The sequence below is a fragment of the Phaseolus vulgaris genome, chromosome 4 (assembly GCF_000499845.2).
Source record: "Phaseolus vulgaris cultivar G19833 chromosome 4, P. vulgaris v2.0, whole genome shotgun sequence".
Taxonomy (NCBI): Eukaryota; Viridiplantae; Streptophyta; class Magnoliopsida; order Fabales; family Fabaceae; genus Phaseolus; species Phaseolus vulgaris.
Window position 1 is genome coordinate 39697213 of NC_023756.2, and position 138304 is coordinate 39835516.

Genomic DNA, 138304 nt, shown 5'->3' on the forward strand with positions numbered 1-138304 from the left:
TGTTACATAAAGTGAACAAACTATTTATTGCATTCAAAGACTGGTTAAAGCATTTAAAATTGGAGCGTAATCAATTATAAAATCATTTAATGCTAATGCTCAGTCAAAGCACAAAACAGTTTTCTGTTATGGTCCCAAAACAAACAATCGGTTGAATGCTCGAATCAATCGGTTGTTTTGGTTTGACAGCAAGTCAACCATCAAAAACAGTTTTCAACATTTCTAAAAACAACTAAGTATAAAACAATCAGTTGTTTCGACAAAACAACAGGTTGTTTTTCACTTAGTTTGAAAAACAATTTTCAATTAAAAGGTTTGAGAATGCTTAAGCTTTGGATTCAATCAAGAGTGGATTTACACAAATAATCTACCCCAGATCCTATCTAAAGACAGCTCAGCAACAACAAGCATATCTTGCCTTCCATCAACCTTCAAAGGGTTTGGATTCTTCAAAGCTTGAACACACTTGATTCAACAATTTGATCTCAAGATATTACAATTTCACTTCAAAAAAATAGAAACACAACATTTCCAAGAGAGAGAGATGCATATTATAATTTGTGGGAGCAATAATTTCTCCAAAAAGATTTTTTACTACAATTGAGGTAAAAACTTAAACATAATATGATATTCAAACTATATTATTTTATGCTTTTCATAAAATATATACTTCGAAACTTCTAATGATTTATTTTTATAGAATATTATAAATTATTGTTTCTTTCACTGAATTTTTTTCCTGAATTTGTCATTAATAATCAACCAATAGTCACCAACAAGATTGTAGCTTGTACCACATATCATCAAGGAAACAAAAATATGCATATCTCCATGATCTATAAATGAACAAAGGAGCAACAATTACCCAAAATCCCACAACAAATCCAAGTGTCATGCTAACAAAGAACCAATTCACTCCATGCTCACCATTCTCTATTCTAGAATGGTCAATATATGAACTTTGTTGGTTCGAACTGCAATTGATAAGTAGAGGTGAACCACACAAATTATTTCCAACAAAGTTAGATGCGTCAAAGCTTTGAATTTGAATGCCTGTTGGAATCTTTCCCTTTAAATGGTTATAAGACAAGTCTAGGTGGTTGAGAAAGCTCAACTTTGATATGGTTAGAGGGATTTCTCCTGAAAGTTGATTATTTGAGATATCAATGGATTCTAACAATCTCATATTGGCAACACTTGGTGGAATTTGACCAGATAATTGATTCTTGGATAAATTCAAATATATCAAACCATCTAGATCTGTGATTTCTCTAGGTATTTCTCTTGATAATTTGTTCCTTGATAGATCAATGCTTGTTACCAGACCCAAGATGTCTCTATACTCAATTCCTACTCCTTTTAGCCAAAGTAGCACACTAACCATATGTTCGGAAGTGTAATATGAAGTATAAGATTCAAAATAGATACCATTATGTCTACTTTTATTCCTAAGTCTCATGGCAATCAATTTATTGAAACAAGTAGGTATATTTCCAGACAAATGGTTTTCTGCAAGATCTACAACCTGAAGGAAACTCATATCACATATTTCATTTGGAATGTGACCAGAAAAGTTGTTTGATCGAAGACAAAGGATTTTCATATTTAATAACTTTTCTCCAACCCATAGAGGAATAGTCCCTGAAAGATTATTTTCCCTTAGGTCCAATATTATTAATTGGTTGTTCTTCTTCAAACTGGTAGGAAATACTCCTGAGAGAAAATTCTTACGAATTTGAAAAGATTGCAACCTTGCCAAGGAACCCATGGATGAGGGTAAGCTCCCAAAAAAATGATTATTTTGTAAACTCACATCCACTAGAAATGGCCAAATGTTCCAACAATTTGGTAAATCTCCTAACAAATTATTTGATGCCAGATTGAGAAATCCCAATGCCATCGACTTGTCTAGATTTCTGCATAAAAAATCATCCATGGATCCAGAAAGTGAATTGCTTGAAAGATCTAAGTTGACCACATCATTTGAAGATAAAGCAATTTTCCATGAAAATGATTTTTGCTTAGATCAACATTGTAGACAGATATTGGATTCTTTAATGTAGCCCCCAGCTCACCATGGATTTGATTATGAGAGAGGTCCAAATAAGAAGCTTGAGAAAATTGTTCCCAAAACCAAGTGGGAATAGTATCTAATATCCCAATGTTTGACATCATTAGATCTTGTAGTATATTTTGTGATTGAATCCATGATGGAAAGTTGGGACCCAATTTCCACGAGTTTAAATACAAGCTGGTAAGCTAAAAAGTAGGAAACCAATCGAAACCCACTTTTAAAGTCAAATTGTTTCTTGAGGCAGAAATTTGTTGCAACATCGTAAGATTTGCAAGATTATCCTCTGTGACAACTCCTTTAAAATAATTATCTTCAATTTGAATATATACTAATTTAGAGAATGACCCAATACTTTCAAAAGGATTTCCATTGAATTGATTGTTGGTTATATCAAGATACATTGACGATGAAAGTTTTCCAAATGATCTAGGCAGGGTACCACTAATTGAGTTGCCTCCAAGATCAAGTATGACTAGAGAAGTCGAATTTCCCACAGCATTAGAAATAGTCCCATGCAAGTTGTTGCTTTCTAGGTTCAAGATCTTGAGATGATGAAGTCTATATAACCCATTAGGAATTGAAGACGAGAATGAATTGAAAGCCAAGTCAAGATTTTCAAGAAGTGTGAGGTTTCCAATGCTATCAGGAACTGGACCTCCAAAATTGTTAAATCTTAAATTAAGAGAAACAAGTGTTTCAGTCCAAAAACCCACTCTGGAACAAAAGAAATTGTAAAAGCAGAAATATCAAGATTGAGAAGAGATGAAAAGTTAAATAAGGATGGTGGATTATTGTGAGGGAATGCACATGTTGACAAACGTAAGTGCATTAAAGAAGGAAGATCTTGAATAGTGTGAAGCCAATTAAATGATTGGGATAGATTTATTTATTAAAGGATACGGATACCAGAGTTATAAAAGGATACTAATATTAATTGGGTGTCTTTTCTAATTATCAGTTGTTTCTCTTTATAGAGGAGAATAATTTGGTGTCTTTTCTAATTATCAGTTGTTTCTCTTTATAGAGGTGAATAACCTTTCTTTTGTCTTGTGTGTTATGATTCTAGTATTTAATTATTGATTCTTTTCCTTTTTAGTTAAACCTAGAATGAGTGTACTACTTGTATATATTCAGACCATTTGTTTTGATTTGAATAACAAGAAAGAAGAGATATTCATTCTCATATCCTTTGTCTTTAGTTTACTCTTTTGTTTATCTCTGTTCTCTTTTGTTCATCTTTGTTCTATTTTGTAATATGGTATCAGAGCCATTTTCGAGCCTATCCTAGCGAGTGTTTGTGTTGGACCTATCGTGCCACCCACTATCGGGCCGCTATCGGACCACCCATAATATATAGTCCCACGCACAAGTTGGTAGTCTCGGCGTGAGGGGAGTGTGTTGGAGATCCCACATCGCTTAGAGATTAGAGCCTTTCATTGTATATAAGTGGGTGCAAACCTCAACCTCATGAGCCGGTTTTATGGGGTTGAGTTAGGCTTAAAGTCCACTTCGTAACTAGAGCTCTAGTTGCTACATTTATCTATGGGTGAAGTTGTTGATCCCTTACAAGATCTTTGTTCACCTTACCATGTTAGTTTATCAGATAATTCATCCTTGAATAGAGTTTACTCTCTCATTACACAACAAGAGAGGCAAGTTTTTGGTGATCAATCCAAGGCAATGATTGCTACTAGCAAAGGAGGTTATAATAACAATGCTACGATTTATGGCATGGGTGGTGGATATGGAAGAAGAAGCTATGGAAGAGGATATACTTCCAAAATTTGCAGTTATTGTGGAAAGACAGGGCATATTAAACCCTTTGGATCTACACACATCATCAATACTGTTAATGTCAGTGCTAGTGATCTAGAAACCCTTTGGCATTTTCGATTAGGCCATATTTCAAATAAATGTATTGATGTTATCAAGAATAAATTTCCTTTTGTTAAATATAACAAATCTTTTGTTTGTGATGTTTGTCATTTTACAAAGCAAAAAAGACTTTCTTTTCCTATTAGTACATCTAAATCGGAAAAATGTTTTGATTTGATTCATGTAGATATTTGGGGACCATACTTGATGTGAATGTAACTACAAGAATACATGATTCTTTGACATTCTTAGGAGCAACTTGAGCTGGTCATAAATGGCACCTTACTTTAGAATTGGATCAATGTTCTAATTCAAGAACTCACCAAGACTTAGCACCAACCAAGACTCATATGGAAGTCCATATATTGTCAAATGGAATCATAACACAAGAAATAAAGAACAAGAATTGCAAGCTGGACAGAATTGAAATAATAAACTACTGCACCGAACAGAAACTAGAAACAAAGCTGGAAAACAAAAAATTAAACGGTAGAAATGAAAAGAAACAACAAACAAAGCTAATCTACCGAATGGAATTGAAAGAACATGAAGGAAGAACACTTATAGAAGGAGTTTGCTAGATTTTGAGAATTGGAAGAACACTTCACGCTACTTGGTTCCTTGATCCAAGATAAGTGATGGAGTGCCGCCACTTGAAGCTCACCATAGCTCACAAGATAAGGTAAAGGAAGAAGAAGACTCAAGACTCACAATTTCTCTCCAATTTTGAGTATAGTCTCTCTACTATAAAATTCCAATCTGAAAAATACAAAGAGAAGCTCCTTATTTATAGCCTATGAGGTGCTGAAAATGCAAGCTAAATGACACACAAATGCAATGAAATTCGGCGCCAATCTAGACAATGAAGGAAGTGTGACTTTCCTTCCTAGTTTGGCACCTCCTAACCTCCTATCTACACTCCCCCCTATACTCCCTTACTACTTACACCTTTTTATTACATCCACGCCCCTATTCTACAAAAGAAATAAGAAGAGCCATCTTATTATACTCTTGTCCCAAAGCTCTTGCCATGCTCCTAGTAATTCGTTGGGCTTGGACCCCTTGATGAGCTTGGGCCCCTTGTTGGGCTTGGGCTTCATGGGCTTGAGCATCCTCTACTTGGTTTCCATCAATACTCAATACCATCAATTCATGGCCATAAATATTTCTTGACCATAGTTGATGACTATTCGAGGTACACATGGATTTTTCTTTTGAACAAAAATATGAAGTTGTTAAGGTTTTAGAACATTTTGTTATTTTTGTTCAAACACAGTTTGAGACAACAATAAAAATAATAAGAAGTGATAATGGAACTGAGTTTGTCATGACTAATTTTTTTGTCAGTAAAGGAATAATACATCAAACATCATGTGTCAATACTCCACAACAAAATAGTATAGTTGAAAGGAAACATGGTCATTTATTAGATGTAGCAAGAGCTCTTATGATACAATCTCATTTACCCAAAATTTATTGGTCATATTCTGTGATACATGTTGCGCATATTATAAACATGCTTCCCACACCTGTTTTAAACTATTCTTCCCCTCATGAAATGCTTTTCAAAACTGATGCAGATTTTAATGGATTAAAGGTGTTTGGTTCTTTATGTTATGCTAGCACTTTGTCAACAAATAGAAGAAAATTTGATCCAAGAGCATCAAAATGTGTTTTTATTGGTTGTCCAAGGTGGACAAAAGGATATATTTTGTTGAATATTCAATCAAGAGAAATTTTTGTGTCTAGGGATGTTGTCTTTTATGAACATGTTTTTCCGTATCAAAGGGTTCAAGATACTAGTAATGAAACTAACAGTCCTGATATTGATGATCAAATTTTGTTTGCTGAAGATGAATCTGTCTTAAGTCAGCCATCACAAGTCATTCTTGCACCTTGTGATAATACACCTTGTGATAATGTTGAAAATAGCAGTGATAATAATTGTGAGTCACAAATTGAGGTTTTAGACGTAGATTGTTCCCATATAGACCAAAACCTCAATGAAAATCATGATATAGAACAAAGTTCTAAATCAGATCCATCTGTCCGAATGAGCACAAGAATAAAAAGATCACCTGAGTATTTAAAGGATTATCATTGTAATCTTAACGTTTCCAGTACATCTTCAAGAGTTAAATATCCTTTGAATTCTGTTTCGTCTTATAGCAATTTATCACCTTCTTACAAATCTTTTGTTATGTCTATTTCTTCACATGTTGAGCCAAACACTTATTCTGAAGCTGTGAAACATGACTGTTGGAGAAAAGCTATACAATGTGAGATATCTGCTTTAGAGTCAAATCAAACTTGGGAGACTGCTCTTCTGCCTCAGAACAAAGCTGCCATAGGTTGCAAATGGATATTCAAAATAAAATATAAGGCTGATGGGACAATTGAAAGGTATAAAGCAAGGTTAGTGACAAAGGGATATACACAAACAGAAGGCATTGACTACCTTGATACTTTCTCTCCAGTAGCAAAGATGACCATCATAAGGTTGCTTCTTTCTTTAGCTTCTATTTATAATTGGGAATTGAAACAATTAGACATAAACAATGCCTTTTTACTTGGAGATTTGAAAGAAGATGTATACATGGTTGCTCCTCCTGGATTGACTTCTATTCCACCAGGAAAAGTTTGTAAACTAAAAAAGGCTTTATATGGTCTTAAGCAAGCTAGCAGAGAATGGTTTGCCAAACTGTCATCATTTTTGCTTTCTATGGGATATACTCAATCTATGAATGATCATTCTTTGTTCATTAATTCTTCTGAAGGATCTTTTACAACACTATTGGTATATGTGGATGATATAATATTGACAGGAAATAATAAAGAAGAGATTGCTTGAATCAAACAAGCCTTGAATCTGACATTCAAGATTAAAGATCTTGGGAATTTAAGATATTTTCTTGGTCTAGAAGTAGCAAGAAGTAAACAGGAATAATGGTAAATCAAAGGAAATATGCATTGGAATTATTAACAGATGCAGGTCTTTTAGCCTGCAAACCTGCACCCACTCCTATTGATAATCATGAGAAATTCTCTTCTACTGGAAGTGTTCCTTTCACAGATATTCAAGACTACAGAAGATTGATTGGAAGACTTATGTATCTCACTAATACCCGACCTGACATAACATTTTCTGTGCAACAACTTTCTCAATTTCTTGCTAAGCCTACAATTGCTCACTATAATGCAGCGATTAGAATTCTCAGATATATCAAAGGGGCTCCAAGTCTTGGTCTATTTTTCTCTTCCACTACCTCTGTTCATCTGAAAGCCTTTTGTGATAGTGATTGGGGCACCTGTAGTGATTCAAGACAATCACTAACTGGTTTTAGTGTGTATCTTGGGAATTCTCTCATATCTTGGAAATCAAAGAAGCAAGGAACAATATCAAAGAGTTCTTGTGAAGCTGAATATAGGGCAATGGCCACTGTTACATGTGAAATTCAATGGCTAACTTATCTTCTTCAAGATTTCAAAGTTCCTTTTGAGCAACCATCTCTTTTATACTGTGACAATGACTCAGCAAGATACATTGCAACAAATCCAGTGTTTCACGAGCGTACAAAACATATAGAAATAGATTGTCACGTGGTCCGGGAAAAATTAAAGAAGGGTCTCATCCATTTGCTTCCCATTTCCACCACAGAGCAACTGGCTAATATTTATACCAAAGCTTTAAGTCCTCAATATTTTAATAATATTTGTTCCAAGCTGGGTCTCATCAATATTTGCTCCCCAGCTTGTGGCGGGGTATTAAAGGATACAGATACCAGAGTTATAGAAGGATCCTAATATTAATTGGGTGTCTTTTCTAATTATCAGTTGTTTCTCTTTATAGAGGAGGATAATTTGGTGTCTTTTCTAATTATCAGTTGTTTCTCTTTATAGAGGTGAATAACCTTTATTTTGTCTTGTGTGTTATAATTCTAGTATTTAATTATTGATTCTTTTCCTCTTTAGTTAAACCTAGAATGAGTGTACTACTTGTATATATTCAGACCATTTGTTTTGATTTGAATAACAAGAAAGAAGAGATATTCATTCTCATATCCTTTGTCTTCAGTTTACTCTTTTGTTCATCTCTGTTCTATTTTGTAATATTATTCCTCCCAAACCAAGATGTTCAAGCTTGGAAAGACTTGACAAGCAATGAAGGTTTTGAGGGAACATAGAATAACTTTGCAAGTGAAGGTAGACCAAATTGGATAGATTCCCAATATGAGAGGGAATATTTCCACTGAATGCAGCGTTAGAGAGATCAAGGTGAGTTAGGGAAGTCATTTTCCCAAGGTGAGTAGGAAGTGACATACCTGGTGTCCGTAAGAACATGCCACTCAAGTCAAGATATCGTAGTTTGGAAAGACTTGATACCCAATCAATATTTTCTGCAAACAGATAATTACTTCCAAGGTCAAGATAGAACAAATTGGAGAGATTTCCAATCTGAGGAGGAATGTTCCCGTCGAATCCAGCGTATGAAAGATTGAGGTGAGTTAAGGAAGTCATTGTTGCGATGAAAGAAGGAATTGGCATATTACCAAAATGATTGCCGCTGAAATCCAAGTAATTCAAATACTTCAAGTCAACCAAACAAGGATTAATCTCTCTAGAAAATACCGATCTAGAATAATCTTCGTATGTTTGTTGATTGAATACATCTTCATGAAAGAAACTAGGTTCTGTGTTGAGGTGAAGCTCTGCAACGTGTGTTGGAGATCCCACATCGACTAGAGATTAGAGCCTTTCATTGTATATAAGTGGGTGCAAACCTTAACCTCATTGAGCCGGTTTTATGGGGTTGAGTTAGGCTTAAAGTCCACTCCGTAATATGGTATCATAGCTATTTCGAGCCTATCCTAGCGATTGATTGTGTTGGGCCTATCGTTCCACCCGCTATCGGGCCGCTATCGGACCACCCATAATATATAGTCCCACACACGAGTTGGTAGTCTCGGCGTGAGGGGGGTGTGTTGGAGATCCCACATCGACTAGAGATTAGAACCTTTCATTGTATATAAGTCCACTTCTTAACAACGTGAACTGTGATGTTGTTGCATAGAACTCCAACCCAGTGGCAACAATTAGAATCCACAGTTGCATTCCAAGATGAAAGCCTATTTGAAGTATCTTTGAGATGATGCTTCAGCTTCAAGAGTGTCTCTCTCTCATTTGGGATGCACACTATCTCTCTCCACACACCAAAACTTGACATAAAAAGTGAAAGCCAACAAAGGTGAACGAGAATTAAAATAGAACACTGCTTCATCACACAAGCTCTGTATAACAAACTAAATGTTTATTGTATCAGAAATCTTGGTTCTGCATATTAAACTCTTTCTGTTATATATATACTCGTTGGGCAAAGCCCTTTTTTCTTCATTTTAAACATTTTTTACTCTTTCAATCAGTTATTCACTTTAAAATTCTAATATCACTTGGATTCGTAGACTGCGAAGAGTCTACATTGTTTTTTTGTTTACTTGAAAAGTCTTCGTTCAAAGTCTTTGGGTAGGTTGTTATGTTGTCTCTTTCCAATTGAATTTGTAGTTGAACATTACAGCTTTGCCACATGAAAATTATCATAAGCATTGCGGAAAACATTTTATTCCTTTATTTTAAACGTTCTTTTAGTCAGGATTACTTATATAATACATGTTTAAACTTTTGTCCTGTATAATTTTATTTTATTATTTTATCAAGCCTATTACCCAATTTTTATTATTTTATGTTTTTTAGTGTTTTTTATATATATGCATAGGCCTTTTTCTGATGAGATTAGGTTATAATTATAATTAATAAAGTTAAAATTTACCCACTTGAGCATGTGATATGCAAGTCCATGCAACTTTTCCATTAATATTGTATATTTTTTGTTTTTTTGATTTTATTACACCGTATATGGACTTCATGTTCTTGGATTTACTGTAACTGTTTAGATTAAAGAGTTGTTAATTGATTATATATTGTACCTTAATCGATTATATATTGACTCATAATTGAGTCAGATCTAAAAAACCCCTTATTCTCTTGTATTTTTCGTTCACATTCTCTGCCAGGTAAAACCCAACACAATGATATTAGACTCACTCTCACCTTTTCAAATTGACACGTAAAATAAGTAATTACTTTTCGCATTTCTTATATATTCCATCTTATTTTTTAATTGTAAATCTTCTGTTCAAAATTTTGTTTCTATTTAATTATATGCCCTCTCAAAATTAAAACTACATTCATTGTGGTTTTACTAAATATACCCTTATTATTGAGAAAAGAAAAAAAATATTTTAGATACTTTATCATTATTAAAATGAAATATTTATTCTACTGAAAAAGAAATAAGTGATATAAATGATTTTATATATAAGAAGATTAAAATGATAAAAATATTATTAACCAAATTTAAAAATTTATGAAAATTAATATTTGTATTGATGTATATAATCAAACCTTAAACTTAATTATATATATATATATATATATATATATATATAAAGTGATAAAGGCACTGCAAGAAGAAAGGATTTTAACGGAAGTTATTTAGCATAAATTTATATAATTTCAGGAATTGATTTAATTAACATAGGTTTTTTTAACCTTCCTTAAGTTCCAAAAGTTATTCAAAAACCTCAGCAAAATAACATAGATCTTTTTAACCTTCGTTAAATTTTAAAGGTTTATTTTAAAATCTCAGCAAAATAACAGAGGTTTTTTCAACCTTCGTTAAATTCAAAAGGTTTATTCTAAAATCTCAGCAAAATAATGAAGGTTTTTTTAACCTTCGTTAAATTACAAAGGTTTATTCTAAAACCTCAGCAAAATGATGGAGATTTTTTTAACCTTCGTTAAATTCCAAAGATTTATTGTAGAACCTCAATAACTCCAAATTTTCAAACTTTAATAAATAAATAATTAAAAATAAATAGTTTTAATATATTTTATAACTAAATTTTCTAAAATTTTGAAAGTGTAACTTTACATTACAAATAAGTTTTCTAAAGTTTCACAAATTTATTTTAAAAACTCAGCAAAATAACCTTGGATACTAAGTATATCAAGAACTAATCTTGGATAATATAGTTTCTAGTTTTTTTTCTTATGATTGATGGTAGTTAGTTTATATAATTTCTAGTTTTTTTGTTACGAGTTCATACTTCAAAAAACTTGACTTATTTTGTTTTAGTTTTTGATGTTTTATGTGCAGTTTTAGTTATAATTGTTACTATTTAATTCTCATAATTTTGAAATATTTTAAATTAAGACCTTTATTTTAAAATACATCTAATAATTAATTCACTGTGAAAAGTGATAAAGTTAGTTTCTCATCACAATATGTTCTTACAATCTTTAGCCAAGAACACACATGACTTTTAAGCCCACATCTGATAGACAATGCAATTATTTAGGATATATAAAGTAGTGAAAAACACTAGTTGCTGTTGAGTTAGGTAACAATGGTTTGTGACCCAAGTTGGGGCAGTAAGGTGATAAAAGAAACAATATTGGAGTAAGAAGAAGATAGTGCCTTATTTAGTGTTTCTTCTCCTTAATTAGATATAATAGACATAAGTGTGACGGATTGTTATTCCTTGTTAGGACTACCGTTGGCGACCATTGAACTTGTGCCGGAGAGAAGTGTGTCTACGGTGGAAGAGAGAAGTCAAGAGAATCGGTAGAGATGGTGGAAAATGGGGTTGAAGGTTATTTCAAAAGACAAGTCATTTTACGCATGATTCAAGAGAGAGGAGATAAGCATTCTCATGGAATATACACATGGAGAAAAGTGGGTATTGATTAAACTAGTAGACGTATGTTTTACTGGTGAGTTTCAGTTGAATAGGATTGACGCATGTTCAATCTTATTTAGCTCGGTTGGAGGATTGAGAAATGATTAATCTTTAGAAAACTTGTGAAGAATTCAATGGTGGAAGAACTAGGGGATCGACCGCTTTTTATTGCAAATAAATTTTGAATTTTGTTCACTGGAATCACTATTGGATTCGTTGGGAGACGACTTAGGTTCATCTGACCACATCTATACTATCATCTCTCTAGCGTTAGACAGGTCTACACTGGAATCCTCTTAATTTGACAACGCAAAATGACAACTATCAAATTTGGCGCCGTTGTCTAGGAATCCAATTTGATTTTGGTTTTCAAGTTTTTCTTTTTATCTGTATAATTTCTTTTTCCTAATTTTATTTTCTGCATATTTAACTTGTCTTTTCTTCTTATTAGTTTTTATTTATTTATTATAGTATAAAATACGAAAAATTAAAATAAATAATATAAATAATATAATATTCAAGATATTATTTTATGATATTTGATTTTATTTCTTTATATTATCGTTATCTTATTTTGATTTTCTTTTATTCTATTTCCTTATATTTTTTATTTGAATCTTATTTTCATTTGCATTTATTTTATTTATTTTATATCTTTTATTTCAATCTTATTTTGATTTGCTTTGATTTTATTTCCTTATATCTTTTATTTTAATCTTATTTTCATTTTATTTCCTTATATTTGCTATATTTATCTTATTTTGATTTGTCTTTATTTTATTTCCTTATATATTTTATTTTAATCTTATTTTGATTTCTTTTTATTTTATTTCCTTATATATGTTATCGTTATTTTGTTTTTATTTTAGTTTTTATATCTTTTATTTTGATTTGCATTTATTTTTTTATTTTTTTAAACTCATTTTTTTTCTGCCATTTTTTTATTTTTTTATGTTTTTGGTTTATTTTTTGTTGTTACTATTCTTATTTTCTATATTTCTCTAACTATTTTTTTAGCATCAAGCGTAGCATTTGCATTAGTGTTTTATATATAGTATAAGATTTTGCATTTAGGAAAGACAGTTTAGCTGTTACTCTTTGATTTTTTTAATTGAAAGTAATTCAAGGAAGACTCTGGCTAGGAAAGACTTGGTTTTTAAGTTTGTTCATCTCTGACTCACCTCTCTTTTCTAGGAGTTGACTTGGGTTGTTTCTTTAAAAAAAAAAAAAAAGATTTTGTTCTGAGGGGTCTAATAGGTATTAATGTCCATTCATATTAGTGTCCATTCACACTCTGGTGCAACAACCATCATCTTGGGCAGACCTTTCCTGAAGACAACCCGCACCAAGATTGATGGTCATGCAAGCACACTAACTATGGAGTTTGGAGATAGTCTAGTCCAGTTCAATATCCTAGATGATATGAAACACTCGGTTGAAGATCACTTTGTGTATCTGTTCTGGCCGGTTGACTTGCTCGCCTGTTGACTTTGATGACAAGTTCTAGCTCCGTCTGTCTCTTCAAGAATCTATTCTATCTATTGCTGTTATGGAACATAGCTCCGTTGAAATAGAGGGGGCCCTGCCTGTTGATTGCACTCCGACGATCAAGTCAGTAAAGGGCTTGCTAAAAATCAAGAAGTATTCAGTTTTAGTCTTAGAAACAACGTGCCTTAACCTGGGGTCTCGAGTCCCCTTTTATAACTTACCTCTTGTAACAAATTTCTCTCACGAGAATCTAATCTCAACTAAAAGCATACTGAACAGGAGAAACACATTGTTCAGGGGCGCCTCCTCTCAAGGTGCCATAACAGAACGAATATTGTCTTCTAGGAGTGCATAGAATAATAATAGAGTAACCATAAGGGCATCAACTCATGTGCCAACATCAGGGGAACATTTTGCTTGCATGGGCACCCTACTCATGATGCAACGTTATCTTTCATTTTACATGCAACCTAGCCACTACGTGCCCTATAACACATGGGCATAGGTTTAAAATAAAACATTTACTTGACCTAGACCCCACACGCACTAAGCGTACCCTTAGGTCCGTAAACACCCTTTATTAACAGCCTTATATTTATGTGTAAAAGATTACTTCAATCATACCAAAATGGGTTTACTGACCAAACTGGGCCCAATCACATGGATTGAGAATGCCCCAACAATTGGGTATTTCTCCAAACAAATTATTTGGCAAGATTGAGAATTCTATTATTGCATTTGGTTGTCTTGATTTTTGCATAAAAAATCACCCATGGATTTTGATATGCATTTTTTCTTGAGTGTTAGATGGAAGTGATGGAAGGCAGCAAAAGACTTGTAGATTTATGGAGGAAGCATGAAATGGCTATGAAGGTTTAAGGGTTTGGACTTGAGTTTACAAGGTTCAAGGCCTATGAAAGAGGTTAGGCCAACTTCCTTGAGTTTCTAAGAATGCAAGAAGCATCATAGAGAGAGACTTGGATAGAATGTGCTTAGAATTTCATAAACACAATTTCATATAGCAATCAACTCTAATTTTACAAGAGAGAAGTCTCTTATTTATTGCATAAGAAGACTCCTAAAATGACTATTAGAGTTATAAATACTCTCCATTCATACCATGTCATGTGACAATCCTATGTATAAGAAACTTTCCATTCACAAGTTGCTATGTGTCATTGAATGATTGGAGATTTATGGTAGAAGGCGCCCCAAGATGTCAAGTTTTAGAGAAAAAATATATTCTTATTCTAAAGTTGGCTCAGAAATACAAAGTCTCAAAATACTATTCTACGTTTTACAATTTTATACAAGAGTAAGGCATATATTATCTTTTGTGTTCTTTCAAGTTGATTCTATATATTATCTTTTGTGTTCTTTCAAGTTGATTCTAATCTATAACCAAAATAGATTATAAATGAAGCTATGTATAAGATTATAAGTAATATATTCGCTTAAAATCCACTCAAAATCATCATATGTATACGCACATGATGCTTTAACACGATTCTGCATTCATTTATTATGTTAGGAAGGTGGTTGATAGGGCTGAATTGCACTTTTAATGTTCTAATTTCTATAGCTTGATTTCTTCTGAAAGCCAAGAATTAGTTTTTTAAATTAATTTTGAAATCATTATAAAAACTCTATTCATAAATAGTCAAGTTTTCACTAAATATCTACCTATATTTCTAAATGTCTCTATTTTTGGGCTCCACTTTCTTTTTCTCTTTGATTTCGTTTTTTGTGTTAAATTATCAAGTTGAGGTGTATAATAACTAAACTTTTGTTGTTTGACAGAGTCTTAGCCCTTCACTCTCATACTCATTATTCATAAATTAATTATAGTTACACCAAGCCATCACATTTAATGTTTTTTTTTTCCAAATTGTATACAAGTCATAAAAATATCTAACTTATAAAGATATTTTTCTCTTTATACAATTTTTGGTTCTCATATATTTCTAAAAAAAGTTGGGGTTTGTGTATTTTAAGTGGAAATTACAGTTTTTTTTACCTAAAATTAATTATCAGGGAGACCTAAAAAAGAGTGTAAAATTGTAATGTAAATTTTACATTTATGGTTACTATGATTTTTCTTTTTTAAAAGTTTGGATCTGTTTTTTTTTGCATATGGAACATTTCACAGAAAAAATAAAATAGAACGATCGAATAAGTGTTGAATTTTTCAAAAATAATATTATCCGTCCTTTTTAAACTCCAGTTTATTCAAACTTTTTTTTGGTAGAATATTTCATACAATTTTCTATACGAAAGGAGAATATCTCTCCATTTTTGTTTTAGTTGGGTAGAAAAAGAATTCAATTGTTAGGATACATATTTTAAATTGTTAGTCATTATTGTTCTGTCCTCTCTATGGATTAGAAAATTGGGTCAAGAAAAGGTAAAAGAATTAAATTTGATACAAAGATTTCCATTGTCTAGTGGTGTATATTTTATGGGTTATAAAAGTGATTCACCCATGACAAGAAACTGAAGAAAATGAAAACATTATAGGTTGTGAATTTCTGTGAACATGGTATAGGTTAAAATATTAGCTCACCAATGATAAGATGGAAGAAATATAACAAACCTTTAAATTTTTTATTTTTTAGAGTGGCAATTTGAGTTGAACCATTTTGTTTCACTAGTCCTGCATTTGATTGATTTGCATAAAAATTATGGATCAATAGGTCCGATTTGTTCTGCACAACAATGGATTCATGGGCTGACTTGTATGAATTAAAAAAAAAGGATGGAAACTGTGTAACAAAGATTAGAATACTAAGATTTTCTTCATTCTTTCTAGTCTTTTAGATAAATGTGTAGGTGTATTTTTTAGTTGTATTTTGTGCAGAGGCACATATAGGTCCTAATTGGGAGTCTCAATTGGGCATTGTTAGACGGTCAAACCTTTAGAAACCCTAATCAACATTCACCAATGAACATAGGGTTAAGTTAGAAGTCCTACACTTAAATAAGTATAAAATAGGCAAAAGCTAGGTTAGATGTTGTGATGAGTGTAAGGGCAAGAGAAAACATAGAAACAGAGAGAGGGAAAATATAAACGTATTGTATTATTGAAAGAGAGAATATATAGAGTATATATAACGTAAAACATAGGGCATGTGAGTGTAAGATACAAAACTATATACATTTGGAAAACAGTTATCCAATATGGTTAATATCCCCTCGTAAATTTAGGTTTAGATTATCCAAAACCGTAAGTTTATTTTGGGTAGAGCTAAAATGTGAACAAGAAATGAATTTATTTAGGATATCAACATGGAATCGTGCTGGAATATGAGTGAGGCATGCACATTGGTTTTGAATGTGGTCGGTCACGTAGGAAATTAAGGTCCAACTCAAAGTGTTTGGTTTTTTAAGTACAAAATAGGATTTGCAGAGAGTAAGACAACTCCAAGAATATCAAAGAAAACTTTTGGAATAGTAGTGGAGATATGAAGTTTTGAAGATAAGGGTTGAAGCCATATTATATCAGTAAGAACTCCATGATACTCAGCTTTCGTGCTACTCCGAGAAACTTCCTTTTGTTTATGGGATGATCATGAGATGATGTTGGAACAAAAATAGACACAGTAACCAGTAATATATTTTCTATCGTCAATAGAAGCGAAGTGTAACATTTTACTGTTATTATTACATTCTATAGGGGTATTTATAAGTTCTTACCTGTTCTGTAGAGTGAAGTGTGTACTATGTGTCCTCAGTTTTCATGCAACAGATTACATAGTTGCATATCTGCATAAGAACCTATATATTCCAGGTCTCCTAAGTTTCTTCAGTCACAAATGAGTCATAACAACTTTTCAAAGAGAAGTCAACCAACACTCAACCAACAATTAAGTTGAACAACAGATAAAAAGACAAGATCAAGACAAAACAACAGATAAGTGTAAAAAGACAAGACAAAACAATTTAATCAATACAAATGGAGCATACAAATCAAGATTAGAAACCATAGCCTTATTCAAACACTTGGAAAAGATTCAAAGTTCATTAGATTCCTAGAGATTGTAAATGAACTTAATCTAGGGTTTTAAGATGGGAAAGACACACGATGAGTTGTGCGGAATTTCGATGAGCAAGCACAAAAATAAAGGCAAAGACGAGAATAGAGTACGAATTGAAACTTATGATGATAAGCTTGAAGAGGTCAGCCTCCTTCGGAGCAAAGAAGTGCCATTGGCCGTTGCAAAGTGCGTTGTCGTCGCGGAGTGTGTTGCCGTCAAGAAGTGCATTGCCCGCGGAGTGTGTTGTCGTTGCGGAATGTGTTCCCGTTGCAGTGGTTGTCATTGTTAGTGAGAGTGAAAGATGAGTAGAAAAGGTTAAAGAATGATAAACATAGAAATCCAATATTGCATACTATTTGCTCAGATTTAAAAAAAAATTAAATAAGTTTTTAAAAAGAATGCATATTTATTTAAACCAATTCATAAATTTTTTAATTTAAATAAAATTTTAAATTTATTATTAATTTAATTTTATGTTTAAATAAAATTAAAAAATTTAAATTACTATTTTAAATGTAATTTTTTAATTTGATATTAATTATTTTAATATTTTAATAAAATTAATAAATTAGTAAATTTATTCATATTAATTTAAATTATTTTATAAATTAATAACTAATAATTAATTTTATAAAATTTAATTATTCTAAAATTAGTATCTAAATTTAAATAAAAGCGACTAAAAATTTAAATATCTAATTATAGGATGATTAGAAACTAAAAAAATTAGTTTTTAATTTTATTATTTTTAGAGACCCAAAATTAATTTCTAAAATATATTAAGAGTGACTAAATAAAAAAAATGTTTCCAATTACATCTTAACAATAAAAAAAAATGTCTCTAAAAACAAATTTATTTTTATTTTTATTATTAGCTACAAAAAAATAGTATCTAATTATATTATATCTTTTACTAATAATAGAAACTTTTTAGTAACCAATAATTTTTAATTTATAAAATAGTATCTAAATTAATTATTATATAAATTATTATTATTATTTTTTTAAATTAGTTATTAAATATATTTTTTTTCTTGTAGTGTCTACTGTCTTAACATATTCAGTAAACTGAACCAAACGTAAGATAAAAAACAAAAGCCAGCATAAGTAAACAACCATTAAAATGGAGGAATTCATCTTCACACAAATGCATAGAAAGCAAATTTCTTTTATTTATTAGAAAGAAGTGCTTCTTGGTTATGCATATAAAACTTCTAATATTTATGATGCTGCAGAACCATTTTTTCTCTGTTTTCATTAACCTTACCTTTTTTTTTTCTCAGTTATTTACTTTAGAATCCAATTTCCCAAAATTCTTAGATAAGAGAGAATTTTATATTTGTGCTATCTATCTAACAATTTAATTTTTCTATACTAAATTTGTAAAATCAAATTCACATGTCAAAATCAGTATTTTTTATCTTCATTTTAAATTTGTCAATTTAATTGACCCAACGTGATTTTAGGTGCAAAAAATTAATTAGAGGGACATAAACAAGTGTGAAAGGCTTCTTCAAATTCAACGTCCACACAAAATGTTCACATTAAAAAGTCTTTGTCTTTTTGTCTGCATTTGGTTTACTTATGGTTGAATATTAGAAGAATAGTTACAGGACACAAATAACAACTTATTTTGGTTTTCACTATTTTCATTAGGGTAGGTATTATATGCTGCTTATTTCAATTTTTTATTCATTAAATTTGAACATCAATATTAAAAAATTGACAACAACTTTCAAATAAGTTCCAATTAACCGAGATAAATTTTTTATTGTCTACATTAATTTATAAGTTTAAAGTTAAATTTTACAATTTTTCACGTAAAAATTAATAGAGACAACAAAGAAGTGTAAAATATTTTAGACGTTGTAAAAGATTCTAGTAAAAAATGTGTCAATCACGACATTAATTTTACATTGAATTTCCCGAAAATTGATTTAAAAAAAGAGTAGTGGTATTTTTTTAAAAAAAATTATTCAAACGTTTTTAGCTTAAACCTAAAACTTCATATTTATGTCAATGTTCACGTCATCCATGTAAATATAAAGTTTTATGTTGGACGAATGATATTTGATCTAAAATTTAATTTCAATGTTAAATAGTTCTTTTCTCCATTGTAGTTGCAGATAATAACAATTTCTTCCTCTTCATCGATGATAGTAATTTAGTGGTTCTTAACCTTTAGTGTGCTATGCTTACATTTTGTTGTTCCATTTGTATTTGTTGAGGTTGAGGTTTTTCTTCAATTATATTGGAGCATCATTTTAAGAACAAACATTATATTACTCCTTTATATCTTCATTTTATTATTAAAATTGAAGTTGTGGTTGTTTTTGAACATTTCAATCATGATAATGTATGGATATCTCTCTATTGAATTGTTGTTGATAAAACTGTTGGTTGATATTGAAATTTAATTTTTAAATTTAATGTGTTATTTAGTTTTGTAAGTTTATAATTATACAATTGAAATTAGTTTTTTTTCTATATATAGGAGTAAATTTATAAGTTTTTAAAATTGTAATTTGTACTTTATGAAAAGTATAAAGAATACAAGGACTAATTAATTATTAGTCCTAGGAGTGATTAAACTATTTAGTCATTAAATTGTTTAAAATTTTAGGGATTAAATTATATAGAAATTTATAAAATATATTGTATGAAATTACAGGAAAACAATTAGTTTAGATGTAAAAAAAATTGTATTGTATGTTTGCTTGATGTACTAATTTAATTAAATTTTAGTTTTTGTTTGAGATTTAGTAAATGGTTAAACATTAATTATGTGTTTTAAATTTTGAATTGTTCGATTGGACAATTTGAAATTTTCATAGTTTGTTAATACATACTTATTAAGTGTAAGCTTAAATTTGATGTAATTTCAGTTCAAACAATTTAGTGTTGTCCTCCGAGTACATACTTGATTGTGATATGTTATCTGTGACCACTTTCATTTCAAGTAATTTGGAGACCAATGCATCATACTACACTTTTTTTTTATCAAATTTATGATATATATCAGACTTAGTTTGTATATGTTAAAGAATTATGAAAAGTAGGTAGGGTCTTACATTGAATTACAAAAGTGAGAATCAAAATGAATGATTGATGACAATGAAGTTTCTATCTTACGTAGTTATGAACTGAAGTTAAATGAATACATGTCATGTTAGTGAAGAGTGTGAAAAGGAAATTGATGAGTTCTTGCACTTTACTTGTTGATGAGTGTCATATTTCAGTAATATTTTATATTAAAATAAGACACTTATGAATATTAATTGATAAAATAACTATAATATAACCCTTAATTTATGAATTAAAACATTTTTACGTATTTTGTGATTATAATTTGAATAAGAACGATTTATTCTCAAATTTGTGTTAATTTCAGGATTCTAGGGAAGAATAAAGATGAAAGGGCAAAAGGAGAATAAACAAAGATAAAAAGGGAAAACTGGGATGCTCAAACACTCGTCCAAGCTCGCCAAGCCAGAAGCTCCTAGAGGATCTCCTCCATGCGAGATCAATCTAGAGACGTTGGACTTGTTTTCATCCAACTCGCCCAGACGAGCAAATCACGCCCAAGCGAGAATTCACTTAGTCCAAGCCCAACTAGGTTAAATATAAGGCGAGAGACACAATCTTAGACATCAATTGGGAGAATATAAGGTGTTAGAAAACCCTAGAGAATGTAACCGTCAAGGAGAAATATCCTGGATCTTCTTTTCTTGCTTTCCATACTTGTAATGGCCAACTCGAATGAATAATTCTACCATTTGGGATTGAGAGTAGTCTCTTCAAACTCTTATGTATTGAGGTGATATTGAAATATAATATTTTGTTTTTGATTGATGATTGGTATTGTCATTTTATCTGCAATGCTTGTTTACCATGATCAAGATCCTTAGATTTGACTGAAATGTATCTCTAAGTTTTTGACCCAAATGACAATGCTTAACATATTTGAATGCTGGGAATAAATTTGAAATGTTAATTGCTATAAACATCTAACCGTGATGATAAAGATTTTTTTAATAAATATGCGATGAATCGATATGAATGACTTTTATATGGGCATCAACATCAATTAAAGGATATAACGTTACTATGATTTTCAAAATACAAAAGAGTAGAAGGATGAACCCCAATCCCAATTTTTCCAATTGAACCAACAAACTCTAACTTACTTTCTTTACAATTCTTCCAATCATAACAAACTCTCAACAAACTTTATTATTTTGTTTTCTATTTAGTGAATCTTACACTTGATAATTCAACTTTTTCTTGTGCGTTCGATATCCGTCCCTAAGGACAAATAATTACTTGACGCGGTACAATTGTCGTAAAACAGTCATCACTCGTCAAAATGGAAAACCTATTAAGGAAACATATTAATGTCCATGTGTTCATTTTCTAATCCAAATGTGTCAGGAACTACATTGAGAACAAAGAAAATTGCGACAAATATAAACCAATAATAGGTACAAAAATTAGCAATAAAAGAACACATAGAAGCTATGTTTCCCATAGTCCTAATAACATGTATGTCGTTGACTTCGTTGTCCATATGGACTATGAGTGTTTTTTATGAGAAAGATGATGTCTCATGCATATTTAGAGAGTCATCACATCACTGTCACATCAAATTTAGAAAAATAACTGAAATGATGTTATTGAGAAAAGTGACGTTGAAGTGCTAGATCAATTTTGAGTAGTTCTTGTAAACAGTTGAAGACTACTTCTATAAAAATTCACATTACGCTTTTCATAGTTCTAATGTCCAAGTTGAAAATCTATAAAAATTCATATTACGCTTTTCATAGTTCTAATGTCCAAGTTGAAAACCCAATTGACAATTTTAGAGTTTAGGGTTTAGATTAGATGAATAAGGGACATGGAATAAGATAGCGATTAAGTTTTATGAACTAAAGTAATGCTTTTATGGGTACTTTCATAATAGCTCTTCGGAACTCTAGTTTAGGAGTTAATATAAGAGTTGATTACTGCAGTAAATTATTTTGCTGATTGAATGTGTACTATCATGGCCTTAGTCTTATATAACTTAATAATTTCTCATAGTCCACCTTCTTATCTTACATGTATGATTTTATCCTCAACATCCTACCATGGGAAGATACTTTTATCTCGTACTCTTCTAACTGTCATCTAATGTAAATATATGCTTGGATCTTACTTTTTTGCATAAATTTTAGCATGAAAAAGTCAACGAACACTACCTCTAATGATAGAAACTGATACGCTCTTTCAACTAGTTTTTTTATCAGTAATAAAAGAATTAAATAAAAAGAAATATTTATGGAGTCCTCCAACCCTTATATAAAAGAAGTACAAACCTATCCAAATGACTCCAAAAAGGATAAACTCATTTGGAAATAGGTACTGATCGTCCAGCCTAACAGTGTGCCTCTAACCAACACTTATATTTCAACACCATAAATGAACCCATGTCATAATCTGAGATTAAGAAAACAAAGAAGAAAGCTCTTGTGATAACTCTGACATTCTAAAATAATCTCTGCCATATTCCAATTTCAATATTGATAGCGTTTGTTGCCCTTTGTAATAAACTCTACCTCAAAATTCACTACCATACTATATTTGTTAACCTGATACCTCAATAGCAACCCACTTTGATCCATCCTTCACTCATCTGCCTCTTTATCCTTCTCCTTGGCCACAAAACTTATTTCATATATTGCAATCTACATCATTAACTAATAATCTCTCTTGGCAACATCCACTAATTAAATGATTTTCTCCCTTTGCCAAGCCCACTCCACCTTTGTTGTCTTCTCTATCTTTACTTCACTAGTGCAAAAAGGTACATTAACGACAGTTAAAAATGACATATAAAGACGGTTTCTAAATCGTCGTTATTGCAGGTGTCATTATAAGTAATCATTTTTAACGATGATTGCTAAACCGTTGTTATAAACAAGAGTATAGCGACGGTTCATCTAACCGGCTTTATAAGTGGATGCTGAATAGGAATAAAAAAAATTTAAACAACTACTTTTAAAGACGGTTCCACGTGGAATCGTTGTTGTATGTGGGTTTTGAAAGACGGTTCCACGTGGAACCGTCGTTATATGTGGGTTTTAAAAAAAATTAATTTGTTTTTTAAAAAACTTCAAACCTGCATAAAATATCCAATTCCAGAAAATCAAAACATTTAAAATCATAGTTTAAGTATAAAAAAATACATACAAAAAATTATAACATTCTACAAAGAGTTTTTCTAATATATAAAAGAGTATGTCATTCTAATGATTTATCTATCCTAAGGTGCTATACATAGTTACAAAATACTTTGACCATGTTGTTCTCACATACTCCAATGTTTTCGAATCTAGCGGGTGTTGGTCGTTTAAAAACTGTACATTTTGAATTTTTTTGAATTTGTACATGAATAATAAACCCCAAATTTTAAAGTGTTTAATGTTTTGAGGTATTACCTGATCCCAATCTTTATTAATTGCAACTTGCACAATAGTCAACATCCATTGCATAACATAATAGTCACACTCATAACTTCTGGATTGCTTGTTGGATTGCATGTGGAAATTAATGTATTAAATGAATGAGTGAGACACATAAAATTGAGTGAACAAATATACTTTAAATACCTTAAGGTACATCCAAGTGAGTCTTTGTGCGTTTGCACTTCTCCTCCCACACAACATGTTATGTCCAGAGTAAACACTAAAATAATAAAATTTCATGTTATAATACATAATATTGTATAATGTATAAGTAATAATAAATGTTAAATGAAACTGTCGTACCTATCTATAATGTTTTTAAAATAGGTAGGGGTTTTCTTTATGCAAAAAGCAAAACTATGTAGCGGTATGATCTTGAACAAATATGATCAATAGTTGCCAATGACACCTATATATCAAATCAGTTAGTTTCTCTTATATCAATAATTTAGTATAACTTATTTAATAAATAAGAACTTACACATGGATGTACGGAGCAAAATAAATTTGTTTTCCTCCATTCTTTAAGACAGTGGTGATGTATGTTTGTGTTTCTGACTTCTTGTTTTCAATTAATTGAATGAGTTTAGGGTCTAAAAACCCATATATATTGTGTTTCCCCTCATTGAAGCATAATCCACAAAGATACCTAAATTTCAATAAGTTAGTACTAATATATTTAAAAAATGCAAAAAAAATTATGAAACTGCCACCGCCTTGCTTACTACGATGGTTGTTTCCAAACTGTCTTTAAATGGTGTCCTTAATGAAGTATTTTGTACTAGTGCTTCAACAATGTAAGTGATAAATATATTTTCTTATAATTTTTAATATTTGTATAACATTTAATTTTATTCATGTCACCATGAGATTTGTAAGAGAAAAAATCATAAGAAGATGGTGGAGATGTGAGATTGTACCTTCCCCAAAAAGATTTTGTATAGTTCAAAATTCGAGCCTGACACAATAGTGAGATAGTGCCTACCCCAGTTTCTTTCTCTGTAATGTAAGAACTTCATTCATGCATGTAACTGCATAACAGCCATGTGTAAGCTATAGCAGTATAAACCAACCCTTACCCTTTAACACTACCAAATGAGTGTGCCCAGCTCAATAATGTTGTAAGAACCAAAATTCCATTTTAACTTTTAAGTGTGAGCCATGATCAACCACTCACTCACTATTTTTCCATATAATATACTCAATCTTTTTTAAACTTTACTTTTGAAAATTGTTTATTCATTTAGATTTGATTATTTGAGTAAATATTGAGATGTCAATTGATATGTTATTTGTTCTAAGACGTACTCGTGAAGATTACGATAAAGTTTCATAGAACAACCACAAATAATCTTTAAATTTGATTTTCTTTTACTTTTACTTTTAGTGATGTAGTTTTTATTAACGATTTAGGTCTGAAAAATTTATGTAATAGTAAAAATAAATTTGCTATATTTTAGAGATTAGTTGTGGGTTTTCGTTAAAATATTGGTATTAAAGAATTGTTATTTTACGAATATAGTCGTTGAGATTTTAGGATAATTGTCGTTGAGATTTTAGGATAGTTGTTTCATCGTCATTAGAATAACAAGTTTTTTTTGTCCTGATCATGTGATGTTATTCCTTTGTCTCGGTCTTTATTTGATGACGTGAAAACTCCAATGTGAAAATCCCTACTACTTTCGAAAGCCAAGGTGTAATTGATGTAGTAATGTTGCTAGTTAAATCAAATTCCATCAAATCTAGAAAAATATTTGAAATGATGTTATTGAGAAGAGTGACAGTGGAGTGCTTGATCAATTTTGATTAGTTCTTGTGCACAATTGAAGACTATCCTGTATGAAAATTCATACTTTTCATAAGAAATATGTATTATTAACACCCTCTGCTACTAACACAGACTTGACATCGCTTGTGTGGCATTAATTGACACTGCAAACGTGACATTTGGTGAGGATGTGACACTGGCTCTATATTATAATATATGACAAGTAGCACACGCAAAACTGGTTATCCGTGTCTCTATAAGTGGTTACTTATGTGACGCATGCAAAACTGGTTACCCATGTGTGCATAAGTGGTTACTTATGTGACGTTTATGGTCACCCACTCTTCATGAAAAAAAAATCATTTTTTTAATAAGAATCATATATTACATCGGTTAGATGACTTAACCGATGTAATAACCCTACCAGAACTGGTTACCAGCCACAGGTTCCTCCACATATACTGGCACATGCAAAACTGGTTACCCGTGTGTCTGTAAGTGATTACCTATGTGACGTTTATGACCCACCCACTCTTTATGAAAAAAAAATTCATTTTTTTTAATATGGGCCATATATTACATCGGTTAAATGGCTTAACCGATGTAAAAAGCATATATTACATCGGTTAACCGATGTAATAACCCTACTAGAACTGGTTACCAGCCACAAGTTCCTCCACATATACTAGCACACGCAAAACTGGTTACTTGTGTGTCTGTAAGTGGTTACCTATGTGACGTTTACGACCCACCCACTCTTTATGAAAAAAAAATCAATTTTTTTTTAATATGGGTCATATATTACATCGATTAGATGGCTTAACCGGTGTAATATGGGTCATTCTAAGTAAAAAAAAATATTACACCGGTTGTTACTAAGAACCAATGTAATATATTCTTTTTTTACCCTATTTTGAAGCTCGCGCTGCTCATTCGCGCACAATCTCAATATGTCACGTCATTGCCACGTCTACAACGTCAAATGTGTGTTACTGTCAGAGGGTGTCAATATATCAACACTCTTTTCATAATTCTAATGTCGAAGTTGAAACACAATTGACATTTTTCTCAAAAGTAAACAAGGACATTAAAGAAAATAGAGATTAAAGTTATATAAAAGCTCAAAAGAAATAAGAAGACATTGTCTATTGTGTTTTCATTTTTTCTATTTTACCTAGTAATATTTGTTTGTCCCATATGCTCTTCTATTTTTTCCCTTTTCTTTCTAACTTCTTTTGCTCTTTATACCAGAGTCTCATTTTGTCCTTTTTATATATGAAATGTTAAATTAAATTGAATTAAATTTAAAAAATAGAGACATAAAGTTAAAAATGCTGCATCCAAAACTAAATGTTCACAAAGTGATCGCCACAGAGAAAGAGTTCTATGTAGATCAAATTAAATTTATACTTATTAAAAAATAGATTACAATTTCTTAATCTTACTTCAGTGACAAAGTTATCTAGAATTTATCTATAATAAGTTCAACATGCACATTCTTTAGCTTTAACACCCACTAACAATTTAAATAAGGCTCTCATATTTAAAAATAAATCAAAACATTCTACTAGAAAATCATTAAATAGGAACAATTTTAGATACAAAACATAATTAGTTGCCTAGTTGATCATTAAATAAAAACCAATTTTAGAGACAAAAAATAATTAGTTGTTATCTTGACAAAATTAGATACTATTTTACAGAATAAAAAAATTATTGATATCTTAATTAATTTCTATTATTGATAAATAGTTTCTAAATTGATATCTAATTAGTTATCAAAGTTTTAACTACCAATTATTTATATTCTAAAGTTGGTAGCTAAAAGCTTGGTAGCTAATTAAATATCAATTTAGAAACTATTTATCAATAATAAAAACTAATTTAGATACCAATAATTTTTTAGTCTCTAAAATAGTATCTAATTTAGTCAATATAACAACTAATTATTTTTTGTCTCTAAAATTGGTTTTTATTTGATGATCAACTAGGCAATTAAGAGTATTTCAAATTAACTTTCATGTTATATGATAATTTTATTTTTCATCACAATAGTTATTAGCATTAGGGAAAATATTGAAGTTCAAACCACACACGATCAAGGAAATGAAAATAGGCATAACACTATGATCTACAAATGAACAAAGGACTGACTACGGTCTAAAATTCCACAACAAATTGATAAGTGTCATATTTCAGTAATGTTTCATATTAAAATACAGACACTTATGGATATTAATTGATAAAATAAATATAACCCCTAATTTATGAATTCAAACATTTTTACATAATTTGTGATTATAATATGAATGGAGATAAAACCATGGAGATAAAAGGGTAAGAGGAGAATATACAAGATAAAAAGGGAAAGCTGGAATGCTCCAAACACTCGCCCAAACTCGCCTAAGCTAGAAGCTCCTAGAGGATCTCGCCCAAGCGAGCTCATTCACGTCCAGCGAGATAATTCCAGAGACATTGGGTCTGTTTTCGTCCAACTCGCCCAGGCCAGGCCAATCACGCCCAGGCGAGAAGTCACTTAGCCCAAGCCCAACTAGGTTAAATATGAGGCGTGAAGCATAACCCTAGATATCATTGGGAGAATAGAGAGAGATAGAAAACCCTAGAGTAGGCCGCCGTCCAAGAGAAACATCATGGATCTTCTTTTCTTGCTTTTCATGCTTGTAATGACCAACATGAGTGTCAAATTATTCCCTTTGGGATTGTGAGTAATTTGTTCAAACACTTATGTATTGAGGTGACATTTATCTATAATATTCAATTCTTAATTGATGATTGATATTATCACTTTATTCTCAAAGCTTGAATTATTCATGATTTTCATCCTTAGATTTGATTGGAAAGCACTTCTAAGCATACCTAAATGATAATGATTAACATATTTGAATGCTATAAATAGATTTCAAATGTTAATTGCTTTATAACATTTGTTCATAATGATAAACAGTTTTTATAAATGTGAGAGGAATTGATATTTATGAGACTCTTTTAATAATTTTGTTTGCGAGGAATCAATATGAATGATTTTTATATGTGCATCAATATCAATCAAGATTGAATATTATATTCTTATGAAAAATATAGACGAGTGAGACGGATGAACCCCAATCCCAATTTTCCCAATTGACTTATACAAATATTTTACTTTGCTTTATTTAATTTCTTGCAAATTTACCATACAAACAACCTTTCCAACAAACTTTTACAAATTCTCTTATATTTAGTTAAGATTATACTAGAGAGTTTAACTATTCCTTGTGTGTTCGATATCCATACTTAGGAAAAATTTGTTACTTCTGACACGGTACACTTGCCGTAAAATAGTCATCCTCAGCATATTTATCATGGTCATGTTTTTCTATTTTGCATTACCATTATGTTGTGGTGTATAAGGAGGTTAATGGATACCTTATCTTTCATAGTAGCTATTGAATTCATCATACACATATTCATCACTATCATCACTATTTATAATTTTCAATAAATTGTCACTTTGTCTCTTAGTTTAACACTTGAACTTCACATATCACATACATCACTTTCCTTCAAAGGTATTGGGTATGATTTTTTGTTTGATCAAATCATCATAAGCTATGTTTGTCTCATCATTGGATTTTCCTTTTCCTTCTTTTCAACTTTAGCATTCATGCAAAATGTCTCACCTTATTTCAATTATAACATTGGATCTTCTTGTAGTTAAACTTCTTTCTATTTTGATTGACCCCAACTTTTATTGTTGGTCAGGTTATTCAGATCTTAAGTAGTTCAATCTTTGTTTTTGGTTGATTCATTCAATCTTCTCCCTTTCTATTTTTATTTTCTTTTCTTATTGCCTTTATTCTTGAAATTTCTTTGGACTTGTAATGCTCACTTTTTTGCCTTTTCAAAATTCCTTCTCTCATTGATTCTTTGTTCATGGGCTTCAAGTAAATTATGTAATTCTTCAATACTTATTGAACTAAGGTTCTTCAATTATTCAATTCACAGAACAAATATAAGCAAAATGTGAAGTTAATGTTATACCGATCATATCAACATGTTTATCTGATATCCTTTTTGAAACACTTATTCCATACACCAAAATCTGAATTTCGTTGAAATATAATTTGCAACATATACTCTTGATCATTCACTGAGAGCAACTCATATTACCTTCTTAAAGTTTGTAATTTGACTTTCTTTGTCCATTCAAGACCACCATAGGTCTTAACTAAAATATCTCACACTTGACTTGTTGTAATGGTAATGTATATTTTCCCAAAAGTAGTAGCATCAACACATTGATGAATGAAGAATTCTGTCTTATTATAAAGTTTTCTGAATTTTGGATTACAAAACTCAATAAAAAAAAAGTTAATTTTTCATATGCCAACCGGTGCTTATGTCTGAAATCTTTCCTATCATGTACATAAAAATAACACACGTATATGTAGTGATAGTGCAATTTTAAGCCTAAAATTTGATAATTATAAGGTAATGCAAGTCTTCAAGCCCAATTAATTCTACGGGAGCATTAATAAAATGAAAAAGAGTGTGTAATCATGAATTACGAACCTATTTTACCTGCAGGAATATCTAACACCAAAGGTAGAGTACCATTATTTTTCTTGCCTGGTTACTGTCAATGTGCAGGAAAAGAAGTTTGGTATGCTAACTTGGATTTTCTATGCAATCTTCCATCAACAAATATTTGCATCTATTTTCTAATTTTTTTTTTAGATTTCTTTGGAGACAACTTGGGAATTATGTAGTCCACAAAAACTATATTTTATGTTGGGACTCCTTTTTGTTTTATTGCAAATTATCTCTTGAAATTCTATTGGTGATAGGTTGGGAATGTTTTGTTATGATTTTTTTGATAAGATCACAATACACTACAAGAAAAAGTGTTTTTAGAAACTAAATTTTTGGTTTCTAAAATGATAAAATTAGTCACTAACTTAATTAGAAACTAATTTAGAAACTAATAGTCTTAAGTGACTAAAATCATTGTCGTTAATTTTAGATACCAATTTAGATTCTAATTTAGAAACCAATTTAGTCACCATTAAATAAAAATCAATTTAGTGACCAAATATATAGAAACTAATTTAGTGACCAATTATATAGAAACCAAATTAACAACCAATTTCATTGAAACTAATTTAGTGACCAAAATATATAGAAACTCATTTAGTAACCAAATATATAAATACCAAAAAAATGGTCACTATATTGGTCTCTAAATAATTTAATTTATTATAAAATATTATTTTATTTACCTACTTACTCTTTAATATTTTATATTTATTTATATATTTAAATTCATTAATTTTAAAATAATTTTATAAAGTTCATCAACTTAAATTTTTTATATTTTATAGTTATTTATAGCCTTATGCTTAGTGTCACCAACTATTACTTAAGCTTATTAGAAATAGAAAAATATAACAATAAGTGAGTTATTGAAAAAATTTAATATTCTTCAATTAATAGACCATTTTCTCTATACATGACTTATGCATTCTTTCTATGACTATTCCCGTTTAAATGGAAATCAAAATAGCTTAGATGTGTCACGAGATATCATGAACAAAAGAATATCACGAATTACTATCAGGTGGAGAAAAAAGATATAAACAACAATAGAAAAACTTTATACTTTTCTTCTTTTATATAATTTTAGAAAAGACAATAAGTAAAAGAAAACAACAACTATTGGTCTATCAAACCCTACAAAGTCAACAATTAAGTAAAAAGCTTTATCTATCATTTTTTTTAACTTTATTCCAAGAAGTGCCACTCCTGGGAGCTTTTGATGCTACCTATAACAATAACCATCTACCTGTCAAAAAATATAAAATAAAATTTATTACCAAGATTGAAATTTTAAAGATTGTTCATATAAAAAGTAGCCCACATAATAGTGCTAAAGAGTATACTTGAGAATAAAACTAAAAATAAGGATCTTCAACACACTCCAATACACAATAGCATTAAATCATTAGTGTTAACATTTCAAAACCAAATCAAGTGGAAGACAAACTAAAAATTAAAATTTAATACTCACTTACCAGAAGCCTAAAAGCAATACTAGAGTTGAATTGAAGATAATAAAGTATCTCCCATTTCCAGATAATATTATTTCTACGTGAAAGGTTAGCAACACATTTTCTAAAACAATTCTTTGAACACATTTTTCGTTTCTGGTAGAAAAATGTTGTAAATCACAAAATTTTGAGTCACACATCTTGTTTAATGGTATTCATTCATGATTTCAAACTTTTTAAGAAATTTTAACTGTAAGTAGTACATTCAAGGAATAAAAAAGATTAAAAACAAAGAAAGAGGCTACACTTTATTCTTTTTATTTGTTTATTCCATTCTATAAACATCAGGTAATGGGACAAGACCAAAAAAATAATTTAGTTAGTTAATTATAAACATAGACTGGATTGCACTGTAAACGCTCCTAACTTAGAAAAAAAAATTAGTTAGTTAATTATAAACATAGATTGGATTGCACTGTAAACATTCCTAACTTAGAGCCATGTAGCCTTATCATTATTCTTTTATTCACTTCTTCTGATTTGACATTTTTCTATTTACTTCTTCAATTCTTCTATTCCTATTATTTTTTTCTGTACATCTCTCTCATGATTTTGCTTTTATGTACTTTATCAATATTATTATTATATTATGTTAGTAATATTATAAGGACAGAAAGTTATTGTAAAACTATATTGTTATTTCTTTTTCTTGAGAAATGTTAGTACTTTCTTACAACATTAAAGTTTGAACTATGAGGAAGCAACATTGTAACCTTCTTATTCCTAGCCACAGAGCAAAGAAACGAATGACAATGAATGATATAGATAATGATTTACTTACCCTCTCATTAAATTCAAAGATTCCAAAATGGTATGGCGACTGTAAAACGGAAAACACAGATTTTCAATGTTAATCTTTTTAATTTTAAAAGGAATTTTTTCTTTTGGCAAACAATCAAAGCATTTTTATAACTAATACCTCAAAAATGATGTTTTCAGCTGCATTTTTAGTTAGGGGTGAAGTCATCTGGTAAGCAATGGGGCTAAGTAAGGAAGTTGATCTCAATATGTTAAATAATTGGTCTTGGGAAAAAGCAGCCAATGCAATCAAAGTTCCCTACAAAGGAATTCAGCACTCTGCAGTGAGCATCACATTGAAGAAGTCAAAAACAATAATGGGAAGCGTAGAATGTAAAATTCACTTGTTCGTGACCAACATAGTATAGTTTTTGTCCAGTTAGATCATGCACATACTTGAATGTGACTGGAAGATCATATGCAACTAGTTCATCCCATGACCAGTTCCAATCAATAATCTTAAAGAATAAATATGATATAATCAATAGAACCAAACAAAATTGTTGACCATAGAAATGCATTAACATTTTAGTAGGCAAAACTAACCGAGCTATTAGGTGGTAAAGTTGTATGTTGTCTGCTATATTTGGTTCCACGTGTGTTAACAACCCAAACATCAAACCCATTATCCGCCAAAAGAAACGCAAGAGACTGCTTTGCAGGTAGTAATAACCATGTTATGCTATCCTGCAACCACAACATCACATTAATTGCCAACATCAACAACAAAATCGATGACATATAGTTGTTTATGAAACTTTTAGTAACCATGTAAAGCCCAAACTGTAGAAGAGCAGGTGGCCCCCTTAATTCTCCCACTCTAATTCTTGGCAAGTTAAGAATATAATCATCTTGTGTGGTCACCTAAAACATTACATAATAAGCAAGTTAGTAGCTACTAGCGGCTCTAAATTTTGTTGAATTTTGACCAGAAACAGAAACAAATGTAAACACAGTAGATACCAAGTGTTCTTCACAAGTATAGCCTTGTGTCGTCACCATAAACTTCACTTCACAATGTGGATCCTCCCTGTCACCTTATTCTAAGAAGAGACCTTCGATTCTATGTAATTATAATTATAATATACTAACAAATGGAATCAATTCTAAAAACAGTAAACAACTTACTTTAAAATGCATGTCACTTGTAGTAATATATCCAAAACTCTGCATCACAGGAAAGGTCAAATTATGAAAAGCTAAAATAGTAAATTTGTAAAACTTAAATTTCATATGCTATGATATCTTACCATAATCTTCTCAGCAACCTCATAGATCTTATCGACCTTTGACTCCAGTCAAGTTCTACGAAAATATAAAAATTATCTTTACAATATAATTATAATATTCGAATCACCAAATAAACATATAATTAAACAGAGAAAAGAAGGTGAAACATTTGGATTATAACCTACAACCTTGAGTACAAGTGCCACCGAGAATCATGATAGTTCTTGTAGTAGTGCCGGTCTCACCGCCGGACTAGCACTCGTCCAATTTAGGGCATCGAGCTTCCTCACAAACAGTGTGCAACTTCAATTTGCGGAGCTTCTTCTTGATCTGCACATACTTCTCACTGCCGGGAACGACCTCCTTCATCCATTTTGAAGATGAACAAGAAAATAGGTCTAATAAAAAAGTTGATAATGTAATAATACTATAATTTACCTACTTTGATTTTAATTTTTTTTTTCTTGTGCCTCCGAGATAGGAAATACTGGGATATTTGAGTGATTAATTACTTATAGTATTATTAAAAAAATTATGTTTATACAATTTTATATATTGAACTATAATCACCTTATAAAATAAATATATTAATAATAGTTTAATATGTTGTTGACATCTATCTAATGAGACAATTTTAAAGTTATGAACATATACACTTGTGTGCATAAATTTTCCCATTATATAGGACTCATTCCTAAATATTGAAACATAATATTAAGCTAAGTAACTAACTAAATATGCAACTTCAAATGAGAAACTTTAAATCAAAAGTATAAAGTATTTCAATTTTAATTCGTGTAATCTAAGATTTTTCAAAATAGTATTACAACTTACTGAGTTTACATCTTTATAACAAAACAAAGAAGAAAGAAATGGTCTAAAAACTTATCAACCTAAAGCAATACAATGTTAATCAAATCAAATTTGATTTTAAGTTATGCTAACCATTACCACCACATATATAATATTAACCTAAACCTTTGACTAAATATATAGCTTCAAGTCTTTTCAACAAGAGTTCTATGTAGCGAAAATTAAATTCACATTGTCCAATTTTTGTAATAGACGTTTACAATTTGTTGATCTTACTTTTGTGACAAAATTAACAAGATTTTATCTATAATAAGTTCAACATTTGATTCTATAGCATCGACATCGATTAACAAAATTTACATAACGCTCTCAAATTTGAAAAAAAAAATACATAAATGACTTTAAAATATGATCAACCAACAAATCCATTGTAAAATAAATTAACTTTCATGTCGCATGACAATTTTATTTTACAACAAGATTGCACAATGATATTACATTAGAGAATAGATTGAAGTTTGAACCACAAATGATCAAGGAAACGAAAATATGCATAACGCCATGATCTACAAATGAACAAAGGACCGACTACTATCCAAAATCCCATGATAAATCCAAATGTCATACTCACAAAAAACCAATTCACTCCATGTTTATTACTCTCTTTGTCATTGAGATCAAAATTAGTAATTTTCTCATTGGAGCTACAACTAATGGGTAGTGGTGGTCCGCAAAGATTATTGCCGATAAAGTTTGAGGTATCAAAGGTTTGCAATTGATTTCCTATCGGTATTTTTCCCTTCAAATGGTTATAAGACAGATCTAGCATACTCAAAAAGCTCAAAATTGAAATGGTTGAAGGGATTTTACCAGAAAGTTGATTCCTTGAGAAATCGATGGACAATAATGATCCCATATTACCAATGCTTCTTGGAATATGACCACTTAGTTGGTTGTGGGACAAGTTCAAAAATCTCAATTCATTTAAATTTGTTATTTCCCTTGGTATTTCTCCTGTTAGATTGTTATTGGACAAATCAATGCTTGTTACTAATCCGAGAAAGTTTTTGTACTCGTCTCCTCTTCCTTTCAGCCAAAGAAGAACGCCGACTATACTATAATCCATATATAGATTGTAAAGTTTATGGAAGAACAAATGATAAAAGAAGCCATGTATTTGTTCATCTCTGTCATGGCCTTCAAGTTATTAAAGCAAGTAGGTATGTTTCCAGTCAAATTATTTTGTGCAAGGTCTAACACTTGAAGAAGACTCATATCACATATTTTATCAGGAATATGACCAAAAAATCTATTTGATCGAAGGATAAGAACCAAAAAAAGACTTTGTCCAACCCAGGCTGGAATTGTTCCTGAAAATTTATTTTCGCCAAGATCCAACAAAATCAATTTATTGGTCTTCTTCAAAATTGTAGGAAATGTCCCTGAGAGCAAGTTGTTACGGATGCGTAAAGACTTTAGCTCTATCAAGGAACCCATGGATTGGGGAAAGTTTCCAATAAAATTGTTGCTTTATAAATTTACATCCACTAAATATGGCCAAATGGCCCAACAGTCGGGTATTACTTGATGCAAGATTGAGAAATTCTAATTCCATTTGCTTGTCTTGATTTTTGCATAGGAAATCATCCATGGATTTGGAGAATGAGTTGCTTGAAAAATCTAAAGAAACCACATTGCTTAAAAGAGAAGGCAATTTTCCACATAAGTTATTTGCACTTAGATCAACAATATTGATAGATATTGGATTTGAGTAATTCCATGTTCCTACTAAAACGCGTTTTCCTTTTCTCTCTTTTCAATATAAAGTTAAATATAAAGTTAAAGATGAGTTATTGGATCACAACATTCACGTTTGAGAGCACTTTTCACGTACAGTATTTGTTTAGTCCAATTTGATTTATTTATGACAAGAGAAAAAAAGCTCAGTTCCATTTTCTTTACTTTTCAATTGATTTATAGCATGAATATTACCGTTTAAGAAATTCAACATTTCAGTAAAGGAAATAATAGTTTCGGTACGAGACATATAATTATTTATTTTTAGCTATCTTATCAATATTTTTTATTTTATTTTATTATATTAAACCATTGTTTTTCCATAACTGTTTCAATAATAATCTTAACACACTAAATGAGACTTTCACTATGATTAAAAATTTCCTTTAACAGTGATTTTTAAATCATCGTTAATTGAGTCATCAATAAAACTTGTGATTTTCAATCACTTCAACTAAGAAGGTGAATTCTATATTAAAAAAAAAATTAACAACTAAAAAGTTTAAAAACTAATCTAATATGTCAATTATTTTAATATGTTGTAAAATTAATAAAATATATTGTTCATGTTGATATGATGGAGTCAAATGATTGTATATCCATGAAATACTACAAGATATAATGAATTAAAATTAGTCAATGAACTATAAAAAGTTAATTTACTAATGAAATAGTGAAACGTTATTATCTAGTTATAAACCTCTTTCAATTTAGGTTCATACAATGGTCATCACTTATTGTATTACAACATCTTTTGCGATCTTGTATTTGGACTATCATTTAAAATTTTGTTGAATTAAATGTTTGTCACTAGACTAAAAATTAAAGTTGATAGTTAAGACATAGCTCTTTCTATTTAAGAACGTAGTAGCTCAAACATCATGATCCGGTTATAAGTTGGTCCATCTAACCTACGCCATAGAATAATTGATGTCACTTGCAAAAATCTTTCCTTAACAATTGTTCTACTAGGAACAATTGATGCCATTTGCAACAATATCCTCCTCAGCAATTATCCTGCAAGATTATGATTGAAGTTATGTATAAGTAATAAGTAAGTATGATAACTAATGTATTTTCTTAAAATCCACTCAAAGACTTAACTGAGTCATCAAAAGTATATGTATCTTTAACATGATTCTACTTTCATTTGTTATGGTAGGAAGGCAGTGATAGAGTTCGAATTTCACTTTTTCCATCCAAGCAGTATGTGAAGGTCATGTGTTTCTTATACTCTTTTATCATGATTCGTAAATTTCTTTACGTCAGTACTTGAGAGGTAATAAGGCAATTTTTGTAGACATGATGGGTAGCGAGTAAGTACTACTCATGCCTACCATGACATGTTTTCATTGCTAACACTCCAATACAATTGCTAAAAGATTCAATATTTGGCCCAATGATCACTCTAGTGTTGTTGTCAATCGTTAGTAGTGTCCTTTCACCTCTTAGCATCTAAGTGAGAAGGACCTTGATCTAGTAAATCCTCTAGCAAATTTTGTCGAGGTCACATATAAAGTAGTTGCAATCTTTGTCTATGAATAAATTAAAGTAAAAAAATGTTAATAACATTAAAAATAAAGTAATACAAGAAAAGATTATCAATATTAACAAAGAAAATATATTCATACATATAAAATGTGCAAAGGTTATATGTATATTCTTTGTCATGGTGTTTTCGAGTTACATGTATATCGTTGACGACATCATTGTTATCTTTATTAGTCATTGTTGATGTCTCAGTTTTTCATTATTTATCTAAACTAATTGCATTTCCTTAAGGTTTTTTTCTTTATTATTTTCTATTTTTAGATTAATTTTTTTTTCCAAAAATATAGAGTTTCTAAAAAAATGTCATAAAAATTTCATTTTTCAGCTTTTATTTTGCCTAAACCAACTAATGTAATAGTTTGACCTTTCGAAGAGTTGATTTGAAGCCATAATTGACCTAAGAATATGGAAGAAGTTCTTGAAGAAGGGAGGAGACTTGAAAATTAGGAGTTTAACAAATGATATGATACAAGACTTCTAGAAGAAAACTAATATTATTTTTGTCTTTTCTAATTCTTAGTTATTTCTCTTTGTACATATGTCTAGCCTTTATTGACTCTTTATTTTACATTTTGTCTCTTTAACTAGATCTAAAATCAGTGTACTACTAGTATATATTTAAACTCTCTCTATTTTTATTTTAAAAAAAAATAGAAGAAATATTCCTTCTCGATAAAAATAATACTTCTCGATCTTGTTTAGTGTTTCTAAACTTTGCTTAATACTTTCCAACAACATTGATACTTTTTGATCTTTCAGAGTACTTCTCTACAAGACTAATATTTCTCAATAAAAGTGTTAATTCTTGATCTTACCAAGTACTTGTCGAATCTTGCAAGACTAAAAATTCTTGGCAAGACTTAAAAAGACAAGGAATTAATTATATCAAAATATAAACTATATATATATTATATTCATAATATTATTCATATTAAGCTTAAAAGAATATGATGGGATATGGATTGATGGTCATATGGATGCTTTGTTTCTCACAGCTTTTTAACTTGCAAGGGAGAATGACGCGGCTGATGATTCTCAACAGAATGAAATAAACAAATAAAAACAAAAGTAGTGCAAAGACTTGATTAAAGTTGGTATTTCGTAGTAACCCACGGGTTAGAAAATTAATAACACTAATTAATAGCGTAAATACAAAAAAAAATAGTTTAAAACATATTATGTTAATTTATTAATAATAACATCCAAAAATTTAATATAATTATATCTTTAACTGAACGATAATAATATATAAATCTACATAAGAACAATTTAATAGGAGGGAGACTTGCTTCAACTCATTATAATATATAAATTCATAATTACTTTTTGTCATAAATAAACTAACTAAATAATTTACAAATATTTGATTAAAAATAACTTAATTTTAATTATCTATGATTTCACCTGATACATCTTCTAGATAATATTTTTTGTAAAATTTCCTTATAACAATTTATTGCTTATAAATCCAAAAAGTATTTATCAAATAAATATTGTTCCTCCCATATTTTTTTTTATTAAGCAATTATGTTATAAGTTATTAACATATCAAAACCTATTTCTAGTATCTAAACATATTCAGTAAAGTGAACCAAACGTAAGATAAATAACAAAAGGCAACATAGGTAAACAACCATTAAAATGGAGGAATTCATCTTCACACAAATGCATAGAAAGCAAGTTTTTTTTTTTTTTTATTATTATTAGAAAGAAGTGCTTCTTGGTTATGCATATAAAACTTCTTATATTTATGATGCTGGAGAGCCATTTTTTCTCCAATTTTAACTTTACCTTTTTTTTCTCAGTTATTTACTTTAGAATCAAATTTCCCAAAATTCTTAGATAAGAGGAAATTTTATATTTGCGCTATCTATCTAACAATTTAATTTTTCTATACTAAATATTTAAAATCAAATTCACATGTCAAAATCAGTATTTTGTATCTTCATTTTAAATTTGTCAATTTAATTGAGCAGGAGCAACGTGATTTTAGGTGCGAAAATTAATTAGAGGGACATAAAAAAGTGTGAAAGGTTTGTTCAAAATGTTCACATTTAAAAGTCTTTGTCTTTTTGTCTGCGTTTGGTTTACTTATAGTGGAATATTAGAAGAATAGTTAGAGGACACAAATAACAACTTATTTTGGTTTTCACTATTTTCATTAGGGTAGGTATTATATGCTGCTTATTTCAACTTTTTATTCATAAAATTTGAACACCAATATTAAAAAATTGACAATAACTTTCAAATAGTTTCTGTAACTACGTAAAAGATAAAGAAGCAGAGCCACGATCCCACATTGCCTCTCATTTTTTTTTTCTCTCTCCATATTCTCTTCTCTCCCTTCTCTCTTAATTTTCTCTCCTAATTTTTATTTATTTTAGAATTTGATCGGATCACGTTGTAGTTGGCGAGTTAAGGAACATTTCTACCCGATCAGATTTTTAAACAGAGTAAGTTCATTTTTACTCTAAATATCCTTTGTTCTCAATTTTTCCTTAGGATTTAGTCATCAATCTTGGTGGGGTCAGTTGAGAAGTTTAATCCTCTCAACTTATTCTACTATATACTGAATTTTTGTTTTGTTTGGATAACTTGCTTTAGGCCCGTAAATCTTGAAGCTTATCCAGACTGTGGGAAATAAAATTCTAGAAGTTGTTTGGAAAGCAAGCAATTGAGGTAAGGGAAGCTAAATTTAATTTTTAATAGCACCCTAGGATAGAAGATCTGAATGTGAATGGGACATGGTCCCAATATTCAATTTCTCTTGCAGGGATGTTGTGTGTTTATATATTGTGTTGTTTGTTTATATATTATTTAAACTAGTAAAAATATTAGATTTTGATGGTTTAATATTTAAGAGTTGTTTTTTTTCTGTTAAATAAGATTTTGAATATTGTGGATTGCGTTTTGAATGATATTGTATGAAATTGATGTCATACATTTGGGATAATGTATGAGTTGTTATTTGATGGTACATTAAGTATGAAAAGCCTATGTTTAACAGAGATCCTCTGGCTTCACTGATTATCTAAGTCATGTAGACTAAGATATCAGGTGGTGAGAAGCCGAGAGGGAGTTCATACACACCGGGTCCCACTGTAGGCACTCGGTATTGGATGTTTGAACTTACCCTGATCCTTTCTATTGGATTCGCTGGTAATATTTGGGTCAGGTGTTAGTCTCTGGTAGGGGCATACTTAATGAGTCTTCCAGAAGATGAAGTGGGATTGAAATGAAATCCAATGATTGTGATTGAAAATAGATCCATGTGTGGTCTATATGAATGATGAAATTATTGATATTGAAATTTTATATGACAACATTTAAATCCTAATCATGTATTAGGAATGTTTTGAAAAACTCCAAGTTTGTATAGAAACTGGTAGAACTATTATTGTAATAGTTATGTGTAAATTATGGGGTGTTACATTTAATGGTATCAGAGCGGTTCATCCTTAGGATAACCTGAGGGTAGTGGGTTTATTATGTTTCTCCTGCGTGTAGATTTTTGTTTAAGTCTAGCCTCAAGACTTAGTTAAAAGTTTCTAATAAGATGTTTGACAAAGTTGTTTTCTTGAAATCTTGTTTGTGTTCAAGTCAAATTAATAGTTATGAATAAAGATGAAAGTATTAAGAATAAAAAGAATCTTGATAGAGTGGTGAGGGTGCACACTCATGACTGGATCGAGATTATTTTCTATCTTAATTCTAAATAGCTAAAGTACATTTCAAAGATAAGTTTTGATTGGTTTTTACTTGTTTCGTATGATTATTTCTTTGAAGTTAATTTGTCTTAAAGATTGTTGGAAATTTTTAGTAATTTCTAATCCAATTCTTTATCTGCTTAGTAGATGGCACGTAGACCACCTACTCCTCCTCCACCAGTAGATATGCCCAACTTAGCCCGGGCAATAGAGATGATGGCAACAGCCTTGCAACAACAAAGTGCTACTATGGCACAACAACATTAGGACACCCTTCATCAATTAGAAACAACTAGATTAGCAGCAGAAGCATCTCAGCTTCATCAACAACCCCATACCTTTAGTGTGGAGGATTTTCTGAGACACAATCCACCCAAGTTTAATGGGAAGGTAAATCCAAATGAAGCAGACCAGTGGGTGAGAGACATAGAAAGAATCTTTGAAGCTACTCAATGCCCTGAAGAGAGAAAGTTATCCTATGCCATTTATGTACTAACTGAAGAAGCTGAATTCTGGTGGATAGGCATGAAGCAAATGATGGAAGAAAGAGGAGAAGATGCCACTTGGGAGAACTTCAAAGTAAGATTCCTAGAGGAGTATTTTCCTGATAGTGTCAGATATGCAAAATAAATTGAATTCATGCAGCTGGAACAATGAAATCTTTCAGTCATTGAATATGCTACTAGGTTCAAACACCTAGCTAAATTCTACACCCAGACCATGACTAAGGCTTGGAGATGTAGAAAATTTGAGTTTGGGTTGAAGCAAAAGCTTAAAGAAGTGGTGATTCCTATGTCTATTAGAGATTTCCCTGCTCTAGTGGAGAAAGCAAAATTAGTGGAGAGTTTGAAAAGTAGTAGGAGACTTGCTAAGCCTCAAGTGAGAGGACCTTCTAGAAGCACACCCAAATATGAAGATAAAAAGAAGCCTTATTCCAAACCTCAATCCTTCAGGAGTGGAGGGCCTACTTCTCAGTTGCTATCAAATGTCAAATTTTTTAGATGTGGTGGGGAACACATAGTTAAATTTTGTCCTCATCCAGTGACAAACATTACATGTGATAGATGCCATAGATATGGTCATGCTACGAAGGATTGTCGTGCCAGACTTCTAGTCCCAAATATTATGGGAGTGTAGCAGAATAATAATCATAAACCCAGAGCTATTGGTAGAGTTTTTGCCATTAGTGGAGCTAAAGCTTCGCAGTCCGATAGCCTTGTTAGAGGTATTTGTTCTATCCTTGGAACACAATTATCTGTATTGTTTGATTCTGGGGCAACCCATTCTTTTATATCTTTTGATTGTGCTAAGAAACTTAAGTTGTCAGTCCAAGAGTTAGAAATTGAGTTGGTGGTATCTACACCAACAGAATGTATTATAGTAACTTCTTCCATATGTGCTGAGTGTCCAGTAATTATAGATGGGCAGAGATACAAAATCAACATGATTTGTATACCTCTAAAAGATTTGAAGGTTATATTGGGAATGGATTGGTTGTCTGCTTTTTTTTTATCAGCAATAAATAAATAAAATTACGAGGGATACTTAAGGGGTATCCCAACCCATATACAACAGCCACATAGTTACTCCTCCGAACGGGAAGGATAACCAAGGTGTGACATATCCTGCAAAAGCTATATCCCTAGCCATTTCACAAATTTGTACCAACATGACAGTAAACTACAGAAAAAACCAGCAGAAAAACCAGCAGCTTCCCAGCCCCAACACCGTTTCAAAGGATATAGCAGAGCATCTCCTAGGACTCCCCCTGCACCCTGCAATCCAGCCCTCTATATCAGAGAAGATTTCCGTTCTTCCGTCTACCAACCCCGCTCCAACAGTCTCTACTTCCTACTTTCCTTTTAATACCAACACACCACTAGAACTGTGCATCCAAGCTCGCTCTTTGCTTGCTTAACAACTATAGTGGCTTTAGAATAAGTGAAAAGCACAAGCACATCAGCCTTTTTCCTTCACCCACCATCTCCTTCACCTATGTATTGACCAGCCAGCAACCTCCCAAACCTGCCAGCCGCTACAAATCAGCCACGAATTTACAAGACACCATGTTACCACCTTACTTTCTCTGCATAGTAACATCACGCCCCTATTCCAGACTGAGTCAGACCCCCTGAATAGCGTGCCTCAATTCCATCCTCAGAGAATCGGCTGCACCCATGGCATCACTTCAAACAGCCACCCCTCCTTTGGTACTGGTGCGTCACACCCATACCAGCGTGCTCAATCTGCTTCCGGTTCCTGCAAATGACATTAACAAGAAGCAGCAACCCAATTCCCTGCCTGGAGAAACCATCTAATCATAAGGAACCCAAACCAAACTATAACAGATTCCTACCTACCAGAGACTTCACATGAGTCTAATCCAGAATTAACAACCATCTTCTTCATAACCATCTCAGACGCATGTGAGCCAGAAAATTTAGCAGCTTCTAATGCATATATTTGGGTTAAGAACCCAATCTACAAAGGAATAAGAAAACGAACGAGCTTTATGCTTCATCCACAACCAAGACTTCAGTTGAGCCCTCTGGAAAACCTCCTCAGCATCTACTACCCCTTGCTGGAATGCAATCAAGTTCCTCTGATCCCATAAACTTCTAATGACATTTGCCCATACCCCTTTCCAGATCCTATTCTGCTTATTACTAACTTGAAACAGGTGAAAACTTTGGAAATGCAGCTTCAGATCCTGTTGCTGTACGAATGCAATATCTACCCACTGAAAGCATAGAGACCAAACCTTCTGGGCATATTTACACTCCATGAAAAGGTGATGACAGGTCTCCTCCTGTAGCTGGCACAAGGGACACATCATTGAGTTCACCACTACCCCTCTCCGGCTCAGACTCACTCTTGTAGGAAGCCTTCCCATCAGTACCCTCCAGGCTGTCACTATCACATTTGGAAAAGCCTTCACCCTCCACAAGAGTTTATACTCTTCTCCCTGGTTCCCTCTACCATGCTTAGCTAGACAGTCATAGGCAGAGCTCACCGAAAACAACCCCGGTACCTCCTTCCCCCATACCTGGGTGTCCTGGACATTTTCTCTCAAACTGGCCCCTGATAGAAGCATATTAAGGTCCCTCTCCAGAGAAGATTCCCATTCAAATCTTCCTCTCCTCCACCTCAAGTCCCACCTCCACTCCGTGCCATTCCATTCTCCCATCTCACCCACTGTTTTACCTTGGTTTAAAGATAAAGAATATAGACGTGGGAACAAAGATTTGAGATCCACACTTCCAATCCATACATCCTCCCAGAACTTTGCTTTGTCACCACAACCTATTTCCCAGCCCAACTCTTCCTGAAACCACCCTTTACCTCCTCCCTCCTTACATCTTAGAGAGGTCTCTCCACCACCAAGATTGATATTTGACAGGTGTAAGACTGCTTTCTACTCCCAAACTGTATTTGGAGTCCAACAACTTCTTCCATCTTCCATTCTCTTCCGAAAGACACCGCCATCTCCATTTCGCTAAAAGAGCTTTATTAAACAAATTTATATCCCTACACCCCAGCCCTCCCTCCTCGTTTGGTTTGCATACATCTTTCCAGCTAATCCAAGCAATTGGCTTAGTTAGTTTCCCCCAACCCCACAAGAATCTTGTTTGAATACTGATAATCCTTTTACACACCGAGGTCGGTACTCTAAACAGGGAGATATAATACAAGGGAATAGCAGTTAGAATAGAATTGATTAAGCAGATCCTCCCTGCCATAGATAGAAACCTCCCCTTCCAAACACTGAGCTTTGCTTTCAGTTTGGTTATAACTGGATCCCAAAATTGTTTCTTTCTTGGATTCCCTCCCACTTCCAGTCCTAGATACTTGAAAGGCACCTCCATCTGGATACAGTTCAACGTCTTGGTGAAACACCCTATAGTACTGCTTTGTACATTGATGCCTGCTAACCTTGATTTATGGAAGTTGATCTTCAATCCTGAGGCTAACTCAAAGCCCCTCAGGATGGCCTTCAGGGTTAACACATTCCCAAAGGTATCCTCATAGAGAAAAAGAGTATCGTCCGCAAACTGTAGAATACACATCTCCACCTCATGCCTTCCTATCTTAAGGCCCGTCAGCATATTAACCTTCAAAGCTTGTCTTACTAGCCCAGCAAGTCCTTCAGCAACCACAATGAACAAAAAAGGTGCTAGGGGGTCGCCCTGCCGCAACCCTCTAGAAGGCTTAAACTCCTCCGTAGGACTCCCATTAACTAAAACTGACACAGTAGCTGATTCCAAGCAACCTTTGATCCACAAGATCCATACAGAGTGGAAACCCAGTTTGTGTAACATATCATACAGGAAATCCCATCGAACCGAGTCGTAAGCCTTCTCAAAGTCCACTTTTAGGCAGATACCACTTCTCCCCTTTTTCCTGAGATCCTCCACCACTTCATTTGCCATAAGGACGCTATCCAAGATTCCTCTACCCTTTAGGAAAGCTGATTGGCTTTCATCTATGATTGCAGGCAGGACCTTCTTCAATCTCCTAACCAACACCTTAGTAATGATTTTATAAATGACACCAACCAAGGAAATGGGTCTATACTGCTCCAGCTTGGTGGGGTCCCTCACCTTCGGGATAAGCGCAATAAATGAAGCATTACAACCCTTCGGGATGTCTCCAGTCGCATGAAACAAAGCCATTGCTTCCATTAAATCTGCTTTAACAAAGTCCCAGCTTTTCCGGATAAAATTGAAGTTGAACCCATTTGGACCAGGGCTCTTAGACCCTTCACATTGCCACACTGCATCTTTAACCTCTTTTTCTGTGAAACCAGCTACAAGCCCCTCATTTTCTCTCAAAGTTAGAGTCTTAAACTCCACCTCATCCAACCTCACCCCTAGATCTTTCGTTGCATTGAACCTAGCTTCAAACAGCTTTTTCGCCTCCAACCGGACAGTACCTGGTTCCTTACACCATCTGTCCCCGACCTGAACACCCTTCACTTCATTCCTGAGTCTTCTCCACCTCAGAGATGAGTGAAAGAACCTAGTACAGGAATCACCACTCTTGAACCAACTTACTCTAGCCTTTTGGCACATGAGGGATTCGAGTTTTTTGTCATTTTCTACCAATCGACTTGTCAACGCCATTCTGTTAAGCCTTTCACTTTCCTCCAGACCCCCGATACAATCTCTGTTGTCTAGCTCCTCCAGCTCCTGTAGAATCCTCCTCTTCGCAGAATGGAGGTTACCAAACACCTCTTTGTTCCACACTTTCAGCTCTGACTTAAGGAGTTTCAATTTCTCCTTAAAATTGACTATTTCGTTCCCTTGGACTGGGAAGGATTTCCATTTATCCTTGACCATGATGTTAAACCCCCTCTCCATAAACCAAGCGTCAATCGATCTAAAGGGTTTAGGACCCCAATCCTTCTCCACAGATTTTATCACCAAAGCACAATGATCAGATACTTCCCTTCGAAGGACATACTGTTTGCACATGAGCCACTTCAATAGCCATTCTTCCGTGACTAACCCTCTATCAATTCTACTTTTAGCTGTTCCATCCGGTCTAAACCACGTATAATTCTTGCCAACCAATGGTAAGTCTAACAAGGACATGTGATCAATGAAGCTGTTAAAACCAGATATCTCTCTTACCTTATCATTCCTACCCCTGACTCCTTTCCTCTCAGATCTGCTTCTCACAGCATTGAAGTCACCACAACAACACCAGATTGATTCCTGTGACGCCGTTTTAACATTAGAGAGCTCCTCCCATAGAGTCTTCTTTGCATTCAATGCACAAGGAGAGTAAACGTTGGCCACAACACACCTAACAGACGATTTTACATGTTGACCAACAACCACAATAAAACCTTTCCCCATCAAGTGGTATTCATAACTAAAACCTTCTTTGTGCCACATGGACAAAAGGCTTCCACTCCCCTCCTCCCCTTTATTGTGTACCCAGCCGACATTATTATCACCCCACAAAGCAAAGCACCTAGCATCCGAGATGTCCTTAGCCTTTGTTTCTTGTATACAAACAAAGTCCGCCTCCTCCCTTCCTATTAAATGCCTCATGTACCTTGACTCGGTACCACCCCCAGACCTCTTATATTTAAGCTGACAATAATCATAAAAGACCTCCCTTCTTCCCTTCCTCTACACAACTCATGGTCTTCAAATCCCTTTCCTCCAGACTCGAGAACTCCTGGATAACCTCCTGTTCGTCCTTACGACACCTTATTCCAACTTTCCTACTAATGTCCCACAGCTTAATCGGTTCCTCTGGTGAAACAGGCTCACGCAGCCTTAGGTTGCAGTTATCAATATCTCCATCAGAAAGAGAGACTGTGGGCATACCTTGTCTAGAAAGAAAGGATAGAGCATTCTGCGGGCATTTGTTTCTGATTCTAACAGATCGCCTTGGGTGTGACTTGGTGCCTTCCAGATCAACAAGGCCTTTGATTTTCCGCCGACGCTGTGTGGTTGTGACTCCCCTTTCCTCAAGCCCACCACCTTCTCCACCCCCCGACAGCAACCCTCCTCTTCTGCGGTGAGTTCCGATCCCAAGAACATCGTCCTGGGTTTCGCAAGAGACGTTGCCAGCTTGTGCCCCTTCGTGCTCCATCGGTTTCTTCTTCTGCGCACTCTCCAACTCCAAATATATGTTACTGCTACCTTCCTTCACAACGTTCTTATTGTTCCACTGTTCTTGCGAAGCATTCGTTTCCTCTCCTCATGCTCCCCCCTGTCTTCCTCCAATTCGACATCTCGTCTCCAACTCGGATCCATGGTCCGACAGAGAATTACCAGGCCTTGACCCGGGATAGCCCACTCCCATACCCGTCTGCAATACTTCTTCTTGGGCTTCCTTTCTACCCTGGCCCAAACCTAGCACGTACATGTGTTGGTTATACATACTTTCAACATCCACCACTAATCTGGCCAACTCAGCATGCACAGAAAAGCTACAAAGAGAACGCTTGCAGGCCTGGACAGCAGCGTTGCCAAAGTCAGGTTCCTCAAATAACTTTTGCCTTTGACTTTCCTCGTCAGTGAAAGGATTGCCACCTTTTTCCTGACACGAACAGAACCCTGCAGAGAGCTCCCCTAAACGGACATTCAATCGTTGCGCCTGACCTTCGTCCTCTTCTCCACCTCTGACCACCTTCCCCTTCGTCTGACTCCGTACTATAGTCCTTCCGACTCCCCTTCCTCGTTGCTTTTCACCGAGAAAGCCGATTCCTCCACGTAGGTTTCGGTTGAGGTGATACTGTCTGAAGAATCATAATTACGATGTGAGTCTTTGCACTGGCCTTCTAACACCACTGGGTGTTCCTCCTCAATAAAAACACTTATATTTTGATCATTGATCCTATACTTCCTTGCCACCCTTATGAACCGATTATTCTCAATTCTCACTTTCAGACGTGCGAACTCTAGATTTTCCCACATCAACGTGGCATCATCAATATCAATCATCGTAGCTAAGTCTCCAACCACTCTAGCGAAGCACTCTCTGTTCCATAAGGTTATTAGCAGACCAAGACACCTTACCCAAACCACTCTATGACTCACTGTGAACGATGCTGACCACGACTGCATGTTGATAAAAACACTATCAAACCATTCTCTGTTTAAGTTTATAATCTCCTCCATCTTTTCCCCACCTCTTGATGTTAAAAGAGCAAGGTTATCCCCCATCGCTCTTACTCTGACCATGCTCATACCTCCTCTAACGAATTCTTCTCCTAACTGTTCAAAATCCATGTCAGCATTGAAGCGCCCTACCACACTTCCCTCCATCCACGGCAATGACTGTTGCTTTACGGTAATGACTGGTCCCTTCCATGCCCACCTTTCCTGTCCTCTAACTGCATCAGCAAAAGATTTGTTCTCCCCCTTCTCCACCCAGGCCTCCTTCCCTTTGTATGACTTATTTACCTCAATCATATCCTTATAGATTATGTTCAAAAGAAGTTAATTTTCCCTGGATTAGAAGGAATGCAGGTTATCTTAGCTCATTAGTTTGAGAGATACAAGAAGGTGCAAAATGTTTTATGCTCTTGGCATGTTCTATAGTTACTGATAAAGTAAAAAAAGATATGTTTGTAGTTCAGGAGTTTATGGATGTATTTCCTGATGAGATTCCTGGACTTCCACCTAAAAGAGAGATAGAGTGTGCAATAGACTTGATTCCTGGAGCAGGCCCTGTGTCAATTTCTCCATACCGAATGGCACCAGTAGAGTTAGCGAATTGAAGAAACAACTAGAAGACTTATTGGAGAAGCAATTCATTCAACCTAGTGTTTCTCCATGGGGAGCTCCAGTGCTATTAGTGAAGAAGAAGGATGGTTCGTCACGTCTATGCATAGATTATAGACAATTAAACAAGTTAACAAGAATAAATATCCTCTTCCTAGAATTGATGACCTGATGGATCAGTTGCATGGGGAAGTTGTCTTTTCTAAGATAGATCTGCGCTTAGGTTATCACCAAATTTTAGTGAAAGCGGAAGATGTTCAGAAGATTGCTTTTAGATCAAGGTATGGTCACTATGAATTTCTGGTTATGCCATTTGGTGTGACTAATGCTCCAGCTATTTTCATGGATTATATGAATCGGATATTCAGACCTTTTCTTGATAAGTTTTTGGTAGTGTTCATAGATGATATCTTGACCTATTCTCGTACAAGGGAAGAACATGCAGAACATCTTAGAACCGTCCTGAACATTTTGAGAGAAAAACAGTTATATGCTAAACTTTCAAAATGTGACTTCTGGATGTCAGAAATACAATTTTTAGGACATGTCATCTCTGCACAAAGAATATCAGTAGATTATTCTAAAGTGGAGGTTGTACTTCAGTGGAAGCGTCCTAAAACTGTTACAAACATTAGAAGCTTTGTGGGGTTAGCATGATATTATAGGAGATTTATAGAAGGCTTTTATAAAATAGTGGCTCCTTTAACCCAATTGACCAGAAAGGATCATCCTTTTGCATGGACTGAACAATGTGAGAGAAGCTTTGAAGAGTTGAAAAGAAGGTTGACTAATGCTCCTGTATTAACAATCCCTGATACCAATCAGTCTTTTGAAGTTTTTTGTGATGCTTCCTATCAAGGATTGGGTTGTGTTCTGATGCAGAATAAGAAAGTTGTTGCCTACGCTTCGCGTCAGTTAAAGGTGCATGAAAGAAACTATCCAACTCATGATCTAGAATTGGAAGTAATTGTCTTTGCTTTAAAAATATGGAGACATTTTCTTTATGGAGTTAGTTTTGATGTGTTTAGTGATCATAAAAGCTTGAGGTATTTGTTTGATCAGAAGGAGCTTAATATGAGGCAGAGGAGGTGGATCGAATTTTTAAAGGACTATGATTTCCAGCTAATATACCATCCTGGGAAGGCAAATGTTGTTGCAAATGCGTTGAGTCGTAAAAAGATACAAATGTCGTCGCTTATGATTAGAGAGTTAACATTGATTAAAGATTTCAGGAGTATGAATTTGGAGGTCTCCATGTCTTCAAATTGCATTAGTTGTAATACACTTGTTATAACTAATGAATTTCTGGAGAAGGTGAAGGAGAAGCAGTTGGAAGATTCAAAATTAAAGAACTTCATGGGCTTATTAAATACTGACAAAGCTAAAGACTTATCTTTAAGAATGGATGGTATTTTGAGATTCAAAAATAGAATATGCATACCAGAGGACAATGAACTAAAGCAAACAGTGTTATCTGAAGGTCATAAAAGCAAACTCAGTTTATATCCAGGAATGACCAAGATGTATCAAGATTTCAAGAAGTATTATTGGTGGCATGGCATGAAGAATGATGTAGCTAACTTTGTAGCTGCTTGCTTGACTTTTCAGAAATCAAAGATTGAGCATCAATGACCTGGAGGCATGTTAACTTAGTTAGACATTCCATTGTGGAAGTGGGATAGTATCTCAATGGATTTTGTTACCCACTTACCACGTACTTTGAGGAAGCATGACTCTGTTTGAGTCATAGTGGACAAGTTGACAAAGACGACACACTTCCTACCTATAGATTTGAGAATCTGTATGCGAAAGTTCGCCCATATTTACATAGATGAAATAGTCAGATTGCATGGTGTACCCTCCAGCATAATTTCTGATAGAGATCCTAGATTCACCTCCAGATTCTGGAAAACACTTCAAGAAGCCTTGGGCACTAAACTCAGACTTAGTTCAGCATATCATCCTCAGACTGATGGACAATCAGAGAGAACTATCTAGTTCTTAGAGGATTTGCTTAGGACTTGTGTGTTAGATCATTTGGGCAGTTGGGATGAAATTCTACCTTTGGTTGAGTTCACTTACAATAACAGTTACCAAGCTAGCATAGGAATGGCTCCTTTCGAGGCATTGTATAGAAGAAAGTGTAGGACACCTCTGTGTTGGTTTCAGGATGGTGAGAGTGTGTTAATTGGACCAGAATTAATACAATAAACCAATGAGAAAGTCAAACTGATTCAAGAAAGATTGAAAACATCTCTCAACAGGCAAAAGTCGTATGCAGATCAAAGAAGAAGACCTTTAGAATTCTCTGCGGGTGAGCATGTCTTTTTGAGAGTTACACCGTTCACTGGTGTAGGAAGAGCACTCAAATCCAAGAAATTGACACCTAAGTTCATAGGACCTTACCAAATTCTCCGAAGAATAGGCCACGTGGCTTATGAAATTGCTTTGCCTCTTCCTTTAGCTAACATTCACAATATTTTCATGTATCTCAGCTAAGAAAGTACGTACCTGATCCCAGTCACATTCTAGAGTCTGATTCAATCCAGGTGAAAGAAAATATGTCATTTGAAGTGAAGCCAATCAAAATTTTAGATTCACAAGTGAAACAACTTCGTGGAAGAAGTATTCCCACGGTGAAAGTTTTGTGGAATCTCATATCTGGAGACTCCACTTGGGAAATTGAAGAGAAGATACAAGCATCATACCCTAATCTCTTTCTTGGTAAGTTCATTTTCGAGGACAAAATTTTTTGTAGTTGGAGATAATGTAACTACGTAAAATGATAAACAAGCAGAGCCACGACCCCCCGCCACAATGCCTTTCATTTTTCTTTTTCTTTTATCTCTCTCTCATATTCTCTTCTCTCCCTTCTCTCTTAATTTTCTCTCCTAATCTTCATCTATTTTAGAATTTGATCGGACCACATTGTAGCTGGCGAGTTAAGGAACATTTCTACCCGATCAGATTTTTAAACAGAGTAAGTTCATTTTTACTCTAAATATCCTTTGTTCTCAATTTTTCCTTAGGATTTAGTCATCAATCTTGGTGGGGTCAGTTGAGAAGTTTAATCCTCTCAACTTATTCTACTATATACTGAATTTTTGTTTTGTTTGGATAACTTGCTTTAGGCCCGTAAATCTTGAAGCTTATCCAGACTGTGGGAAATAAAATTCTAGAAGTTGTTTGGAAAGCAAGCAATTGAGGTAAGGGAAGCTAAATTTAATTTTTAATAGCACCCTAGGATAGAAGATCTGAATGTGAATGGGACATGGTCCCAATATTCAATTTCTCTTGCAGGGATGTTGTGTGTTTATATATTGTGTTGTTTGTTTATATATTATTTAAACTAGTAAAAATATTAGATTTTGATGGTTTAATATTTAAGAGTTGTTTTTTTCTGTTAAATAAGATTTTGAATATTGTGGATTGCGTTTTGAATGATATTGTATGAAATTGATGTCATACATTTGGGATAATGTATGAGTTGTTATTTGATGGTACATTAAGTATGAAAAGCCTATGTTTAACAGAGATCCTCTGGCTTCACTGATTATCTAAGTCATGTAGACTAAGATATCAGGTGGTGAGAAGCCGAGAGGGAGTTCATACACACCGGGTCCCACTGTAGGCACTCGGTATTGGATGTTTGAACTTACCCTGATCCTTTCTATTGGATTCGTTGGTAATATTTGGGTCAGGTGTTAGTCTCTGGTAGGGGCATACTTAATGAGTCTTCCAGAAGATGAAGTGGGATTGAAATGAAATCCAATGATTGTGATTGAAAATAGATCCATGTGTGGTCTATATGAATGATGAAATTGATAATGAAATTTTATATGACAACAGTTAAAGAAATATTTATAAATGATTTGTTTGATTGGTTCCTTTTGCAAAAATTAGATAAGATATGAAATTTCTTTTTATTAGCTTACCCTTGCTTTTCTTGCTGTGTTTGAATTGCGATGACTGTACTATGTACACGAGCAGATGACCATACAGGTGCAGGAGAGCCTTAGAGGTTTCAAAGTTTTATTTTGAGCTATGAATATTTAAATATTTTTATTTCTATAAATTCTAATCATGTATTAGGAATGTTTTGAAAAACTCCAAGTTTGTATAGAAACTAATAGAACTTTTATTGTAATAGTTATATGTAAATTATAGGGTGTTACAGATTCCAAATAACCGAGATAAATTTTTTATTGTCTACTTTAATTTATAAGTTTAAAGTTAAATTTTACAATTTTTTACATAAAAAATAATAGAGACCAACAAAAAAGTGTAAAATATTTTAGACGTTGCGGTGTAAATTTAAAAGTTTTACGTGGGACCAATGATATTTGATTTAAAATTTAATTTAAATGTTAAATAGTGCTTCTTCTCCATAGAAGTTGCGGTGTGCAAATGAGATAACAATTTCTTCCTCTTCAACAACTTCTTAACCTTTATTGTGGTATCCTTGCATTTTGTTGATCCATATTCAGTTATATTGGAGCATCATTTTATGAACAAACATTATGTTAGTGCGTTATATCTTCATTTTATTATTAAAATTCAAACTGTGCTTGTTTTTTACAGATTTCAATCATGATAATGCACAAATATCTTTTCACTAGATTGTTGTTGATAATCAATGGTTGATATTGAAATTTAATTTTTAAATAATGCGCTATTTAGTTTTGTAAGCTTATAATTATACCATTGAAATTAATATTTTCTATATATAGGAGTAAATTTATGAGTGTTTAAAATTGTAATTTGTACTTTTATGAAAAGTATAAAAAATACAAGGACTAATTAATTATTAGTCTTAGGAGTGATAAACTATTTAGTCATTACACTACAAGAAAAATCATGAAATAGAAACCAATTTGGAGAAACCAAAATAATTAGTTGCAATAGTAACTAAATTAGAGACTATTTTAGAAACTAAAAAGAAATTTATTTTCTAAATTTGTTTTTATTATTTTCTATTATTGTTAAATAGTTTCTAAATTGGTATCTAATTAGCAACCAAGGTTTTTGCTACCAAATTTAGAAACTAAATAATTGGTAGTTAAAACCTTAGTTACTAATTAGATACCAATTTAGAAACTATTTAACAATAATAGAAAATAATATAAACTAATTTAGAAACCAATTTTTTTCTTAGTTTCTAAAATGGTTTCTATTTTAGTTCCTATTGTAACTAATTATTTTGGTATCTAAAAATTGGTTTCTATTTCATGATTGTCTTGTAGTGTTAAATTGTTTAAAATTTTAGGAATTAAATTGTAAGAAATTTATAAAATATATTGTATGAAAGTTACAGGAAAACAACTGGTCTAGATAAAAGAAAATTGTATTGTATGTTTGTTTGATGTATTAATTAAATTTAATTCTCATGATCACTATGAGCAAGTTTTAGTACAGATTTACAAATCAATCATGAAATTAGGATGGCATGCCTAGGCTCTCTAACAAACTATACTCAATATCTCCTGTTTTGACTATATTCACTAAGTGTAAAGGTACATTTTCTTGGCACCCTAGAAAAATTACTTGATCAGCTGATATTTGCTTATAAAAAAAACAAGGAACTGAATGAAGCTGTCCGAATAAAATTCAACTGATAAAAATTGAATTCTTTTAATTCATAAATCAATTGACAGAAAAGTATGTGTTTTTAACTAGTGTGAAACCGAGCATACAAAAATTGGTTAATCTAGTTCATATTTAATTTGATAAAGATAAGAGAATATTTTTCACCTTTTTCTTACCTTCAAATGGTTCACATGTGTTAAAAGCTTATCAAAGCAGTTTCCACTTTCTTTAAAATGCACATCAGTTGTCTTGTGGAAGGCAAACTTTGACAATTCCTTTCTTCTTGTATTTTTCCACTCTCACCTACAGCATGTGCTTATTGAAGTAGCTTGGGAAACCCATTTACTAAATCAAATTCCTTTCTTGAAACCAAATTGCTTGAATAGTTTGGGATCATGTTGAAATAGGACTCGTTGCACCATTCCACTTAGTCTTTTTTTATGCAAAACGTTCACATGAAACTCTGAAAACTCAAACTAGCAGTACATGTGAAACAATTATGCCTGTTTAATGAGTGACTCTAAAGAACATATCCTTGATCCGAGCAACACTGAAACAAGCGGTTAAAACTACAATAACAATAAGGAGGGAAAATAGTCAAATTATAACAATTTGGAATGTATTCAATACGTTCTAGACACTGATTCCGAAAATGGCCAATTTAAGAAAAAAATATTACAAAAACAAGGAGAGGTGAACTTAAAAAGTTGCAGACACGCAGAAAATCTCCAATGTGAAAACCCCTACTACTTTCGAAAGTCAATGTGTAACTGATGTAGTAATGTTGTTGGTTGAATCGAGTTGTATAAAATCTAGAAAAACATTTGAAATGATGTTATTAAGAGTGATATTGGAATGCTTGAATTCTTGTGAAAAATTGAAGACTACCCTGCATGAAAATTCATACTTTTCATAATTCTAATGTCCAAGTTGAAACACAATTGACATTTTTCTCAAAAGTGAACAAATTAAATAAAATAGAGATTAAAGTTTTATAAAAACTCAAAAGAAATCAGAAGACACTTGTCTATTGTGTTTTCGTTTTTTCTATTTTACCTAGTAATATTTGTTTGTCCCTTGTGCTCTTCTATTTTTTCCTCTTCTTTCTAACCTGTTCTTTTGCTCTTTATACCAGAGTCTCATTTTGTCTTGTTTATATGTAAAAAATGTTAAAATAAATTGAATTAAATTTAAGAAACGGAGACATAAAGTTAAAAATGCTGCATCCAAAACTAAATGTTCACAAGTGATCGCCACAGAGAAAGAAAGTAGTATTCTGTACCATTTATAAATTTGAATATGAATGCCTCTCTGTATCTAAAAGCCAAGCAACTAACTAAATATCTGACTTCAAGTCCTTTCAACAAGAGTTCTATGTGGTTCAAATTAAATTAATACCCAATAGTTTTTCTAACAATAGATTATAATTTCTTAATCTTACTTCAGTGACAAAGTTATCTAGAATTGATCTATAATAAGTTCAACATGTAGGAACTAATGGAAGGAAATAAGAGAAGGCAAAAGGTTGTAGCAACTGATTGAACGTAACTGCACAAAATTGCAAAACTTATCTTATTCATTTTGATTTACTCAATCATATATATAATAAAATTACAATTACTGGAAGCTATAAAATAAGAATACTAACAGGCCTGTAAACTAACTATTAATGCAATATAACGGTAAAATAGTTTAAGGGTAATAAAATCAGAATTAATAATAATAAAATCTGAATAACCAACATCCTCCCTTAATTCTGATTTGGAACAACATTTCCAAATTGAGTTATGATATTGTTTTTTTCAATCGCCATCAATTCTTCATTTATATCCTTTTGCCATTTGGGGTGTTGAATGGCATCAGCAAGTCTCACAGGTTTTGATTCTGCAAGAAAAGCAAAGTGAACCAAATCTCCATTGTCATCAACTTCATAATCAAGATTTACTTCACAATCTTGAAGATGTACAGGTTGTCGCTGCTGCCTTCTTGGTCGCTCCATCATAGTTGCAATTGGAGTTGCAACTTCAGGTTGAATTACAACTTCAGGTTGAACTGCATCTTCAGGTTGAACTGCAGGTGCTTCAAGAGTGACTCCATCTTCCATATCATCGTTCAAAACATAAATATATCATTTTTTCGAATCTATTTCAGCTGCTGCATTCCATTGCCATTCCTCATCTTCGGCAAATGTAACATCACGACTAATAATCACCTTCTTTGTCATTGGATTATACAGTTTGTATCCTCCATTTTTATAACCAATGAAAATGGTTTTCACTGCCTTATCATCAAACTTTGATCTTGTTGTCTTAGGGACATGGGCATAAGTAATGGACCCAAATACTTTCAAGTGTTGCACATTGGGTTTGATTCCGCTCCATACCTCAATCGGAGTTGTGTTAGGAACACTCCGAGTGGGTGATCTGTTTATCAAATATACCGCACATGTTACGGCCTCAGCCCAAAAATAATTTGGCATACCTTTCGCTTTAAGCATGCTCCTCGCCATGTCCATGATTGTTCTATTCTTTCTCTCAGCAACTCTGTTGTGTTGAGGTGTGTAGGGGAAAGTAATGTCATGTTGCAACCCAAGTTCTTCACAGTGCCTCTTGAATTCATTAGACTTGTACTCACCTCCTCCATCACTACGCACCATCTTAATTTGTCTGCCACTCTCTCTTTCAACAAATGCTTTAAATATTTTAAAGCAGTGGAATACCTCATCCTTGCTCTTCAATACATAAATCCAGGTTTTCCTTGAAAAATCATCAATAAAGGTTAAAAAATACTTATTACCTCCAACTGATGATATGTTCATCGGGCCACAAACATCTGTATGAACAAGCTCCAAAGAAAATTTTGCACGCCAAGACTCCTTAACAAATGGTATCCTGTGATTCTTTCCAAAAATGCAAGCCTCACACAATTGATCAGGGTGATGAATATGGGGGTAAACCATTCACTAAATTTCTTTTGGAAAGATTTTCCAAACTCTGGAAATTTAATTTCCCAAAGCGTAAATGCCATAACCACGATTCATTATTCACTATTATATTCAAGCACTTGAAATCACCCATATGAATATCTACTGGAAATATGCGATTTTTTGATAAAAAGGATTTAAGAATCAAACTACCTTTTTTTTTTATCAAAAATTGATAATTTATTTTCAACTATGTGCATCACATAACCCTTCTCGGCTAGCTGCCCCATACTCAACAAATTACTTTTCATATCAGGTACATAGAAAACATCATAGATGTACCTGTGATCACCATTCTTCAATGTGATAAGAATTCGCCCTTTTCCAGTCACCGGAACGAACCTGCCATCACCGAATTTCACTTTTGTGCGAAATGAGTCATCCAAATCTGCAAACAACTCCTTCTTACCACACATGTGATTTGTACAACCTGTATCCAAATACCAAGTCTGATTGTTTGGAGTTTCATTTGATGTGGCTGCCATTAGTACTGCATGATCCTCTTCATCTTGTTCGTGATTACTTTCTTCTTGAGCACAATTGACAGCATGATTATCACTTTTTGATCTGCACTCATTTGCATAATGGCCACGTTTATGACAATTATAACACTCAACATTTGATTTATTATAAATGCCTCCTCGTCCTCCGCGACCATGTTCCCCGCGCCAAGCGCCTCCATGATTTTGGCCACCACGACCTTTGCTGAAATAGCTACCATGTTCACGATAGGAGCTACCAATTGAGACTTGTGCTTGTAAAGCCTGATCAATTGGTTTTTCAATCTTATTGTCATTCATCCGCTGCTCATGCGCTCGTAGAGAACCAGACAATAATCTTATTGTCATTTTTGAAATGTCATTGGCCTCTTCAATTGTGGCAACAACATGTTCAAATCTGGGAGTTAAAGATTTCAAAATCTTCTCCACCTTTGCCTTCTCCGAATGTGTTTCACCATTGGTCTTCATCTGATTTGTCAAGACAATAACTTTATTTATATAGACATCAATAGTCTCTGTGGTTTCCATCTACAGCAATTCATATTGGCGTCTTAGGGTTTGAAGACGCACCCTCTTGATTTTGTCATCACCTTTATAATTGGTTGACAAAATGATCCAAGCCTCACTAGCAGTTGTTGCTCCTTCTATCTGCTCAAACGTCTTGTCATTCATCCCTTGATGAATGAGATACAAAGCCTTATTGTCCTTCTTCTTCTGATCACGATGCGCTACTCGTTGCGCCTCAATTGCATTATCACCTAATGCAGACACTCCACTCTCAACGACATCCCATAACTCATGATAATCAAACAAAACTCTCATTTGCACACACCACCGATTGTAATTTTTTCCATTAAGGATAGAGACTGATAATTGGGTAGAGTTCATGATAACAAACTAACTCTTGATACCAATTGTAGGAACTAATGGAAGGAAATAAGAGAAGGCAAAAGGTTGTAGCAACTGATTGAACGTAACTGCACAAAATTGCAAAACTTATCTTATTCATTTTGATTTACTCAATCATATATATAATAAAATTACAATTACTGGAAACTATAAAATAAGAATACTAACAGGTCTGTAAACTAACTATTAATGCAATATAACGGTAAAATAGTTTAAGGGTAATAAAATCAGAATTAATAATAATAAAATCTGAATAACCAACACAACATGCACATTCTTTAGCTTAACATCCACTAACAATTTAAATAACGCTCTTATATTTGAAAATAAATCAAACACTAAAAAAATCATTCAATAAAAATCAATTTTAGATATAAAAATAATTAGTTACTATATTGACTAAATTAGATACTATTTTAGACACTAAAATAATTATTGGTATCTAAATTAATTTTTATTATTAATAAATAATTTCTAAATTGGTATCTAATTAGCTATCAAGGTTTTAACTATTAATTATTTAGATTCTAAAGTTGGTAGGTAAAACTTTGGTAACTAATTAGAAATCAATTTAGAAACTATTTATCAATAATAAAATTTAATTTAAATACCAATAATTCTTTTAGTTTGTAAAACAGTATATAATTTACTTAATAATAACTAATTATTTTTTGTCTCTAAAATTGATTTCTATTTGATAGTGACAATTAAAAAATATTTGAAAATTTGATCAACTAGGCAATTGACTTTCATGTTATATGATAATTTTATTTTTCATCATTGTAGATATTATACTAGCATAAAAAAATATTGAAGTTCGAACCACACACGATCAAGGAAATGAAAATAGGCATAATGTGATGATCTACAAACAAAGGATCGATTAAAGTCTAAAATTCAGCAACAAAATCACATGTCATACTCATAGAAACCACTTCAGTCTGTGCTTATCACTATCTTTTTCATTGTGTCCAAAATTAGCAACTTTTGCATTGGTGTTGCAATTGATGGGTGGTAGTGGATCGCATAGATTATTGCCAATAAAGTTGGAGGCATTAAAGGTTTGCAATTGAGTTCCTCATGGAATTTTTCCCTTCATATGATTATGAGACAAGTCTAGCATATTAAGAAAGCTCAAATTTAAAATAGTTGGAGGGATTTCACATAAAGTTAATTCCTTAAGAAATCAGTGGACAACAATGATTCCATATTTCTTTGCTTTCTAATTCTTTTATACATTGTTAGACACCATGTTAGAAAACTTCTCATACTTAACTTGTTCTCATCTTATAAGATTTTTTTAATGAGTTAATTTTAATTTGATATAGTCAATATTTTTTGTTGGACCATGCTAGACTCATTATGTTGCTGAGGACAAACTGGTTTATGAGAAATTGGAAGATGGCCTATATATCTCAATGATAGAGATGGTAATCATAAAGCTGATACGAATGTTATGCTTGAACTAAAAAAACAAAGCCATAAGACTGCAACAAACAATTATCATTTGTTGGACTTATTTAATTTTTGATGTTGAAAATTAGTCCCAACTACCCTTTAATTACTTCAACTAATGCTACAAGGTATGTTAGTACTTTTGTTCAACAAGAGAAAACAACTCGCTGAGATGGTTTTCTATAAATAGAGATATCAGTGAGTTCAAGTCCATTAGGCAAATTAATACAACATAATTTTTTAAAACTGATCAAATATATTTGTCAAATGAACTTGTTAAATAATATTACATAAACAATGCATCAATACTCCTTGGTAAATAGGAGTTGGAATGTGTTAGGACAACGGACGCTAGAAAGATGTGGGAAGTTTAGAAACTCCATAATTCAATGCAAGCTCCAACACTTATTAAATTCATTCAAACAAATTTTATTTTCATGTCGTGAATATTCCTATATGCTATTATCAAGTGTGTTATAACTATCATTGTCATTTAGGTCAGGTGGAGGTTGTCTTTATGGATCTTTTTATATTTGTTGGAGCACTTATGTTAATTTTAGAGGCAACTAGATTGGTAGATTCAAAGATCATTTTGGCTAAGTTATTGCCAACCTGTTATTTCTCAATCTAAGTCTTTTGTTTCATCAATCACCCCATCACTATTTATTGTCACTTGTTTGTTCCTGCTAGAATTTGAAATTTTTCTTATGATGGATTAACTTTTTTTTTATCATTTATTATTTTTTAAATTAAAATAAATAGTTTCTCAAAACATATGAGAAGATGAATATTTTACCTATGGAGTAAATGTGAACTTGTTGTAGATATACAAAAGTAACTTTTTGAGTTATTTTGTATTAAGTGAGTTTGTTGTGATTATGAAATATTCTTTTTCTATAATATACAATATCTCCTTATTCCATTTTATTCTTATCAATAGCCTAAACATTGTTTGAGGGATTGTGACCAAAACCAAAGAGAGAAGCCAAAAAATTAGAGAGAAAAACCACACACAAATCCTCCAAAACAAAAAATGACCTCCATTTCATCTTTGGGTTGCAAAGATGAAGACTTATCTGAGAGCATGAAGATTTTCGGATATAAAGGAAGATGGTAGTATTCAAAATCCATTACTTCAATAACCCAACAATAGAAAAATTCAAAAGTCACACTGAAGAAATAAAAAGGAAAGGAAAACTACTTGCTATCATAGAAACAACCTTACATGATGGTACTCCGAAAACTGCCAAGATAGTTTGGTATCTGATTGCATCCTCCTATAGGATGATAACCAATAAGTATCATTAACTCTCCTATATTGTCAAGTTTCCTTTTAAACTGATATAGCACACACTTAAAATAAATTGATTCAAATTTTTTTTAGATGACCAACACCAAGCTTGCACCTTGTCCAAGATCTTCCTTTCTACTTTCTTAGTGGGTGATCTATTTAGAACATGTGCATCCATAAAAATTCCATTCCCCATAGATAACTTGGTAAACCTTTGCTCCTCTACATTTGATAAGTGACAGTAATATTTCATATTAAAAGACAAACACTTATGAATGTTTGTTGATAAAATAACTATAATTCAACCCCTAATTTATCAATTTAAACCTTTTTACATATTTTGTGATTATAATATGAATAAGAATGATGTATTCCCAAATTTGTGTTAATTTCATGATTCTAGGGGAAAATGGAGATAAAAGAGCTAAAGGAGAATATACAAGATGAAAAGGGAAAGTTGGAACATTGGAAACTTGCTCAAAACTTACCCAAGCAAGATCACTCTAAAGGAACTCGCCCAGGCAAGTTCACTCCAGAGAAGCTAGACTTTTTCTCATCAAACTCGCCCAAGCAAGTAATAACTCGCCTAGATGAGAAGTCACTTAGCCCAAACCCAATTAGGTTAAATATGAGGCGTGAGGCATAACCCTGGATATCATTGGGAGAATAGAGATAGGTAGAAAACCCTAGAGTAGGCAACATCAAGGAGAAACATCTTGGATCTTCTTTTCTTGCTTTTCATGCTTGTAATGGCCAACCAGAGTGGCTAATTGCTCTGGGATTGGGAGTAATTTGTTCAAACTCTTATGTATTGAGGTGATATTTATCTATAATATTCAGTTCTTGATTGATGATTGATATTATCATTTTATTCCCAAAGCTTAAATTATTCATGATTTTGATCCTTAGATTTGACTAGAAAGTACTTCTAAGCATCTTATCTAAATGCTAATGCTTAACATATTTGAATGTCAAAAATAAATTTGAAATGTTAATTGCTTTATAACATTTGTTTGTAATGATAAGGAATTTTTATAAATGTGAGAGGAATTGATATTTATGAGACTATCTTAATAATTTTGTATGCGAGGAATCAATATGAATGATTTTTATATATGCTCCAAGATCAATCAAGATTGAATATTATATTCTTTTGGAAAATACAGATGAGTGAGAAGGATGAACCCCAATACCAATTTTCCCAATTGACTTATAGAAATATATCCCAATTTTTCTTGCGAATTCACCATACAAACAACCTTTCCAACAAACTTTTACAAATTGTCTTATATTTAGTGAATATTATACTAGAGGGTTTAACTATTTGTTATGGGTTCGAAATCCATCCTTAGGGAAAAATTGTTACTTTTGACACAGTACACTTGTCGTAAAATAGTCATCCTCACCATATGCATCATGGTCTTGTTTTTCTTTTTTGCGTTACCATTATGTTGTGGTGTATGAGGAGGTTAATGGATATTGTCCCGACCAGTCCTCCGTCATCGATTCCAAAGACTGACCTCAGACATCGCACACCGGTGCCTGATAATGGAAGTGGGCCACGTAAGGGGGGCCCAGACGCACCTATCAGGGGATTGGTCAGTCTTCGGACATCGGTACAATAGACATCGACGTTAGAAGGAGAGATCACACCTCGACAACAAAGGGAGATATCGGACCTCGATAATAGAGGGAGAGATCGGACGTCGGCTGTCTGAACGTGATAGCGGACCACGTAAGTTGGACCCTAGACTTATACTAAGTTATCAGTTAAAACATCAGATATAAGGGAAGTCTAAGTCACGAGGGATCCATGCACGTGGTGTGTATAACGCATACAAGCCCGACACGAAAAAGTAATCCTTGGAGGCGCTAAGGCCCATTAGGGTTAGGGTTTCCAAGAGAAGTTGCATGCATGGCACGTGAATACTTAGGGCACCCGCGGAAACAGATGGCGCCAGAGATTAGGTGCACAAGTTGGTACCCAGGCGGCCACTCTGTTAGTCGTTGCACTCCAAGGGAAGTTCTATGTGCCAGATACGCTAAGATTATGTAAATAGCGGCGCAAGGACGTTCCCCAAGGAACCCTAGACAAGGGTAACAACACAAAGGTAAACCCTAGTTTGAACCTATATAAAGGGTGCTAAGAACCCTAGCAAGGTACACAGTTTCTAAGACAGAAACTACTTTATACACTTGGTGTTTCTTTGCCCTTATACTGACTTGAGCGTCGGAGTGCAAACGACCATCAAGGCGCCCCTTTGTCTTTGCAGGTGAGATATCCTTTGATCAAGGAAGTACGATTCTCAAGCAGATATAGAAGGGCCAAAGGCTGCCGTTCAAGTCAACCGACAGGAACAAATACCTTATCTTTCATAGTAGTTATTGAATTCATCATAAACATATTCATCCCTATCATCACGAATTATAAATAAATTATCACTTTGTATCTTAGTTGAGCACTTGAACTTCACATATCACATACATCACTTTCCTTTAATTGTATTGGGTTTGATTCTTAGTCTGATCAATAACCATAAGCTATGTTTGTCTCATCATTGGATTTTCTTTTTCCTTTTTTTCAACTTTAGCATTCATGCAAAATGTCTCGACTTATTTTAGTTATAACATTGGATCTTCTTCTAGTTAAACTTCTTTTTGTTTTGGTTGACCCCAATTTTTATTGTTGGTCAAGTTACTTATGTTAGAATTAGAGGCCTTAAACAAGAGGGTGGTGAATTGTTTTTGAAATATTTTTGCAAGTATTTAAGGTTGAGTGAAAAGCTACGAAGAATTAATCCAGAGAAACTGCTGAAGACTAGCCACATTAGGAAGATTCAGTACCCTGAATTACTGGTCAATGTGTAACTGGCGAAGAAGGCCAACGGAAAGTGGAGGATGTGCATTGACTTCACAGACCTCAATAAGGCCTGTCCGAAGGATTCCTACCCGCTGCCCAGTATTGACGCTTTGGTGGACAGTGCGTCTGGATGCAGATTACTCAGCTTCCTGATGCCTTTTCTGGTTAGAATCAGATCATGATGCACCCCAGGGACGAGTGCAAGACAGCGTTCATGACAGAGTTGTCTTGTTATTGTTATAAGGTGACGCCCTTTGCGCTGAAGAACACAAGTGCCACCTACCAGAGGCCAATGGACAGAGTTTTAGCGCCCATGTTAGGGCGGAATGCCCAAGCGTATGTAGATGACATGGTGGTCACCTCTCAGCAGAGGGAGCAACACGTAGCATACCTGGAATAACTATTCACCTCGATAGCGAAATACAGGCTGAAGCTGAACCCGGAGAAGTGTGTGTTCGGGGTAGAGGCAAGCAAGTTCTTGGGGTTCCTACTCACTAACCGTGGGATAGAGGCGAATTCTGAGAAGTACGCTGCGGTAATAGCAATGACAGGGCGCATGGCCGCTCTGTCCAGATTTTTATCGGTAGGAGGAGATAAGGGGCATCCTTATTTCCAGTGCCTGAAGAGAAACAGTAGGTTCGTATGGACCAGAGAGTGCGAAGAGGCGTTCATGAAGCTGAAGGAGTACTTGGCCAGTCCACCAGTGTTGTGCAAGCCATAACTAAGTACTCCACTCCACCTATACTTCGTAGTTATAGAGAAGGCGATCAGTTCGGTTATGCTGCAAGAGCAGAACCAGGTGCAGAAGCCGATCTACTTTGTTAACAAAGTGTTGCATGGGCCAGAGGTGAGATACCAGGCCTTAGAGAAAGTGGCTCTGGCAGTAGTGTTCTCAGCGCGAAAACTTCGCCACTACTTCCAGAGCTTCACCGTAATAGTGATGACAAACATTCCAATTCGCAAGGTCTTACAGAAGTCAGATGTGGCAGGAAGAATGGTGTGATGGGCGGTGAAGCTATCAGAGTTCGATGTGCAGTATGAGCCTAGACGCCCCATTAAAGGCCAGGTTTACGCTGACTTCGTAGTAGAGCTCTCCTCGGCAGCCACGCATCAAGAAGGAGCAGGTTTCAGATGGATACTCTCTATAGATGGTTCCTCCAACCAACAAGGTAGTGGGGTTGGTGTCATCTTGGAAGGACCAGATGGGTTGCTAATTGAGCAGGCCCTACGTTTCGCTTTCAAGGCCAGTAACAACCAGGCAGAGTGTGAGGCCCTGATTGCTGGAATGCTGCTGGCCAAGGAGATGGGAGCAAATGGTTTACTGGCGAAGAGTGACTCCTTGTTAGTCATAGGACAGGTCACGGGGGAGTACCAAGCTAAAGACCCTCATATGGCCGCATACCTAGAGTACGTCTAGGTTCTGAAGGAGATGTTTGAGGTGTTCGAGTTAGTCCATGTGCCCAAAGAAACACCTTTTAGCATGGTGCACGATTCAGACGCAATGATTCTAGTAAAAATTCAGGAGAACTTGACATGTTTCCAGAACTTCGTGGTCGAAGAGTCCAATGAAGAGAGAAAGGTGAACCTGGACCTACTGGACGAAGTAAGGGAGGAAGCAAGAATTAAGGCTAAAGCCCTGAAGAGGAGGGTGGAGTACAAGTACAACTCCAAGTTCAAACCTCGGCAGTTCCAGGTCTTTGACTTGGTGATGCGAAAGGCTCACCCGTACCAGCTAGAGAACAAGTTGTCCCCCAAGTGGACTGGTCCTTTCAAAGTTCCACAAGGAACCTTAGAAGAGGGTAACAACACAAAGGTAAACCCTAGTTTTAAGCTATATAAAGGTGCTAAGAACCCTAGCAAGGTACACAGTTTCTAAGACAGAAACTACTTTATACACTTCGTGTTTCTTTGCCCTTATACTGACTTAAGTGTCGGAGTGCAAACGGCCGTCAAGGCGCCCCTTTGTCTTTGTAGGTGAGAGATCCTTTGATCAAGGAAGTATGATTCTCAGGTGGAGATAGAAGGGCCAAAAGCTGTCGTTCAAGTCAACCGGCGAAGCAAGTCAACCGGTAGGAACAAATACCTTATCTTTCATAGTAGTTATTGAATTCATCATAAACATATTCACCACTATCATCACGAATTATAAATAAATTATCACTTTGTATCTTAGTTGAGCACTTGAACTTCACATATCACATATATCACTTTCCTTCAATGGTATTGGGTTTGATTCTTAGTCTTATCAATAACCATAAACTATGTTTGTCTTATCATTGGATTTTCCTTTTCCTTCTTTTCAACTTTAGCATTCATGCAAAATGTCTCGACTTATTTTAGTTATAACATTGGATCTTCTTCTAGTTAAACTTCTTTTTGTTTTGGTTGACCCCAATTTTTATTGTTGGTCAAGTTACTTATGTTAGAATTAGAGGCCTTAAACAAGAGGGGGGTGATTGTTTTTGAAAGATTTTTGCAAGTATTGAAGGTTGAGTGAAAAGCTACGAAGAATTAATCCAATGAAAATCTGTTTAGCCAAATAGAAAACTGTTTTTAAACTTCGTTCTAGAAAATCATCTTGTTGTTTTCACGAAACAATCGATTGTTTATGCCAGTAGATTTGAAAAGCAAAGTTAAAACAATTTAATGAGTGTAGGGATAGAGAAATTCACACAAGATGTTTATACTGGTTCGCTCTTAACCATGAGTTACATCCAATCCTCAAGTAACCATTGAGAATTCACTATGTAATCAAACCTAGATTACAAAACACACACCAAAAGTGATTGTTTTGAACCCCTCAAGAACACACACCACTTTTGGGAAACCACATAGTTTCCAGAAAGACCTTTTGAAACTGCACCACACCAAAACACACAGAAATACAATGTTCAAGGAAGAAGGGAACAAAAATACACCTAGGTAAATCAAAGCTTAAAGTTCAGAATTACAAGACTCAATCGTATTCCACACTTGAGATGATCCAAAAGCTCTTTGAAATCTTCAAAACTGTTTTTGATTGATCTCTCTTTCATAGTTAATGCATAGAAGTGCAAAACAACCTTTTTATACTTTAATTAAATGGTCAAAGCAGTTAAATCAAGAACCAAAAGTTGTTGGAATCATTTAAAACAGATTAGAACAACTTAACAGAATTCTGTTAAGGTTTTCAGAAAAAACAACTAGTTGATTTCTCGAAACAACCGATTGAACCAGTTTGACAAAAAAGTCAAAACAAAGCTAAGCTTTTCAAACTCATTTTAAAAGTCACTAAGTGTCAAACAACCGGTTGAGATTTCACCCTCTTTAGAAAACTCATCTTTTCGAAAAGATTAAGAATCAATTAACCTTGGATCATCTTAAAGAATGAATTAACATTTCAAAGACTACTAGACACGCACAACAAACAACAAGGTCTTCAAGCATTCTTCTTGGATTTGGAGACATCAAAGCACCTTGTTCAACAACTTAGATCTTTAGCAGTTCAATCTTTGTTGTTGGTTGATTCATTCAATCCCTTCCTTTCTATTTTTATTTTGTTCTTATTGCAACTCCCTTTATTCTTGAAATTATTTGGACTTGTAATGCTCACTTTTGTGCCTTCTGAGAATTCTTTCTCTCATTGATTCTTTGTTCATGGGCTTCAAGTGAATTATGTAATTCTTCAATACTTCCCGACATAAGGTTCTTTTATTATTAAATTCATAAAAAAAATATACTCAAAATATGAAATTAATGTTATACAGATCATATCAACATGTTGATTTGAAATCCTCTTCAAAATACTTGATTTCATTCACCAAAATCTGAATTTCGTTGAAATAATTTGAGAGCAACCACTACAAGAAATCCGTATAGGTAATTTACCTACCAACAGAGTTTTTGTGGATAATGAAAACAGTATTTAACCACCAACTCCTGTAGGTAACGTGTCCATAGCTAAATCGATAGGTAATCCAACATGCAGGTGGGACTTAAAGCCAAATTCCTTGAGAAATGCCTAAAGAAGATTAACCATTACACTAAACAAGTTTTGTTGTCATGTTATGATTATTATTATACTTATTAATATGATTATCAATATTAATATAATTATTAAATATTATTAATATTATTAAACATTACTAATATTACTAAACATTACTAATATTACTAAACATTACAAAATATTACTAAACATTACTAATATTACTAATATTATTAAATATTACTAATATTATTAACTATTACTAATATTATTAAATATTTTTAATATTATTAAATATTTTTAATAATATTAAATATTTTTAATATTATTAAATATTTTTAATAATATTAAATATTTTTAATATTATTAAATATTTTTAATAATATTAAATATTTTTAATATTATTAAATATTTTTAATAATATTAAATATTTTTAATATTATTAAATATTTTTAATAATATTAAATATTTTTAATATTATTAAATATTTTTAATATTACTAAATATTTTTAATATTACTAAATATTTTTAATATTACTAAATATTTTTAATATTACTAAATATTTTTAATATTACTAAATATTTTTAATATTACTAAATATTTTTAATATTACTAAATATTTTTAATATTACTAAATATTTTTAATATTACTAAATATTTTTAATATTACTAAATATTTTTAATATTACTAAATATTTTTAATATTACTAAATATTTTTAATATTATTAAATATTTTTAATATTATTTATATTATTAAATATTTTTAATATTGTTAATATTATTAAATATTTTTAATATTATTAGTATTATTAAATATTTTTAATATTATTAAATATTTTTAATATTATTAAATATTTTTAATATTATTAAATATTTTTAATATTATTAAATATTTTTAATATTATTAAATATTTTTAATATTATTAAATATTTTTAATATTATTAAATATTTTTAATATTATTAAATATTTTTAATATTTTTAATTATTTTTAATATTATTAATTATTTTTAATATTATTAATTATTAAATATTATTAATTATTAAATATTATTAATATTATTAAATATTATTAATATTATTAAATATATTTATATTATTAAATATTATTTATATTATTATTATTATTATTATTATTAAATATTATTAATATTATGAAATATTTTTAATATTATTAAATATTGTTAATCTTATTAATATTATTAAACATTATAAATATTATAGAGTGTTAATATTATAAAGAATGTTAATATTATAAATATTATTAATATTATAAATAATATTAATGATATTAATATTTTTATTAATATAATTTATATTATTAATATTGTTATTATTAAAGTAATAATTTTATTCATATTACTAATATGGTTAATATTATTAATATTACTAATATTGTTAATAATAATATTATTCATATTGTTATTCATATTATTAATATTATATTAATAATATTATTTATATTATTACATTAATATTATTAATATTATAATATTATTAGTATGTATACTTATTAGTTAAGATTAATATTATTTATGAATATTAGTTATGATTTTATAGTTATGTATATTATAATAATATTTTTAATATTTGTATATAATTATTATGATAATAGTTGGTAGGTAATAGAGATCCTTGAGTAATAGTTGGTAGGTAATAAAGATTTGTAGTTAAAAGTTGGTAGGTAATAGAGATCTGTGGGTAATAATTGGTAGGTAATAGAGATCCGTGAGTAAAGTTGGTAGATAATATAGATTGTGGGTAATAGTTGGTAGATAATAGAGATCTGTGGGTAATAGTTGGTAGGTAATGTTGAATTTACGTATGGATTCAGATTTGTTGGTGATATCCGTAAGTAATGTTGTCTGTGAGTAATATCCATAAGTAATGCTGAATTTACCTATGGATTCAGATCCATGGGTAAAAGCAGTAGATAATACTGATTTTTGTTGTTGTGAACTCATATTACCTTCTTAAAGTCCGTAACTTGACTTTCTTTGTCCTGTCAAAACCATCATAGGTCTTAACTAAAATATCTCACACTTGATTTGTTGTAGTGGCAATGTATATTTTCCCAAAAGTAGTAGCATCAACACATTGATGAATGAAAAATTCTACCTTATTATAAAGTTTTCTGATATTTGGATTACAAACCTCAATAAAAAAAAGTTAATTTTTCATATGCTAATTGTGCTTAATTTTGGATTACAAACCTCAATAAAGAAGTTAATTTTTCATATGCTAACTGGTGCTTATGTCTGACATCTTCCTATCATGTACATGAAAATAGCACACGTATATGTAGTGTTAATGCAATTTTAAGCCTAAAATTTGATAGTTATATCTGACATCTTTCCTATCATATACATGAAAATAACACATATATGTAGTGATAATGCAATTTTAAGCCTAAAATTTGATAGTTATAAGGTAAGGCAAGTCTTGAAGCCCAGTTAATTCTACGACTAAAGAAGCATTAATAAAATAAAAGAGAGTGTGCAATCATAAATTACAAACCTATTTTAAGGAATATCTAACACCAAAGGTAGAGTACCATTTTTTTCTTGCCTTGTTACTATCAACGTGCAGGAAAACAAGTTTGGTATGCTAACTTGGAGTTTCTATGCAATCTTCCATCAACAAATCTTTCCTTCTATTTTCTAATTCTTGAAATTCTATTGGTGATAGGTTGGGAATGTTTTGTTATAATTTTTGGATAAGATCATAGTAGTTTGGTAATGAATGAGTAGATAATTATTCCCACGAGGGGTTGTGAGTAGGAATTGTTTCTTTTTATGTTTTATGTATAGTTGTAGGTATTTTGTAAATGGGTTAAAATATCCCTAATACTCCTATTTAATATAATATTTATTTATAATTGATTTTTTTTTGTCTTTTTCTCTAGTAACATAGCTTCGTAATTCCTGAAATCCCAACTACACAATTTCTTATACATCTTGAAAATCAAATATGGTAGTCATCTTTACCATCCAATCATCAAAATTCTTTCCATCAAACACTGATAAAGTTCTACAAACAACATTGCTCAAACTCGACATTTCACCTTATTTGAAGATTTAGGTTCTTTAATTAAAGAACACACCTCAAAGGTCGATGGATCGACCTTGATCTTGATACTAATAGGTTAGAAATCACAAACACAATTAAAAAGAAAGAAATTATAGAAAGATAACGTTCTATATTATTGTCAAATGTACATCCTTGCACTCTTAATAAAAGATACCTTATAGAGTATTACTTAACTAAGATACTAATTGTTCTAACAAACTTCTGTGAATTACAATTTCTAACATCATGTTCATTTCAACTCCTAGTTGAATTAATGGTTTAGAACAAGATAAAAGATGAACAAGAAAACAGGTATAATAAAAAAGTTGATGATGCATTAATACTGCAATTTACCTATTTTAATCTTAATTCTTTTTGCTTTGCGCCTCTCAGACAGAAAAGACTAGGATTAAAGTGATTAATTACTTATGGTATTATTAAAAATATTATATTTATACAATTTTATATATTGAACTACAATCATCTTATAAAAAATCAATATATTAATAATAATTTAGTATGTTAAATATCATATCTAATGAGACAATTTAAAAGTTACGAACATATACACTAGTGTGCATAGATCTATTGTTAACAATGCCCACAATACAACTCTTTCCAATTATATAGAATTCATTCCTAAATATTGAAACACAATATTAAGCTAAGTAACTAACTAAATATGCAACTTCAAATGATAAACTTTTAATCAAAAGTATAAACTATTTCAATTTTAAACCTGTGATCTAATATTTTTCAACATAGTGTTACAACTTACTGATTTTACATCTTTTATAAAAAATTCAAAGAATAAAGAAATGGTCTAAAAACTTATCAACCTAAAGCAATACAATGTTAAGCAAATCAAATTTGATTTTAAGTGATGCTAACCATTACCACCACATATATAATATTAACCTAAGCCTTTGGCTAAATATACGGCTTCAAGTCTTTTCAACAATGTAGCAAAAATTAAATCCACATTGTCCAATTTTTTAATAGAAGATTACAATTTTTTTATCTTACTTTTGTGACAACATTAACAAGATTTTATTTATAATAAGTTCAACATGTGACTCCTTAGCATCAACATCCATTAACAAAATTTACATAATGCTCTCGAATTTGAAAAATAAATATACATAAATGACCCTAAAATATGATCAATCAACAAATACATTGTAAAATAAATTAACTTTCTTGTCACATGACAATTTTATTTTACAACAAGATTACACAATGATATTGCATCAGAGAATAGATTGAAGTTTAAACCACAAATGATCAAGGAAATGAAAATATGCATAACGCCATGATCTACAAATGAACAAAGGACCGACTACTATCCAAAATCCCATGACAAATCCAAATGTCATACTCACAAAAAACCAATTCACTCCATGTTTCCTTTTGTCATTGATATCAAAATTAGTAATTTTCACATTGGAGCTACAATTGATGTATAGTGGTGATCCGCAAAGATTGTTGCCGATAAAGTGTGAGGCATCAAAGGTTTGCAATTGATTTCCTATGTGAATTTTTCCCTTGAAATGGTTATAAGACAAGTCTAGCATACTCAAAAAGCTCAAATTCGAAATGGTTGAAGGGATTTCACCAGAAAGTTGATTCCTTGAGAAATCGATGGACAATAATGATCCCATATTATCAATCCTTCTTGGAATATGACCACTTAGTTGGTTGCGGGACAAGTTCAAAAATCTCAATTCATTTAAATCTATTATTTCCCTTGGTATTTCTCCTGTTAGATTGTTATTGGACAAATCAATGCTTGTTACCAATCCGAGAAAGCTTTTATACTCATCTCCTCTTCCTTTCAGCCAAAGAAGAACGTTGACTATACTAAACTCCATATATATACGTTTATAGTTTAAAGCAGAACAAATGATAAGAGAATCCATGAATTTGTTCATCTTTGTCATGGCCTTCAAGTTATTAAAACAAGTAGGTATGTCTCTAGTCATATTATTTTGTGCAAGGTCTAACACTTGAAGAAGACTCATGTCACATATTTTCTCAGGAATATGACCAAAAAATCTATTTGATCGAAGGATAAGAACCTTCATATCTAAAAGACTTTCTCCAACCCAAGTTGGAATTATTCCTGAAAATTTATTTTCACCAAGATCCAACAAAATCAATTTGTTGGTCTTCTTCAAAGTTGTAGGAAATGTTCATGAGAGATAGTTGTTACGGATGCGTAAAGACTTTAGCTCTGTTAAAGAACCCATGGTTTGGGGAAAGTTCCCAACAAAATTGTTGCCTTGTAAATTTACATCAACTAAATATGGCCAAATGGCCCAACAGTCGGGTATTTTTCTCGACAAATTACTTGATGCAAGATTGACAAATTCTAATTCCATTTGCTTGTCTTGATTTTTGCATAAGAAATCATCCATGGATTAGGAGAATGAGTTGCTTGAAAAATCTAAAGAAAGCACACCACTTGAAAGAGAGGGCAATTTTCCACGTAAGTTATTTGCACTTAGATCAATAATCCTGATAGATATTGGATTTGTTAAAGTAGTCCTAAACTCACCATGGATATGATTGTGAGAGAGGTTTAGAAAATGTGTTTGAGAAAATCTTATCTAAAACCAAGAAGGAATAAAATTTGAAATCCCTGTGTCAGACATCACTATATATTGAAGAGTGTTGTTTTGTGACTGAATCCATGATGGAAAGTTAGGACCTAAGTGCTAGGAATTCATATCCAAATGGGTAAGCTGAAAAGTAGGATGCCAATTGGGACTCACTTTTAAAGTTAAATTGTTTCTTGATGCATAAAATCTATTTAAGTTGGTAAGATTTTCAAGATGACCTTCCTTGACAATTCCTTGAAAATAATTATCACCAATGTCAAGGTTTGACAATTTAGACAGTGACCTGAGACTTTCAAATGGATTTCCACTAAGCTGATTTGATGACAAAATAAGAGATCGCAATGATGAAAGTTTTCCAAGTGAACTTGGAAGTTCTACACTAATTTTATTTCCAGAAAAATCTATTTTGATAATATTTTCAAAATTTCCAAAATGATCTGTCAGATTACTTGAAAGTTTAGACCCCTTAACTTCAAGAATCACGAGTCCATGGGAGATACAAAGAGTAAGAATATTTAAAATTTCATCAACATGTTGGTTGAGATTGAGATATGAGAAATTTATCTCCCTTAAGTTGCAGAGATAACCCAAAGAAGTTGGAATTGGACCTTCAAGTTGATTTCTTGATAGATCAAGTGCAATAAGAGAAGTCAAATTTCCCAAAGAAATTGGAATAGCACCTTCAAGTTGATTGTTTGACAGATCAAGGGTAATCAGAGAAGTCAAATTTCCCAAAGAAATTGGAATTGGACCTTCAAGTTGATTGTCTGACAGATCAAGTGTAATAAGAGAAGTCTCATTTCCCAAGATATGAGAAATAGTCCCCTGTAAAAAGTTGAACGATAGGTCCAAGAACTTGAGATGGGGAAGACTATCGTAAAAACAATCAGGTATAGAAGATGAGAGTGAATTTACATTAAGGTCTAGATTTTCAAGAAGTGTGAGATTTCGAAAACCATAAGGAATTGGACCTCTGAAGAGGAATGTTACCTATGAATCTAGAATAAGAGAGGTCCAAGTGAATTAAAGTGGTCATTCTCCCAACAAAAGAAGGAATTGGCATACCTCCTCCAAGCAATTCATTGTAGCTCAGGTCAAGATAGTGCAAATTTGAGAGATTTCCAAAATGAGGAGGAATGTTTCCCGTCAATCCAGCACTAGAAATGATGGCATTCCTTTGAGCTCTTCTTTGCGTTTTGGTGATGAACTTGCGAAAGCTTGTGGAGGAGATGAAGCAAGGCCTTCCTAGGAAGTATGGGTGCCTTGAAGGTGCATGAGAGTGGGGAATTGGGGAGGTTCGGCCAGCCCCTTTGAAGGTGATGAAGTGAAGATTAAAACCTAGATGCTAGGCAAAGAGTAGTGTATGACACAAATTTGGCAGCATAACAATACTCTATTCAATCTTACCAAAATGAGAGCCAAACACCTCCTTATATAGGATTGGAGGGTAGGAATTTGAAGAGCCAAATACAAATGAAATGCTAGCCAAATTACATGCAAGTGTGAGCACATGGAAGCACATGCAGCACATGGCACATGAGAGCACATGGGATGGTGGCTTCCAAAATTCAGCACATGCGAGGTAGGTTCTAGAATTCTTGATGGAAACCAAGTGGAGGATGCTCAAGGCCATGAAGCCCAAGCCCAATAAGGGGCCCAAGCCCAGCAAGGGGCCCAAGCCCAACGAATCACTAGGAGCATGGCAAGAGCTTTGGGACAAGAGTATAATAAGATGGCTCTTCTTATTTCTTTTATAGAATAGGGGTGGGGATGAAATAAATAGGTGTAAGTAGTAAGGGAGGCTAGGGGGAGTGTAGATAGGAGTTAGGAGGTGCCAAACTAGGAAGGAAAGTCACACTTCCTTCATGCACTAGTTGGCGCCGAATTTGACTTTCATTTGAGGCACATTTGGCTTTGCATTTCAGCACCTTATAGGCTATAAATAAAGGTGCTGCCCTTGTACAAATCAGATTTGGATTTTTAAGTAGAGAGACTATACTCAAATTTAGAGAGAAATTGTGAGTTTTGAGTCTTCTTCTTCCTTGCCTTATCTTGTAAGCAATGGTGAGCTTCAAGTGGCGGCACTCCTTCACTTATCTTGGAACATGGCTCCAAGTGGCGTGAATTGCTTCTCCAAGTCTCTAAATCCAGCAAACTCCTTTCTATAAGTGTTCTTCTTTCATTTCTTCAATTTCCATTCGGTAGTTCTTAGTTTCCTTGCATTTGTACCGTTTGAAATTGTGTTTCCAGCTTTGTTTCTTTTGTTTCGGTTCAGTACAGTAGCCTTTCCTTACATTTTTGTTCGGTTTTCCTTTCTTGTTCTTCATCATTGTGGTTTGATTCCATTTGACAATATATGGACTTCCATATGAGTTTTGGTTGGTGCAAAGTCTTGGTGAGTTCTTGAATTAGAACATTGATCCAATTCTAAGTAAAGTGCCTTTTCATGACCAGCTCAAGTTGCTCCTAAGAATGTCAAAGAATCACGTATTCTTGCTATTGCATTCACATCATGTGGTATCTAGAGTCTAGGCTTGTTTTTGCTTAATTTTTGAGTTGTGTGCACTTTAATTTCAAGAGCTCTTTAATTTCTTGCAATTTCAGTTTCTGTTTTAGGCTTAATTGAGTTTTTCTTGTTGTTTTTCTTTTTGTTACACCAAGTGTTTGTGAAAAGGTTTATGACACTCATTGTTCATATGAGTTTGGCTGCTCTTTTGGAATGGCATTCTCCTTCCTTGAGCTGACCTTAAGCTTTCTTTCACTTGTTGTTATATCTTGTGATATGTCTTTTAATTTTGTAATCATTTCAAGTTTTGTCTTAGTCATGTTATTCCATAATTGTCATTACTTCTTGTAGTACTTTTATTGCTTTGATTGTTTCTTGCTTTGGTTTACTTTCTGTTTTTGAGTTTATTGCTTGATCCTTTGTGCATTTTCATTTTTAGATTTGAGTTCATGCTTGTATTATCATTCTATACAAGTTCCTTTACATAATTTCCATTATGTCTTTGCTAGTTCATCATACTGTTTTTCATTCCTAAATAGGCTCCTCTGTTTTCTTACAAACGTGCTACTGTTTTCAATTTACTGCAATTAATTGGCTCACTGGAAATTTGTGAAAATTTGGATTTACATTCTTCAAAGTGTTACAAAAGCATAGCAAAAAGAAGTATTCAAAAATTCCAAGTACACAAAAAATGATAAATAAAATACGAAAAGTGTACAATACTGCCAAAAAGAATACGGTAATTGGGCAGCAATTTTGAAAACTTTATTTCTCTCAATTGGCTTACTGTTTTTACCTCATTCCAGTGCCATAATTGAGTTAAGACATTGAAGTTTCTGTGGTTAATTTTTCATATTCCAGTTCGCTTTCAATCATTCCAATTAAATCTGTAAACATAGCACAGTTTGCATAAAAAAAAATAAAAATTCCAGTAGCTTATTTTTCTGTTTTCTTCAATCTGCTCTAGCACTTTTCTTTAGGACTCTTTTGGTGTGCCTTATTTATTCATTGAGTTCCTTATTTTCTTGCTTGTCTTTCATTCATATTCTTTTCTAGTTTGTCATACCTTGCTTTCTGTTTTTGGTTTAGCTTTTCTTGTTTATATCTTTTCTTGCTTGTCTTTTTGTTCTTCTAAAAGTTGTGTGGAGACTTGTTCTTAAGTAAGTTGGTTTGCTGTGACATTTTTTCATTTGAAGCTCCTCCATTCCTCAAGAAAGGCTTGGTTGAGGACAGAATATTTTTTGGAGTGGCTTGAGTACTTTCTTGGGCATTTTCCAGCAACCTATATCTCACTTTTATTTGTCTAACAAGTTTCTTTCACTGTTTGTTTTCTGTTTTTTGTATTTTTTTGATCATGGCTCATTTTTCTAGTGGAGAGTCCTCCAAACCGTGCTCACCCCAAAAGGCAGCCCTTTATGAAGACTTAAAGAATGCCAAGCAATCCAATGCTCACTATCTTGATGTGATAAGGCAAATGGAGGCAAGGCTCCAAAGTTTGGAGTTAAGCCGTGAAGAAATCCATCAAAACCGTGAGCAAAGACCTCATCCTCCTCTTCGGCATTCTTCAAGGCACTTTCATTCTTCTCATGGTTATTATGAAGACAATGCACGGCCAAGACATCATCACCATGAAGAGAGGCGCCAACATGTGGCTGGCCCTTGTTCTCCTAATGTAAAACTTCCTAGTTTTAGTGGTGAAAGTGATCCCAATGTATACTTAGGATGGGAGGCTAAGGTTGACCAAATTTTTGATGTAAATGGGGTTAGAGATGAGCATAGGGTTAGATTAGCTTCTTTAGAATTTTTGGACTATGCCATGCAATGGTGGCATCAATACCTCATGGACATTGACCTACACAAGAGGCCGCCCGTGGTCTCTTGGAACGATTTGAAAGCATGTTTACGCGCTAGATTCGTACCCCCACACTTTAGGAAAGACCTTATGTTGAAACTCCAACGGTTTCATCAAGGCACGCTAAGTGTGGATGATTACTTTAAACAACTAGACACGCTTTTAATTCAAGTTAATATGGATGAGAGTGAGGAAGCTAAGATAGCTAGGTTTGTGAGTGGCCTTCGAAGGGACATTCAAGACGTGGTAGAGTTACAAGAATATTCTTCTTTGGAAAATGTGGTGCACCTTGCTAGTAAAATTGAAAATCAACTTGCAAGGAAAAATGCTTTCAAAAATTCTTCTAAGGATAACTACTACCACTCTTCTTGGAAAAATAAAAATATCTCTTTTTCAAATATCCCTTCTAAGGACTCTACTTTCAAACCTAGAGAGTCTAAGCCTTCCACTTCCAATTCTAGGCCTAAATCACCACCTAAATCGTCTAGTAAGAAGTGTTTTAAATGCTTAAGCTATGGACATATTGCTTCTAATTGCCCTTCTAAACGAGCTATGTATATGCATGATGGGATAGATGGTAGTGAGCATGAGTCCGAATCTTCTAGACATTCCTCACCTTCTAGATCCCCAACTGAAAGTGAGAGTGAAAGCCCACATGAGGGTGACCTATTAGTAATAAGACGCATGCTTGGACAAGTTTTGAAACCTTTTGATGAAACTCAAAGAGAAAATATTTTTCATTCAAGGTGTCTTATTAATGATAGTGATGAGAATCAACTAAAGGTGGCTTTTTATAATGAAGAACAAGATCATTCGCCTTCACATTTAAAGTTTTTCTTGTTAATCTTTGCAAAAGATAAAGCCCAAGCCCAAGCCCAAGCCCAAGAAGGCCAAAGCCCACAAAAGCCCAAAGACCATCCCATGAAGGGCAAGGCCAAGTTTTAAATAAATATTGTTTAGAAAGGTGCTTAGAGGGAAACATTAGAAACCTCTATTGTTAAAGCATCTTTTAGTCTTTAGTTAAGAGTCTTAGGGGGGGTGTGTTAGTAGATAGGTGTAGGAGTAAATAAGGAGGTGCCAAAGTGAGAGAAAGGATCACACCTTCCTCATGCTTTGTTTTAGGCGCAAATTCTAGAAGCTTTTTGGGAGGGAGTTTTTTGAATTTGTGTAGCTTACATTTCAGCACCTTAGGCTATAAATAGAGGTGCTCTCTTTGTAAATTGGAGATTGGAATTAATCTAAGAAAACTCTACTCAAATTTTGAGTGAACTTTGGAGAGCTTTTGGAGCCTTCTTCTCTAGTCTTATCTTGATGGATCAATGGAGTCCTCAAGTGGCGGCATCACTCTTATCTAGGAGCATTCCACACTTCTAGTGGCGAGATCATCCAACATCCTTCCATCTTCATGAGCACTCTCTTCTCCTTCCTTCCTTCTCTTTCAATTGTTCATGTTGTCTTGTGTTCTTGAGTTGTTTGGTTCGGCTTTTCTATTTTTTCCAGCACCTATGTTCTGTTCTTGCCTTTTAATTACACTTTTGTTCGGTTCAAATGTTTGCTTATTCAATTCTGTTCGGTTCCTTTAATTGTACCTCTCTTTGTTGATTCAATTTGACAATATGTGGAGCATCCAAATGAGTTTGGGATTTGGTACTATTTTTTGGTGAGTTCTTGTCTTAGAACAATGATCCAACTCTAAGAAAAGCGCCTCTATAATGTCCAGCTCAAGGTGATTCCTAAGAATGTCAAGAATCATTCTCTATATGGCTAGTGGAATCACATCATGTGGTATCATGAGTCATAGGTTCTTCTTGTTTAATTGTTGAGTTGTGTGCACTTTAATTTCAAGAGCTCTTTAATTTCTTGCAATTTAAGTTTCTGTTTTAGATTTTTACTTGAGTATTCTTGCTGTTTTTCTTTTACACCAAGTGCTTGTGAAAAGGTTTATGGCACTCATTCTTCTTATGAGTATGGTTGCTCTTTTGGAATGGCATTATCCTTCCTAGAGTTTACCTTAAGCTTCCTTTCACTTGTTGTTAAAATTTGTGATGTGTCTTTTAATTTTGTAATCTTGTCAAGTTTTGTCTTAGTCATGTTATTCCGTAATTGTCATACTTCTAGTAGTACTTTTATTGCTTTGTTTGTTTCTTGCTTTGGTGTCATATATTTTTTCTGAATTGATATTGATCCTTTGTGCATTTTCTTTTTAGAATTGAGTTCATACTTGTATTCTAGACCTATACAAGTTCCAATACATCATTTTCCATTATGTCTTTGCTAGTTCATAATTCTGTTTTTTGTTCCTATTAGGATTCCTCTGTTTCTGAAAAAAAGTGCTTACTGTTTTTCTTATTGAAATTGATTTACTCACTGGAAAATTCTGAAATTCTGGATTTGTGATATTCAAAGTGTTAGAAAAGCGTAGAAAAAAAATCATTCAAAAATTCAAAGTACACAAAAAATGATAAATAAAATAAAAAAAGTGTACAATTCTGCCGAAAAGAATACGGTAATCTGGCAGCGATTTTAAAAAATTTATCTCAGTTAATTGGCTTACTGTTTTTAATTGATTCCAGTGCCATTATTGAGTTAACATCTTGAAGATTCTGTGGTTTAAATTTCAGAATCCAGTTCGCTCTACATCATTCCAGTTAAATCAGTGAATATCAAGCACAGTTTGCATTAAAAAAAAAAATTTCCAGTAGCTAAATTTTTGTTTTCTTCATCTACTCTAGTGCTTTTCCTTAAGTATTCTTTTGTGTGCCTACTTTCTCATTGAGTTCTTTATTTTCTTGATTGTCTTTCATTCCTTACTCTTTGAGTTTGTCTTACATATAGTATTCCTTTTGCAAATACCTTTCTTTGCTTATACCTTTTCTTGTTTGTCTTTATTGATTCTTTGGTTTTGTGGTGGTTGCTCTTGAGATTGGTGTGCTTGCTTTGACATCTTTCATTTGAGGATTCCAAGGCCTCAAGATCAGATTGGTGCAAGAACATTATTTCCTTGAGAGTGATCTCTTTTTCAGCCTCATTTCACTTCGGCAGTTTCATTGCCAAAGCTCACTGTTTTTGCTAATTTTTAACTTGTTTGCTATTTTTGTGTGTTTGTTGTTTTTAATTACAAATGGCTGGATTTTCAAGTGATGCATCCTACAAGCAGAATTCTCCTTCCAAAGCTTCAATCCTTGGTGAATTACATGAAGCTCAAAGAACCATTAGACGGTTGGAGGAGAAATTGCAAAAGATGGAGGTGCAACAAGCTAGACCATCTCCTTCAATTCATGATGAGCATCATAGACCTTCAACAAGAGCTTCTTCCAATGATGTTGGCCGTGAAGATGAGCATAGGAGAAGGAGAACTCCACCCCAAGTCCATGGACAAAGACATCATCACCAAGGGGAAAGAATTCACTACGGCAATGGCTTCTATCATGATGCAAAGTCCAAGCTTCCTTCGGTCAAGCTACCTTGTTTTAATGGTTCTAGTGATCCAAATGTATATTTAGATTGGGAGGCTAAGTGTGAACAAATTTTTGAGATCCATGAGATCCAAGATGAGCATAAGCTCAAGGTAGCCACCCTAGAGTTTAGTGATTATGCCATGAAATGGTGGCATGGAATTGTAAAGGACATTATCTATCACAAGGGTCCTCCCGTGGACTCTTGGAACTCTTTGAAGGATCATATGCGCGCTAGGTTTGTGCCCCCACATTTTAGGAAAGACCTCATGTTGAGACTCCAACGGTTTCAACAAGGCACGCTAAATGTGGATGAATATTATAAGGAGCTTGAGACGCTTGTGCTTAAAATTGAATTAGAGGAAAGTGAGGAAGCTATGATTGCTAGGTTTGTGAGTGGTCTTAGGAAGGATATTCAAGACATTGTTGAGTTACAAGAGTATTCATCATTGGGCTTTTTAGTTCATCTTGCAATGAAGGTGGAAGCCCAACTTGCTAAGAAAAACTCTTTCAAAAATGCTTCCAATGATGGATACTACTCCAAGTCTTGGAGAAACAAAAATTCTTTTTGTAAACATCCTTCCAAAGATTCTTCTTTCAAACCCAAGGATCCTACGCCATCTACTTCTAGGCCTAAATCCCCAATTAAATCGTCTAGTCAAAAGTGTTTTAAATGTTTGGGATATGGTCACATTGCTGCTAATTGCCCTTCTAAACGAAGTATGTACATGCATGAAGGCATTGTAGTTAGTGAGCATGATTCCAATTCACCTAGGCATTCTTCACCTTCTAGACCATCAAGTGAAAATGAGAGTGCAAGTCCTTGTGAAGGTGACTTATTGATGGTAAGACGTATGTTGGGCACAATTCCAAAATCTTTGAATGATACTCAAAGAGAAAATATTTTTCACACCCGATGTCTTATCAACAACAAGTTATGTTCCTTGATTATTGATGGGGGAAGTTGCACTAATGTGGCTAGTACAAGAGTTATGGAGAAGTTAGCCTTACCCACTATCTCTCATACTAAGCCCTACAAATTACAATGGCTTAGTGAAGTAGGTGAAATCATGGTGAATAAACAAGTCCTCATTAACTTTGCAATAGGAAAGTATAAAGATGAGGTTTTATGTGATGTTGTGCCCATGGAAGCATCTCATCTTCTTTTAGGAAGGCCTTGGCAATATGATAGACATGTTTTACATGATGGCCTATCCAATACAATGTCTTTTTCCTTCCTAGGGCGCAAGGTTATATTAAAACCCCTCTCTCCCAAAGAGGTTCATGAGGACCAAAGAAAAATGAAAACTAAAAGAGAAAATGAGAAAGAAAAAGAAGTAAGTACTACACCGAGTCACACCATTTTCTCCTCTACATCCATCATGTTGACTCGTGCTATGCCTCAAATGGACCGTCCAAGGTCTTCTTCTTCTTTATCTTTTTCATTACCCAAGGTTCCTATTTCAACACCACCTTGGTTAAAATATGTTAGGGATGATTTTTTCATACCTCCTAATGGGTTTCACCATTTAAGAGGTCTTTTTCCCAAAAATATCATCATTCCCAAACACATTTTTCCAACTTGGTCGATTTGTAGGACCTCCTTTTCTGCAATCCCTTTGGTTCCATCTGCTGAGTCATGTATTCCTTTTTCTTACACTTTTGATTGTAAAAGTAAACTGACTTTGTTATATGCAGGGATTCAGAATTCGTGGGCGAATTCTCTCCAACTCGGGGAGTATGATGAGAATCAACTAAAGGTGGCTTTTTATAATGAAGAACAAGATCATTCGCCTTCACATTTAAAGTTTTTCTTGTTAATCTTTGCAAAAGATAAAGCCCAAGCCCAAGCCCAAGAAGGCCAAAGCCCACAAAAGCCCAAAGACCATCCCATGAAGGGCAAGGCCAAGTTTTAAATAAATATTGTTTAGAAAGGTGCTTAGAGGGAAACATTAGAAACCTCTATTGTTAAAGCATCTTTTAGTCTTTAGTTAAGAGTCTTAGGGGGGTGTGTTAGTAGATAGGTGTAGGAGTAAATAAGGAGGTGCCAAAGTGAGAGAAAGGATCACACCTTCCTCATGCTTTGTTTTAGGCGCAAATTCTAGAAGCTTTTTGGGAGGGAGTTTTTTGAATTTGTGTAGCTTACATTTCAGCACCTTAGGCTATAAATAGAGGTGCTCTCTTTGTAAATTGGAGATTGGAATTAATCTAAGAAAACTCTACTCAAATTTTGAGTGAACTTTGGAGAGCTTTTGGAGCCTTCTTCTCTAGTCTTATCTTGATGGATCAATGGAGTCCTCAAGTGGCGGCATCACTCTTATCTAGGAGCATTCCACACTTCTAGTGGCGAGATCATCCAACATCCTTCCATCTTCATGAGCACTCTCTTCTCCTTCCTTCCTTCTCTTTCAATTGTTCATGTTGTCTTGTGTTCTTGAGTTGTCTGGTTCGGCTTTTCTATTTTTTCCAGCACCTATGTTCTGTTCTTGCCTTTTAATTACACTTTTGTTCGGTTCAAATGTTTGCTTATTCAATTCTGTTCGGTTCCTTTGTACCTCTCTTTGTTGATTCAATTTGACAATATGTGGAGCATCCAAATGAGTTTGGGATTTGGTACTAGTTTTTGGTGAGTTCTTGTCTTAGAACAATGATCCAACTCTAAGAAAAGTGCCTCTATAATGTCCAGCTCAAGGTGATTCCTAAGAATGTCAAGAATCATTTTCTATATGGCTAGTGGAATCACATCAGATAGGGTATGCTCTTTAATTGTGGATGGGGGGAGTTGTGCTAATGTGGCAAGCACAAGAGTGGTAGACAAACTTGGATTACCTACCATCTCTCGTGCCAAGCCCTACAAGTTACAATGGTTGAGTGAGGTGGGTGAGTTAGTGGTGAACAAACAAGTCCTCATTACATTTTCCATTGGCAAATATAAAGATGAGGTCTTGTGTGATGTTGTCCCAATGGAGGCCACACATATTCTTTTAGGTAGGCCATGGCAATTTGATAGAAAAGTGTTTTATGATGGCTTTACCAATAAAATTTCTTTCCACTTCCATGGGCACAAAGTCATTCTTAAGTCTCTCTCTCCAAAGGAAGTACATGAGGACCAAGTCAAAATGAGAGAACAGAGAGAGAAAGAAAAAGATATAAAAAATTTCAAGAGAAGCCTTCTCATATCTACCTAACAAGTCAAAAAGGTAATAGTTACTCACAAGCCTATTTTTTTAGCTATTCCTAGTACTATTGAATGTGAGTTGGCTAAGGATAGTCCCACATGTTTGGACAATTTGGTAAAGGAATATGAAGATGTGTTTCAAGATCCTCCTAAAGGCTTACCACCTCTAAGAGGGATTGAACACCAAATAGACTTCATGCCCGGGGTTTCTTTACCAAATCGCCCTGCATATAGGACCAATCCCCAAGAGACCAAAGAAATTCAAAGGCAAGTTGAGGATTTATTAGCTAAGGGGTGGGTACAAGATAGCATGAGCCCATGTGCTATGCCTGTCATACTTGTTCCAAAAAAAGATGGGACATGGAGGATGTGTACGGATTGTCGCGCCATAAATAACATTACCATCAAATATAGGCATCCCATTCCTAGGTTAGATGACTTGTTGGATGAATTACATGGGTCTAAAATATTTTCCAAAATTGATCTTAAGAGTGGTTACAATCAAATTCGAATTCAACATGGTGATGAATGGAAAACCGCTTTTAAGATCAAATTTGGTTTATATGAGTGGTTGGTCATGCCTTTTGGCTTGACTAATGCTCCTAGTACTTTCATGCGACTCATGCATCATGTTTTAAGAGCATTCATTGGCAAGTTTGTTGTGGTTTACTTTGATGATATTCTTATATATAGCTTGTCTTTAGAAGATCATGAGTCACATGTTAGACAATTTTTGGAAACCCTTAGTGATGGAAGAGGGCCAAGCACAACTTCACAAGAAAGACAAAAGCCAAGACATGAGCATCCAAAGCCAAACCAAGAGCGTCTAGGGCTAAGGGAGGAGCGTCTAGGCCAAAGGGGAGGAGCGTCTAGCTCAAGGTGGAGAGCGTCTAGGCCAATGAAAGGAGCGTCTAGGACCAAATTGCTAAGCCCATGGCCAAGCGAATCCATGCAGATTTGTTTATGCTACATGAAGGCCCATTAGGGGTAGCTTAGTATTAGTTGTGGTGTAAATAGCATAAACTTGATTCCATGAGACTTGACCTAGATTTGCTAAAGATTTGGTCACTTTCTAGAAGGATTCTCCACATGGCCATGTGCTCCATGTGATGTAAATTTGCATTTCATTTTGATTAGCATTAGGGTTGCATTATGGTCCTTTTTAGCCTATAAAAAGAGGAGCCTACACCTTGTATTTTCAAGTTTATTGTGAGTAAAGTTATGCTGCCATTTTGTGCCAGGCTTTGCTTCTGTCCTGGATGTTTTGTTCCAGAAAAATATTTTCACTCATAGGAAAATTTTGATTCTCTGGAATATGCAAGTTTGAAGTGTTATAGAAAGGACAAAAAAAGAATTAGTTCAAAAGAATCAACAGAAAAAAATGATAAATCTTTTAAAATCAGTGTGCAAATCTGAGGCGCTACAGCTGGCGTAACTGAACACCAAAATTGAAAAATTTATTAAAAAAAATTGGTGCATGCGTTTTGAGTGATTCCAAAGCCAGATTTTAGATAAGATCTTGAATATCTTGCATATCAAATTTCAGAATCATATCTTAAAAACAAAGCTCAGCATAAATTGGGGAAAAACACGTTTCTGGCCCACAACATTTTCCAGTGGTGCTGTTTTATTTTTTTTGTCATCTAATTCTAGTGCTATTTTTAGGATTCTTTTGTGTGTCTACCTTTATTTTGGTACCTTTTATTTGCTTGCTTAATATTTCTTGGACCTCTTTCTAGTTGTCATAATCTAACTCCTTTTGGTGGTACTGTTTTATTCAATTAAATTGTTTCTTGCTTTTGTTCTTTGACCTCTAATTTGGTGCTGGAATTTATTCTCCTTTGGTGCTTAATTGAATGGAAACTTGACTTGGGTAAGGTCTAGTCTTTTGATAGGTGCTGGAATTGGAGAATTAAGACCTTCATTCTAAGGGGAAACAAAGCCAAGGCCGAATCAAGCTTTCTTGAAAAACACTGCAAACACTTGGAGGGCCAACAAGCAAAGACAACAAGGAAGTGCATTTAGCAAAAAGAGGATCAACAAAGGGAGTTTTCTTAATTTCCTTGCAACTTAATTTGTGTTAATTACCTCTTAATTACGTTTTAGACGGTGAGTGTGTCTTCAAGGGCTCAAAGTGTCCAAGAAGCCTCACCTAGGGCCGACTAGTATAGAATTCTTAATTAGCAATTGTTAATTGTTTGTAATTTGCCTTTTCTTTTGCTTAGTTAGTGACGCTTTGCATGATTATTTTGTTAAGTTTGTGTTAAACCGTCTAGCTTTGTTAATTAGTTAGCATACATTGTTTTCTTGCATTGAAAAAAAAAAAAAAGTTTTGATTTCTCAACTTAATTGTGTTCTAAGTAGTTTACTAAGAGGAAGTTTTGTGTGAAGACATTGAGGGATAGTTTTTGGCTAAGGCAAAGGCTTGGTATTTAAGTAGTCCTTTGTGACTCACCTCCCTTACCTGGAAAATTACCTTCTTTAACTTTCATAAGTTTTCTCAAGGTAAAATACTTATATACACAAAGCTTTAGCCATGTCTTCTTCTTCTCATTCTACAAAGTCTATTGGAAGTGAATTAAAATCTTTAAAAACTCTTTTGAAAGAAGTTTCACAAACTTTGCAATCAATTGCATATAGACAATTGGAGAGTGAGACTAAACTTAATGTTTTGACTAAAGCAAAGGATGAGAAGTCTCACATTCTAAAAAAATTACCTTCTCATGCATATATCTCTAAAGATCATGATTCTTTTGGGGAGGGAAGCATTAGAGTAAATGATTATTATCAAGCACCCCCTAGAAGACATATAAGAGATAGAAAAGAACAAGAAAACCCAAGAGAGGTTAGGGTAGAACAACCCCATTTCCATGGAAAAGAAAATATAGAAGCTTGCCTAGATTGGGAAATGAGGGTAGAAAAATTGTTTGCTTCCCATAAAGAAAGAAAGGAAAGAAAAATACAAAAGAAGAGAGGGGAAGTCGAAAGGGAAGCTAAAGAAAAAGAAGAAAAAGAAAAGCATGAGAAGACCCTTGAAGAACAAAAGGCGTGGGAGAAGAGTGTTCCTTCCCACAAGGTCATTCAACAAGACCAAAGATTTAAAAATACCTTTGAAAATATGTGTCTTGTTGAACAACCTCAAAGCCTTACCTTTTGTAAAGGAACACTTGCAAGCCTAAGTGAAAAAGAAGAGTCTTTAAAAGAAGCTTGCATAGATAAAAATGAAATAGATTATTTCTCATATGTGCTAGGATATCACCAAGTGAATGTCAAGTTTTTTATAAGCATCTACAAAAACAAATTTTTAAGTGAAGTAGGGCCTAAAGAAACTTGTCATGTCTTATTGAGACAACCATTGCAAAGTGTACAAATCCTTAGAAACAATGGTTGTCACAACGAGACTATCCTTACACATAAGAGAAAAAGTCTTCATGAAGGAGAACTCATGGGACAAATTAGAGTTGATAAAACTCTAGAGCTTTTAAAAGGAAAACTTTTGTCCCCCATGAGAAAAGAAGTTCAAATACATTACCTTAGGTACAATTCTTGTTTTCAAACTACACCCAAGGCAATGTCTCATGAACTCTCAACTCCTTCACCTTTTGCAAATGATCCTTGGGAAGATACATGTACCGTCCTGGTAGTCGGAAGTGATGACGTGGCACCAAGCTACAGTGTAGGCGTGTTGACAAGGCGCCAGATTCGCAGAAGTGAAGGAAGTCGGGGGGGTTCGTGTAGTCGCCAGTTATTAAGTTGGCGTGTTCCGATCTTCAGCATACCAGGACCGGCGATCGCCCAGTTGAAGGTGAAGTCGCCAGATGTAAACTCAGGCGACCAAGCGATTGGAGATCGCCAGAGTAAGCACATCGCCAAAGATGAAGGTGGTGCAGATTATGAAGGCGGCCGGCGAGACCACAGGGAAGGTGTACGAGAGCACCCTAACTCGCCAATTCCAGTAGAGATCGCGCTCCCAAGTTAGCTATGCACTGGGCAGTACCATGCATAAATAACTTAGCCAAAAAGAGAGTCACGAGTAGCGCCCAAGTCAAGGAGGCTCCAGATGATGGCACGTGTACGACTGGATGCGAGCCACGTGTCCAGGTCTGTAACTGCCAGGAGAGAGAAAGTGACCAGGTATATAAGAGTTCTCAACGAACTTTCTGAGGTACGCGCGTTCAGATTATACTCTTTACGCTTGCGAGTTCTAGAGCTTACTGTGAGAGAGAACATTGCACGGTTCCTTGAGATTTCTTGAGTGTTCTTGCTCTTAGTATTTGGTGGTTCTGTCACTGACTTGGGCGTTGGAGTGCGATCGGCCGCAGCGGCGCCGCTTTGTTCTTTTGCAGGTTCTTGAGGTGGATCTTGAAGAAGGACGGAGGTTTGAAGCGGTGCACACGTTGATCCTTTGACGAGGCAGGTTCCAACGTTCTGGTCAACAGGCAGGATCATCAGGCACCCACCGTGGGGCCGTGTAAAACCTGTTCCCATCCACAGCGTGAGTTCTTGGAGGTTTTCGTGATTTTCTGTGTGGTTGTGTGCTGGTGCAACCGTAGTTCGCTGTTCACTTAAGATTTGTTCGGTGATTTCGCGTTTTCCACCGTTCGTTTGGATTTTTGTTCGGTGAAGTGAGGTTTTCTGCTGTTTACGCGTGATTTGTTCGGTGGAGTTTGAGTTCTTTCGCTCGTTTAGTTATCCGTGGGAGAAGCGGTGGTTTCTGGTGGAGTTGCAGGTTTCTTTGGAGGTTCGCGGTGCTCTTGAGTTTCCTTGCGGAGTTTCGCGCAGTTTTTTTCGATTGATCGCTGAATCGATTGTAGCTGAAGTAAGTGTTGTTCGCTGCATTCTGTGATTCGCTAAGTTTCATGAGAAAAATGAGAAGCAATCGTTCAAATCCAGTTGCGCCCGTCGCTGTTGAAGGCGCCGCCGCCATGACCATGGCGCAGATGGTAGAGATTATGCGCTCGCTGCAGGCAACTGTGGAAGCCTCGCGCATAGAACAGGCGAGAATGCATGAGGACCTGGCCGCCTCTCGGGCCAGGAATGATGAGCTTAGCAAGGTGACGGAGGAGCTACGTCAAGCTCTTCAGGAGCAGCAAGGGCGTTCTATTGCTGAAGAGGTCGCGCCGTCGTCGCCACCTCGTGTTTTTCCTATGCCTTTCGATCAGGCGATTACTGACACGCCTATTCCTACGAGTGTGGTTCCTGTTAAGGCTGTTTTCACCGGCGTGGAGGATCCTGAGGCTCATCTCACCACGTTCCATACGCAGATGATGCTGTCAGGGGGATCAGACGCCGTGTATTGCAAGATGTTTGTTAGCACGCTCCAGGGAACGGCGTTGGAATGGTTTGTGAGCCTGCCTAACGGTCACATAACCAGTTTTCAGCAGTTCTCGAAGATTTTCGTCGAGCAGTACATCGTGAATAAGGCACCGCCCAGGGTGTCTTACGACCTGTTTGATATAAGGCAGTATCAGGGAGAGTCCCTCAGGGACTACCTAAATCGCTTCGGAGCGCAGATGGTCAGATCGCCGGCCAAAGATGAAGAAATGCTAGTCTATGCATATAAGAAGGGCGAGCTGCCGGGGCCATTCTGCGAGGCATTGATCAGGGCACACCCCGCCACGTTTGCTGAGGTCAGGCGACTTGCGGTGGCCCACATCGCCGACGAGAGTGAAGTCGCCGAGAAGAGGGGAAGCGTGGCCCCCACTAGGCCACGCGCCCAGACCAGGATCCAGCCGCAGAGGGTGCTGGAGACAACGGCGGCCAGAAGGGATCAGAGGACTCGTCATCCTTATGATCCAAGGAAGAACAAGGGCAGGGGCCAAGGACGCCAGCAACCAGCACGCCGGGAATACAATCGCCCGCCTAAGCACAAGTTTGTCATGGGATTGGCGGATCTGATCGCCATTCCCAACATATCCGCTAGGTTGAAGGCGCCAGAAAAGGTGGGCGACAAGGTGCTGGGACCAAAGCCAGACGCCTGGTGTGAGTTTCACCAGGGCTTTGGCCATACAGTGGACTCGTGCTTAGCATTAGGATACCAGCTCGACGATTTGGTTAAGAGCGGGTTCCTAAATGACTATTTGCTGGATAGAAGGACGGGGGGCGCGTCGAGCTCCCAACCAGCAGGTGCTGAAGCTCAGCAGCACGAGATGCCTACGCACGGAGAAATCCACACCATTGCAGGGGGTTTCTCAGGAGGTGGATGCACCGCATCGCAGAGGAGGAGGTACGCAAGGTCTGTGATGACGGTGGATATGTTTGAAGACCACTCGCCGGAAGTGGATATTACATTCACCAAGCAAGATCTCCGGGATGTTGTGCCTCATGACAACGATCCCATAGTAATTTCGCTGATAACAGCAGGAAGAAAGGTCAACAGGGTGCTAGTGGACCAAGGAAGCTCGGCAGATGTGATGTTCTGGCCGACTTTCACGCAGTTGGAGCTGCCCCTTGACCAGCTGAGGCCCTATGAAGGGTGTTTGTATGGTTTCGCTGGTGACCAGGTGGAGGTCAGGGGGTACATAGAATTAAGGACAACGTTTACAGACGTGGCGGGTTCAAGAACGGAGAAAATCAAATACCTCGTTGTGAACGCTCCTTCAGCATACAACATCCTGTTGGGAAGACCCACGCTCAACAGGATAGGTGCCATACCGTCGACCCGGCACATGAAGGTGAAGTTGCCGTCCATGGAGGGGGTGGTTATCACCATCAAGTCCGATCAGAAGGAAGCGAAGAAGTGCTATGAGAATAGCCTGAAAAACAAGAGATCGGTGAGTTACGTAACAACCACCCCGCCTCCTGGTGTGAAGCCCAGATCGACGGTAACAGAAGAGATCGCCGGAATGGAGATGGTGGACGCTGAGCTGGGGGAGGGGAACGCTGGCTTGGAGGAGGAAGAGGCAAGGAATCGCCCTGAGGAAGCGAGAGAGCTGGGAATCGCCAGGGCGGTGATCGCCAGAGAAACCAGACCAAAACCCGTCGAACAGTGGCTCGAGAGAGAAATCGGGGGAAAGATCTTCAAGCTGGGAAGATCCCTGGAGGTTGAGCTCCAGGACCAGATCGCCAAGGTGATTGAGCGGCATCTGGACGCGTTTGCATGGTCCGCTTCGAACATGCCCGGGATCGACCCCGACTTCTTGTGCCATCATCTGGCGAGGGACAACTTGGTAAGACCAGTGCGACAAAGAAGAAGAAAGTTCAACGAAGAGAGGAGGCAGGCGATCAGGGACGAAACGCAGAAACTCCTCGCTGCAGGCCACATCAGGGAAGTCCAGTACCCTGAAGGGCTGGCAAATGTCGTGCTGGTGAAGAAGAGTAACGGGAAATGGCGCATGTGCGTCGATTTCACTGACCTGAACAAGGCTTGCCCAAAGGATTCATATCCTTTACCAAGCATAGACGCCCTGGTAGATAGTGCTGCAGGGTGTAAGTTGTTGAGCTTCCTGGATGCCTTTTCGGGGTATAATCAGATCAAGATGCATCCCATGGATGAAGAAAAGACAGCCTTCATGACGGAGAGATCGTGCTATTGCTATAAGGTGATGCCGTTTGGGCTGAAGAACGCGGGGGCCACGTACCAGAGGTTGATGGATCGAGTACTTGCACCAATGCTGGGAAGGAACGTGCAAGCGTACGTCGATGACATGGTCGTGACCTCGCCAGAAAAGAGCAAGCACGTTGCAGACTTGGAAGAATTGTTCACGACGATCGCCAAGTTTAGATTAAAGCTTAATCCAGAGAAATGCATTTTCGGCGTGGAGGCTGGAAAGTTTTTGGGTTTCCTCTTAACTGAAAGAGGCATAGAGGCCAACCCTGATAAGTGTGCCGCCATCTTGCTGATGAGGAGCCCAGCTACGGTGAAGGAAGTTCAACAACTAACAGGTCGGATGGCAGCCCTGTCTCGCTTCGTGTCAGCTAGCGGAGAAAAAGGCCATCCCTATTTTCAGTGCTTGAGGCGCAATAACAAGTTTGTTTGGACGAAGGAGTGCGAGGAAGCCTTCGTCAAGCTGAAGGAATATCTGGCGAGCCCGCCGGTCTTGTGCAAACCGCTGGTGGGAACCCCTCTCAGGTTGTATTTTGCTGTAACTGAGAGGGCGGTGAGTGCGGTGCTCGCCCAGGATCAAGATCAGGCCCAGAAGCCTATTTATTTTGTTAGTAAGGTGTTGTAGGGCCCCGAAACGAGATATCAGGCCCTGGAAAAGGCTGCGCTGGCTGTGGTATTTTCGGCGAGAAGGTTGTGCCACTATTTCCATAGCTTCACCATACTGGTGATGACTGACCTGCCCATCCAGAAGGTCTTGAAGAAGCCCGACGTTGCAGGAAGGATGGTGAAGTGGGCAGTAGAATTGTCAGAGTTTGATATTAAATATGAGCCCCGAGGCCCGATCAAGGGGCAAATCTTTGCGGATTTCGTGGTCGAGCTCTCGTCTGAGGCGACACGAGTTGAAGGGGACGACTTCCGTTGGGTACTCTCGGTGGATGGATCGTCGAACCAGCAGGGTAGCGGTGCTGGAGTCATTTTGGAAGGACCCAACGGTGTGCTGATCGAACAATCTTTGAGATTTGCCTTCAAAGCCAGTAACAATCAAGCAGAATATGAGGCGCTGATCGCCGGGATTTTGCTGGCCAAAGAGATGGGAGCCAGGGTGTTAATGGCTAAGAGTGACTCGCTGCTAGTCACAGGACAAGTAACAGGCGAGTTCCAGGCTAAAGATCCACAAATGGTGGCTTACTTGGAGTATGTGCAGGAATTGAAGAGTTCCTTTGCCTCCTTTGAGGTAGTGCATGTGCCCAGAGAGCAGAATGCCCGAGCTGACTTGCTAGCTAAGCTCGCCAGTTCAGGCAAGGGGGGTAGGCAGAGGACGGTGATTCAAGAAACTCTGAAGACGCCGAGAGCATTTGTAGCAGATCACCTGGTCCTTCAGATAAGCAAGTCGACGGAGAAAGCAGCGAGAAGTCATAAGTCCCTGACGCAAGAGACTTTGAGATCGCCGAGAATTAGAGCATGTCGAGGAGAGAAGGTGAATATGACGCAGGTCTGCGCTATCCATGAGCCAGACACCTGGATAACACAGTACAAGCGGTGCCTGGCAGATGGCCTTCTCCCATTGGATTCGACAGAGGCTAGGAAGGTAAAGAAAAATTCTAGCAAGTACATATTGATTGATGGCGATCTGTACAGGTTTGGGTTCACTCACCCACTCCTGGAATGCGTACATGGCGAGAAGTGCACGAGAATCATGGTAGAGCTCCACGAAGGTATATGCGGAAGCCACGTCGGGGGTCGAGCTCTGGCCGCAAGGACTCTCCGTGCAGGTTACTACTGGCCATCGATGAGAGAAGACTGCAAGAAGTATGCCCAATGTTGCAAACAATGCCAACAGCACGCCGATTGGCACAAGGCGCCTCCCGAGGAGTTGAAGTCGATCTACAGCCCTTGGCCGTTTCATACTTGGGGAATCGACATCCTGGGACCTTTCCCGCTGGCGATCAGGCAGATGAAGTACTTGGTGGTGGCGATTGAGTATTTCACCAAGTGGATCGAAGCAGAGCCAGTGGCCCAGATCACCGCACGCAAGATCGAAGGTTTCGTGTGGAAGAATATTGTGTGCCGGTTTGGAGTGCCCAAGCGCCTGGTGTCAGACAATGGGACTCAGTTTGCAAGCCACTTGTTGAAGAAGCTGTGCGAAGGGGTGGGAATTCAACAAGTGTTTGCATCCGTCGAGCACCCTCAGACGAATGGCCAGGTGGAGTCAGCTAATCGGGTGTTGCTGAGAGGTTTGAAGAGAAGACTAGAGAAAGCCAAAGGAAGCTGGGCTGAGGAGGTACCCCGTATAGTCTGGACGTACCACACCACCGAGCAGTCAGGAACCCATGAGACCCCGTTCAGCTTGGTCTATGGGTGTGATGCAATGATTCCAGTAGAGATCCAGGAGAGCTCGCCGAGATTCCAGAATTTTGTAGAGGAAGACTCGAATGAGGAGAGAAGGCTGAACTTGGATCCACTGGATGAGGTCAGGGAAGAGGCGAGATTGAAGGCTGAAGCGGTGAAGAGAAGGATTGAACGAAGATACAACTCGAAGGTGATGCCAAGACAGTTTAGAGAGGGCGACCTGGTGATGAGGAAAGCCCACCAGTACGAGATGGAGAATAAACTGTCGCCCAAGTGGACGGGGCCGTTCAGAATAACCGAGGCGCTCGGGAACGGCGCCTACCGCTTAGAGACATTGGAAGGAGGGGCGATTCCTCGCACTTGGAACGCCACGCACCTGAAGTTGTATTACAGTTAAGAAGCCTTGTAAGTAAAGACAAACACGAAGTTATATTACAATGTCTCTGTTAAAACAGTTTGAAGGGGGCACTCTTTTTTCCCTAAGGAGGGTTTTTAATGAGGCCACCCAATAAAGAGAAGTTTTCGAAGTACAAGTTGTTTTAGATTGCGTGCCTGTTGTTTTCAGAAAGTTTTGAAGAAAGACCTTGTCACTTGTATGTGGCTTAAGGCAAGTTAAAGATATATTGCATGCTTTCTAAAGAGTTTTAAGTCCTCATCGTCTTTCGGCGATCGGAGGCACCAGTTAAAAGTTTTAAGTCCTCATCGTCTTTCGGCGATCGGAGGCACCAGTTAAAAGTTTTAAGTCCTCATCGTCTTTCGGCGATTGGAGGCACAAGTTAAAGTTAAAGTCCTCATCGTCTTTCGGCGATCGGAGGCACCAGCTAAAAGACCTCAACGCCCCCGCGCGTCGTGAGGCGAGTTAAAGACCTCCTCGCCGTCGAGCGAGTGCAGGCGAGGAAGAGCGAAAAGTCCTCAGTGTTTCTGGGGGCGAGGAGATGTAACCCCTGGGGCAATGTAGAGGCACCAGTGAAAAGTCCTCAGTGTTTCTGGGGGCGAGAAGATGTAACCCCCGGGGCAATGTAGAGGCAAGTGAAAGACCTTCTCGCCTATGAGCGAGTTCAGGCAAGCTAAAGACCTTCTCGCCGATGAGCGAGTTCAGGCAAGGTAAAATCCTTCTCGTCTTGAACGAGTTCAGGTGTGGTGTTAAGGGTGGACGAAGTTTGGAAGGTGGCTAAGGTAGGTTCGAAGAGAACGCCTAGCCACCCGGTCTTTTGTTCTGAAGTTCAGGAAGGTAGAGAAGGATCCGAAAGGCGCCTCTACCCCAGATAAAAGAACAATGGCCAAGGCATGAAGCCAGGAAGAAGTTGATATCGCCAAGAGTCTTTGGCGACCAGGAAAAGTTCAAACAGTGCCGGGAAAGTTAAAGACTCGTTTTAATGAAGCAGATCGGGTGAAGCAATGTTTTAAGCCAGGGGTTGAGTTAAAGTTCGTTGCTTGAAGAGTGATTTTACTCTAAGGTTAATTGCCTTAAGATTACGAGTTGTTAATGTGATTATTGTTTGAAGCTGAAATGGTTCGAAACAGTTAAGTACAAGATCGTGCCTACAAAATTACTAAGTCATTCGTCTGAAGTAAATTGCGCAAGGGAAGTTGAAGCAGGCAAAGAAGTTACAGGAAGAAATACAAAGGCAATTTCGTTGAAATAAGTATCAGTTCAAAAACACGTATACAGGAAAATATGGAGTTCTACAATTGCATACAAAGAAGAAGCATAAAGGTGGTGCATGAGGGGAAATTGATCAGTCTTCGACGGGAACCACCTTCCCATCCACCACATCGTTGTTTAGGGACACCATGCTGAGATCCAGATCGGGGAACAAGCATGCAAACTGTTCCCGTGCAGCCGCGAATCCAGCAGCCAGAATTTGGGCAGAACTCAGATTAAGTTCTTCAATCTGTTTCTGGAGTTCTTCAGTTTGTTCCTTCAGCCCCTTATTCTGCTACTCCAGCTCTTCGACTTGCTTCTTGAGTTTTTCGTTGGTTTCTTGAGCCTAGAGAAGGTCTTCAGCAACCTTCTTGGATTCTGCTTGCACTTGTTCCTATTCAGCAGCGATCTTCCCCTTCTCTTTGTTGGCCTCGGCAAGCTCAGCCATGGCGTCGTCCCTCGCCTTTTCCACCTTTCCCAGGAAGATCTCCCGATCAGCGGACCTCTGCTCCAGTTTCTTCACCTTGGCGGTGTCAGTTTTTATTAGGGCCTCTAAGTCAGCCACCTTAACGCGATAAGGCACAATCTTGCTTTCCAGCTCAATCTTCTCTTGAGCCAGAAGCTGCACCTTGTGGCGAAGATCGGTGGCCTCCTTGCGCGCCAACCAGAGCTCGGTGCTCATCGCATCTTCTACTCGGGAGTGTTCAATCTCCGCGAGTGTCAGATTGAAGGACAACTTCTCCACCTCAACCCTCATGGTGCTATTCTCAGTTCTAAGGTTGAAGAGGTCGTCCTGGAGCTTCCTGGTGGAGCTCTCCACAGCTCTAGTTATGATGGCGGGGATGTCTTCTGCTATCTTCTTCAGCTTGGCAGATAAAGGCTCCCACATCCTCGTGACCTCAAGAAGGAGGTTTGCTGCTTGTAGAGGCGCTGGGTGGGCCTGTTGTTGGTTTTCGTCGCCACCTTCTTTAGTTGGTTCTTCAGTAGGCGCTTCTGGGCGTGGTGGCGACGTCGGGGATTCGGTAATCAGAATTGGAGAGGTATGGGCAACCTCATCCCCGATTGGAGCAACGTCTGCGGCTGAGGCATTTGAAGGAGGACCCCCTCCAACTATTGCACAAGGTGTGGAGGCGCTCGGGGGGTCCTCCATGAAGTTTGGCCCGGGGGCCTCAACCGCAGGTGGCGCGGATGCCAATGGAATGGCTTGGACTGGTGAAGCAGGAGCTGATGGAGGTGGCAATGATGGAGGAGGGGCAGGCGTGGATGGCGGTGTTGATGCTGGAAGAGGGGGTGGTGCAGATGGTGAAGGTGCCACCCTCTTCCTCTTCGTAACAAGGCCATCTTCAGTGGCCTCGTCGTCTTCCTCCTCCTCCTCGTGGACTACCTGGGGAGTTTTCCTCTTGGGTCTTTTGAGGGCAAGTTTCTTGCGTTGAGCGGCGGGTTGGACATCGGAAGGAGCTGGGCCCTTGGGTGGCGATCGGCCCTGTGCGGCGGCGATCTCCACCACAGAATTTGGCACTGTTTGGGAACCCGTTGCCAACCCGTGGATTCGGGCGAGCGCCCTTAATTCAGCAAGCTTGCCCTGGCCCAACATGTTATCTGCATAGAGCAAAAATGCAAGGGTTAGTTCAGAGGGAAAATGAATGCATAAGGCAATACGCAGCAAAACAGATAAAGGGTGCAGAAAAATAAAATCAAAGTCTTGCGCACAACGCACAAGACGCCCAGAAACAGTTAACAGAAGTAAGTATTAAAACAAGAACTTAAGCGTTCTAACCTATTCGAATTTCGAGTTGGTCCTCGAAGAACTCGAAGCAGATAAGTGTGGTGGTGAGGAAGGTGATGTTGGCGTCTACCACACTCTTCCAGAAAAAGCAGAGATCTCTGTCCAAAGCGCCCATGCTATCAGGACTTCTGGGTCTCCTGAAGCAGCTTTTGGACTCTTTGTTCCCCTTGTTTACCCAATACAAGGGGAAACCGTCGAGCAATGACGCGTCTTTCTCGTTGGGGCGTATCTGGACAAATTTGCCCTTCCAGTCTTTATAGGATTGCTGGAAGATGGAAAGGATTGATCTCCCAGCAATCCCATTCAAGCTTACCCACAGGCGGTCTCCCGGGTGCTTGGCTTCGAAGAGAAATAAAAATACATCTACAGATGCTGGCAACCCCAGATGGTCGCACATCACTTGGAACGCTCGCACGAACGCCCAGCTGTTGGGATGAAGCTGGGCGGCGGCGATGTTGAGCTCAGTGAGAAGCTCCCTCTCAAAGCGGGTGAAGGGAAACCTGAGTTTCACCTTCTTGAATAGAGTTGTGTAGACGAAACAGAAGGCTCCACCGGTGTTTGCCTTGTCGTCAGCACAAACTGGCAGGCCAGGGGGGCAAGGTAGCACTGTCATCTTCTCATCGTGCTCCTTATGGAATGATTGGTGAGGCTCATCCCCCTTCGTCAATCGCAGAACTGCCCCAGCAGTGTTCACAGAAGATGTTTCCCCCAACAGGGTCGAGTTGGCCCAGGGGTATAGTTTTTTGAAGTTTGGTGGGGGGACGGAGGCTCCTCCGATGATAGGCGGAGTAGCCTGGGCCAGGTTGGGGCGGGAAGGTGCAGGCCTCTCAGCCTGAGAAGACGAAGCGCCACGTACTCGCGGTGGGTCGTGTGCTTGTGAAGAGGGGTTTCGTGATGAAGGAGGAGGATTTTGGGGTGATCTTTGAGCGAGTCATTGTTGCAGCTGCAAAGGAAGAAGAAAAGGAAAAATGATCAGGGGTCACAGAGGCTGACTCGATCATGGAAGAAAGGTGAAAAACGAACGAACGTAGGTTCGTTGTGACGTTGACAGAGCCCTAAGTTACGAAGAAGGAGAAATCGCAAAAACAACCCACAACGTATGCACCAGACAGTTACAGGATGATGCGAATCGGTTAAAATGCAGGAAAAACCAGCAGAAGAAGGAAAGGAGGTACCTTTTGATGATCAGGAAGACGATGAAGGATGCTGGTGATTCAAAATATTGGAGAACGCTGAGAGCTTTTTTGCAGAGGGAAGTTGGAGCGTTTGCGAATACGAAGAAAAGTGATGGAACAGTGGAGTGAAAATGGGTTTAAGGGTTTTTCGAAATGGGTTTGGGAAGCGCAAATGGTAACTGAAGGTAACCGTTGATGAAGCCACGTGTCGAGCGATGGGTGAGGGGTTTGGTGGAGCGTCAGAGAAGCAGAAAGTACAACCGCTTGGAATTCTGCGTCAGTGCCACGTAGGTCGGTGTTGACGTGACTCTTTCAGTCTTTTCGCTGGACAAGTCTTCGCTTAAGACTGGGGGGCTTGTGTACCATCTTGGTAGTCGGAAGTGATGACGTGGCACCAAGCTACAGTGTAGGCGTGTTGACAAGGCGCCAGATTCGCAGAAGTGAAGGAAGTCGGGGGGGTTCGTGTAGTCGCCAGTTATTAAGTTGGCGTGTTCCGATCTTCAGCATACCAGGACCGGCGATCGCCCAGTTGAAGGTGAAGTCGCCAGATGTAAACTCAGGCGACCAAGCGATTGGAGATCGCCAGAGCAAGCACATCGCCGAAGGTGAAGGTGGTGCAGATTATGAAGGCGGCCGGCGAGACCACAGGGAAGGTGTACGAGAGCACCATAACTCGCCAATTCCAGTAGAGATCGCGCTCCCAAGTTAGCTATGCACTGGGCAGTACCATGCATAAATAACTTAGCCAAAAAGAGAGTCACGAGCAGCGCCCAAGTCAAGGAGGCTCCAGATGATGGCACGTGTACGACTGGATGCGAGCCACGTGTCCAGGTCTGTAACTGCCAGGAGAGAGAAAGTGACCAGGTATATAAGGGTTCTCAACGAACTTTCTGAGGTACGCGCGTTCAGATTATACTCTTTACGCTTGCGAGTTCTAGAGCTTACTGTGAGAGAGAACATTGCACGGTTCCTTGAGATTTCTTGAGTGTTCTTGCTCTTAGTATTTGGTGGTTCGGTCACTGACTTGGGCGTTGGAGTGCGATCGGCCGCAGCGGCGCCGCTTTGTTCTTTTGCAGGTTCTTGAGGTGGATCTTGAAGAAGGACGGAGGTTTGAAGCGGTGCACACGTCGATCCTTTGACGAGGCAGGTTCCAACGTTCTGGTCAACAGGCAGGATCAATACAAATTTCATATTAAAACTCCCTAGGACAACAAAAGGTTTTGATTCAATTTTCATGGTTATGGATAAACTCTTCTCTAGAGAAGTGATACATCTTCATGGTTTATCCTCAAGCATAGTGTTGAATAGAGCTTCAAATTTTGCAAACCATGATATGAGGATTTCCTTTGGAAAACTTGCAACTAAGTTGCACACTTTAAATTCTTATCATCCTCAAACGTATGGTCAAAATACATTTGAAAATTTAGCTCTTTCTACTATGCCTAGAATAATCATGAAGTGCACACACAACTCTAGAGATGAGCATACATACCATAAAGTAGTTCACAAAACTACTTATATTTCTACTTTTAAGGTTATATGTGGGCTAAATCATCTTTCTCCTTTTAAGTTGTTACCATCTCCTATAGGATTTATGCCTAAAGAGAAAGTAACCACAAATGCACATTTCAAAATGCATAAGATGATTACAGAACACATACAACAATCAAAAGAGAAACATTGTCCAAAGTTGCCAAAACCAAAAGAAAAACAAAAATGGCAACATAGTAAAATTGATTTTCAAACTAACACCTATGCTTTATTTGATGATTTCTATAGGTGGACGTTTGATCCAGGAGGACAAGCTTTGGCGAAGCAAGAGGCTGCTATCTGAGATCAAGTCTGTAGATCTGAGGATAGATCTTCTCAAGAAGGAGGAGATGATGGAAACCATCCAGCCACACTCATCCCCCTAGTTGAAGAAAAAGCTTTGGATTTGAGGACAAATCCTTTTCAAGAGGAAGGGGATGATGGAAGAGGGCCAAGCACAACTTCACAAGAAAGACAAAAGCCAAGACATGAGCATCCAAAACCAAACCAAGAGCGTCTAGGGCTAAGGGAGGAGCGTCTAGGCCAAAGGGGAGGAGCGTCTAGCTCAAGGTGGAGAGCGTCTAGGCCAATGAAAGGAGCCTCTAGGACCAAATTGCTAAGCCCATGGCCAAGCGAATCCATGCAGATTTGTTTATGCTACATGAAGGCCCATTAGGGGTAGTTTAGTATTAGTTGTGGTGTAAATAGCATAAACTTGATTCCATGAGACTTGACCTAGATTTGCTAAAGATTTGGTCACTTTCTAGAAGGATTCTCCACATGGCCATGTGCTCCATGTGATGTAAATTTGCATTTCATTTTGATTAGCATCAGGGTTGCATTATGGTCCTTTTTAGCCTATAAAAAGAGGAGCCTACACCTTGTATTTTCAAGTTTATTGTGAGTAAAGTTATGCTGCCATTTTGTGCCAAGCTTTGCTTCTTCCTAGAACTCTAGGCTCTAAACTTCACATCCTTCACCTTTCCTTGGACTGGCCGAACCTCCCAATGTTCATACACATCATGCACCTTCAAGATCAACATCACTCTTAAGAGGATCTTGCACACACACATCCATTGCTTCCGCACCATCTCTTACATGATTCAAGAAGACCTTCATGAAATTTGCCATCACTTAGGAAGGCAAAATTATATGCTAATCATGCTAAATGTTTCTTTGCATTAGATCATATAGACTTCCTAGGGTTTGTGGTAAGTCATAAAGGGGTGCATGTAGATCAAACAAAAGTTGCAGCAATTCAACATTGGCCTATACCAACCAATGTCAATGAAGTACGAAGTTTTCATGGACTTGCTAGTTTTTATAGGCGGTTTGTGAAAGACTTTAGTACAATTGCCGCACCTTTAAATGCCATAGTAAAGAAGGATGTGGTTTTTAAGTGGGGACAAGAGCAAGAAAACGCTTTTCAAACCTTAAAGGATAAATTGACTAAAGCCCCCATTTTAGCCCTTCCTAACTTTGCTAAGACATTTGAAATAGAATGTGATGCCTCTAATATAGGCATTGGGGTCGTTCTCCTTCAAGAAGGGCACCCCATAGCTTATTTTAGTGAGAAACTCAAAGGGAGTCATCTCAATTACTCCACTTATGATAAAGAGCTTTATGCTCTTGTTAGAGCTTTGCAAAATTGGCAACACTATCTTTTTCCAAAGGAATTTGTGATCCATAGTGATCATGAGTCCCTTAAATATTTGAAGAGCCAAAGCAAGCTTAATAAGAGACATGCTAAGTGGGTGGAGTTTATTGAGCAATTTCCATATGTGATCAAACATAAACAAGGTAAAATTAATGTTGTTGCCGATGCTCTTTCAAGAAGATATACCTTGTTAAATGTTTTGAATGTTCAATATTTAGGCTTTGATCACATAAAGGAACTTTATAAAGATGACTTAGATTTCTCTCTAATCTATCAAGAGTGTTCCGAGGGAGGTCACAAAGACTTTTTCTTACATAATGGTTTTCTTTTCAAAGGGAAAAGACTTTGTATTCCCCAAGGATCCATAAGACAATCTCTTGTTAGAGAGGCTCATGAGGGTGGGCTTATGGGACATTTTGGGGTTGCTAAGACTTTAGAAACATTGCATGAACACTTCTTTTGGCCTCACATGCACAAATTCGTACATACCTTCTGTGATAAATGTATAGCATGTAGGAAGGCTAAATCTAAGGTCCAACCCCATGGTTTATATACCCCTCTTCCTATCCCTACAATGCCTTGGGTTGATATTTCTATGGATTTTATCTTAGGACTACCCAAGACATCGAAGGGTAAGGATTCCATCTTTGTGGTAGTGGACCGTTTTTCTAAAATGGCTCATTTTATTCCATGCCACAAAGTGGATGATTCTTGCCATATTGCAAATCTCTTCTTCAAGGAAGTTGTTCGTTTACATGGACTTCCTAGAAGTATAGTATCCGATAGGGATTCTATGTTCTTAAGTCACTTTTGGAGGACCTTATGGGGGAAACTTGGCACAAAACTTTTGTTTTCTACTACTTGCCACCCCCAAACTGATGGTCAAACTGAAGTGGTTAATAGAACTTTGGGTCAATTATTGAGATGCTTTATTTCCGGGAATCCAAGGGCTTGGGAGGATTTACTACCTCATGTTGAATTTGCTTATAATAGGGTAGTAAATTCCACCACTAACCATTCTCCTTTTAAGGTTGTTTATGGGTTTAATCCCCTCACACCTCTAGATCTTCTTCCCATTCCTGTACTTGATGAGGTTCTATGCAAAGATGGTTTTGAAAAGGCTTCTTTTATTAAGGATTTGCATAACCGCATCAAGTTACAAATTGAGAAGAAAGTTGGTAAGTATGCTGACACTGCCAACCAAAGGAGAAAGGCATTAATCTTTGAGCCCGGTGATTGGGTTTGGCTTCATTTGAGAAAGGATATATTTCCTTCTTTAAGAAAGTCAAAACTTATGCCTCGTGGTGATGGCCCTTTCCAAGTCATCAAGAGGATTAATGATAATGCCTATGAGTTAGATATGCCCACTACTTATCTTGGTAGTAATTCTTTCAATGTTATTGATCTCACTCCTTTTGCTGCAGGTTTCCCAAATTCGTGGACAAATTCTCTCCAACCCGGGGAGTATGATGGAAACCAAGTAGAGGATGCTCAAGGCCATGAAACCCAAGCCCAACAAGGGGCCCAAGCCCAGCAAGGGGCCCAAGTCCAACGAATCACTAGGAGCATGGCAAGAGCTTTAGGACAAGAGTATAATAAGATGGCTCTTCTTATTTCTTTTATAGAATAGGGGTGCGGATGAAATAAATAGGTGTAAGTAGTAAGGGAGGCTAGGGGGAGTGTAGATAGGAGTTAGGAGGTGCCAAACTAGGAAGGAAAGTCACACTTCCTTCATGCACTAGTTGGCGCCAAATTTGACTTTCATTTGAGGCACATTTGGCTTTGCATTTCAGCACCTTATAGGCTATAAATAAAGGTGTGCCCTTGTACAAATCAGATTTGGATTTTTAAGTAGAGAAACTATACTCAAATTTAGAGAGAAATTGTGAGTTTTGAGTCTTCTTCTTCCTTGCCTTATCTTGTGAGTAATGGTGAGCTTCAAGTGGCGGCACTCCTTCACTTATCTTGGAACATGGCTACAAGTGGCGTGAATTGCTTCTCCAAGTCTTTAAATCCAGCAAACTCCTTTCTATAAGTGTTCTTCTTTCATTTCTTCAATTTCCATTCGGTAGTTCTTAGTTTCCTTGCATTTGTACCGTTTGAAATTGTGTTTCCAGCTTTGTTTCTTTTGTTTCGGTTCAGTACAGTAGCCTTTCCTTACATTTCTGTTTGGTTTTCCTTTCTTGTTCTTCATCATTGTGGTTTGATTCCATTTGACAATATATGGACTTCCATATGAGCTTCGGTTGGTGCAAAGTCTTGGTGAGTTCTTGAATTAGAACATTGATCCAATTCTAAGTAAAGTGCCTTTTCATGACCAGCTCAAGTTGCTCCTAAGAATGTCAAAGAATCATGTATTCTTGCTATTGCATTCACATCAATTCTTCCATGTGCTAGGAGTTCTAGAACCTTATGCTCCACTTAGGCTAATTGTGGGCTGGACCTAAGTTTAATTAGGAGTAGGAAACTCTAATTAAACTTAGGTTAGCATTTTAGGTACCACTTTGCATGTTTCAACACATTTACAAAAATATTTAAACTATGCTACTTTGACTAGAAAAATAAGAAAAACTATGACACACTAGAGTCTATGACATGTAAAATGTGTCCTCTTGACCCCTCTTTGACTATGACTCTAGTGGTTGCCTCAAGGTAGCATTTTGGTGGCCTCTCAAAGGGTTGGTGATGGGGCCTCTTCCATCATCTCCTCCCTCTTGAAAAGGATTTGTCCTCAAATCCATTGTTTCTTCTTCTTCATGGCTAGGGAGATGGATGTATATGGCTGGATGGTGTCCATCATGTCCTCCTTCTTGAGAAAATCTATCCTCAGATCCACAGTGTTGATCTCGGATAGCAGCCTCTTGCTTCTTCAACTATGCTTGTCCTCCCGGATCAAACTTCCATCTAGGGGAATTATCAAATAAAGAAAATGAGTTAGTTGAAGTAGTTATATATAAATCAATTTTATGAAGTTGTCATTTTTGTTTTTCTTTTGCTTTTGACAACTTTTTACAATATTTCTCTTTTGATCGTTGTATGTGTTCTCTAATCCTTATTTTAAAATTTTCAATCTTTGTTACTTTTTCCTTAGGCATAAATCCTTTAGGAAATGGTAACACCTTAAAAGGAGAAAGTGAATTAAGTCCACATATAATTTCAAATGTAGAAATATTAGTAGTCTTGTGGACTACTCTATTGTATGCATGCTCATCTCTAGAGTTGTGTGTGCACTTCATGATTACTCTAGGTATAGTAGAAAGAGCTATATTTTCAATTTCAGTTTGACCATTCTTTTGAGGATGATAAGAATTTGAAGAGTACAACTTAGTTACAAGTTTTTCTAAAAGTATCCTCAAAAAATGGTTTTCAAAGTTTGGAGCTCTTTTCAATACTATGCATAGAGGTAAACTATGAAGTCTAATTACTTCTCTAGAGAAGAGCTTATCCCCAAAAATGGAATCAATACCTTTTATGTAAAGGAGTATAGAGTTCATGAGACATCGCCTTAGATGTATTTTTAAAACAAGGAATGTATCTAGGGTAATGTATTTGAACATCTTTTCTCATGGGAGACAAGAGTTTTCCTTTTAAAAGATCTAGTGTTTTATCAACTCTAATTTGGCCCATGAGTTCTCCTTTATGAAGAATTTCTCTTTTATGTGTGAAGGTAGTCTCGTTGATACAACCTTTGTTCATGAAAATTTTAATTCTTTGCAATGGTTGTCTCAATAAGACATGACAAGTTTCTTTAGGCACTACCTCACATAAAAAATTGTCTTTGTAGATGCCTATAGATAACTTGACCTTCACTTGGTGAGATCTTAGCACATATGAAAAATAATCTACTACATTTTTATCTACGCAAGCCTCTTTTAAGGATTCTTGTTTTTTTACTAGGCTTGCAAGTGTTCCTTTACAAAAGGTAAGGCTTGGTTGTTCAACAAGAAGCATTTTTTCAAAGGTATTTTCAACTTTTCCTTCTTGTTGAATGACCTTGTGGGAAGGAACACTCTTCTCCCACGCCTTTTGCTTTTCAAGGGTTTTCTCTTGATTTTCCATTTTTACATTTTCATCACTCTCACTAGCTTCTTTTTCTTGGCTATTATTCTCATCTTTGTCCCTTAAGATCATAGATCTTTCATTGGAACATTGAGATGCTAATTGATCATTACCAAGGTATGTAATTGAATTTCTCTAGCTTGAGTGTGTGAGATATGCTCAGCTAGGTTTTGGGAAAGTTTTAGAGATGTTTCTTTTATATGTTCTCCCCCTCTTTGGAACTCATCTTTGTCATAAGATACAGAGTATGAACTTTGTTTTTGACTTGATTGTTTTCTCAAAATTTGTTTTTCAACTTTAATGCTAAGTTGAATCAAGTCATTTAAATCTCTATAAGATAAAAGTTCAACTTTGTTTCTTATCTCAAGTTTGAGACCACTTAAAAACCTAGATATGGTGGTATGGCTTTCTTCATGAATCCTTGCCCTCTTAATATATGACATCATCTTTTGCCAATATTCTTCTACACTCATATTTCTTTGATGAAGTCTTTGGAGCTTGTCCATCAACTTCCTATTGTAAAGTGAGGGAATATGGCGACATCTCAAGGCTCCCATAAGGTCATTCCAATATGTAATGGGAGGGTCCTTGTGGAGATGTCTCTCTCTTTTTAGGGCATTCCACCAATACATAGCATCACCTTGAAAACTTAAGGTAGCTAAGGGTACTTTCTTTTCTTCACTCACATGGTTGCAAGCAAACAATTGCTCTACCCTCATCTCCCAATATAGATATGTTTCTACATCTTCTTTCCCATAGAAATGAGGTAGCTCTACCTTAACCTCCTTTAGGTTTTCTTGTCTCTCTTTTTTAGCTCTCCTAGGGGATGGTTGATGATATTCATTAATCCTAAGACTTTCTTCCCCAAAAGAATCATAAACTTGAGAGCTATATGCATGAGAATGTATTTTTTTTAAATTTGAGACTTCTCATCCTTTGCTTTAGTCAATTAATTAGTTTTGGTCTCATTCTCTAATTGTTTAGATAAAATTGATTGAATATCCTTGGAAAGTTGTTTTAAAAGAGATTTCAAGGATTTCACATCACTTTTAAGAGATTTAGAGGAGTGAGAAGACATAACTAAAACTTTGTGTTTAGAAATGTTTTACTTTAAGAAAGAAGAGGAAAGTTAATGAAGATAGTTTTCTAGGTAAGAGAGGTGAGTCACTACGGACTACTTAAATACCAAGTTTTGCCTTAGCCAAAAACTATCCCTCAAAATCTTCACACAATTCTTTCTTTAGGTAAATCACTTAGTGATGGAAACCAAGTAGAGGATGCTCAAGCCCATGAAGCCCAAGCCCAACAAGGGGCCCAAGCCCAACGAATTACTAGGAGCATGGCAAGAGCTTTGGGACAAGAGTATAATAAGATGGCTCTTCTTATTTCTTTTGTAGAATAGGGGTGTGGATGTAATAAAAAGGTGTAAGTAGTAAGGGAGTCTAGGGGGAGTGTAGATAGAAGTTTAGGAGGTGCCAAACTAGGAAGGAAAGTCACACTTCCTTCATTGTCTAGTTGGCGCCAAATTTCATCAACATTTGTGTGTCATTTAGCTTGCATTTTTAGCACCTCTTAGGCTATAAATAAGGTGCTTCTCTTTGTATTTTTCAGATTGGAATTATATAGTAGAGAGACTATACTCAAATTTGGAGAGAAATTGTGAGTCTTGAGTCTTCTTCTTCCTTTGCCTTATCTTGTGAGCAATGGTGAGCTTCAAGTGGCGGCATTCCATCACTTATCTTGGATCAAGGAACCAAGTGGCGTGAAGTGTTCTTCCAATTCTCAAAATCCGGCAAGTTTCTTCCATAAGTGTTCTTCTTCCTTTTATTCAATTTTCCATTCGGCAGTTTTAATTTCCTAGTCTTTCCTTTCATCTGCACCGTTTAATTCTGTACTTCCAGCTTTGTTTCTTTATTTCGGTTCGGTTCAGTAGCTTAGCTTCTCAATTCTGTCCAGTTTTCAATTCTTGTTCTTCATTCCTTGTGTTTTGATTCCATTTGACAATATATGGACTTCCATATGTTGGTGCTAAGTCTTGGTGAGTTCTTGAATTAGAACATTGATCCAATTCTAAAGTAAAGTGCCATTTATGACCAGCTCAAGTTGCTCCTAAGAATGTCAAAGAATCATGTATTCTTGTAGTTACATTCACATCATGTGGTATCTAGAGTCTAGGCTTGTTTTTGCTTAAATTTTGATTTGTATTGCACTTTACTTTCAAGAGCTCTTTAATTCAAGTTGTTTACCATTCTATTTTTAGGATTTATTTTGAGTTTTCTTGCTGTTTTTTCTTTTGTTACACCAAGTGTTTGTGAAAAGGATTATGGCACTCATTGTTTGTATGAGTATGGCTGCTCTTGTGGAATGGCATTCTCCTTCCTAGAGTTGACCTTAAGCTTCCTTTCACTTGTTGTTTTATCTTGTTATATGTCTTTAAATTTTGTAATCATGTCAAGTTTTGTCTTAGTCATGTTATTCCATAATTGTCATTACTTCTAGTAGTACTTTTATTGCTTTAATTGTTTCTTGCTTTGGTTTACTTTCTGTTTTGAGTTTATTGCTTGATCCTTTGTGCATTTTCATTTTTAGATTTGAGTTCTTGCTTGTATTCTCATTCTATACAAGTTCCTTTACATACTTTCCATTATGTCTTTGTTAGTTCATCCTACTGTTTTTCATTCCTAAATAGGCTCCTCTGTTTTCTTACAAACGTGCAACTGTTTTCAATTTACTGCAATTAATTGGCTCATATGAAATTTGTGAAAATTTGGATTTACATACTTCAAAGTGTTACAAAAGCATAGAAAAAAGAATTACTCAAAAATTCCAAGTACACAAAAAATTATAAATAAAATACGGAAAGTGTACAATACTGCCGAAAAGAATACGGTAATTGGGCAGCAAATTTGAAAAATTTATTTCTCTCAATTGGCTTACTATTTTACCTCATTCCAGTGCCATTATTGAGTTAAGACATTGAAGTTTCTCTGGTTAAATTTTCACTTTCCAGTTCGCTTTCAATCAGTACAGTTAAATCTGTAAACATAGCACAGTTTGCTTTAAAAAAAAAAACAACAAATTTTTTTTTTCCAGTAGCTGTTTTCTGTTTTCTTTAATCTACTCTAGCACTTTTCTTTAGGACTCTTTTTGTGTGCCTTCTTTCTTCATTGAGTTCTTTATTTTTCTTGATTGTCTTTCATTCATATTCTTTCTAGTTTGTCATACATTGCTCTTTGTTTTTGGTTTAGCTTTTATTGTTTATACCTTTTCTTGCTTGTCTTTTTTGTTCTTCTTAAAGTTGTGTGGATACTTGTTCTTAAGTAAGTTGGTTTGTTGTGCCATATTTCACTTGAAGCTACTCCATTCCACAAGCAAGGCTTGGTTGAAGACAGAATATTTTCTTGGAGTGGTTTGAGTGCTTTCTTGGGCATTTTCCAGCAACCTATATCTCACTGTTTTTAATTGTCTAACAAGTTTCTTTCACTGTTTTGTTTTCTGTTTTTGTGTATTTTCTGCTCATGGCTCATTTCTCTAGTGGAGAGTCCTCCAAACCGTGCTCCCCACAAAAGGCAGCCCTTTATGAAGACTTAGAGAATGCCAAGCAATCCAATGCTCACTATCTTGAGGTGATACGGAAGATGGAAGCACGGCTCCAAAGTTTGGAGTTAAACCGAGAAGAAATGCATCAAAACCGTGAGAGAAGAACTCTTCCAATTCGGCATTCTTCAAGGCACTCCCATTCTTCTCATGGTTATTATAAAGACAATCCAAGGCCAAGACATCATCACCATGAAGAGAGGCGCCAACATGTGGCTGGCCCTTGTTCTCCTAATGTAAAACTTCCTAGTTTTAGTGGTGAAAGTGATCCCAATGTATACTTAGGATGGGAGGCTAAGGTGGACCAAATTTTTGATGTAAATGGGGTTAAGGATGAGCATAGGGTTAAGTTAGCTTCTTTAGAATTTTTGGACTATGCCATGCAATGGTGGCATCAATACCTCATGGACATTGACCTACACAAGAGGCCGCCCGTGGTCTCTTGGAACGATTTGAAAGCATGTTTACGCGCTAGATTCGTACCCCCACACTTTAGGAAAGACCTTATGTTGAAACTCCAACGGTTTCATCAAGGCACGCTAAGTGTGGATGATTACTTTAAACAATTAGACACGCTTTTAATTCGAGTTAATATGGATGAGAGTGAGGAAGCCAAGATAGCTAGGTTTGTGAGTGGACTTCGAAGGGATATTCAAGACGTGGTAGAGTTACAAGAATATTATTCTTTGGAAAATGTGGTGCACCTTGCTAGCAAAATTGAAAATCAACTTGCAAGGAAAAATGCTTTCAAAAATTCTTCTAAAGATAACTACTACCACTCTTCTTGGAAAAATAAAAATAACTCTTTTTCAAATATTCCTTCTAAGGACTCTACTTTCAAACCTAGAGAGTCTAAGCCTTCCACCTCCAATTCTAGGCCTAAATCACCACATAAGTCGTCTAGTAAGAAGTGTTTTAAATGCTTAAGCTATGGACATATTGCTTCTAATTGCCCTTCTAAACGAGCTATGTATATGCATGATGGGGTATATAGTAGTGAGCATGGGTCCGAATTTTCTAGACATTCCTCACCTTCTAGATCCCCAAGTGAGAGTGAAAGTGAAAGCCCACATGAGGGTGACCTGTTAGTAATAAGACGCATGCTTGGACAAGTGTTAAAACCTTTTGATGAAACTCAAAGAGAAAATATTTTTCATTCAAGGTGTCTTATTAAAGATAGAGTTTGCTCTTTGATTGTGGATGGGGGGGAGTTGTGCAAATGTGGCAAGCACAAGAGTGGTAGACAAACTTGGATTGCCTACCATCTCTCATGCCAAGCCCTACAAGTTACAATGGTTGAGTGAGGTGGGTGAGTTAGTGGTGAACAAACAAGTCCTCATTACATTTTCCATTGGCAAATATAAAGATGAGGTCTTGTGTGATGTTGTCCCAATGGAGGCCACACATATTCTTTTAGGTAGGCCATGGCAATTTGATAGAAAAGTTTTTTATGATGGCTTTACCAACAAAATTTCTTTCCACTTCCATGGGCACAAAGTCATTCTTAAGTCTCTCTCTCCAAAGGAAGTACATGAGGACCAAGTCAAAATGAGAGAACAGAGAGAGAAAGAAAAAGATATAAAAAATTTCAAGAGAAGCCTTCTCATATCTACCTAACAAGTCAAAAAGGTAATAGTTACTCACAAGCCTATTTTTTTAGCTATTCCTAGTACTATTGAATGTGAGTTGGCTAAGGATAGTCCCACATGTTTGGACAATTTGGTAAAGGAATATGAAGATGTGTTTCAAGATCCTCCTAAAGGCTTACCACCTCTAAGAGGGATTGAACACCAAATAGACTTCATGCCCGGGGTTTCTTTACCAAATCGCCCTGCATATAGGACCAATCCCCAAGAGACCAAAGAAATTCAAAGACAAGTTGAGGATTTATTAGCTAAGGGGTGAGTACAAGATAGCATGAGCCCATGTGCTATGCCTGTCATACTTGTCCCTAAAAAGGATGGGACATGGAGGATGTGTACGGATTGTTGCGCCATAAATAACACCACCATCAAATATAGGCATCCCATTCCTAGGTTAGATGACTTGTTGGATGAATTACATGGGTCTAAAATATTTTCCAAAATTGATCTTAAGAGTGGTTACAATCAAATTCGAATTAAACATGGTGATGAATGGAAAACCGCTTTTAAGACCAAATTTGGTTTATATGAGTGGTTGGTCATGCCTTTTGGCTTGACTAATGCTCCTAGTACCTTCATGCGACTCATGCATCATGTTTTAAGAGCATTCATTGGCAAGTTTGTTGTGGTTTACTTTGATGATATTCTTATATATAGCTTGTCCTTAGAAGATCATGAGTCACATGGTAGACAAGTTTTAGATACCCTTAGGAAGGAGAAATTGTATGCTAATCATGCTAAATGTTTCTTTGCATTAGATCATATAGACTTCCTAGGGTTTGTGGTTAGTCATAAAGGGGTGCATGTAGATCAAACAAAAGTTGCAGCAATTCAACATTGGCCTACACCCACCAATGTCAATGAAGTACGAAGCTTTCATGGACTTGCTATTTTTTATAGGCGGTTTGTGAAAGACTTTAGTACAATTGCCGCACCATTAAATGCCATAGTAAAGAAGGATGTGGTTTTTAAGTGGGGACAAGAGCAAGAAAACGCTTTTCAAACTTTGAAAGATAAATTAACTAAAGCCCCCATTCTAGCCCTTCCTAACTTTGCTAAGACATTTGAAATAGAGTGTGATGCCTCTAATATAGGCATTGGGGCCGTCCTCCTTCAAGAAGGACACCCCATAGCTTATTTTAGTGAGAAACTCAAAGGGAGTCATCTCAATTACTCCACTTATGATAAAGAACTTTATGCTCTTGTTAGAGCTTTGCAAAATTGGCAACATTATCTTTTTCCAAAGGAATTTGTGATCCATAGTGATCATGAGTCCCTTAAATATTTGAAAAGCCAAAGCAAGATTAATAAGAGACATGCTAAGTGGGTGGAGTTTATTGAGCAATTTCCTTATGTGATCAAACATAAACAAGGTAAAATTAATGTGGTGGCCGATGCTCTTTCAAGAAGATATACCTTGTTAAATGTTTTGAATGTTCAATATTTAGGATTTGATCACATAAAGGAACTTTATCATGATGACTTAGATTTCTCTCTAATCTTTCAAGAGTGTTCCAAGGGAGGCCACAAAGACTTTTTCTTACATAATGGTTTTCTTTTCAAAGGAAAAAGACTTTGTGTGCCCCTAGGATCCATAAGACAATCTCTTGTTAGAGAGGCTCATGAGGGTGGGCTTATGGGACATTTTGGGGTAGCTAAGACCTTAGAAACATTGCATGAACATTTCTTTTGGCCTCACATGCGCAAATCCGTACATACCTTCTGTGATAGATGTATAGCATGTAGGAAGGCTAAATCTAAGGTCCAACCCCATGGTTTATATACCCCTCTTCCTATCCCTACAATGCCTTGGGTTGATATTTCTATGGATTTTATCTTAGGACTACCCAAGACATCGAAGGGTAAGGATTCCATCTTTGTGGTAGTGGACCGTTTTTCAATAATGATAATGCCTATGAGTTAGATATGCCCTCTACTTATCTTGGTAGTAATTCTTTCAATGTTACTGATCTCACTCCTTTTGCTGCAGGTTTCCCAAATTCGTGGACGAATTCTCTCCAACCCGGGGAGTATGATGGAAACCAAGTAGAGGATGCTCAAGCCCATGAAGCCCAAGCCCAACAAGGGGCCCAAGCCCATCAAGGGGTCCAAGCCCAACAAGGGGCCCAAGCCCAACGAATTACTAGGAGCATGGCAAGAGCTTTGGGATAAGAGTATAATAAGATGGCTTTTCTTATTTCTTTTGTAGAATAGGGGTGTGGATGTAATAAAAAGGTGTAAGTAGTAAAGGAGTGTAGGGGGGAGTGTAGATAGGAGTTTAGGAGGTGCCAAACTAGGAAGGAAAGTCACACTTCCTTCATTGTCTAGTTGGCGCCGAATTTCATCAGCATTTGTGTGTCATTTAGCTTGCATTTTCAGCACCTCTTAGGCTATAAATAAGGTGCTTCTCTTTGTATTTTTCATATTGGAATTATATAGTAGAGAGACTATACTCAAATTTGGAGAGAAATTGTGAGTCTTGAGTCTTCTTCTTCCTTTGCCTTATCTTGTGAGCAATGGTGAGCTTCAAGTGGCGGCATTCCATCACTTATCTTGGATCAAGGAACCAAGTGGCGTGAAGTGTTCTTCCAATTCTCAAAATCCAGCAAGTTTCTTCCATAAGTGTTCTTCTTCCTTTTATTCAATTTTCCATTCGGCAGTTTTAATTTCCCAGTCTTTCCTTTCATTTGCACCGTTTAATTCTGTACTTCCAGCTTTGTTTCTTTATTTCGGTTCGGTTCAGTAGCTTAGCTTCTCAATTCTGTCCAGTTTTCAATTCTTGTTCTTCATTCCTTGTGTTTTGATTCCATTGGACAATATATGGACTTCCATATGAGTCTTGGTTGGTGCTAAGTCTTGGTGAGTTCTTGAATTAGAACATTGATCCAATTCTAAAGTAAAGTGCCATTTATGACCAGCTCAAGTTGCTCCTAAGAATGTCAAAGAATCATGTATTCTTGTAGTTACATTCACATCACTTAGAACAATGAGGATGGAGAAATCAAATTTTATGCAATAAAACAATGCAAAGCTATTTATCAACTAAAACAATTTATCAAAGCTTTAAACAAAGATAAGCATAAGCAAATTAAGCAAACTAAGAAAATATTGACGTAAGGTAAACTAGCTAGAACAATTAACAAAGGCTAACCTAGAAAGCTTAAACTAGTCGTTCCTAGGTGAGGCTTCTTAGACACTTTGAGCCTTTGAAGACACACTCACCGTCTAATTCGTGATTAATCCACTAATTAACAAGAGTAAGATGTAATTAGAATTCAAGAAATGCAAAGAAATTAAATTGCACAAATTAAATTTCAACAAGACACTCCTTTGACTTGTTGTTACTCTTCTTTGTTGTATCCTTCAAGGTGTATGGTGTATTTTGGTATTGTGTTTGTTGCTGCCCCTTGCCTTGATCCTCTTTGATTTAAGTAATTAAATTCTTCAATACAGTACCTATTAAGTAAAGCTAGACTCTCCTCAAGTCAAATCCCACTCAAGAAGCACCAATTGATATTTATCCACCAACAAATTTAGAGGTCAAGAAAAGAAAGCAAGAAACAATTAAAATTTAAAAGCAGCACCACTGCAATTGGATTTAATAAAGTGACACAACTAGAAGGAGTTCAAAATGAATTGGACAAGCAAATAAAAATAGGCACTCAAATAATGGATGACACACAAAAGGAACCTAAAGATTGGCACTATAATTGATTTGAAAAACCAAAACAGCACAACTAAAAATATTGTGGTCCAGAAAGCGTGACTTAAAAGATTTATGTTGAGCTGGATATTTTGTATTTGTTTCTGAAAATTTAAACACAATCAATTCAGTTTCTTAAAAAACTTTTGGCGTTGGTTTCACTCCAATCACATGCGCCAATTAATTATGATAATTTTTCCAAAAACAGTGTCCAATTACCGTCAGGTGTAGTGCCAGAATGCACACTTCTTTTGTATGATTTATCTTTTTTTTTTATTTTGTTTTTTCAACTGATTCTTTTTTTTCTTTTTGTGCTAACACCTCAAACTATTGAAATCCAGAAGCTCAGAATTTTCTTAAGACATATTTAATTTTCATAAAGCAAAACAGCCAAAATAAATTTGTGAAAACAGAGGATTCTGAAATCTGGAATCAAAACAGAAAGATATACTTCAAAAACACAATGGAATTAATGTGATGGAATTTGTGTGGATCTAGCACACAAATATGAACTCAAACTAAAAAAGAAAAATGCACCAAAGGATCAAACCAAAACAGAATTCAGATTAAGCACTCAACTCAAAACAAGAAACAAATAAATCAAGAAAAGTACTACTAAGATTTGTTGACAATTTTTGGAATCACATGACTTGACAAAACTTATAGATTCATAAAATAAAATGACTCAAACATATTAATATGAACCGAATAGAATTTCAATCAAGACTCACGCAACCTAAAAATAAAAAACAGCAACACAATGTACCAAAGAATCCTACACAAAATTGAAATAAGATGCTCAAGCACAATTTGAACAAAAACTACCGATTGAAATGCATAGAATAGCATTCAAATCATATTAAAAACATAAAAACAGCAAGACAAGATGAACACAAGATGAACAACTTGGAAATAAGAAGAACTCAAGCAAAAAAATGAAAAGAGATACTTATCTCTTGAAGACCATAGCTCATGATACCAAATGATGGCATTCCTTTTAGCTCTTCTTTGCGTTTTGGTGATGAACTTGTGGAAGCTTGTGGAGGAGATGAAGCAAGGCCTTCCTAGGAAGTATGGGTGCCTTGAAGGTGCATGAGAATGGGGAATTGGGGAGGTTCGGCCAGCCCCTTTGAAGGTGATGAAGTGAAGATTAAAACCTAGATGCTAGGCAAAGAGTAGTGTATGGCACAAATTTGGCAGCATAACAATACTCTATTCAATCTTACCAAAATGAGAGCCAAGCACCTCCTTATATAGGATTGGAGGGTTGGAATTTGAAGAGCCAAATACAAATGAAATGCTAGCCAAATTACATGCAAGTGTGAGCACATGGAAGCACATGGAGCACATGGAAGCACATGGAGCACATGGCACATGGGAGCACATGGGATGGTGGCTTCCAAAATTCAGCACATGTGAGGTAGGTTCTAGAATTCTTCCATGTGCTAAGAGTTCTAGAACCTTATGCTCCACTTAGGCTAATTGTGGGCTGGACCTAAGTTTAATTAGCAGTAGGAAACTCTAATTAAACTTAGGTTAGCATTTTAGGTACCACTTTGCATTTTTCAACACATTTACAAAAATATTTAAACTATGCTACTTTGACTAGAAAAATAAGAAAAACTATGACACACTAGAGTCTATGACATGTAAAATGTGTCCTCTTGACCCCTCTTTGACTATGACTCTAGTGGTTGCCTCAAGGTAGCATTTTGGTGGCCTCTGAAAGGGTTGGTGTGGAGCCTCTTCCATCAAGAAAGGTTGAGATGAGTTAAGGAAGTGATTGTTGCAATGAAAGAAGGAATTGGACTGCTTTCAAAAATATTGCCGCTGAAATCTAAGTAATTCAAATGCTTCAAATCAACTAAACAAGGATTTATCTCTCCACCGAATGCTCGTATAGTATATCAGTAAAACTTGCGATTTTCAATCACTAAGAAGGTGAATTCTATATATATTGAAAAAAAAATAACAATTGAAAGGTTCAAAAACTAATATAGTATATCAATTATTTTAATGTGCTAAAAATTAATAAAATATGTTGTACATATTCATATGATGTAGTAATTTGCTTCCAAGTCAAATGATTGTATATCTATTTAATACTAAAAGATATAAAAGCTTAAAATTAATCTAGAATATAAAATATTTATTTATTAAAGAGATAGTGAAATATAATTATCTAGTTCAACCTCTTTCATTGCAATCTCATACTACTTATCTGGTTCAACCTTGTAGTCTCGTACGAAGGTCATTATTCTTTGCATTACATCATATTTTTGTAGTTTTGAACTATCATTTAAAATGTTGTTGATCAAACATATCAGTGGACCAAAAATTATACTAAATAGTCAAAACGTAATGTTTTATATTTAAAAATATAGTAGTTTAAATATCTCAATTCAAAGTTGGTTCACTTAATTTATACGTAAAATAATTAATGCTACTTACAACAATCTTTTTAATCTCTCTTTAACAATTATTATAAACAATTGATACTACTTGCAACAATATTCCTCAATATTTGTTTTATATAAATTGAACTTGTGACTCAACTCTAATACAATTTGTTCAAACAACAGACGTTAAAGTTTATAACGGATAGTAAGGAATATTTGTTGAACGAAAAAATTCTAATCTATAACAGATTATGAATGAAGCTATGTATAAATAATAACTACATAACTAATGTATTCGCTTAAAATCCAGTCAAAGTCATCATATGTATACGCACATGATGCTTTAACACAATTCTGCTTTCATTTATTACGGTAGGAAGGTGGTTGATAGGGCTGAATTGCACTTTTAATGTTCTAATTTTTGTAGCTTGATTTCTTCTAAAAGCCAAGAATTAGTTTTTTAAATTAATATTGAAATCATTATAAAAACTCAATTCATAAATAGTCAAGTTTTCACTAATTATCTACCTATATTTCTAAATGTCTCTATTTTTGGACTCCACTTTCTTTTTCTCTTTGATTTTGTTTTTTATATTAAATTATCAAGTTGAGGTGTATAATAACCAAACTTTTGTTGTTTGACAGAGTCTTAGCCATTCACTCTCATACTCACTATTCATATATTAATTATGGTTACACCAAGCCATCACATTTAATGTTTTTTTTCAAAATTGTATTTACTTATATATGGTGCTATGCGATTGGAAAGAAGAAGAAATATACAAGTCATAAAAATATCTAACTTACAAATATCTTTTTCTCTTTTATACAATTTTTGGTTCTCATATATTTCTAAAGTTGGGGTTTTGTGTATTTTAAGTGGAAATTACAGTTTTTTTTACATAAAATTGATTATCAGGGAGACCTGAAAAAAAGTGTAGAATTGTTATGTAAATTTTATATTCATGGTTACTATGATTTTTCTTTTTTAAAAGTTTGGATCTGTTTTTTTGCATATAGCACATTTCATAGAAAAAATAAAATAGAACGATCGAATAAGTGTTGAATTTTTTCAAAAATAATATTATCCGTCCTTCACTGCATAATCTTCCCTTTTTAGACTCCAGTTTATTCAAACTTTTTTTTGGTAGAATATTTCGTACAATTTCTGTAGGAAATTATAGGTTGTGAATTTCTGTCAACATGTTATATAGATTAAAATATTAGCTCACCAATGATAAGATGGAAGAAATATAACAAACCTTTAAATTTTTTCTTTTTTAGGAGTGACGATTTAAGTTGAACCATAGTCCTGCATTTGATTGATTTGCATACAAATTAAGGGGCAATAGGTCTGATTTGTTCTGCACAGCAATGGATTCATGGGTCGACTTGTATGAATTAAAAAAAATGATGGAGACTGTGTAACAAAGATTAGAATACTAAGATTTTCTTCACTCTTTCTAGTCTTGTAGATAAATGTGTAGGTGTATTTTCTAGTTGTATTTTGTACAGAGGTGCATATAGGCCCTAATTGGGGTCTCAATTGGGCATTGTTAGACGGTCAAACCTTTAAAAACCCTAATCAACATTAACCAATGAACATAGGGTTAAGTTAGAAGTCCTACACTCCATAAAATATGTATAAAATAGGCAAAAGCTAGGTGCTAGATGTTGTGATGAGTGTAAGGGCAAGAGAAAACATAGAAAAGAGAGAAAGGGAAAATATAAATGTATTGTATTATTGAAAGAGAGAATATATAGAGTATATATAACGTAAAGCATAGTGCATGTGAGTGTAAGATTCAAAAGTATATACATTTGGAAAACAATTATCCAATATGGTTAATATCCCCTCGTAAACTTAGGTTTGGATTATCCAAAACCGTAAGTTTATTTAGAGCCAAAACGTGAATAAGAAATGGATTTAGTTAGGATATCAACAACTTGGAATTGTGCTGGAATATGAGTGAGGCATCCACATTAGTTTTGAATGTGGTCGGTCACGTATGAAATGAAGGATCCAACTCAAAGTGTTTGGTTTTTTAGTGCATAATAGGATTTGCAGAGAGTAAGACAACTCCAAGAATATCAGAGAAAAACTTTTGGAATAGTAGTGGAGATATGAAGTTCTGAAGGTAAGGGTTGAAGCCAGATTATATCAGCAAGAACTCCATGATACTCCGCTTTCGTGCTACTCCAAGAAACTTCCTTTTGTTTATGGGATGATTATGAGATGATGTTGGAACAAAAAATAAACACAATAACCAGTAATATATTTTCTATCGTCAATATCATTTCCCCAGTCTGAGTCACAGAATCCCATAATATTGGTATTATTATTGTGTTTGATGAGGATATCGTGATTCAAGGTACCTATAAGATACCTTAAGACTATCTTGAAAACTTTCCAGTGGTGATCCTAGGGACTATGCATGAATTGTGAAACCTTGTTGATAGAATAGGTTAGCTCAGGCGAGTGAGAATAACATACTGAAGCGCACCAACGACAAATTGAAACAACGCTGGATCTTGAACAACTACAGTAGCATCTTTAGGAAGCTTTAAGGATGTGATCATTGGTGTAGGTTGCAGGTTAGATTCAATCATGTAGGTTCTTTGTAATAAATTATGAATATATCTTCGCTGAGATAAATGTAAGTGTCTAGAGTTGAGAATAAAGACTTCAATACTCAGAAAAAGATGTGGTGGTCCAAGATTTTTGAGAGCAAAGTTTGAACTGAAAGTGGTGATGAGAGACTTGGTAGCAGTACAGGATGATATAGTAATAATACTATCATCTATGTATATTAAAACAAACAATGTAGATGAGTTAGTGAATTGAACAAACAAAAGGGATAAATGGACGTTGAATTAAAACCAATATTTTGAAGGGTTATACTTAATTTCTGGAACCAAGAACAAGGTGCTTGTTTGAGACCATAAATGGCTTTGTGAAGCTTGCAAACAAGATTAAGATTTATAGAAATGAATCTCGAAGGTTGTTACATGAACACATGTTCATTGAGATCATCATTTAGAAAAGCATTATTGATATCTATTTGATGAATGAGCCAGTGAGAAGACACAACATGAGCAAGCACAACTCTAATTGTAGTAGGTTTTATTACTAAACTGAATGTCTCAGAATAGTCAAGACCCTCAGTTTGGGTGTAACCCTTCGCCACTAAACGTGTTTTGCGTCCCTAAAAAAATCCATCTATATTGTATTTATTCTTAAAAATCCACTTGCAGCCAACTATGTGCTACTATAGAAGTACGAGTTCATGTACCATTGTTTATAAGAGAACGATACTCATCATTCATAGCTTGAATCCATTGTGAGGATGCCAGAGCAATAGTAACATTTGTGGGTTCAAAAGAAATAGAGCCCATAGAAGCAAAATAAATTTTTGGTTTAACATTACCTGCCTTAACTCTAGTTGTCATATGATGAATATTGAGAGTGGGTAATGAAGTGATTATATTATTATTAGTAGAACAAAATGAAGAATGTTGAACGTGTGTGGGTGAGCAAGGCAAATCAGTAGTATTGTCAATAAGAGAAGTAACAAGGGGAGAAGAATGTAAGACAATTAAAGTGGGTAGCATAATGGGAGAAATATTATTGTTTTCCAGTTTACGTAAAAAACCATACTGAGGAAGAGAATATGGAAAAACGTCTTCAATAAAAACACATGCCTAGAGATATATGTTTTACCAGAATAAGATAGACAAATATAAACTTTGTTATGTACCGAAAAATAAGCAATAAGAAGATCCAGAGTCATGTTTATGCTTGTTATATGGACAAAGTAGTGTAAGAATATTACGTGGCATATTTATCCTATTATATTATTTGTAATTACTTGATGGACGTAATTACTCTTACCATAAATAATTAGGGTTTCCCCTTAGGTGTATTATAAATAGAGATTACCAGACAACTAAAGAGACACCCTCATATTCTAACATCACACAGTCGAAACTCATTCCCTAAAGGGATTTTCGAGCCTCTCATCTTTTTGTCTCTCTACTCACATAATTCCATTCTAAGCGATACACCTTAAAGGGGAACCCGATCAAGATCATGTCTTCGTCCCTCAGCCATACGATCACGGGGCTACCAGGTATTATTTAATCATTATTCACGTTTCATTATATGATTGAGGAATCCTAATTCAATATTTGGTATCAGAGCGTTTATGTTGCTTAATCGATTCTTCTTTCGTTTTCCCTAAATTTGGAAGAAACGAGGATTTTGATTCAACCTATTGATTTTCGATGTTTTTATTTTGATATATTATTGAACCACTTATTTTCGAAAATCCACCTTAATATCATAAAATAAATTTTAATTTTTTCGAGATCCATAATTATTTTAAGATTTCGAAAATTAAAATTTAATATGAATGTTATGTGTTCTTCATAATTTTCGTGAGTATTCCCTTATTTGGAATGGAATTAATTTTGATTCTATGTTCATCATCATTATTTGTTGTTCATATGAATTTTCGAAAATTAGGAATAAAGAATTTTCGGAAATTAATTATTCCCTTAATTAGGAAATTTCAAAAATAATATTTTCTTTAATTAAAATTTTTGAAATACAATTGATTCCCTTAATTAGGAATGGATTTGATTTGATTGTATTTTCCTAAAAAAAAATTGATATCTTAATTTTCGGGTATTATTATTATTATTACTATTTTCGAAAATAGCAGTCATGTCAAACTTGGAAACATATCAATCTAATTAAAATTTTGAAGGCCAAATCTAAAATCAAATCCCTAATATTCCGCTACTCACCTTATCGGGTTTACGAGTAACATATTTATGCCTTTCCTTTTATTTATCGAATTAAATATGGTAAATCTCATGATACCGTAATTATGTTTAAAAAAAAATACTTATTTTGTTAAACTCTTAAAAAAAATATTAAGTTTGACAAAATTTAAATTAAATTTTTTGCTTAAACTTAATAACAGGAGTCTCCCTTCTGTCCAACGATGATGGGTTATGTCTTGTTATTTGAGTCTAATTAAGCACCTTCACTTACTTGTGAGTACACTTAATTATTAAATATTCACATGACATTTGCCTAAAAACACAATTATTTCTATTCTGTCAAACGATGTTTGTTGCACTTGTGTTTTGCAAACTTAATATGTGCATAAGCTTAAATGTTCACTTTTGTCCAAAGATGATGTGTCACATTCTTATTGCACATACCTTACTTATAATTGTTCATTATGCTTAAATAATTGGTAATTGACCAAAGTGAAAGCTGATTGTTTAAGTAGAACCTAATTTAGTCTATTATTTTGATGTTATATTAGATTTTATCATAGCTTCATTATCATAATGGTTCTTACTTATGCCTGCTTTAGATCTAAGTTTCCCTATGTCACTCTAACTTTTTCCTTAGCCTAAGTATCTTAATTCGTCGTCTAACCAGCCCCTAATATGGGAATTGAGACCTTGACTGGTGAAAATCATTCTTCTTGGAAAGATTCCTTGATGCTGACTCTTGGGATGCTGGATTTTGATCATGCACTAATTGAAGCTGCTCCTCTTGCCCTCACTGATAAGAGCATTCCTGAAGATAAGATGGCTTATGAGAAATGGCAAAGGAGTAACAAGATGTGTGTTATGCTTATCAAGAATTTCCATCAGCCCAATCATCAGAGGAGGCATTCCTGATTCACCTAGCGCTAAGGCTTATCTAGCTTTTGTGGAGGAACAATTTCAAGGAACCTCTAAGGCGCATTCTAGTACTCTTATCTTGAAGTTGGTGACTACAAAATATGACGGGCGCACCGGCATTCACGAGCACATCCTAATGATGAGCGACATGCCCGTAAACTTAAGGGATTAGCCATGGAGATCAGTGAAGGTTTCCTAGTTCACTTCATTATGACTTCTCTTCCTTATGCGTTTGAAGCCTTCAAAGTCAACTATAATACTCAGAAGGACAAATGGTCCATGAGTGAGTTGATTGTTATGACTGTTTAAGAAGAAGAGCACCTGAAGCTGGAGAAACCAGATGTTGCTTACCTCGTGGCTACTGAATCGAAAAAGCGAAAGGGCAAATTCCATAAAAAGGAATCTAATAAGGTCCCTAAAACTGATGCAAGTGCACCCTCCAGGTCTAACAAATCCACTAGCAAGTCCTACTGCAAGTTCTGCCACAAGGTAGGACATAAGCAGTCTGAGTGCTCAAGCTTTAAGGAGTGGCTGGCTAAGAAAGGTAATCATCTAAATATGATAATTGAGTCCTTTAATTTAAATGTTCCAACTAATACTTGGTGGTTTGACTCTGGTTCTATGGTTCATGTGACCAATTCAATCCAGGGATTCCTTACAATCAGGAAGCTGGAAAGAAACCAAAGAACACTTAAGATGGGGAATGGACAAGAACTATTTGTCGAAGTTGTGGGAACCTTAGAATTACTTATGAAAACTGGAAAATGTATTAAACTTTATGATACCTTATATATTCCCGAGATTACTCGAAATCTTGTATCAGGACCAAAGTTAGACATTGATGGCTTTTATGTTTCCCATGGTCATGGCAAACTTACTATTTCTTTAAATTCTCAATTGTTTGGTACTGGTTTTATGGATAACGGTCTATATAAGTTAGAACTAGATGATAGCTTCTCCAAATCTTTGTTATCATATAATATTAATGAGAACTTAACAAAGACCAAGAGAAAACAAGACTTGGAAACTTCATCCATGTAGTGGCATCAACGTTTAGGCCACATTTCACGAGATCGCTTATCTCGACTTGTGAAGGATGAAGTCTTACCATCTCTCGATTTCACTGATTTTGGAACATGTGTCAAATGCCTCAAAGGCAAAATGACATCCACGTCTAAGAAAGGTGCCACTAGGAGTTCAAAATTATTAGAACTTATTCATACTGACATTAGTGGCCCTTACAACATCGTTGGAATAACATAACATAATTCATTTACCACTTTTATAGATGATTATTCTCGTTACATGTACTTGTATTTCATTAAGGAAAAATCTGAATCACTTACAACTTTTAAAGATTATAAAACTGAAGTTAAAAAATAACTTGATCTTCAAATAAAAGTTGTGCGATCAGATAGAGGAGGTGAATACTATGGTAGACATACTGATTTGGGACAAGCCCCTGGTCCATTTTATGAGTTTTGTAAAAGCCAGGGGATTGTGAACCAATACACCATGCCTGGTACTCCTCAACAAAACGATGTTGTTGAAAGGAGAAACGAGACCCTAATGAACATGGTGCGTAGTATGTTAGCCAACTCCAATTTGCCCTTATTCCTTTGGACCGAGCATTAATAACAGTAATTCATATACTCAATAGAGTTCCTTCCAAATCTGTCCCTAAAACTCCTTATGAACTTTGGACTGGAAGGAAACCGAGTCTTAGATATATGAAAGTATGGGGCTGCCTTGCTGAAGCTAAAGTTTATAACCCTTTCTTAAAGAAGCTTGACATGAAAACAATAACTTGTCACTTCATCGGGTATCCCGATCACTCAAAGGGTTATAGATTTTATTGTCCTTCCCACGTCACCCGCATTGTAGAAACCAAGCATGCTCATTTCCTAGAGGATTTCAAGATCAGTGGGAGCAGTGACAATCCTTACCTGGATTTACTATAAGTACAAGAGGCAGGGGGAGATCTACATCGACTACTAATTTGCCTCTAATCACTCCTCTTATACCCACTCCGCGCGTCACTGCACCACCTACTCCACGCTCAGAACCTAATGCTACTCTGAATCCATCCGAGAATGAAGGCACCCTGAACGAAAAACATCAGTACAATGCATAACCCGCTAATCAGCTCAGAAGGTCATCTAGAACTAAAACTGCTACTAATTTTGATGATTATGTAACCTACCTGAGTGAAGTAGAAATGGATGCCAGAAGGTATACTAATCCTACCTCTTACAATGAAGCCATTACTAGTGATCAGTCTTCTGAATGGAATAATGCCATGCTCGATGAGCTTGACTCCATGAAGAAAAACAATGTTTGGGATCTAGTAGAATTACCCGATGGAGTAAAACCCGTAGGATCTAAATGGGTGTTCAAAACCAAGCTAGATCAGAATGGAAACATTGAACGCTTCAAAACAAGATTGGTTGCAAAAAGGGTTCACTCAAAAAGAGGGAATTGATTATTAAGAGACCTTTTCACCTGTCTCTCTAAAAGATTCCTTAAGGATCGTAATGGCCCTCGTAGCTCACTTTGATCTAGAGCTACATCAGATGGACGTCAAGACTGCTTTCCTTAACGACGACTTGTATGAAGACGTGTACATGCAACAACCAGAAGGTTTTAAACCTAAAGGTCAAGAACACTTAGTCTGCAAGCTGAAGAAATCCATTTATGGGCTGAAGCAAGCCTCACGGCAGTGGTACATAAAGTTTGATGAAGTCATGAAGAAACAAGGTTTCCTTAAGAATCAAGTGGATCAATGCACCTACCTCAAGATGAGTGGGAGCAACTTTATTATACTTATCCTTTACGTAGATGACATTCTATTGACAAGTAACTTTACTATATCTCCATGATCTAAGCAAAAAAAAAAAAAACTTACGGATAAAATTGTAACTTTTAGATGTACTCCTCCAACATTACAAATCAAAGCAATTTCATGTGTAACTTAAAAACATTTCTCAAAGCCCAATAAACAATTTTCAATTATATATACCTGCTCATAATGAGGATCATGGGTGGATGCAGATGAATGTAGCCTCACTCCACTACTTTCTTTTGTTAAAACACGTGTCATCATATTATTTATGTCATCTTCCTTTAAATATGGATGTTTCTGCTTTACCACAAATTTTACCATTGTCTCTAGATCTTCAATTTTCTTTGCCATGCCACTCATTTCATTTGCATGTTCTTTTCTTATAGCAACAATTTCTTCCTTTTTCTAAATGTTGATGGTGTCATAGTCTTTCCATAACAACATACTCTCTCAGGTTTCTCTTTCCCAAATATTGATTGAAATGCTTGTTCCATAGATTCACTTGAGTTTTCAATAGAACCTTGAAGCTTAGTCCAATAAAAGAGAACGGATTTTTATTATTAAAAATAATAGATTTATATGTACTTCATAATTATTTGTAAATTTACAATGATACTATATGTTTATTCATCCATTTCTTTTCCTCTTCAGGCTTCCTGACGTTGACGAGTTGTAATAAACATTTTAGCTTGGGTAACTTTTTCTCCTACCTTTTTCTTGGCACGCTACAACAATTACATATTAAAAAACAATAACAAAAAATTAATACAATGTTTTTGTATTGGATTTAAAATATTGAGACATAATTAGAAGTATCTTACTCATTTAGCATGAATTCTAGCAAAATTGGTTGGTCCAATATTTCAAAGTAATAAGACATTAAATTATCTAACCTTGATAGTGCTAGTGTTCCAATATTTCAACAATTATTTGAAATGATCTTCAGAAATGAATAATGGACGATGTTTGAGGCGATCCTTCAATGTGGAGTACTTTAAAAAGTGTCTTATCTTGATAAAACTCTTGTAGTGTCTCCGTACATCATTTATGCGAGTAAATATCTCTTTCTGTCCTTTATCACTAATGATGAACTTTCCTATAAAAAGAACATTAGAATGATTGTAGCCTTGTTATCTTTATCATTGAGCAAAACTTTAAAATTTGGGTAAATTAAGGGACAAAAGGAAGAATTCCTTGTTATTGTGCCAAGGAAATAACTTAAGTCAGTTACAATCTTGTTAGTGGGACCAATTGGTTCTCCATCAATGTCTAAGATAACTTTTGGATGCTCTTGAGTAGATCTTCCATGTATTGCTAAGCATTGAGTTGGTCCTTGCATTTTTCTTACTTGTTCCTATTTTAACATTGAACTCATTAATTGAAATATTAAAAAGAAGACATAAATATGAAAAAAATGTTGTCAATTTGTAATAATAAAACACTTACCTTCTATCATATTCACTTCACCATCTTCATCTTGGTATGCATTTTCTTCTCCAACATATTGTTCTTTAATGCTCTTTCAAGTGCTTGTAGCCTTTCCTTTGACTTATCACTTGCAATGTTGCCTTTTTCATGAATTTCCTATTTGGTTCTTGGAGTTGTCTATGTTCGATGCTCATAGATGTCAATTCTTCCAATCAGAGTTTGTTTTGACTATGAATTTTATGTTGAACAGTACTTGCAACTATAACATTTTGTTTTGTTGAATTAAGCCTCCTGTCCAAATTTGTTTGGTCACTTACCTTGAGATTACGCAAGTTCACTTGTCTTTGGACAACAATAGTAGGTGTAGTGGTACAATCTTTGCTTGTCATTTTTTCACGTTTGATTTTAATTTTCCTTAATAATTCTTTACTTTATTTTACTTGGAGATGTTCCAAATTTCCAACACTCATTTGAATCTTGTCTTAAGCTTTCATATGTCGTTTTAAGTTTGCTTCCTCATTCATTATCTGAAAACAATAATTTGATATACCACCATGGAAGTTAAATAAAAACATAATTAGTCATCTTATTAACATGCTATATGAAGGACAATCAAACATCAATGGTGTAACATTGATATTATAATCATACTATAAAGAATGGTCCAACCATTCTAAATTTTCTCAATAGACCTTATATTATTATTATTCCTTCAACATTGGTCAAAATATAAATTTAAATCACTATACCTTACTGACTAAGTTTCAATCCTCTTTGCTTGGCTAGCTAGGCAACTATAAAGGTAGAATTTCATATCAGATTTACATAAGTAGATAATAGTACGTATGAATCAAGAAAACATAAATTTTACATTTCAAACCCGTACTAACTAAAAGGTAAACACTTTATCTTCAGTATGGTCAATCTCTTCTAGTTTCAAACTTTGATCCAACCGCTGGTTTATCTTTGCATGCATGTTTACAATTGAATATGTAAGAGAAGGTAGTTGATGCGATCCTAGCTTGCATCTTCGTTTGCATATTTTCTTCATTGTTTTGATCCTAGTTGATGCGATCCTATACATATGATGAAGACTATTGCAGAAGCATGAAGAATTGTAGAAATTTTGGAAGAGATGAAAATTATATCGGTGAATCTAAGTGAGGTTAGACCAAGACTTAGTTTCTAGAGTGAGGTTAGGCCAACACTATTAGGAGGAGGCTAGAAATTTATCTAGCAAGAACACAACTCTAGAGAGAACTTTGAACAAGTAAAAGTGTCTCAAATGGACAACATTTCATTACTCAAATCAAAGTTAAAAGTCTCTCAAAACCTCTCAAATGAGAGTGTGACAAATGTCACCACCTTATTGGTGCAAATCCTCTCCATTGAGAAGAAGACATGTGGAGTCTCATGCCTTCCTTGCCTACATTTCTATTTGCACCCCTTTTTTTTTACTATTTTACATTCTACTTTCTTTTCTATTTACATCTTTCTCTACTTTGGCAAAAAATACAAGACTTAAAACTTCTTAACTACTCTATACAGCTTTTACAAGGCTAAGAAGAAGAAAAAGACTTTACAATCTCTTCAGTAAGTTTCAATCTTCGTCTATCTTCTTAGACAAAAGTTTCAAGGCCGGATGGTTTTCATCATTTCCTACCTCTTGAAAAGGCTTTGTCCTCATATTTGAATGATGTTCAATGAAAGCAGCCTCTATTTATTTGTTATTTTCCTCCTGGATCAAATATCAATCTACAATAGACATCTAACAAATATGAGATAATTTTATTTTGTAAAAGAAAATTAAAACAAAAGAAAACAGAACAGAAACAAGACCCTTTATTTTTATATTTTTTTTAAAGAAAAACATAGGGCCTTTATGAAAAATATTTTTGTTCACTTTGTATTATTTATTGCCCAAGCTAGGAAACAACATCACAAAGTGTTGTTTTTGAGATTTTTGTGAAGAAGAATGAGCATTATATAATTGAAAAGAAGAGTTCAAATTATTGCAATCCCCCTTTAAGGATTCTTTCTCAGCTATGCTTGCAGGGGATATCATAAAACACTCTTCTTCTTTGTTGGTTTCCTCTTCTTCTTCCTTTTCAATCAAACTTGCATATGTCTTTTCTGTGCAGGAAAAGTTTATTTCTATATCTGGTTCAGTTCCAAATAGAGATTTTTCTTTAAGCACATCCTCACAAGGTTTTTTAATTGAAGTGAAAAAAACAATTCACCCACCCCCCCTCTTGTTTGGCCATTAATTCTAACAATATTCTCATTGCACCAAATTCTTTTTCTTTGGAAAAATAACCCACTAAGTGCCAATGTATCTTGATTGCTTTTACTGCTTATATGCATGTGTTGTTTCAACTAAATTTTTGAAAGAAACAACCCATTGTTTCTCTGCTACCTCATTTGAAACTTGTTGTTTCCATTACCCTTTCTCAAAATTCATCTCTACATTATGGCCTGAACACATCCCTCATCAAATAGGATGAAAACGCGTGTTCTAAAAAGGAGTGGACACCTTGAGGCATGGTTTTCAGGTGATGATGAAAAGATTGAGAAATTCTTACATGAATCAAGTAGAAAAGCCATCAAAAACCCGAAGTTGATTTCCTTTAACTGGTTGAAGGGACAAAACTTCAATGTTGTGAGGAATGTCTTGAAAGAATAGCAGCTGAAAAGGTTCCTTGTGTTAGAATTTAATGACTTAAACAAGAGGTGAGGGTGAATTATTTTTAAACGTTTTTCCCAAACTTTGAAGGTATGGAGAAGCCAATGAAGAATCAAAGCCAAAGGAATCCGAATGCACAAGTTATAAAACAGTTTTAGTTGATTTCTAGAAAATCAACCGGTTGTTTATGCGATTCAACCGGGTTTTTTTAATCAACAGTGAATGAAAACAACTTAAAACAGATATAATTGAGATAAGGGAAAGAGAGAATCACACAAACAAATTTATACTGGTTCACTCTTACACCAAGAGCTACATCCAGTCCCCAAAAACTACTAGGTATTCCACTATGTAATCAACCACAGATTACAATCACACACCCACCAAAGAAGTGATCTTGAACCCCTCAAGGATACACACTTCCTTTGACAATACAACACACCACAGATCAGACCACCCTCTGACTTTGTGTCACACCAGTTCTATTGCAGAATTACAAAGCTAAGAGAGAAAAGGAAAGATCACACCTGATTTGACAGATTACATAGAAGTCCTATTCCACTCTTAGAAAAATATCCAAAGCTTTAAACAATCTTGGAAAACTTGATTTCAAAGGCAATCTTGTAAATCTCTTTTGTGTCTTTTAACTAGGAGTGTAAAACCATATTATAAAGGCTCCATTTAGATTTTTAAAACATTTAATGCTATGTCAAATTAGTTTGAAATCAATCAAAAAGATTTACCAAACTTAACATTTTTTGTTAAGAAAATTAAAAGAACAATTGGTTGATTTTTCGAAACAACCGATTGAATTGGTTTGACAGCAAAGTCAACCAATTTCAAGATTTGTCAAAATCTGTTTCAAAAACACTAAGTGTCAAACAACCCGTTGATTCAAAATTTCAACCTATTGAAATTTGTTTGATAGCAAAGGCAAATACCAAGCTTTTCCAAATCATTTTAAAATCCACTAAGTGTCAAACAACTTGTTGAAACGATAAAACAACTGGTTGTTTTTCCACTTCTTTGCAAAAACACTCTTATTCAAAAAGATTTGATTTAAACCAACTTTGAGACTTAACTAAAAGTGGATTTACAATTCAAACTATTTAGAACACACACACACACACAATCTACATCCAACCTTCAAGCAATCCATAGAGGTTTGGAGACATCAAAACCTTGTTCAACACCTTGAAATGTCAGGGAACACATACCAGATCTTGTGAAAGTCTTATACACAAATCTTCAATTTGAGGGTGAGAACTTGTTCTCACATGTAAAAGGAGTTGATATGGAAATTACTTCAAATGTGTGGACTGTTGTCACAGGATTGAAGTATGTTGGGCTGAGAATCAACAAAGGAAACATTGGTGTAGTGGAGGAATTCATCAAGATGCAGTATTATAGGAGTTGCCTCAAGAATCCTCATTCTAAAGTGAAGGGTTTTTCTGTGGAAAATACATAAACGTGAAGATAGAAGCCAACATGTGATATTGCCTTATTTTCAAAGTGTTAAAGTACCTAGCTTTAGTGGTACTAGTGATCCTAATGTGTATTTAGATTGGGAGGCTAAATGTGAACAAATTTTTAAAGCCTATGGGGTCTATGAAGACCAAAAGGTGAAAATAGCCTCTTTAGAATTTTTAGATTTTGCCAAGAAATGGTGGCATAACATTGTAATGGACATTGGATATAACAAGAGACCTCTCATGGTTTCATGGAATGATTTGAATGAGTGTATGCTCGCAAGGTTTGTTCCTCCTTCTAGGAAGGAACACTTGTTGAATTTCCAAAGGCTTCCTCAGGGACATAGGATGGTAGATGAATACTTTAAAGATTTTGAAACAACTTTGACTAAAATGAATATGCATGCTAATGAAGAGTCAAAGATAAAATGGTTTGTACGTGGTTTGAGAAGAGATATTAGAGAATTTGTAGAATTAAATGAGTACTCTTCTTTAAAGAAAGTGTTTCGCATAACCATCAAGGTGGAATCATATCTTTTGAAAACAACTTTCAAAACTACTCATGATGATGGTTTCTCCAACTATTCTAGGAAGGGTGCAAACAAAATTTCTACTAAAATTTCTCCTTCCAATTTTTCCCACAAACCACTTCTCCAAAAAAAAATTCTATTCCAAATCCTTCTACTCCTAAGTCACCTACCAAAACTTCAAAAATGAAATGTTTTAAATGTTTAGGTTTTGGGCACATAGCTCTTCATTGTCCACTAAAACAAACCTTAATGATTAACAAGGTAAAACAAGACCTAACTCAACCACCTACCACAAGTGACAATGAAAAAGACAAAGAAGGCCAAATTGACATGGATCTTATCCTTTCATCTCCAAGGTGTTTTCCTTCATTATCTTTTTCATTACCCAAGGTTCCTACTTATACACCATATTAGATAAAGAATGTTAAGGATGATTTTTTCATACCTTCTAGTTTTCCAAATAATATCATTTCTAAACAATCTTTTCCAACATGGGCTATGTCTAGGACATCTTTTACTGAACTCCCAACGTTTCAAAGCGATAGTCATGTTTGCCTATTTTTTCTTGTATTCTATTATCTAATTGCAAACTGACTTTGTTTTATGCAGGAGTACTGAATTCGTGGACGAATTCTCTCCAACTTGGAGAGTATGATGAGAATCAAAAAGATGTTATCAATAGAAGAAAGGGACAAGGGCCAAAGCATTTAAAGTTCTTCTTATTAGTCTTTGCAAAAGATGAGGCCCAAGCCCAAAGCCCAAGCCTAAGAAGGCCAAGCCCAAGAAAGCCCAAGTCCAAACCATGAGGGGCAAGGCCAAGCATTAAATAAAAGAGCATCATTTGAATTACTTTTGTATAGTTGTAGGAGGTATGAATATTAAATAAAGAGTGTGAATAGTTAGGGGGGTGTAGACACATTTTAGGAGGTGCTGAAAATAGGAAAGGAGTCACATTTACTTCATGACTAGGTGGCACCAATTTGCATTTGAATTTGGAGGGAACTTTGAGTTTCATTTGTGCTTCATTTCAGCCCTCTTCTATTATAAATAGAGAGGTTGGGCTCTTGTAAATTCAGATTGGATATTTGATATAGCGAAACTCTACTCAATTTGAGAGAGAATTGTGAGATTTGGTTCTCCTTTTTCCATAGTCTTATCTTGTGAGCTTTTGGAGAGCTTCAAGTGGCGGCTTTCTACACTCATCTTGGAGCTCCATCACCAAGTGCGTGTTCATCTCCAACTCCATCTCATTCAAGTCTTCATCCACATAAGTTTCATTTTCTTTCATCTCCATTTTCATTTCCAATCGGTAGTTTAGCTCGTTCTTCAATTTCTACCGTTTATTCTTGTTCTAGGTGTTGTTTTAAGTTTCTATTCGGTGCATCTTGTTCCTTTGATGGTTTCAATCGGTAGATTCATTTCTTGATTCAATTCTGTCCAGTTTTTCAGTTTACACATTTCAATTGTGTTTCTATTTGTGTTCTTGTTTTATTCTTGCTTTCCTTTCAATTCCGCCAAGTGTTTGTGATAAGGACATGGCACTCATGATGTATATGAGTTTGACTCTTCATTTGGCATTCTCCTCCATTGATTTTTCCTTAAGCCTCCTTAAAGTGTTGTTTCTTGTTAAGTGTCTATCCAGCTCATATCAGAAGTTGAATGAAAGACTCATTACTTTCATATTATATTGTATGTTGACTCGAAAGGGGAGCAATCGTTCGGTTCTTACTGAGGATGATCTTGTTCTCATATACTGCATTTTGAAGAAGATCAAGGTTAATTGGATTCATGTCTTCAAAGAACACATGCAAAAGTCAATAAGGTTAAATGACTACCACTTTCACTATGATGTTCTTATTTCAAAATTTATGCACTACTTTGAAATTGTCCTTGAAGAAGAACTACCGGAGGTGGTGAAGCCATCTCATGAAGTTAATAATGTATCTCTTAGCAAGATGGGATTCATTTAAGTTGGTGGAAAATGGGTAAGTAAAGATGGAGAACAAGGGGGTTCTTCAAGTGGAAACCAAGTTGAAGCTGAGGGGGATGATCAAGTTGCTCCTAATGTTGGACATGATGGAGGAGATGAACACCAAGTTGGACAAGGAGATCAAGACAATGATGTTCCTGGTGAATCCTATGGTGTTGGTCCATGCATTGAAAATATGGATGACCGCATAGCTTCCATGTCACCACCTTTTGAGAGATTGATGATTAATCGCATGGATAACATGGCTTATGATCAAAGGAATCATCATGAGTTTTATGCTGCAAGGTTCTAGAATCTAGATGATCAGATTGAAGCAGTCCAAAACCTGCTATTCAAGCTCCAGTATGGCAAGGAAGATTGAGGGATTTCATGCATCAATTTATATTTTTGCTTAAGCTTGTTGAACAATCTTAATTTTGTTTTTATCCTTTCTCTTATTCTATTTGTGAAGACAAATATGGGGAGAATTGGAGGTTTATGTGTTGTAATTCTGATACTCTATGGTGTGTGTTAAATCTGCTTTGAATTACTGCTACCATAAGCTTTGATTCACCATAATTTTGTTGCCACGCACACTAGTTTTGACACTATTTTTCTAGTTTTCTGCATAAACTTATGCAAATCTGTGTGTGCCTTCTCAAACCTAGTTTATCATGTGCTATGTATGCTTTGTATAGGCATAAATTCTATTTTGCCGGTTTTATCTAATTCAAATATTACAACACAAGCAAACCAGAGATTTATCTTTATCAAATAGTGGGAGATTATTGTACAAGGTGCTTTGATGTCTCCAAATCCAAGAGGAATTCTTGAAGACCTTGTTGTTGGTTGTGTGTGTGTGTCTAGTATTTGAATTGTTAATTCACTCCTTATGATGATCCAAGGTTAATTGAATCTTAATCTTTTTAAAAAATGAGTTTTCTAAAGAGTGTGAAATTTCAACTTGCTGAAATATCGATTCAACCGATTGTTTGACACTTAGTGGTTTTTAAAACGAGTTTGAAAAGCTTGACTTTGCTTTCAAACTAATTCAATCTATTGATTCTTGAATTCAACCGATTGATTTTCTGAAAACCTTAACATAATTTTGTTAAGTTCGTTAAACTGATTTTTAATGATCCTAACTACTTTTGGTTTTTTATGTAACTGTTTTGACCACTTGGTAGGTGTATAAAAAGGTTGTTTTATGCTCCTATTCTTGAACTAAGAAAGAGAGATTAATAAAAACAGTTTTCAAGATTTCAAAGAGCTTTTGGATCATCTCAAGTGTGAAATAGGATTGGGTCTTGTAATTCTGAACTTTAATCTTTGGATTACCCAGGTATATTTTGTTCCCTTCTTTCTTGAATATTGTGTTTTTGTGTGGTGCAGTTTCAGAGGGTTGCTCTGAAAACTGTGTGGTTTTCCAAAGAGTGGTGGGTGTTCTTGAGGGGTTCGAGATCATCACTCTTGGTGTGTGTTTTGTAATCTAGTTTTGATTACATAGTTAATTCTCAGTGGTTAGCTGAGGACTGGATGTAGCTCTTGGTTAAGAGTGAACCAGTATAAACATCTTGTGTGAATTTCTCTTTCCCTACACTCATTAAACTGTTTTAACTTTGCTTTTCAAAACTGCTGGTATAAACAATCGGTTGTTTCATGAAAACAACAGGTTGATTTTCTATATCAAGTTTAAAAATAGTTTTCTAATTAGGTAAACAAGTTTTAAATTGATTGATTTTTCTTAGCCTTTCACTCTACCTTCAATATTTGTGAAAATCTTTTAAAAACAATTCACCCCCCTCTTATTTAAGGCCCCTAATTCTAACAGGAATATCTAACACCAAAGGTAAAGTACCATTTTTTTGCTCACCTGGTTCATTTCATTTTGTAGGAAAACAGGTTTTATATACTAACTTGGAGTTTTTATGCAATCTTCCATCAACAAATCTTTCCTTATGTTTTTGATTTTGGATCACCAAAAGGTGGTGTGGGAAGGCATGTTCTTTTTTAGATTTTGTAGTCTATAAAAAATATATTTTGTGTTGGGATTCATTTTGTTTTTATTGCAAATTATCTCTTGAAATTCTATTGGTGATAGGTTGGGAATGTTTTGTTTTAATTTTCGAGTAAGATAACAATAGTTAGGTAAGGAATGGGTAGATCATGATCACCACACCATTGAGAGGTAGTGAGTAGGAATTGTTTTCTTTTTTATGTTTTATGTATAGTTGTAGGTATTTTGTAAATGGGTTAGAGTAACCTTAGTACCCTATTTAATATAATCCTTATTGCTAATTAAAAAAAATATTTTTTTTAGTAGCATAGCTTTGTAATTCTTGAAATTCCAACTACATCATTTCTTCTACATCTTGAAAATCGAATAAGGTAATCATCTTCACCCTCTAATCATCAAAATTCTTTCCATCAAAAACACTGATAAAGTACTACAAACAACATTGCTGAAACTCATCATTTTTCCTTGTTTGAAGACTTAGGTTCTTAATTAAAAAACACATCTCGAAGGTCGATGGATCAACCTTGATCTTGATAGTAATTAGTAGAAAT

At 35.2% G+C, this 138304-nt stretch overlaps 1 protein-coding gene and 2 pseudogenes across 2 annotated transcripts; all 3 read right to left on the reverse strand.

The window, feature by feature from the left end:
- Positions 1–724: 724 nt before the first annotated feature.
- On the reverse strand, positions 725–9278 carry LOC137837628 (receptor-like protein EIX2; annotated as a pseudogene).
- A 23040-nt stretch (positions 9279–32318) lies between these two features.
- On the reverse strand, positions 32319–33611 carry LOC137836508 (triacylglycerol lipase 2-like). 2 transcript variants are annotated; one of them, XM_068645186.1, is made up of 6 exons: positions 33572–33611; positions 33407–33486; positions 33212–33307; positions 32990–33130; positions 32788–32901; positions 32319–32702 (listed from the first exon to the last, which is right to left on the reverse strand). In XM_068645186.1, the coding sequence occupies exons 2-6, from the start codon at positions 33443–33445 to the stop codon at positions 32541–32543; spliced, it is 552 nt and encodes a 183-aa protein (XP_068501287.1). In that variant the 5' UTR covers positions 33446–33486; positions 33572–33611; the 3' UTR covers positions 32319–32540. The 2 variants fall into 2 exon arrangements, with proteins under 2 accessions (XP_068501287.1, XP_068501286.1); XM_068645185.1 differs by having other exon boundaries at positions 32320–32702; positions 33407–33605.
- A 1338-nt stretch (positions 33612–34949) lies between these two features.
- LOC137838803 (receptor-like protein EIX2) lies at positions 34950–104252 on the reverse strand (annotated as a pseudogene).
- Between the last annotated feature and the right edge of the window lie 34052 nt (positions 104253–138304).

Bases quoted from the DNA above. Each gene is read 5' to 3' on its own strand.
- LOC137836508 (XM_068645186.1), bottom strand. From the start codon at position 33,445: ATGGTGACGACACAAGGCTATACTTGTGAAGAACACTTG. The intron at 33,308-33,406 runs GTATCTACTGTG...GTAATGTTTTAG, and splicing joins ATACTTGTGAAGAACACTTG to GTGACCACACAAGATGATTA. The intron at 33,131-33,211 runs GTTACTAAAAGT...TTGTGGTTGCAG, and splicing joins TACAGTTTGGGCTTTACATG to GATAGCATAACATGGTTATT.